The following is a 134,721-nucleotide window of genomic DNA, read 5'->3' as shown; positions in this document are numbered from 1 at the left end:
TCAGCAAGGGTCCACCATCCTCGGCCTCGCAGGTCCCTGGGTAGTCAGCACCCTGCGCCCCACCTCGCCGGCACCGCAGGGGCGTAGCTGGTACGTCGGGGTGCCTGGGCGCCTGGGACAGTGTTGCGCGCAAGGCGCCGACAGAGCCGGGCACGTGACAGTCACCTCCTGTGCCGCCGGGAGGGGGCCCGGCGGTCACGTGACGCGGGGGCGGCCTGGGGTGATGTGAGACTTCGTCCTCGTGGATTACGTCCGAATGACGCAGTCCCACCCCTTTGGCAACTGTCAGATTTCCGTCCCGGGACGCGACGGTTTCGGTGAAGAGGGCGGGCTCTTGCGTCCCAGCAGCTTTGCTTCCGCTCGGGGCGTCGCAGCTTCCGGCCCTGCCTTTCCCTCGGGCGAGGAAGAGACGCGCTCTCCTGCGCATGCTCGGAACCGTGCCGGAGGGGCTGTACAGAGGCTGCGGGAGCGGGAGGGGGCCCGAAGAGGGAATTCCAACCTGTGGAGCTTCGAGGGGCCGAGGTCGGCTCCTGCCCATTGACTGCAAGGCGCGGGGCCTCTGGCGGCTCGCGGGGTTGTTGGGGTCCGCAGGGTGGATGAGGGAAGGCAATGTCAGTGTGAGTGGGGTCCGGGGAGTCCGAACTTAGAATCGGCAGCCCTCGGGGCTCGGGCTCCGGCGAGAGGGTGCTTGGGCCGCCATGCGGGACAGGACCCACGAGCTGAGGCAGGTGAGAGGCCGGGGGAGCAGGTCTGGGGCGGGCGGACGGGCTGGAAGCCGGACTCCTGGCTTGGGGCAGGGAGGGGCGGCCGAAGGCGTAAGGAAAATCCCGGAAGCCTGTGGGTCTTGCGAGGCGGGAGCCCCAGCAAGGAAGTGGTGCCAGTGACTCCGGGCCTGGCAGGGGGACAACAGCTCGGACGAGGAGGACAAGGAGCGAGTCGCGCTGGTGGTGCACCCGGGCACGGCCCGTCTGGGGAGCCCGGACGATGAGTTCTTCCAGAAGGTAAGGGCCTGGGGTCTTGGCCTGGCTTCTGGAGGGGCAGGAGGACTAAGGAGCAGCGCGCTCTGGAGCAGCCCATCCCTCCCTCAGCCCTCTCGGTCGTCCTCCTTAGGTCCAGACAGTTCGGCAGACTATGGTCAAGTTGGAGAGCAAAGTCCGGGAGTTAGAGAAGCAGCAGGTCACCATCCTGGCCACGCCCCTTCCCGAGGAGAGTAAGCCGAACCCTGGGCACGCGCATGCTCAGTCCGCTGGGTTGCGGGGGTCGTAGTTCTGTGCAGGTGGTGGCCAGGGTGGATTCCTTGAGCCTGGGGCTGTGATTTTGGTGGAAGTCATAGTCTTGTTTGTGTAGGCATGAAGCAGGACCTGCAGAACCTGCGCGATGAGATCAAACAGCTGGGGAGGGAGATCCGAGCCCAGCTGAAGGGTGAGCTCCTAGGACCTCGGACAGATCCTTCCCTAGGGTCCCGGCCTGTACCTGCTCTGTCTGTGGAGTGCGTTTCCCAGAGAGGCCAGTAATACATCCAGGTCGCACAGCAGGCCTGTGTCTAGAATCTCCGTCCCCTGGCATCCAGTGCACGGTACTTTCCGTAGCACAAGGCTGCCTCTCAGGTTCCTTTATTTACAATGAAACAAATTACATAATTCTTGCTGCCCAATGTGCATTCTTTGGGCAAACAGATGGGGGTTTGTGTTAGGAGACCTCTTCATACTCGTGGGAACCCACTGATGGAATGCAAAGAAAAATAAATTTTCTCCTGTCAGAGATTTAGCATTAGTCCATTTATTTGTTTATTGGGGTATTGGGGATCAAACCCAGGGCCTTGTGCATACCAAGCACACACTTTACCACTGAGCTACATCCGCAGCCTTAGTCGTTCTATAATTATATTTCCCCAGAAGATCTTATGGAGACAAGAACTTCCCTATTTTGTAGCTGGGATGTGCCCCTGGCCCCGTGCCCTGTTTTCAGAAGCCTGAGATCAAGGCCCTCTTCTCCACTTCCCTTGTGTCTTCCCACAGCCATAGAGCCTCAGAAGGAGGAAGCTGATGAAAATTATAACTCTGTCAACACGAGAATGAGAAAAACCCAGGTTGGTCTGTTTTTCCCAGAACTGGGAAATTTCAGCAAGTGTTTCATAAGTCATTAAATGGTAGATGTCTGATGAGATCCTCAACTCCAACCCGATGATTTTCCAAATGAGGAAGCTGAGTGCCAGAAAAAGAAAGAACTCGCTCACGGTGGAGAACCCAGGTCTTCTGATTGAGCACTGCGCTGTAACACCCTGCTTTCTTTTCCTCTTTTCAATGAGAAGCCGCTGTGTCTGCAGACATGACCTAAGTTTGGCAGTGGGAGACGTGCTTTCCAAGAGATGAGATGGGGAATTTGGGCAGGAGACAAAGACATTACTTACGTGGGATTTGGTGCCTAATGGCTCTGCCCAGGAAAGGAGAGAGAGGTCAGAAACGTCTTGGCAGGTTTCTGCCTGTGTTTTGGCCTTAGGCACAGAATCCAAGAGATCAGGAAGAGAAACTTCCCCGGGTGACATCTTAGTAAGGAGGTTTGAAGTGATCTGCCTGTCCCCCTCCCTCAGGTGCCCACTGAGGAGTAGTTTGGGGTTCTTGGAGGTTGGGGTTGGAGAAGGTGGGCCCAGAGCTCAGCAAACAGCCCAGACTGAAGATGGAGAGGTTTGGTCTTCTCGAGAGGATGCTGCTGAGCCCAGGAAAGGAGATATGTCTCTTAGAAAGGTACTCTAACCCAGCACTCAGGAGGCTGAGACAAGAGAATTGCTGTGAGTTCGAGGACAGCCTGGGCTACATAGTGAATTCAAAGCCAGCCTGGATTACAGAGTGAGGGCCGGGGATTTAGCTCAGTGGTTCTTCCACCTGTCTCGCAAGCACTAGGTCCCGAGTTCAATCCCCAGTACCAAAAAAAAAAAGTGAGGGATAACAGAGTGAGACCCTGACTCAAAAAAAAGATACTCTAAGGGGGCAGGGAAGGGACAGGAAGAAGTAAAGCAAATTAAGTTGTGTTATGTCCATGTACCATCTCCCCATGAAGAATGTAATCATGTCCTGTAAACATGTACTAATAAAAAAAAATAATAAAAATAAGATACTCTAATGTGGGCGTGGTGGCACATGCCTGTAATCCAAGCACTCTGGGAGTCTGAGGCAGGAGGATCATGAGTTCAAATTCAGCCTGGGCAACTTAGAAATTGATTAAGATCTTCTCTCAAAATAATAAAGGGGCTGGCTCAGTGCAAAGGACTGCATCCACCCCCCAATACCAGGGAAAAGAAGGAACTCTTAAGACAAAATGACCTAGAGAGGGTGTTTCAGGGGGAACCTCGGTTGTCCTCTTCCACATGGGCAGCAGGGGGACCTCCAGCACAGGAGCACACCTCCATTCAGGCATCGAGTCTGGTGTTTGGCAGACATACATTGAGTGCCTACTGTATGCCAGAGCCTTTTTGGATGAAAATATCCCTATCCTTGAGGCACTTCCATTCAAGTGGGATGAGACAATCACCATAATAAAGGAGTTACTAATTTTAGAGCACAGTAACTATTAAGGAACATAAAGGAGTAGAAAAGCGGTAGAGAAGGTAGGGTTGCAATTTAAATAAGGGGGAGGGGCTGGGTGTAGCTCAGTAGAATGTTCCCTTAGTTTGCACAAGGTCCATTCCTCAGTACCACAGAAAACGAATAAGCCAAGCAGGGCGGTGCACACCTGAGAGACTGAGCCAAGAGGGTCCCAAGTTTGAGTCCAGTCTGGGCAGTTCAGCCACTGTGAAGGCCAGGGTGAAGGCCCCAGGTTTAATCCTCAGTACTACAGAAACACACACAGACATATGCGAGAGAAAGCTTCATTCAGGAGGTGAACAGACTTGAAGGTGTGTGGGGAATGGAGTATTCTAGACAGCAAAAGCAGTGGGTTTGGAGGCCTGCAGTAGGCACGGGCTTTGTTCAGGAGGGATAAGGAGACCACTGGATGGAGGGACAGTGGGAAGAGGAAAGGTCAGAGTGGTAACAGGGCAAGAGCAGACCATGTAGGGAGGGCCATGTACACCCTGTGGAGGCTTTGGCTTCCACTCCGAGAAGTGAGGGAGCGCGACAAGGTAATTGCCAGCTGGCTGAGGCTGCAGGCACCTCCTGACAACTCCAGCGTTTGCTTCCTGTACCCTGGGGGTGCTGAGGCCCAGAGGGGCAAGGGTCCTCCTGTGGTGCCCATGCCATGTTCTCCATCCCCAGCACGGCGTCCTGTCCCAGCAGTTTGTGGAGCTCATCAACAAGTGCAACTCCATGCAGTCTGAGTACCGGGAGAAGAATGTGGAGCGCATTCGCAGGCAGCTGAAGATCAGTGAGTGGAGCCCCAGCCTCTGGGATGGGCCAGGTAGTGCAGAGCCAGCTCCGAGCTTCCCTTTTCCTTCACAGCCAATGCTGGAATGGTGTCAGATGAGGAACTGGAGCAGATGCTGGACAGTGGGCAGAGCGAGGTGTTCGTGTCCAATGTGAGTGGCCAGGCCCACCACCCTCTCCTGGGTTTCCTCTTGCCTCTTGGTGGAGGGCAGAGTGAGGCCCCGAAGGGGATTGAGGAGCATGCCTGGAGTCACCGTCAGGCTCATACCTCGCTCCTAGGCTGGGGGCTGCCCCAAGAAGCCCAACAGGGACTGTAGCCTGTTGCTAGCCTCCCTGCAACCTGTTCCCCCACTCCTGTACACCTCCAGATACTGAAGGACACACAGGTGACTCGACAGGCCCTCAATGAGATCTCAGCTCGGCATAGTGAGATCCAGCAGCTGGAACGCAGCATCCGTGAGCTTCATGAGATCTTCACTTTTCTGGCCACTGAGGTGGAGATGCAGGTGGGTGCCCCAGGAAGCCCCCAGAGAGGAGGCTGTGCAGTCGGAAGCCTCAGCTATGACCTGGGGCTGACCTCCCCTCTCAAACTCTCCTTCACCCTTGGCCATGCCCCCAGGTGGCCCTGACTCCAGCTTAGCCCAGTCCCCAGTATTGTGCCTCCCTCTACAGCTGCCCAGAGAATCACTCCTAGACACGTACACAGCATTCCATGTGGCCTCTAACTTGTGCCCACCCCAGGCACAGCCTCAACCCTGGCTCCTCTTCTACAGACAGAACCCACCATTATGCTTCTAAGAACTTCAGTCAGAGCTGTCCCCTAGAGCCAAGCGTGATTGCACATGCCTGTGATCTCAGCTACTTGGGAGGCTGAGGCAGGGGGATTACAAATCTGAGGCGTCTTGAGAAACTTAGCAAGGCCCTGTCTCAGAATAAGACGGAAAGGGCCAGGGACCTAGCACAGTGCTCCCTAGGATCAATCTGCGTCCTAAAATCTGCCCATGATTGGGGCTCTGGGGCATTTTCCTAACCCTGGTGAGGGGCTGAGGTAAACTTCTGGCCATCCTGGAGGCGCTGATCTCTGTAGTTCTACAGCCTGTGCCCTTTGCAGCTGGAGTCCTGGGAAAGGGCTCTCTTTCAGTGGGAATGCCAGGACTGAAGGCTGGTACTGCCAGCAGGGGCAGGGACAGACAGGGCTTCATAGCAGCTGGAGACCAGCCTAGAAGAATGGGTGAATTCAGACAGATTTGTGAGGGACAAGAGTTCATCTGTGAAAAAGATGTGAGCTTCTGGGCATGGGTGTGCACGCCTGCAATCTCAGCCCTCGGGAGACTGAGGCGGAGGTACACAGTGAGACCTGTCTCAAGTACACACGCACACGCACACGGCTCATCCATGTGAGGCCCTTGGCTCAAGGCTGCCACTGCACATGCAGGTTGTATGGAGCAAAGGAAAGAGGAGCAGGGGCCATGTGATTGAATGGGCCTAGAAGCCATCACTAGGAGTCGGAGCCTATGTCCCACCTGGTCCTGTCAGATCTTGCTGTGGGTTTTCCTACCAGGAGTGCCCTTCGGTCTTGTGGGCTGGCGCGGACAAAGATGCTTTTCCTCCATGGCTGGTCACCCTGGCCTCCCTGAACCCCACCCATTCTCTGAGCAGGGGGAAATGATCAACCGGATTGAGAAGAACATCCTGAGCTCAGCAGACTACGTGGAGCGCGGGCAGGAGCATGTCAAGCTAGCCCTGGAGAACCAGAAGAAGGCGAGGAAGGTGAGCCCCGGCCCTGGCCCTGGCCCCTGGCACCACTGTGATCCCCCTGACCCCTCCTCTCCCGCAGAAGAAAGTCATGATCATCATCTGTGTCTCCATCACGGTCCTCATCCTGGCAGTCATCATTGGCATCACCACAGCAATTGGGTGACGGCACACGTTCTCGGTGAGGCATGGGCCCACCCACCTGCGCCTACATGCCCTCTCGCTCCCTCACACCCTCCTCTTCCTCCTTCCTGTGCAGGTACTGAGAGCACCAGTGCCCCAGGGCCTGGCCTTTCCTCCCAGCAGCTGTGGGGCAGGCAGAGCCTCCAGCAGACCCAGTCCCCACACCGGCCCTGTGCAGGGGCCAATGGCTCTTCTGGAGTTGGCAGCTGCTCATTCATGGGGGTCTTCCCCATCAGGCCACTGCCGGGGGAGGGCCTGCAGTGTCCTATTTGGTTGGGACACATGGTTTTGTAAAAAATTAAAGAAAAGGCTTGCACCCCTGTGCATGTGTGTTCCTGGAGGGGCTGGCGAAGGGCCTCGAGGTTCCCGCCCATCCCCAGCTCAGTCCAGACTGCTCTCAGCAGCAGGACTACAGGCGGCTCATCCTGCCTTTCCGCTGTCCCATGGGGGTGTGGAGAGGGACAGGGGCATCTGGCACCCAGCTCAGCACTGTCCCGCCACTGTGAGTATGCATCCCTGAACACGGCGGGGTCTGCGCCTGAGGTCAGTGGCATTCCTGAGGCGAAGAGCAAGAGGCATCATGAGGAAGACGCTAAGCAACGGGGCCACACAGCGATGGGAACGTCTCGTCTCAGAGGAGACAGTGTTCACTGGAAATGTTAAACGAGGAGGAGCCAGTTATGCAAGGAGGCCCCAGAAGAGCCTGCGCAGAGGGAACAGCAGGCCGGGCCCTGTGACCAGACAGGGGCCCTGCCTTTGATGTGAGCATTCTGCTTAGAGCAGTCGCCCTGCAGCATCCCCGGCTCCTTGGAGCTTCCGGGCTGAGAGCCGGTAGAGGAGCGCGGCCTGCATCCGCAGCCCTGGGGTTGTAGCTGTCACCGCATTGGAAGAGCCAGTCCAGATGCCTACTTTCTGGAGAGGAGCGTGGTGCTGCCCCAGGATGCCAGGCTTCAGAGGAGCCAGCTCCGGGCCTGCTTGCAGGGGGCGGTGCTTCGCTCTGGTCCCCGAGGCTGGGAGATGCATTCAAGCCGCCTAGGCCTATGCCACTCGGCTGGTTTGTGCATTCCTGGACCTGGGCTGGGAAGTGGCAAGAGAGCGGGATCAGGTCCCTGGCCAGGCCTAGCCCACCCTGGCCCGCTGGGGCGCATCCCTGGGTGGCCCCCTGGCCTGGAAGACAGCTAACCCGCCTGCGCCTGGTGAGGTCGCCAGCAGCTGGGTGGAGAGGATGGGCGTGGTCACGGCAGCAGCTGGAACGGGATTGGCCAGCGGACCTAGGTTGTTCCTGAGGAACATCGGGATTGGGCCACAGGGGAGTTATTCCCGCCCATCCTCCCACTCAGTGTTAAACGGACCTTAGAGGAAGCTGCTAATGCGGAGCCACCAGAAGTCCCTCCTCGTGCACCCGAAAGTGGTTGGATCCCAGGGCGCCCGGGCAAGATCACACTTCCAAAGGAGGCGGGGAGGGTAAAGGGCTTATGGGGGGACTGGCAGGGCAGTGAGCTGGACACTTTAAGGAAAGCTCTCTTCATTTGCAGGAGTGTACACACACAGTCCAGATGACCACCCTGTGGGGAAGCGTGGGGCTGGGAGAGTCCCGCCTCAGCACCAGTCTAGACTGATTTGGACTTGGGGCTCTGGGTGCCCCTGATTCTCCATTTCTTACCCTGCAGCTTGCATCTCAACGGAGCTCTGTTGGCTTCCTCTGTCCTCTTTCTCATCTCTCTGCTTTCACAGTGAAATGCAAAATCCAGGCACCTATGGGATCTGAAGCGGACTCGGGGAAATCCACTGTGCCCCATCTGTACAGCTGGATGTCCAAGTACAACGCGTGCCTTCTTCCGGCCGTGCCGGACAGCGCCTCCCTGACACGGAGCTCCCCTGTCCCCCAGGAAGAGGTAGCTGGATGGTCAGTTAGTGAGGCTTTGGACCACCAGTGGGCTCAATAGTTTGCAGTCCCCTATAACCTCTGGGGACTCATGGAAGACTGGACAGGTGAGTGACAAGTTCAGAGCAGACCTGTCAGGCTGGGGAACAAGTGGAGCCGTGCACTGGAGCATCATCCCCTGTGCACACTCTTCCCTGCGGGAAACACCTCACTGAGGACCTCAGGCAGGAGGATTTTTGCCCTGAAATCCTGGCTTGGCTGCTGTCAGCTCCACTTTCCTGGACAGGTATCGACTAGCTGTGGCTTTTCCATATCCACCTTGTGCTACAACCTGTCAGCTGCAGCTCAGTCACTCAGTATTTTTTTTTTTTTTTTTTTTTTTTTGGTACTGGGGATCGAACTTGGGTCCTTGCGCTTGTGAGACAGGCGGTCAAACCACTGAGCTAAATTTCCAGCCCTAACTGTTACCTTGTAGTTTAAATTCCCAAGAAAAGGAATTGGCATAGTTCATGTTGGAGGTCTAGCTACACTGACCTGCCTAGGAGCTATTGTCTGCCCTCGTGTCAGGACTTTACCCTGTGCTAAGATGTACGTGGGTGTCACGTGGTAGAAATAAATCCCTGCAGCACGTGTGTGTGCGTGTGCGTGTGCGTGTGTGTGTGTGTGTGTTTTAGAGGGAGGAGTGAATGAGCTGGGGTTTAACATATTCCCCCCAGCATGTGCCACCATCAGGCAGCTTGTTCTATGCCACCCAATGGCACAGCTATGCATGTACCACTGTGGCTCAGCTGCCCAGCACCGAGACATATGAATTATGGCTCCATCGTGAACATGTTAGCTTTTCTGGTATGCCCCTGTGGTTGACTGAACTTTTTTTTTTTTTTTTCCCGGTACAGGGGATTGAACTCAGGGTTCATTGAAAAATTTTTTTTTTTATATATACTGAGGATTGAACTTGGGACCTTGTGCTTACAAGGCAGGCGGCGGACACCTGGGGATTTAGTTCAGTGGCTCTGCCGCTTGTCTTGCAAGTGCAAGGACCCGAGTTCGATCCCCAATACCAAAAAAAAAAAAAAGGCAGGCAGCAGAACCACTGATCTAACTCCCTGGCCCTTGATTGAACTATTGTTCCAAATATTCACTGTTTTTCTCCACTGGGTGTCTGCTATAGGAAGACTGTACATTCATACCCTGATGATAGAAGCTTGGCTCTGTGCCTTGGCTATGGCAAATGGAATCTGAGTAGAAATATAAAACACTGGGGTCAGGGATTTAGCTCAGGGACACCACACCTGCCTCGAAAGTACAGAGTCATGAGTTCGATCCCTGATAGCAAAAAAACCCCAACCCGCCTCTGAGATAGCTTAGGCATAAAAATGGCATAAAGCTGGGTTGTACTTTACCTGTTAAGTGATGTATGATGTGAGAAATATATCTTACTTGCTGTAGGCCACTGATAGACTGAGGTTGTTTGTTACCACACTACGGTTTTTAAAACTATCACAGAATTAATACCCAAAATTGGATGCTTGAAAAAAAAAGCCTAAAACAGGTGGCATTGGCCTTGAACTGAACAGTGGCTGGTAAGAAAACTATTATTGGAAGAGGTGAATATGATGACTCATACTATGCCTCCGGTTAAACTGTAAGCTGGGAATAACTAAGAATACTGTATAATAATGACCAAATGAGGCTAGGGCTTTAGGCAAAATAATTGATTTTTTTTTCGGGTACTGGGGATCAGACTCAGTCCTTGAATTTGTGGGGCAGGCATCGGAACCACTGAGCTAAATTCCAGCCTGTGATCTACATTTTTAAGTAGTAAAGGATATGACAGAGAAGATCCTCAAGAGCCAGTGTTATCCTAGCACTTGGGAGGCTGAGGCAGGAGGATCACTTTGAGTTCAAGGCCAGTCTGGGCTACATAGCAAGACCCTGTCTCAACCCCCCCCAAAAGTGACCTTAAGTGACAAAATTTGATTAAAACTCATCTTTGTGCCAAGGGCCATATCAAGTTGGTGACAATTATGCCTTTTGTAAAAATCTTTTGAGCAGATCAAATTGGTTCCCAACAAAGCCTTTCAATTAGTCCAGATGATTTAGAGGAAAGAGATAAACAGTTTAGTTCTCCCCAGGGAATTAGTAGGTTTAATCTGCTTACAATTAAGTCTAAAGAGACAGGTATGTCTGAGCTGGGTTTGGTGATGCATGCCTGTGATCCCAGCACTCTAGGAAGTTGAGGGAGGAGGACCACAAATTCAACCCACCCTGGGCAACTTGGCAACCTAGCAAAATCTGAGGGAGAGGGGGAGGGGAGGGGGAGAGAGGAGGAGAGGGAGAGGGGAGATCTGGAAAGTTATGGTTATGGCTGTTGCCCTATGGAACTGACTACAATCAAATAAATAAGCTAGTATTTGAAGAGGATCACACCCCCCAAAAAAGAGCCACCAGCTCGTATCTTTTTTTTGGTACGGGGACCAAACTCGACCTTGTGAGGCAGGCGCAGTGCCACTGAGCTACATGCCTGGCCCTGCTTGTATCTTTTCTTTTTGGTACTGGGGATCCAACCCGGGTCCTTCTGCTTGCGAGTCAGGCGGCAGAACCACTGAGCTAAATCCCCGGCTCCCTGCTTGAATCTTGACTGTGGGTGTTCAAGGCTTAACATAACCTCTGGGCCTCCACAATTCTACGGCCATGAAGGAACCTAAGCCGTCCTCTGAGGGTGGTGAAGGAGGATAAACGGGACAGGACAGAACCAAGGACGCAGAGAAGAATGGACTAAGGAACTATGGGCCTTTCTCAGCATCTCCCCAACAGCTTAGAATTATTACAGAGCAGTAACTGGCTGTGTTTCTTTCATTCTTTCCTCTGAACAGGAGTGTGCTCCTGTCCTTGCTCTACTTTATATGTTGGATGTATATGTATATGTTTGGGAGGTGGATGCAGATAACTTTTTTTTTGGTACTGAGGATCGAACCCAGGACCTCAAACACAAATGCTCTACCACTGAGCAACATCCCCAGCTCTTGAAAAAAAAAGTTTTTTTGGTACTGGGGATCGAACTCGGGTCCTTGAGCTTGAGCTAAATCCTAAGCCCTGAAAAAAAATTTTTTTGAGACAGGTTCTTGCTCACTTTTCCAGACTGGCTTCAAACTTGTAATTCTCCCTCCTGCCTCAGCCTAATAGCTGAGATTACAGGCATGTTCCACCGGTTCTCTCTCTGTGCCCTGTGCCTCTCTCTCTCTTTCTCTCTCTCTCTCTCTCTCTCTCTCTCTCTCATAGGTCACTGGGTCAAGGGAAGTCACATCTACACATGACATAAAGACTACTAGAAGTCTTAGATTTGTGCTTCATGCCACGATTAGATTTGAGGAGCAGATTGTTTTGTACTGTATGTAGAAAAAACTTAAAAGGCAGTGATTCTGATGAAGGAAGATGGAGATTTTATACTTATTCAAAAATTCTCACTGGCCTTTCCCCAGGGAGCCCTATCACGTGGAGACCACCCCCGCTTTCATATCATATTTGGGTGTGTGGCTTAATGGACCTTGAGTGGAAATAACACATAGACTTCCAAGAAGTTTAACAGCCATCTGGGGTCTGCTGCCTTTCCTCTATTTTGAGATTGGACATTCCAGATTGGAGCTGTTCCTTCAGACTGGGTTCTAGAGTACAGATGGCACAGGCCTGGGGTGCAGCTCAGTGGTGGAACTTGCCTAGCGTGTGTGAGGCTCTGGGATCGATCCCCAGCCACACACACCCCACCACCACCACAGTGATACAGAACAGAGCCACAGCTATCCCATGAAGGATGTGGAGTACAGGACATCAACATTTGTTTTTGTGAGCCACTGCAGCAAAACTTGATCCTAGCTGACCAATAAATGTTCCCCACTCATTTCAAAGGCTTCTCTGTTCAGCCCTCACTTCCCATCAGCTGACTGGTGGTGTGTCATGAAGCCATGGTGACATCATGAAGTCTGAGCTTTTGCCGTCTGTTCACAGATGTTCGTTTGCAGGTCCTGTCCAGGGAGCCATTTTGGTTCACGCTAGTTCTTGGCAGAGGCAGCTGCTCATGGGAATGAGAAAAACATCCTGGCAGATGGAGTGGCTCCAAAATCGTCCAGGGGAGATAGATGAGGTGGAGAGCTCCCAGCGTCAACTTGGTACTCAGTAAATGTCAACCTCATACACAGCCTAAGGCCACAATAGCAAAAGAGCACTCCAAAGGGAAAAAAGGAAAAAGTAAAACCTAAATGTGGCTAATTCCATGGATTCCCATTCTTCAAAGCAGTGTCTTTATAATGGATAGTAAGTAGGAATTCTGTTTGTATAGAGGACTCATTTCTTTAGCTGTATGAAAGACACCCAAATTAACTGCGGCTTCAAAACAGAAATTTATTTCTCTCATGTAAAAGTCCAAGTTAGTATGGTGGATCTTCCCATGAAGTCATCAGGACCCATGTTCTTTTCAACTTGTTGCTGTTAGATCCCCAGGGCGCCGTTTTCACCCAGCGGCCCCCGATGGCCCACCACTTCCACCTTTGTGAAGGAGGAAGGTGAAGGGATGGCTGGCCCCTCCCTCCTCTCCCGCTCCCTTCTTTCCTTGCTATGTGGATGGTATTGGAGATTGAACCCAGGTCCTTTGCACTGAGCTAAATCCCGTCCTTTTATTTTATTTTTTGGTACTGGGGATTGAACTCAGGACCTACCACTTTCTAGGCAGGCACCAGAACCACTGAGCTGAATCCCCAGCCCCTGTCCTTTTATTTTTTGAGACAAGTTTTCACTAAGTGACTACGTTTCCAGGTTGGGTCTCAATGTGATTCTCCTGTCTCAGCTGTCCAGAGTGGTGGAATTACAGGTGTGGCACTACCATGCTCAGCTCTAGAAATCAAGGTTGTTCTTTGGGGCCAACGATTTAGCTCAGTGGTTCTGCCACCTGCCTCAAAACCACAAGGACCCCAGTTCGATCCCTGGCACCAAAAACCCCCCCAAAACATTGTTCTTTCTGTTTTTTTGTTTTTGAGACAGGGTCTCACTATGCAGTTCAGGCTGCCCTCAAACTCACGGTGATCCTCCTGCCTCAGCCTCCCAAGTGCTGGGATTACAGGCGTGCACCACCATGCCCAGCAAAAAGACTGTTCTTAAGGTAGGGTCATTTTTCTTCTATATTCTGTCATATTCTTCTATATTGTCAGTAGACAGAATATAAGTCACATGACCACAGAATGTAAGAAATTCGATTTTTACCTTGAGCAGCTTTTTGCCCAGGTGAGTTCTGTGGCTCTGGAAGGAGTGGAGAGGGTCTCAGGGGGCCACCAGTAGTTGCAGTCAACACCAGTGAGTGCAATCTGATGACCAGTCACCACCAACTTGGTGGTTTAAAACAATACCATTTATTCTCTCGCAGTGCTGGAGACCAGAAGTCCAAAATCAGTTTCACCAAACTAGTCAGTGCTGGCGGGATGATTCCTCCTGCTGGCACCAAAGGGAAATCCAGCCCCTTGCCCTTTCAGCTTCTTATTCCATGGCTGGTAGCCCCATCCTGTACTTGAAGGCATGTTAATCTAGCATCTGCTTCCATCACCGTACCACCTTCTCTGCTAACGTACTTCTCCTGTGTCCTCTCCCGACTTTTTTTTGAGACACGGTCTCACTATGTAGTTTAGGCTGGCCTTGAACTCATGGCAGTCCTCCTGCCTCAGCCTCCAAAGTGCTGGGATCATAGGTGGGCAGCTCCACACTCAGCTACCCGTGTCCCCTTGTAAGGGCCCTTGTGATTATACGGGGCCTACCCAGATAATCTAAGACAACCTCCCCATCTCAAGCTCCTTCATTTAACCCCATCTTTATAAAGTTTCTTTTGCTATATAAGGTAACAAAGATTCCTCAGATTAGGGTGTAGGCATATTTGGGGGCCATAATTTAGCGCTTCTCTGCCTGGCCATTCCATCCTATTCCACATTTACCTCATTTGTTACTTTTTTTTTTTTTTTTTTTTTGGTACCGGGGATCAAACTCAGGTCCTTCCGCTTGTGAGGCAGACGGTAGAACCACTGAGCTAAATCCCCGGCCCCTCATTTGTTCATCTATTCATAAAATATGTATGTGTGTGTGTGTGTATGTAGATACTGGGGATTGAACCCAGAGAATGCTGAGCTTTACTCTAGTACCCTGGCCCCTTTTTTTGTTTTGTTTTGGTACCGGGGATCAAACACGAGACCTTGGGCTTTTGAAGCAGGCAGCGGAACCACTGAGCTAAATCCCCGGCCCCTCCCTGACCCTTTTTTTTTTTTTGGTACCGGGTATCAAACCTGGGTCCTTGCGCTTGCACAGCAGGTCCCTGACCCTTTTTTGATACAGGGTCTTGCTACATTGCTCAAGCTGGCCTCGAACTCATGATCCTTCTGTCTCAGCCTACTGAGTAGCTAGGGTTATAGGCATGCAACACTCCATCTGACTCATAAAATATTTATAAAATATTTAAAGACCTACATTTCAGGCATTATAGCAGGTATCTGAAAAACAGAAATTAAAAAAAAGACAAGGTCTCTGTTTCCATGGAATTTATATTCTAGTGGAGAGCTCAAGTGAATAAATTGCTAAGATATTAAAAATCCAACACATACTTTTTAAATTTTTTTGGTACCAGTGATCAAACTCAGGACCTTGCTCTTGCAAGGCAGGCAGTGAAACCACTGAGCTAAATCCCCAGCCCTAACACATGCTATTTTAAAAAGCAAGTAGAATCTAAGTGTGATGGCTCACACCTGTAATCCCAGCACTTGGGAGGCCGAGGCAGGGGGATCACTTTGAATTCAATGTCAGCCTAGGCTACATGGTGAGTTTAAGGCCAGTCTGAACTACATAGTGAGACCGTCTCAAAAAACAAAAACAAAAAAAGTAAGTACTGTGACATAACAAAAAAATGATAAGGAGTTGGACTAATCTAGAGGGTGGAACTGAGAGCTCAGAGGGCAGAACAAAGCCTGAAGATTATTTCTAGGCCTGATAACCTAAGAGAATTTTCCCGGCTGGATTTTTTAACTGCTTTGTATTGTGACTCCTTTTCACTTTCTGTCTGTGCCCCTTTTGAGCAGGCTCGTCCTACTATCCTGCGGTCACACTGCTGCTGTGTCCCGGGAGCACAGGCCTCCTGTTCTTGGGTCCCAGATGGGGCCGTGTGCTCCAGGATGGACTGCCTGAAGCCTCATCTGTATCCGACTTAGATGATGAGATTTAGGGCTTTTGATAGGAGATAAATATATTTGTTTACTTTGACTTGCTGTAAGAGAATGAGAATTTTAGGAATGTGTTTTACATGTAGGACAGAACCTTTTTCGTTTGTGGCACTGACAACTGAATCCAAGGTCATCGCATGGCACTGCATTCCCACCTGTTTTCACTTTTTATTTTGTGAGAGGGTCTAAAGTTGCTAAGTTGCCTGGGCTTGGCTGGAGTTTTCAATCCTCCCTCGCCCTTTTAGAGTGCCAGGCTCAGACTTGACTCTGAGTTTCAGGGTGGAATGTGGCAGGTAAAATAATGACCCTTCATATTTCATGGACTCATCTCCATGAGTATGTTACCTCACATGACAAAGATACTTAGATGTAATTAAGGTTGTTAACTACGGCTAACTGAAGTTAAACTAGGGAGATTATTTTGCATTATTTATAGACAAGCCAGTGTAGTCACATGAGTGGTTAAAAGCAGAGAAATTTCTTCAGCCAGCAACAGAAAAAGGAAGGCAGAATGAATCAGAGGAAACAAGCAGGAGGATTCCATGTGCCTTTGGTCACTACTAAGTGGAGGGGCTGCAGCCGAGGGATGCAGACAGCTTCTAGAAGCTGAAAACCACCTCTGGATGACAGACAGCTGGCAAAGAAACCTCAGCGACCTTTTTGTTTTTCTAGATAGTCTACGTACTCCAGGGTGGCCTTGAACTTGCAGTGAGCCTCCTGCCTGTAGGATTACAGGTGTGTGGCAGGGACCTTTGTATAGGGATCTCAATCCTAAAGCCAAATGGAACTGAATTCTTTTATAACTGGGATGAGTCTAGAAGTGAATTCTACACCAGAACCCCTAGTAAGAGCCCAAGCTGTCCACCACCTTGGCTTAGTTTCCTGAGACCTAAATGGAGAACTCAGCCAAGTTCTTCTGGCCTACAGAACTATGAGGAAATAAATGGGTACTGTTTTAAGATGCTAAATGTGTAGTAATTTATTGTGCAACAAGAGAAATGATGTAGTTGCAAGGCATGATAGTGCCTGACTGTAGTCCCAACTACTTGGGACGTTGAGACAGAAGGATCACAAGCTTGATCAGCCTAGGCAATTTAGCAAGATCCTGACCCCTCCACCCCCAAAAACAGCAAGAAGAGGAGGAGAAAAAAATTTAATCTACTGTAATCCCAGCACTCGGGAGGCTGAGGCAGGAGGATCGATCACTGTGAGTTCAAGGCCAACCTGCACTACATAGCACGAAACTGTGTCAAAATAATTTTTTTTTAATCTAGTGACACTCAACTGAGACAGACATCATGGGCTAATCTACAGCAGTGGGTTCCACCCATCCCCAGGGAACAGCACAGGCATAAGTCCCAAAGCTGGGAACAAACAAATCAGAAGGTTGCTTGGGCTGGGTCCTGTTGCCCAAGTAGGTGAGAGGTGAGGTTCTGGCTGGGGTGGAGACTGAAACGAAGGCAGCCTCCAGGAGGAGAGACTGCAATTGTGAGTGGGCCATGGCAGTCCTGAATTGGTCTCCAAGCCTCCTCAGGTGAATCCAAAATAAACGCTCTACCAGCAGATCCTGCCACCTCAGCCTCAGCGCATCCTAGCGCATGCTCCTCTGAGAAGCCTCATTTCTTCCATTCTTTCTCCCCCAGACCTGTCCTTTTCTTTCATTTTCCCCTCCCTCTCTATCTTCTGTTCTGTGCTAGGGATTGAGTTCAGGGTCTGGGGTGACCCAGACTCATCTGGTCACTTGCAAGGGGATGCGCATGCCCACAGTGCACCATACGGGCTAGAAGCTGAGGCCAGGGCTTATGATTCTGCGTTTCCCAGATGCAACGACCTGGGAAGACCTGCAAGGGAACTGGGGAAGTAAGGGATGTGGGACAGAGGACAAGTGAGGTACAGCAGCAGACTGTCTTACTAGGCAAAGGCGTCACAAGAAAACAACAGAATATCCTTATGAATACAGACACAAACATCACCAACACAGTAGCAAAGTAAACCCAGCAATGTATTAAAAAATATTATACAGTATGGCCTAGTGGGATTGATTCCAGGAATACAGGGATGACTGAAAACCCCAAAATCAATTAATTTAATACAGATTAAGCCATATGAGCATTTATATAAATGCAGGAAATATTTTTTAAGTACTGGGGATTGAACTCAGGGCCTTTACACTGAGCTACATCTCCAGCTTTTTTGTGTCTGTGTGTGAGACAGGGTCTGGCTAAATGCCCAGGTTGGGGTTGTTTGGGGGGCGGTTAAGACAGGGTCTCACTATGTAATTCATTTAGGCTGGCTTTGAACTATGTAGCCCAGGCTGGCCTCAAAATCTCAGCAATCAGGCCGGACGTGGTGATGCATGCCTGTGATCCCAGCATTCAGGAGGCTGAGGCAGGAGGATTGCTGTGAGTCTGACGCCAGCCTGGGCTACAAAGTGAATTCAAGGCCAGCCTGAGCGATACAGGGAGATGGTCTCAAAAACCAAAACAAAAATCTCAGCAATCCTCCTACCTCAGTCTCCAGAGTGCTGGGATTATGGGCATGCACCACATCTGCCATATATTTTTTTTTGGTACCAGGGATCGAACTTGGGTCCTTGCGTTTGTGAGGGAGCCAGTGGAACCACTGAGCTAAATCCTCAGCCCATGTTTTTGGTTATTTTTGAGACAGGGTCTCATTATGTAGTTCAGGCTGGCCCTAAACTCACTATGGAAACCTAACTGAGCTCAAACTCCCAGCAATCCTGCCTTGAGTGTTGGGATTACAGGTGTGTGCCACCACGCCCAGCTAAAGGCTGCTCACGCCTGTATAACCTGTGCTCAAAGTTCCAGCCTGGTAAATAAGGCATGAAAAGAAATAAAAGCTGCCCTGATTGGAAAGGAAGTGAACTACCAGACAGCATGTTCTTGTATATAGAAAATCCTCAGGGATATACAACAAACACACATACAACTGTTAGAGCTAAAACAAGTTCAGCAAGGTTGTAAAATACAAGAATGATATACAGGGACTAGAAATTTAGCTCAGTGGCAAAGATACAGGCCGCTGTGTGCTCTTGCATGGTGGCCCGCTTCATGCTGTAGGTTGCACTTCCTTTCCCACTTTTACTTAGCCCAAACTCACTCCGCAGAGCCTGTTTCTTTTCCTACCTTTAATAAAACTTTACCTCTGTTAAAGATCTAACTAAATGAAAAACATCCCATGCTTCTGGGTCAGAAGATTTAATATTGTTAGGATGTCAACATCCCTGAAATGGATCAATTAATCTAACCAATCCATACCAAAGTCCTGTCTAGCTTTTATTTCTCCCATGGCAAAACTCGATAAGCTGGTAGTAAAATTCAAATGGAAGTGCAAGGGATTCAAAGAAAAATAATCTTGAAACAGAAGAACAAGTTGGAGACTCATAGGTCCTAATTTCAAAATTTACAAGAAAGCTATAGCTAGGTGTGGTGGCACACACTTGTAATCCCAGCACTTGGGAGGCTGAGGCAGGCAGATCACTGTGAATTGGAGAACAGCCTGGGCTACATAGTGAGACCTGTCACACACAAACACGCGCGTGCGCGCAGTACTGGCATAGACAGCTAGCTACACTGACCAATGGAATAAAGTTGAAAGTATGGGGTTATCTCTGGGGGGCCCAAACTCTACTTAAGTGTGTACTTTTAAAATTTGGCCCCCAAATCTCTTTATGCCTCTCATACAGTGAAGAAAGTTGAGATTATGGGAGGAAACCCCTCATTTATAGTTTGTTTTTTTTTTCGGTACCAGGGATTGAACTCAGGACCTTGTGCTTGTGAGGCAGGCACGGTGTCACTGAGCTAAATCCCCGGCCCTACAGTTTGTTTTCAACAAGGATATGAAGACAATTCAATAAAGAGTCTTTTCAACAAATACTGCTTTTTAAAAAAAACCTACCAAAATTAACAATAACTAATAAAAACCCAAATAATGCTAGGACAATTGTAGAAATACACACAAAAGAATGAAGATAGACCCTTTACCTCAAACTATATGCACAAATTACCTCAAAATGGGTATCTAAATGTGAGAACCTTTAGCTGTAAAAGCTGCTATAGTTATAAAACCTTTATAACTTTGTAATTAGTTTTTTTTTAAGACAGGTCCTTGCTCTGTAGTTCAGGCTGGCCTTGAACCCACTATGCAGCCCAAGCTGGCCTCGAACGCACAGCAATCCTCCTGCCTCAGCCTCCTGAGTGCTGGGATTACAGGCATGGACCACCACACCCAGTTGTGACTAGTTTATAATAAATGTTTAAACAACTTTTAGCTATAAAACTTAGATGAGGGCCAGGGATTTAGCTCAGTGGTTTCGCCGCCTGCTGCGCAAGCGCAAGGACCCGAGTTTGATCCCTGGTACCAAAAAAAAAACTTAGATGAACCCAGGTGTGTGGTACCCATCTGCAATCCCAGCACTTGGGAGGTTAACACAGGAGGATCACCATGAACTTAGTGAGAACTTATCTCAAAAAACCAAAACCAAACAAACAAATAAATGTGGGGATGTACTTCAGTTCAAAGGCCTTGCGATCAGTTCCAAGTAAAAGAGACACACAGTGATAGATTCGTATCACAGAATATTACTTGACAAAAGGGGTAAGGTATGGATATAAGCTATATAATGAATGAAACCACACTGTTAAGTGAAAAGAAGTCAGTCACAAAAGACCACATATTGTATGATTCCATTTACTTGAAATGTCTGGAATAGACAAATCCATAGACAAACTGGATCAGGGATTCATTAGGGATGAGGGCTTCTGGTAGTGAGGGAGGAGTGTGACAACTGGTCTGCAGATGTTCTTTTTTAGGGGTATAAAAATACTCTAGAATTATACTGTGATGGCTGCAAAACCCTGTGAATAAACTGAAGACAAGAGTTGTACACTTCAAGCAGGTTAATTTTATGGTATGTGAACGACATTTTAAGTCACATGTGTGTGCCCTCAGGGGACTCAGGCCAAGGGATCAAACACCTGGAGTGTCAGAAGGGCAGAGGCCCAGGGAGGGATTTCTGGCTGAGAAAGGGCTAGTGATCAAGAACATTCATGGAACTCATTTCATCCCTCACTGCTGATGGGCACCCAAGGCTACCTGTGGACCAGCATATATACAGCACCTCTTTATCAATTTACAAATGTTATTATTTGTTTTGCAGTGCTGAGGATCAACCTAAGGCCCTGAGCATGCTAGGCCAGCACTCTATCCTTGAGCTCTGCCCCACACTTGAAGGCCCTTTGAAACCTGGTGTCTGAGGGTCTGGGCCTGAAACGGGGGGCCCTGGCCATCAGAGGGGCACTGGCTATTCTGCTCCTTGTCCTTGCCACCTGTGTACCTGTTCTGAGCCACAGTCAACTGCTACAATGTCCTGCCTGGCACCCACGCCTGGAGATGTTACTCCCCAACACTGCGACACGGTGGAACCCAAATATTGAGATAGGAGCACAGGAAGTATGTTCGCCTTCATGCTGACCTTCGGCTGTCTTGGTAATGGAGAAGGCCCTAGTGGCTAGAATTTATAACCTAGAATCAGTTCTTGAGTATCCTAGAAATACTCTGAGAATTGGAGCACTTACATGTAATTTGGCCCAGAGAGGAGCATACTAACTACATAACTTTATACCTTGTTCTTTTTCCCCTCCCAAATCTTAGCTGCACCTTGTTTTTTCCATTTGACATACTTTTTGAAATTTTTTTTTTTAAATGGTGCTAGGGACTGAACTCGGAGCCTCACACTAACTTTCAAGGAAAGGTACTTAATATTGTCCTTTTCCCATTTATTTGAACAATCATTTATTATAAATTCATAGAAACATTCAGGCTGTTTCTGAATCCCCCCTCCTTTGATTAATTTATTTTATGCTAATGATATACTATTTTTATTTCAGTGCTTTGATGTTTGATTATCCAGTATGTCAAATACACTGCCTCTACTGTTTTTGGAAATTGTATTGTCGGGTAGGGAGTTTAGATTAGCAGTAGGGCTTGTCCCTTAGCATGCACAAGGCTCTGGGTTCATTCCCCAACACACACACAAAAAGGTACTGCTTTTGATTTTTGTTTAAAAAAAGATTTTAGAATGCTAACAAATTCAAAGACTAAACTGGGGTAGGAATATCAACATCTTTTAGAAACAACTTTCCATGTTCCCAAGTACTTAGGGTTTTTTTTGCAGTACCAGGGATCAAACTCAGGACCTTGCACTTGGGAGGCAGGGACGGTGCCACTGAGACAAATCCCCAGCCCTCAAGTACTTAGGTTTTATACTTTAGGCCAGATCCATCATTTTCTTTATAGAGATTTTGCACATTTCTTGTGAGTTGTATTTTTTAGTTTACATCTTTCTGTTGTTGTTATAGGAACCCTTTCATCCAAGCATATTTTCTAATTTATTACTATAATGGACAGGAGGAAATTTTGGCCTCAGGTTATCTATAAACTACTCAGGGCTGAGGCAGGAGAATCGCTGTGAGTTTGAGGCCAGCCTGAACTGTAGCAAGACCCTCTCTCAAAACAAAAACAAAGCAAAAAACTACTCAGTAAGAGGTTTCTATGGTCATACAAGTATGGGCTAAACAAAGCTACACAGATTTGTTCATTGCAGGACTTTTTTTTGATGACAGGGTCTCATTATGTAATTCAGGTGGCCTTGAGCTCACTATGCAGCCCAGGATTGAACTCACAGCAATCCTCCTGCCTCAGCCTCGAGTGCCGGGACTATTGGCATGCACCACCACATCCAGCTTTTTCTGGAACTGAGGATCAAACCCAGAGGGCACCAAGTTACATCCTTAGCCCTTTTTAAAAAAATTGTGAGACAGGATCTTGCTAAATTGCCCAGTCTGGCCTCAAACTTGTGGTCTTCCTGCCTCAACCTCCCAGGTAGCTGGGATTACAGGTGTGTGCATCATACCTGGTTTGATGCCTTTACTAAAATTTTCCAAGAAGAGGATGGGGAACTTTCTACTTACTTGGCCTTGAAGTCCTTTGTCACAAGAGATCCCAAAACACCTTGGGAAACAATACATCTAACGACCCGTCAGTCTGGGGGTCTCCACAGAACCTCTTCTCTTGTCCGGGTCCATCTACTCACCCTCAGCCAGACACAGAAGGTAGCCCAAGGTCAAAGCGGATGCTTCAGTAAGTGTCCACAAAGAACCCTCTCAGCCGCTGCCTGCCTCTACTGTCCCCAGCTCTCCATTTTGTGGCAGGTGAACTAGTTGCCCAAGGGCCAGGAACCTGGAGTCTAAAGAGCTGGAGGAGCACAAAGCAGTTCAAGCGGTCCCTGTGGGGGCAGGGCCCTCCAACAGGGACTGTGGTGAAGGGGACCGGGCCTCAGGACGGCCCCTCTTCAGGCATTCCTAGCAAAGCCACGAGCGGCTCCAGCGGTATGGGGGTCCCCACCGACACAGGGTGAGTGCGTTCATGCTTGCGCAGGTCACTGGCACTTAAGAAAGCCTTGGGGCAGTGGGAGCAGGCGTGGGGGCGCACCGAGCTGTGAGTGCGGCTGTGCTTGCGCAGCCCCGCCCTATCTGAGAAACTCTTGCCACACTGGGAACAGGGGAAGGGCCGCAGCTCAGGGTGTGACCGCTCATGCCGCCGCAGTAAGGTCAGCGTGGGGAAGGTCTCTTTGCACTCGCGACAAGTAAACTGTGGGGGCTTCTTATCGGCCTCCTCAACCCCTGCCAATCCTACGGGGCCCGGAGCCTCCCCAACGCCTGGACCCTGGCACTCCACGTGCTCCACCGTCATGCCCACCACTTGCCACTGCGTGGCCATTACAGTGCTGGACTCAGGGGGCAGCCCTAGCAGCCCCGCCGGAGGGTCCCCGAGGCCCGTGGCTGCGCCGGGGGTGGCGGGGCTCTCGCCTGTCACACCAACCGGCAGTGCCAACCCGACCACCAGCTCTGGCGGGGCGGCCTCACTGCTGCGGTGGGTCCGCTCGTGCTTCCGGAGGCTGGAGGACACCACGAAGGACTTTCCGCAGGCGCCACAGTGGAAGGGGCGCTCGCCCGAGTGCACGCGGCTGTGCTTGGTCAGGCTGGCCCGCTCGGCGAAGGCACGCCCGCACTCCTCGCAGCGGAAAGGCCGCTGGCCCGAGTGCACCAGAGCATGCCGCTTGAGGTCCCAGGACGCCACGAAGGTCTTGTCGCACTGCAGGCACTTGAAGGGCCGATCGCCCGTGTGCACGCGTCGGTGCATGGCCAGGTCGGCCGGCTGCCGGAAGTCTTTGCCGCACTTGTCGCAGCGGTACGGCTTCACGCCCTCGTGTGCGCGTTGGTGGCGCCGGAAGCTGGACGGGTCGGAGAACATGCGGCCGCAGCGCGGGCACAGGAAGGGCTTCTCCCCGGAGTGCGTGCGCTCGTGGCTCTGGTAGGAGCTGAGCTGCGTGAAGCCCTTGCCGCAGGCGGGGCAGCGGTAGGGCTTCTGCGCGGCGTGGATGCGCTGGTGGCAGGTGAGGGACGAGGAGCGGGAGAAGCTCTTCCCGCACTCGGAGCAGAGGAAGGGGCGCTCCCCAGTGTGGGACCTGTGGCGCAGGGAGGGGTGTCCGTGAGGGTGGTAGCGCCTTGCTGACCACTGTGGGGCCCTGAGCACCCCCGGGTTCCTGGGCCCGGTCCGCCAAGGGCCACAGGGCTGTGCCCGAGAGTTAGAAACCGCCAGGTCGGACCTCCGCGCAGCGCATCCAGACCTGTGCGGGCCAGGGCTTAGCCGTGCCTGGGCACCGCCCCCCGCCCCGCCGCCCCGCCCCCCGGCTCCGCCCCAGCAGCTGCCGAAGTGCACAAGCGGAGGGAGGTGCGCTCACCGCTCGTGGTTCCGCAGGTCCTTGAGCTCCGCATACGCCTTGCCGCAGCGCTCGCAGCCGTAGGGCCGCAGCCCCGCGTGCGTGCGCCGGTGCTTGCGAAACACCGAGGGATCTGCGAAGCTCTTGCCGCAGTCAGTGCAGGCGTAGGGCCGCTCCCCGGTGTGGCCTCGCTGGTGGATCTTGAGCTTGGAGAGCGCGCCGTAGGCCTTGGGGCAGTGCGCGCACCGGAAAGGCAGCTCGCCCGCGTGCGACGCCAGGTGCACGCGCAGGCACACGGGCTGCATGAAGCGGCGACCACACTCGGGACACGGGAAGGGCTTCTCGCCCGTGTGGCTGCGCCCGTGGCTGCGGAGCTCAGGCGCCGTCTTGTAGGCCTTGGGGCACAGCGGGCACGCGTAGGGCCGGGGCTTCGCCCCTGAGCCCGAGCCTTTGTCGCCACTGGCCTCTTCCCCCTTGGCGTCAGTGTCCTGCTTTGGCTGCACCTCTGCCACCTCCTCTGCGCGGTGCACAGGCACATGCGTGGCAGCGTGGCGCGCGGCCCTGGGCGCGTTGGGAAAGGTCTTGGTGCAGGCCAGGCACTTATAGCGGCGGCCACAGCGCTGGTACCCAGGGGCTGGGGACGTGGCCTCCACCTCCATGGGCGTAGTGGGTGGGGCTTCTCTGCAAGACAATCAAAGTTAGGCCAAAGCCAAATCCCTTGGCTAGTCTCCAGGCCTCTGAGGGCCTCAGAGCGAACTTATCTCACCGCACTGCCCACCTGGTATGCTCAGCACAAATCAGGGACTCCCACAAGGTCCCTGCCAACACTCCCAGCTCTGACCCTGAGCTTAAGTCTCCTCTGTGTTCTGCTCACTGAGGGAGGAATGAACCTGGTGAGGGTCTCAGGCTAAGAGAGGGTCTAGCGTCACAAAAGGTCTCCTTGTACGGCTCTCCCCAACCTCTGGGCTTCCCAACTCCATGGCACCCCACAATGCCTCGGTTCCATCTGTCCTACTCTCAGCTCAGGGTCGTGTGCAAGGTGACAGAGCAGAGGGTGACCAGCTGTGGGGCCGGCAGACAGGCCTAAGTGCGGAGGATGGCTACATGGAGTGGGTGGTGCTGTGTGGGAGTGACAAGCCCCTCACATGTATGTGCTGTACCCCTCTCTGCTTGGTCAGCTCTCAGAGATGCAGCTGTTCCGAGTCTGGCCTTGTACACCATAAGGGACTCCAACCCAGGCAGGAATCCTAGTCCACCCTCTTCTGCAGTGGAATCTCTGCTGGGCTCCTGCTCCCACAACTCTGGTATTAGGAGCACACTCTCAGCCTGAGCCACTAGCAGCCAGAAACCTCTTTCTCTATCATAACCTATGTATCTGATCTAGTGAGGCCTCCTGGGACACCAGCTCTAGCCGAGGTCCCTACTTTCTGTCTGGAGCTCAGATACAGCCACACAGCTGCTCCTAGGATCATGACTGGGAGGAAATAGGATTAACAGCTGCATTAGCCTTAGGAGCAGCTCATCCTCCCAGGGGATGAAGAGAAGAGGATTACAGCAGATCCACTTAAGGAGAGCAGCAGCTGCAGTTTGGAGAGTAAGGTGGGAGAGGGTAGAAGAGCCAGGTGTGCCCAGGGCTAGGAGGCCTGTACTCTGCTCTGCTGCCAGCCCTTTGGATGACTTACTGTAAGGCCTTAGTGAAATCAGTAGTTGTTTTAGGCCTGGTTTCTTTGTCTGTATACCTGTGCGGTGGGAGGTTTCTAAGTCATGGCACAGGGTAAGGCGGAGGATGGAGCGGAGCTAAGACAGCAGGGTGCAGAGGGAAATGTGGAGCCAGGCTTGGGGGCCTTTACACAAGGAAAGGGCACAGCTTACCTCCTGGACCCAGAAGCCCCTCCAGTGAGTGGCAAAGGCTTCAAGTCAGCACCCTTTTGCCTGCAGGTCCTCAGTCCTACCCACTATCCCGCCCCTCACCCCATGCAGCCAGAGTCATCTCCATAAAGCACATGTGATGCTCCATCCCCTGTTCACAAACTTTCCAAGGCTTCCATCCCATTATCCATCCTGGTCATTCCAAATCCTACCAATGCTTCGTTTGAGCCCCACTTTCCCTAGGCTCTTCCTGCACATCCTCTTTGTTTTGGCCCCAATCCCATATAACTCCATTCTGCCCTCCACTTGGTTATTTCACTTTTCCCACTAAATCCTGGGGCTTGAAGCTGAGTTAAAGGGCTTGGTTTCAACAGCATAAATTTCTCTTACAGTGCCTAAGGGATCCAGCCCTATCTCTGGACGAGAGACTATCTCCTACCAGGCTAACTCCAGACAGTCTGCTTGATAAAGTTTCTCCTTGTGAAAATTAAGGGTAGCAGGCTGGGGTTACAGGTTAGTGGCAGAGTGTCTGCTTAGCACAAGTGAGTCCCTGACCCAACACTCGAAAAAAAAGAAACGAAAAGAGAGAAAAGAAAAAAAAAGGATAGCTTACGTGTACTAAGCACTTACGAAATTCCAGGTTGTATCCCATGCTCTTTATGTGTACTGACTCACTTACCCTTCATGTCAGCATCATGAGAAAAGTTCTTTTCATAGATAGAACTGAGGTCCAGACCAACAGTACAGGACTGTGGTTAAGCGCACAGCCTTTGAAGCCAGAACACCCAGGTTCAAATCTTGCCTCCATCACTTTCCAGTTGTAACCTTGTGCAATTTATTGCATGTCTTAGGACCTCAGTTTTCTCATCTGAAAAATGAAGGTAAAAATAGTACTTACCTCAGAGGGCTGGGTGAGGTTTGAATGAGACAAGAGTAATTACTGCCCTCAATTAGAGTTTTCAGAGCCTGAACCTTATTGAGCATGCTACCTTATTAATTCTCCTCAGATAGGAGTTACAGCCTCTGTTTTAAAGATGAATAAACTGAAGTTCCAAGAGTAACAAGGCTTGCCTGGTCACACTGGTTGGACTTGAAATCAGGTGTTGTAACTTGTTCTAAGTCTTTGGGCCCTTGCTCAGTGTTGAGACCTCCCAAGCTTTTTCCTGCCCCATGGTGACCAGAACCTTAAGCTCAAGTTGCACCTGTATCTTCTCTTATCCCTACAGAACTGCCTTGAGATCAGAACCAGCACATTTAGGGGACTGGGCCTGCTGGTTCTGAGCTTGGCCTCTGTTCTGGCCCTTGACGGGTCTAGGCCTCAGTCTTATACTGTATCTGTGAAAGAGAAACTAGGTTGCTGGAGGAATAAAACCGTGCTAAAGCACCTCCCAGGGAAATGGTAAGGGAACACCTGGTTGGTCCCAACAGGCACCCAATTCCATAAAGAGAGGAGGGCCGGGTAAGCTAGGCCTGTCCAAATCTACTATCAAATCCTTACTTTGCTGAGGACTCTTCCTAGGATGACATTTTTCCAAGTGAAGTCTGCAGGTCTCTTGTACCAGAATAATCATCTAGGGAGCTTGAGGCAGGACATAGGAATTTATATTTTAAACAGTTTCTGGATCACTCCACCCAACACTTAAGAATCAATGATGGTGTACACTCTAGGAGGCTGAGACAGGAGGATCACTGCAGGTTTGAGGTTAGCCTGGGCTACATAGCAAGACCCTGTCTAAAAAAAAAAAAAAAAAAATCAGGTACATGGGCTAGCCTCAGTGGTAGAGTGCTTGCCTAGCATATTCAAGGCTCTGGGTTTGATCCCTAGCATTTAAGAAAAAAACCCAAAAAACAAAAACAGAATTGGCCGGGCCTGGTGGCACATGCCTGTAATCCGAGCACTTGGGAGGCTGAGGCAGGAGCATTGCTGTGAGTTTGAGGCCAGACTGGGCTATACAGTGAGTTCAAGGCCAGCCTGAACTACATAATGACAACTTGTCTCAAAAAAATAAATAAAAATCAAAGACACATCCTTCAGTGTTCACATGCTCCTAGGAGCAAATCATTTTACTACATCTGTTTTCAGATGTGGAGATTAAGACCCCAGATGGGAAACAATATATACAAGGACCCAGCTAGTCAAGGAGGCCATATTCAAACTCAAGTCTTCAGGTCCCTGGGCTGGGCTCTTTCTCTACCAAATTTTATTCACTTGAGGGGTTTCTTTAGCCAAATCTTAACACTATTCTCAGAACAAAGACCAATATTTTTCCATGATCAACAAGGCCCCAGTCCATCTAATCTCCAACTCCTCTCCACCAGCTAGCTCACTAGGTTCCACCTACCTCCTTTATTCATTAAAGAGCTCAATTCCTTCCTATCTTAGGGTGTTTGCACTAGCAGTTCCTCTGTCACAACCACTATTCCCCTAGGATCTTTGTGTAGGTGTTCCTGAGTTCTTTTGTGTCTCAATTGCCTGCCACTTCCTCAAAGAAGGCTTTCTTAATTACCTTTTTTTTTCCCAGTGCCAAGGACTGAACTCGGGACCTTGTGCTTGCGAGGCATTGACTACTTTTCTTAATGCTATCTGCATCCTGCTAATCATTCTCTTTCCCCTCTTAAAATTTTTTATGGGGGCGGGGATTTACCTCAGTGGTTCTGCTGCCTGCCTTGCAAGCGCAAGGACCCAAGTTCGATCCCTGGTACCAAAAAAAAAAAAAAAAAAAAAAAAAAAGATAGTTGACAGTTGAAAGAAGTGCCAACACAGAGAACCAAAGTAACTAGCAATAGCAGCCAGTATTCAAAACCAGCTGGTCAGACTCCCAAACTTTTGTTCTCTTATGAGTATTGCTTTGATAGCACTTATACCTCTTATGTTCTGGTTGTTAACACGTTTATGCTGAAGACTGAAATTTTTTAAATTTTTGCATGAAATTCATATATATATTATCTAGAAAAATTCAAGGAACAAGAATTTGAAGAGAATACATTTCATTATGATCCACTGTTGTCGGGAGCCATTCTACATAATTTTGGGGAAAAACTCATTTCACAATTAAATTATGATTTAGGGCTGTCAGAGGCCTCAATAGTCCCGTGATGCTGTGAGGCTCAAGGGCAGGATTACATCAGCTGAAATCATCTAGGTTCTTTGAGAACCAAGTAGTAATACAAGAAAGATATCTCACCTGGAGAAAGACAAGTTCCTCATCAGCTCAGCTCATCCCACCTACTGTTGTAAGAAGTCTTTGCTCATTTCATCATCCTAATCAACATGAGCTCCTCATAGACCTAAGACCTTCATCACCATAAGATCCTTATTGGTGTAGGATCACTGCCACCCTCTGAGACATCTGATACTCCCTGTGCACCCAATAAATAGTGGCCAGCTCAGAGTGTTTTGTCTTTGCCGGCTCCGAGGCACTGACCCCCACCCCCACCCCCACCCCGTGTACTTTGAAACTATGCAAGTCTCTATTGTTTTTTTTTTTCTTTAGCCCTTGCAGTCCCCTTTTCTAGGGAATCAGAAGAGTGATAAACCTCTGATACATGGTTATGGGTGTTCCAAAATTGAATCATTAGGCATTGAAGGCTTAATTATCTGCCTCCAACACTGGGTGTCCAGGCTGAAGAGCCCAGAAACTTGACTGTGTGTATCCTCTATGTCCAGAGCTGTTTGGCCACCTGAAGCAAACAGCATGAATTAACTTCAGATAGAATTCAAATCAGTCTTAGGCTTTGCCTCTCCCATAGGAGGAGTTTGTGAAAAACAGTCAGACTGCTATTTATGAACTGAATTTGTTGTCCTTTCCAAGTTCACAAGGACCAAATATCACTTCGGTTATTCCACAGTGTGTTCACTATTGTGATGAAGTCGTGTCTTTGCCTCACTCCCCTAGTAGGGGATGACGTTCTGCTGTCTCAACTATATACAGAGATTCAACTCCCCAAAAGCTCAGGCTAAGGTCCTGGGAGCAAGGATGAGGTGAAAAGGTGACACCTAATACTCCCCCTCTTTAAACAAGTAGTCATCACATAAACTTCACAGGCCATAAGCGATCTGGTGAGTTGATAAAACTGTGCAGAGGTGCACACTAATATTCTCGGCCTAAAACCTGGTCTTTTTCAGCCTCAGCTTCAGTGGCAATCTCCTCTGGTCAGAAAACTAAGCCCCAGCCCAAATCCTCAAATTTGTTTTTTATTTTTTTGGTACCGGGGATCGAACTCGGGTCCTTGCACTTGCGAGGCAGGTGGCGGAACCACTGAGCTAAATCCCGGCCCCCAAATCCTCAAATTTGGACACCTCTATATGCCATGCCCTCTGCCTAGTAGCCTCTGCTTGCCTTCTTGCAAGAGAAAACTCTTCTGCATCCTTCGAATACTCCATACTTAATGAAAAGGATCAAAATGTATATACCAATAAGATGGGGGGTACTTAACGGACAGTAGAGGTAAGGGATCCACGGTGCTCTGAGCCTCAATTTCTTCTTCAGAGAAATGGGGTCCCTGAGGCGTATGGGAGACTGGAGGGTGCTAGGGCTTAGCAGGCGCTCTGAGGAGGGGCCAAGGGCTGCACAAGCCCTACTTTCCTCTCTGCCACCGTGTGTGTAGGTGCTCCGGCAGGACAGGCAGCTCCTCAGGGCAGGGAGGGCCCTAGGCTGACTCGTTTGGGGACTAAACCCTAGGAAAACGTGGCCTCAGCGAACGTGGCAAGCGCGACAGAATGAGGGAATGAAAAATGAATGAACGGAGGCCCGAAAGCGGGACAAAGGCGCTGCAAGGTGGCGTTCTTTAGGACCGCGGCAGGGCGGCGGGGCCTCGCGGGGAGGGGGCACCGGCGCCAGGACCGAGCCGGCCGGCCGCACCGCGGGAACAAAAGCCCGCAACATGGCGGGCTCTAGGACCCCCGGGCCCGCCCCGCGCACGGCCGGCGGCCGCCTCGGCCGAGCGTAGGGACCCGAGCCGCCGGCCTGCGGGCGGGACAGCCGGCGGGTTCTAGGACCTGCTGGCCCGGAGACCGCCCTGGGCCGCTCACCGCCCGCCCCGCCCGCAACGGGCCAAACCAGTTCTCGCTCGGCGCCCACAGAGAAACCGAGGCCAGCTGGGACCACGTCCGCCAGGGAGCCGCCCCGGGCCCTTGCGACTTCTGGCCGGCGTCTTTTACCTGACTCGAGTGGGGCCGACTCCGCGGCGTCGGGATTAGCTCCTCACACCGACAGAAGCCCGGAGTCCGCCCGTGAAGGGCCGGCGCTAGGACCCAGCGGGGGGCGGGGCGGGGCCAACGGGCCAGGAAGCGGAAGTGAAGGGAGCGCCCCGCGGAGGAGGAAGGGAATTGACAGCGGCTCCTACCGCCTATGGTGGCGGAGAAACGGCTCGCAAAGGGTCTCTGGGTGCTAAGGGGAGGAGACGCCGGGCCGACTGACCGTACACATCGGCCAGGCCACCGAAGTGTCTCCAAGACCTAAAAGGTGGGAGGAAAGGCCGTTCTCAACCTAAATCCGCTTATATTCCACATTTCCTTCAATAGCGAGTGACTTTAATGGCGTTTCCCCATCTGTCTTAGGAAATCTTCCAGCGAGCCCCCTGAAAAGTGTCGCCAAAGTACTGTTGCCAGGGCTGCAGAATCTTTTTTTTCTCTTCGTCTCATTCAATATATTCCGGGACGATTTTAGCAGCTCTGGACGGAAGTGTGGCTAAGGTAGTAGCTAAAAACGCAGCGTCGCGACCTACATGGGCGGAGACAGTTGCACCCAGCCAGAATTTAGCGCCGGAAGTGTGCGCGGAACCGCTGCTTGGAGGCGGGACAGGAAATGTTCCTGAGGCGGAAGTTTCGCGGGGAAGCTTTTGCCTGTAGGACACTTCCTGTTTCTTAGTAACAATAGGAAGTGTCCGTGGAGCTGGGGCTGGACGTCCAGTTCTTATCAGCTGCACTTTCTTCCCTCTACTTCCTTCCTCTTCTCCCTTATTCTTTCTGACTTCTCCCCTCCAGCCTGTCTGGAACTCTGGATGAGTGTGCGTGTATGGGAGAGCGAGAAGCCTGCACAGCCACTCCTTGGGGCGCGCGGCTGCAGTTAGGGTAAGGGTCTCAGTGCGCAGGCGCAGTCCCCAACGGACGCGCCTGCGGCGGGAACAAGAAGGGGTTGGGGTGAGAGGTAGGGGTCCTGAGCGGAGACTGCCAGAAGAGTTGAGTGACGGGAGAGTACCTCATTGGTGGTTGATTTGGGAAGGGGACCGTTTAGAGAAGGCGCTTTGGGAGATGAGAATTCCGGGAGCAGTTCAGCGAGGGGGCTAGTGTCGGAGATAGTCGTATTGGAGTCCCACGGGAGTCAGAAGAGGCCAAGATGGTACAGGAGGATGAGGAACTACTACTGAGAAAGCAAGGGCTTTGGAATGAAGATTCATTGGGTTTGCTCATGTGTAAACTAGGTTAACGGGAGCATTAAGTGTTGTGAGGATTTGGTGATACATTGATTATGCTTACCCCAGTGCCTGGCACATGGTAATACTTAGCATGAGTTGCTGTCACTATCAGCATTAGAAGAGGAAATTGAAGAAAAAATGAGAAATAGTAAGAATAATGTAAGGTGGCACGGGATAGAAAAAGGGGATGAAATGAAATTCCCAACTTGAAATGGGATGGAACGTTTTCAAGATGGATGGTAGTTTGCATAAAGGAGCTGGCCAAGAGAGTCTTGGAAAAGAGACCTTATTATAAGGACTAGACGAGGTGTGGAAACAAGCCAGTCTTTCTTTGTAGGGAACCTCTCTCGGTCCTCACCTGTCAGCTGAAGAAAGTAGCTGCTTTTTCAGGCTTCCAAGCTACTGTTGCTGAAGGGTAAAAGAAGATTGGACTTATTGAAAAGACCAGTTTCCTTTTAAGATGTCACAGAAAAGTTTTACATTTTCAGAATTGCAGAGAGCAGAGGGTTAGGAACATAAAATTTGGGATGGTCTGAAAAGCATGATAATAGAACTATGATCTGAAGCAGGTCATATCTCTGTAGACTGTATCCTTATCTGTACCTCTAAGGATAACTTAAGCATAGAGGAGCTGCCATATTTGGAGAGCTGTGCATGGGGAGATCTTAAATGATGGTACGTCTAGATTAGCTCTAGTAGAAAGCGAGTCCTTGGCATTGATGGTTGGGGAGCCTCATCAGTGACCTCTGGTATATTTGTTGCTCATAGAGACAAGACAAAGTAAATTCAAGCCTTCCTTTTGACCACTGCCCCCTCTTCCTAGGCCCCTGCACCAGAGGAAGATGCTACTGCCACCTGTCTACTTCTCCTGAACCTCCAGATTTCTGTCACATTGCCCCATGGAGGACACACCTCTCTCACTCAGCTGCTCTGACTGTCAGCGCCACTTTCCTAGCCTCCCAGAACTTTCACGGCATCGAGAACTGCTCCATCCATCTCTCAATCAGGACAGTGAGGAGGCTGACAGCATCCCTCGGCCCTACCGCTGTCAGCAGTGTGGGCGAGGCTACCGTCACCCAGGGAGCCTAGTCAACCACCGTCGGACCCATGAGACTGGACTTTTCCCCTGCACCACCTGTGGCAAGGACTTTACCAATCCTATGGCCCTCAAGAGCCACATGAGGACACATGCTCCTGAGGGCCGCCGCAGGCATAGGCCCCCTCGCCCTAAGGAAGCCACTCCACATCTCCAGAGTGAGACAGTGTCTGCTGATAACAGGGGCCAGAAGCTTGGACCTAGGGAAGGCTGGGAAAACCAGACAAAGCATACAAAAGAGACACATGATTGTGAATGTGGGCCTGACCCTAGAACAACTCCAGGCACTTTGGAAAATATACCCAGGAAACAAAGAGAAGGCTGGGAAAGGCAGCCAGATTCTGAGGAGGGTGCTGAGAGCTGGGGTCCTACCACTCACTCTCCCAGAGCCCCGCCTCTCCCCATTCCAGCCAGCAGCCTCCTTAGTAATTTGGAACAATATTTGGCTGAATCAGTAGTGAACTTCACAGGGGGCCAGGAGCCTACCCAGTCTCCTCCTGCTGAGGAGGAGCGGCGGTATAAATGCAGTCAATGTGGCAAGACCTACAAGCATGCTGGGAGCCTCACCAACCACCGCCAGAGTCACACTCTGGGTGTTTACCCTTGTGCCATCTGCTTCAAGGAATTTTCTAACCTCATGGCTCTGAAGAACCACTCCCGACTCCATGCTCAGTATCGGCCTTACCACTGCCCCCACTGCCCTCGTGCTTTCCGGCTGCCCCAGGAGCTGCTAGAACACCAGCAGTCCCATGAGGTCGAAAGGCAAGAGCAGCCCTGGGAAGATAATGGGATGCCCACCGCCAATGGGCACACAGATGAGAGTGCCCGGGACCAGATACCTACGACGCAGATGCTGAATGGCTTGGAGCTCAGCATTTCTGGGGAGCTGGAAGATAGTGGCCTGGAGGAATACCGGCCTTTCCGCTGTGGAGACTGTGGCCGAACTTACCGCCATGCTGGGAGCCTCATCAACCATCGAAAGAGCCACCAGACAGGTGTCTACCCATGTTCAATGTGTTCTAAGCAGCTTTTCAATGCTGCAGCCCTCAAAAACCATGTACGGGCTCATCACAGACCCCAGCAAGGAGCCGGGGAAGATGGGCAGTCATCATTGCCACCAGCTCCCCTGGTCTTAGCTGATACCACCCACAAAGAGGAAGAAGCCCCCACCGCCACCCTGGACTATCGTCCTTATAAATGCAACGAATGTGGTCGGGCTTACCGCCACCGGGGGAGCCTGGTGAACCACCGGCATAGCCATCGCACAGGAGAGTACCAGTGCTCACTCTGTCCCCGCAAGTACCCCAACCTTATGGCCCTGCGCAACCATGTGAGAGTACATTGCAAGGCTGCTCGAAGAAATACAGACCCAGGGACCAAGGGTCCTTCCAGTCACCTCAAGGTAGAACTTTTGCCTAACTCAGTGGGAGCAGAGCCAACCTTATACACAGATGAGGGACACAGGTGCCAACGTGAAGAAGGGACTGTCAGTATCCCCCCAACAGCAGATACAACATCACCACTAATATGTAGCATCTGTGGGATGCTCTTTGAAGATCATAAGAGCCTTGAACAACATGACCTGACCCATAGGGAAAAGGGAAGTAGCAGAACAGAGTCCACAGTATCACCTCCTAGGGCATTTGAATGCAGAGACTGTGGCAAGAGCTATCGACACTCTGGCAGCCTTATCAACCACAAGCAGACTCATCAGACAGGGGACTTCAGTTGTGAGGCCTGTACCAAGCACTTCCACACCATGGCTGCCATGAAGAGCCATTTGCGACGGCACAGTCGGCGACAGAGTAGGCATCATCGGAAACGGGCTGGTGGTGGGGGAGAAGCCAAGTTCCCACTAGAGGGTCCCTGGGCCCAGGAGTTGGAAGACAGTGAGGGCCTGGATTCTTCCCAAGACCCTGCAGGGGAAAGTCCTTGTGGAACTAAAGTCAGCTTGGAAACTGATGTAGACTGTTTGCAGGCTGAATCTGAAGGTGACCATTGTGGGCTTGAGAGGGATGAGGCCTGTTTTCAGGGTGATAAAGAGGAGAGTAGAGGAACTGAAGAAGGACTGGAAAGAAAGGAGGCCTGTTTCCTTGACAACTTGGACATCCCAGGTGATGAAACCAATGGGACTCGCTTCTCTGATGGCCTTACTGGGGTGGATGAAGACCAGAAATCAACCACGGGTGAGCCCAACTCATCTTCCCACTCTGCTGAAACTGTTACCAGCTGGCAGACTGAGGTCACTCACAAATGTTCTGATTGTGGGCATTCTTTCCCCCATGCCACTGGACTGCTGAGCCATAGGCCTTGCCACCCACCAGGCATCTATCAGTGCTCCCTCTGCCCAAAGGAGTTTGACTCTCTTCCTGGCCTACGGAGTCACTTCCAGGACCATGGGCCAGGGGAGGCAGCCTCAGCACAGCCTTTCCTGTGCTGCCTCTGTGGTATGATCTTTCCTGGGCGGGCTGGCTACAGGCTTCACTGGCGCCAGGTTCACAGCTCCTCTGGCATGACTGAGGACTCGGAGGAGGATGGAGAAGGGGAAGGGGCAGCAGAGGTAGCCTCTACTCGTAGTGCTTCACTGCAGCTCTCAGAAGCAGAGCTGCTGAATCAGCTGCAGCGGGAGGTGGAAGCACTGGATGGAGCAGGTTATGGGCACATCTGTGGCTGCTGCGGTCAGACCTACGATGACCTGAAGAGCCTGGAACGTCACCACCAAAGTCAGAGTTTGGAGAATACCATAGATAAGGCTCCAAGCCATTTGGAAGCGTCAGATGATGCCACAGAGATAGCTGCAGACACTGTCCTTGATGGCACAGTGCCCTTTGTCTCTGGAGAGGGTGAAGACACGAAGTCTGAAGAGGGATTGAGTGACACGGTTCTAGATAGCCTTTGCATGCAGGTTGGTGAAAGTTTTCTGGAGGTTCACCCCCGTCCCTTCCGCTGCAACCAGTGTGGCAAGACCTATCGGCATGGGGGCAGCCTGGTGAACCACCGCAAAATCCACCAAACTGGAGACTTCATCTGCCCTGTCTGCTCCCGTTGCTACCCCAACCTGGCTGCCTACCGTAACCATCTGAGGAACCACCCTCGCTGCAAAGGCTCTGAGCCCCAGGTGAGGCCCGTTCCAGAGGTAGGGTGCAGCAGTGAGCCCCAGAATGTGGCAGAGGGAAAGCCAGAGCAGGCAGAAATGGGGAAGTTCCAAGAAGAACTTAAAGTGGAGAAGGTGGCAAGGGTGAAAGAGGAAAAGTGGGAGGAGACCACTGTGAAAGGGGAGGAGATAGACCGACGGTTGGAGACAGCAGAGAAGGGTTGTCAGACGGAGGCCAGCTCTGAGCGGCCTTTCAGCTGTGAGGTGTGTGGCCGCTCATACAAGCATGCTGGCAGCCTCATCAATCACCGGCAAAGCCACCAGACTGGCCACTTTGGCTGCCAGGCCTGCTCCAAGGGCTTCTCAAACCTCATGTCCCTCAAGAACCACCGGCGCATCCATGCAGACCCTCGGCGTTTCCGCTGCAGTGAATGTGGGAAAGCCTTTCGCCTGCGGAAGCAACTGGCCAGTCACCAGCGGGTCCACATTGAACGGCGTGGCACTGGGGGCACCCGGAAGCTGATTCGGGAAGACCGGCCCTTTGGGTGTGGGCAGTGTGGTCGGACCTACCGCCATGCGGGCAGCCTCCTGAACCACCGGCGCAGCCATGACACAGGCCAGTATAGCTGCCCTTCTTGCCCCAAGACCTACTCCAATCGCATGGCCCTGAAGGATCATCAGAGGCTACACTCTGAGACTCGGCGGCGGCGGGCAGGGCGGTCCCACCGGGCAGCTGTGTGCTGTGCCCTCTGTGGCCGTGGCTTTCCTGGCCGAGGATCTCTGGAGCGGCACCTGCGGGAGCATGAGGAGGAGACCAAAGGGGGGTTGGCCAGTGGCCAGAGAAGCTCAAATGGCACAGAGGGCAGTGAGGGGAACCTGGTCAACAACCAAGGACCAGAGGGCAGATCAGGGGGTACTGAGTCAGTACCCCAGCTGGAAGATGGAGCCATGAGGTTAGGAGAGCATAGTCAGAACCCTACTAGGACAACAGATTCAGAAGCCACAGAACCACTGTCCTGGGGCATGGGGAAAGCAGATGGATGGCAAGGAGAGAGAGGACTGGTAAATCACAATGGAAGTTGGGTTCCTCAGGGTCACGTATTGACCAGGGCAGAAGACCAGTCAGAGGACCATCCCCCCGGGAGTCCTTGCCAGCTTGCTGACAGCCAGCCCAATGGACCTAGTCTAAGTCACGTGGATAGCTGGGATAATGGAGACAGCAGCTCTCCGCTCCAGCCAGAGAGCCACTCCTACGCCTGCTGCCAGTGTGGCAAGATTTGCTGTCAGTCCGATGGCTTCATGAACCACAACAGGCACAAGACAGACCTCCACTATTGCCTGCTCTGCTCTAAGGAGTCCTTAAATCCCATGGCCACTAAAAGCCACAGCCACAACCATATAGCTGCCCAGAGTTTTTCTTGCCCTGACTGTGGCATGGCCTTTGAGTCCCACCATGAATTGGCCACTCACCTGCAGACTCATGCCATGGGCCACAGTCAGTTGCCAAGTCTGATAAAAGAAGCTGGGACTGTGGAGGACAAGGTGGGGATCGCTAGCCAAGGGAAAGGTCAGGAGGCCCCATCAGAGCCCCTCAGAGCCTCAGGGAAGGAGTCCAAGGGAGCTCGTGGTGGGCAAGGAGCAGACTTCACAGGGGCTGACGACAAGGAACGGCCCTTCCGCTGTGCCCAGTGTGGGCGTGCCTACCGCCACGCCGGCAGCCTGCTGAACCACCAGAAGGCCCACACCACTGGCCCGTACCCCTGCTCCCTGTGCCCCAAGCTCCTGCCCAACCTGCTGTCTCTGAAGAACCATGGCAGGACCCACACAGACCCCAGGCGCCACCGCTGCAGCATCTGTGGCAAGGCCTTCCGGACAGTGGCCCGGCTGGAGGGCCATGGGCGGATCCACACTCCCCAGGAGGGGCCTTTCACCTGCCGCCACTGTCCCCGCCACTTCCGCCGGCGAATCAGCTTCCTGCAGCACGAGCAGCAGCACCAGGAGCCGTGCACAGTGGCTGGCTCTGGTAAGGGAATGAATGGGCGTGGGCAGGGTATTGAAGAGTCCCAGGAGGAGGGCCAGTTGGGGCATGTGGAGGGCCAAATTAGGTACCATGGTGAGGGGGAAAGCAAAGAGGGAGAGAGTTGCATGGACCCCAGGGTGGGGGGGACTGCAGGTGGAGTGAAAAATGGTTTGAGGGAGCTGCCTTTTGAGCAGCTGAGATCTGCACCCCTGGGTTAGATAAACAGATGGCATGATGGGTTGGGGCAGTGTAAGGTGAGAGGTCATAGGTAGAGGCAGCTGTGCGGGCTCCTCTGTCATAGCCTAAGAGGAATGGCCTTTTTCTTTTGACGTGGGCTGGGTACCTGGGTATCACCTAGCTATTATGTCTGGAAACCCTCCTGATTCAGCCAGCAATATTTTCTAGAGAGAAAGATGAAGCCATTGATTTTGTCTGTTCTGTTGTAGAGTAGGCAGGGAGCCAGGAAGCAAGCAAGGGAGCATGGGCAGGGAATAATTGGGAGTCCCAGCATTCCTAGGTCTATTCAGGCAGTGGGGGCGTGGCCTTTTGGGCTTCAGGAGATGTGGGGTCTGCCCCTCAGTCAGTGACCAGTGACCTCCACTGACTGGACTGCTTTATGGCTTCATTGCTGACTTGGCAGTGGAAACTGGGCCGATGGTCAGGATCCAACTCGAATCTCTTTCCCCACATCTTATCCCTGTTCTCCTCTTTTCTTGGGGACTAGACTTCTAATTTTTTTTCCTATAAATATTGTTCCAATATTGTCTCTTCTCTTTAGTCAGTCCTTCTCTCGCTGCTGTAGATTTTGTTTTTAGTATTTTATTTATTTTTGAGGCAGGGCCTCACTGTGTAGCTCAGGCTGGCCTTCAACTCACTTTGTAGCCCAGGCTGGCAGTGATCCTCCTGCCTCAGCCTCCTGAGTGCTGAGATTACAGACATGGACCACCACACCCAGCTGTAGATCTTTTTAGATTCCAGCCAAACCATTTTTGCACACACATATCACCCCCCCACACACACCTTTAGCTGGAAGGCTGAGTCACACATAATTGTTTTTTTGAAGGCAGGCCTGGCCATAGCCACAGCAGTCATTCGCCCCATCTCGGCCTCTTATCAGACAGCATCTGAGTAGACTCCCCGCCCAGCCTGCCCTACACAGGATGAGGGGTGCAGGGAGGGGTGGGACAGGGTCTGCCCTACCCAGCCCAGTAGAGGAGAACTCATTCAAGGGGGGGTGTCCCGTAGACAGTGAGCCCTGGGACAGAGCTTGTCAGGGAAGAAGGATGTGATAACAGGGCTCTCGGGGTGAAAGATTTCTTGGGATTTCAAGGGAAGTAAGTGAGGGGCCAGGTAGCCAGGGCTGGGAAAGTGACTGGGAGTCAGAGTTCCTGGGTTTTCCTCTGGGGCCACGAACGGGGTGGGGGGTGGCCTGCGGGTTGGGGAGCTGTGCCATCTGCCCCCTCAGTGACCCTCTCTCTCCCCCAGGATCCCCAGTGGCACCAGCGGCAAGCAGAGGGGACTTGTCACTGCCCTCTCCAGCCACCCCTACAACCCCACTGCCAGACCCTTCACCCCAGTGGCCTGCAGACCTCAGCTTCTCCCTCTGAACTTCGTCTCCCAAGATCAGAACATTGGAGAGCAGGTTGATCTCCATGTTTCGCTCAGGAGTAGCTTGGGCATCCCCAGCTCTTCTCTCTCCCTGTGACCAGTACCCAGGTCTGGCTTCCTTCCTGAGAAGGGAGCGGGGGGTTTCTCACGTCCCTGTTGTTGAAGGATCTCCTTCCCCAACCTTTGTCACCATATTCTGCCAAGATGCTGGGCCAGATTCCAACACCAGGGAAAGGCAGGTTCAGAGAGCACCTCCTTGGGAATGTTGCCTGTGAAAGGGGAGCCTTTTGCTACAGTTTGTAACTTATTTTCTAAAGTCTATTTTGTAACAATTTATTTAAGTTTTAAAAAAGAAAAATTGCTCCCCCCAAAAAAGAAATTTTCAAAGCAGGTGGCTGATGTGATTGTGTCTGAGGAATGAAAGGGTAGAGATGGCAGGAACACGTGCACTGGAGACCAGAGCTGTGGGAGCATCTGCAGACGACATCCCTGTCCTGCAGGCCAGGGAGTAGGGGCCTCTGCCGGGCCTGCCCCAGGGCCTAGAACACACTTGGGGCACAGGGAGAAGCAGGCACGTTGTCATGGGAGTCATCTCACTTTTCCCACGTCCTGTGAAAGGCCCAGTCACCTGTCAACAGCTGGCTGATCGGCCTATGAAGGAAAGAAGGAGGGTGCAGTCGGCTTCATCCCCACAATTTTGTTCCTCCTTTAAAGGAGTAGAGTCTGTCTGCACCCACACTCCAGTTGCAAATGAGAAAGAGCCACAGTTAGCACCCACATGGGTCTGTCCACCGCTTCACCCCACACAGGCAGCTGCGAGTGGCTCAGAAGAGTGCTTTCTCCAGATTGATACAGACGACTGGAGCAGGTAGGCTCAGCAGGAAAGCCCCAGGGACACTTACGTGAGTTGGCTGGGCAGCTCCCAGCCTCCACCTCAGGCCCCAGCGCCTGTTCCTCGGGCTCTGGCTCCTCGGCAAAGTAGACCTGCCAGTCTAAACTGCTGACCCAGTCTTCATAGGCAGGCAGCGCTGTGAAGACAGCAGGCCTCACAGGGCCTTGGCAGGCATCTCCAAAGCTGTGTAGCCCAGCCAGGAACCACGTGCCTCTCACCTCACGCAGCAGCGGTGCCCCTGAGAGGCCCTGTCGGGTCAGTGGCCGTGGGTTATTTCCTCTACCGAGGCAGCTGTGGGAGGGCAGAAGGGGCTGAAGCTCGGGCTATTTGGGGCCTAGTTGGCAGGAAGGACTAGCTCTACTGAGAGGCAGGCTGGAAGCCAAGCCTGGCAGTTCGTCTGTTCATGTATGTAGTGAAAGAATATTTGCTGAAGTTTGGAACTAGGCTCACCTCACAGTGGGGCAGCTCACCCACAACACTGGCACACACCATCTCTGGCAGAATGGGAGTGCTGTCACCCCCAGGGGCTGTGTGCAGCCGGCTGCAGGCCCCAGACCCCAGGAGGGTCACAGGCACTGTCTGCAGGAAGCTGACGCCTGTCCGGTAAGGAAAAAGAGCAGGCTGCCCCAGTGGCCTTGGTGCTGGATGGATGCCTGCTGGTGGCCCCAGTCCTACATACCTGCTTCTTGGACCAACCCCAGGACCCAGCCACGCTCCCCATCAGGCAGGTGCTGGTCAGTATACGGCAGGCAAAGTGGTCGCAGGCTGGGGCCCAGGGTCACCGGCTGGGCCAGCAACAAGAGGGCCACATCATAGCCCCCTTCTGGGTGTGTGTAGGCCCCGTGTAGGAAGAGATGCTTCAGGCCCCGCTCCTCTGGTCCAGCCCCCAGCCCTACGCTCCATTCTTCCAGGGTCTGGCGCCTGTGCAGAGGCAGCATTCACAGCACTGAGTGACTGGGCTGGGACAAGGTGCACAACAGTGGGGGTGCTGCAAGGCTCACCCGATGAAGCAGTGGGCAGCTGTCAGCACCACCTCCTCGGATACCAAGGCTCCAGCGCAGGCCAGCTTCCCCTGGTGCTTCAGCCTGGCATCCCAGGGCCCCGGAGAGGGAGCTCCTGCCTGGGGACCCTCTCTCCTCAGGGATCCACAGGCTGAAACAGATGGATTACAACACCCAACTTGTTAAGTGCTCACTGGGCCACAAACTTCGCAGTGCTGCTAAATCCTCCCGGTACCCTTTAGGTTCACTGTGTTACCTCCATTACCAAAGGCTCCAGAGAGGTCAAGGACTTCCTAGCTCTGTACCAAAAGCAAGGAGTAGCAGACCTGGGATTCCAAAGCCAGAGCCTGAGCTGTTTAACCCTGGTGGTGTGAAAGTCCTCTGTTCCAGTCCTCCAGGAAAAACCATCCCTCTGGAGCAGGACGCATCCAGAATCCCTGGCCCACTAGCGCTTTCCCTAACATCAAGACATTGTGGACTGGGGATTTAGCTCAGTGGTTCCGGTGCCTGCCTCGAAAGCACAAGGTCCTGAGTTCGATCCCCAGTGCCAAAAAAAAAAAAAAAAGACATTGCTTCCTTCCCAGGCACAAGTTTGCATATGGTTTGCATGTTGGTTGCTTCATGCCGGGATTCTGAGTGAGTCCTGCCTGTTTGATCTTGCTGGGTCCCTGTCTGGAGGCTTGCTGCTGGTTTAGATAACCTTCAGCCATTTAGCTCAGTGGTTCCGCCACCTGCCTCGCAAGCACAAGGACCCGAGTTCAATCCCCGGTACCAAAAAAAAAAGATACAAGCAGGGCCAGGCATGTAGCTCAGTGGCACTGCGCTGGCAGAGGGGTCTGCGAGCTGAGGCTGGAGTCTTGGTTCTGGCAGGCAAGGGGGACTAGGGGCCGGGCCGGTTGGGAGCTTAGACTGCCCTGGACAGGCAGAGTACCTCTCTGAACTGAAATCCAGGACAGCACTTAAAAGCCCCCTTAGCCCTTGGCAATGTGTGGGTGCCCTGTTTCAGTTCTTTTTTCTGAACTGAAGTTTGCTTCCCTGTGGCCCCTCCCGCTGCCAGAGGTCCTCACCTTGGCCTGGGCGACCCCACATGCCCGTTCCCCACACGCCTGCTCGCACCTACACAGCTGTCCTCATCACTGGTCTCCAGGGTCCCTGGCTTCTGGGCCAGAAAGGCTGCTCCCCGAGCTCGAGCCTGCAGCCAGGAGCTGTGGGCCGCTGTGTCGGTCAGCAGTACAGGAGCGTCTTCCTGGGCACACCTTGAGGCGAAGCTGATGACCCCAGCCTGGACCCAGTGCCCGCTGGGCTCCTGGCACAGCACAGGGCCTCCGGAGTCTCCCTGCAGCCAGGCAGTGCAGCTAAGAAGCCGCCTGAGCCCCAGGCTGGGCTGTGCCCCGACCGCAGCCCTTCCACCCTCCTCTGAGAGTTGAGCTCCAGCCTAAGGCTAGGCCTCCCCTTCTCCCGGCCCTCTCCCGGCCCAGACCTGGCAGGGTCCCTGCACCCCAGGCTGGGCACCCCCACACAGCATCCCGGGCCGGGCCGGGCTGGACAGCAGCCGCTGGTGCAGCCGATTGTACAGACAGTTACACGTGGGGCGGCTGATGAGACGCAGGCGCAGGTTCCGGAGGGTCCTGGGAGCTGCTGAAGGGATGGGGGCCGAGGCTGGAGTCTTGGCTCTCATAGGCATGGGGCCTTGGGCTGGGATGGCTGGGAGCTGAGGCTGCCCTGGCTGAGCAGAGCACCTCTCGGGTCTTAAGTCGAGGACCGCACTTACCATCACCGTTGTCTTGGTCCCAACCAGTGGCCCAGCAAGAGGCTCCGAAGGGGAAGCGATGGGCAGGGTGGGGCAGGCAGAGAGGTGTACGGGTTGTGGGGTGGGCAAGCCGCAACAGGGCCAGGTCGGAGCCCTGGCTGTAGTGGTTAAAGGCCCTGGGCAACTGCAGGGCAGCTACCCCCACCTGCTCGGCCCCTGGACTCAGCCCTTCACGCTGCAGGGAACCCAGGACAACAGACCAGGTACTCAGTTCTGTCGAGGCCGCCCTGGAATGGGAAGGAAAGGCCTGGACTGTTGGGTGCAGGGGAGACAGTACACCCCAGCAGACGGCTCTGGCAGCTGGGAGACAGACAGACAGTAATCTGTCACTTTAATCACGGTCCTTCCCTTTTCTCAACCTGTTTATTCATTCATGAAGCTACCGTGAAAGGTGAGGGTTAACTCAATAATATATACCCTGGCTCAGGGCAGATTTTTAATAAATGGTACTTTATTCTAGGGCTAGGGATCAGTCTTGCGAGAGTTAGGGACGGATCGTCTGCTCCAAAGCCGGTGACCCATCTGACCCCACCATGACTCACTTTTCAAAGCAGTGGGCGGCAGTGAGGACCCAGGTGTCTGCTACCAGGGAGCCGCTGCAGATGTGGAGTCCATGCCTCCGCAAGCTGACTTGCCAGGGCCATTCGCTGGGTTCTGTCCTGCCGTCCTGAGGCTCAGGAGGGCCAGGTCCTCGCTGCCCACAAGCTATGGAGAGGCATAGGTCATCCCGACAGCAGACCCTGTCCTGCTTCACCCAGGCCTAACCCAGGCCCAAATCCTCAGAGCTTTCCCCACAGCTTACCACGCTGAGCTGCTTGAAGACCTGGGAAGAGAGAGACTCAAGTGAGAATCGGACACTTGACCTGCTAGGCACAGGTTTGATGGAGAGGTGGGCTTCGGTGAGCCCCGAGTTCTGTGACTGCATACCTCACCAGCCCCTCCCAGAATGAAAATATATGAGGTTGAGAAGTAGCTTTTACTGGAACCCATTCAGAGCACATGCTCAGTAATTAACTTTTCTCCCTCAGCTTGGTCAGCACTCTTGGGCCTGAGGAGCAGGGCCTGGGGTTCAGCTTGGGACCGGGCCAACCCTCCCCCGGGCTTCAGCACCCTACTCCCACCCCCACCGCTGAGTCAGGGAGTTGGCCTATGTGTGTGGAAAGCATTGGTTTAACTGTCCCTTCAGGCATGGAGGCTCTAAGTGGAAGGATTAGAGGCCTCTCCGTGTTCGGGTGGGAAAGTGGCTTCCCCACCCCATCCTAATGTCTCAGACTTGCCATCTTCCCCCATGCTGCCAGAGATCCCGCCAAAGGGTCCCCGCCTTCCTCCCCATCAGAGGCACGCACACAATAGACCCCTGGGACATCCGCCACAGGAGAGGCAAGATGTAACAGGAAGATGGGGAGAGGGGTGCCTGAGGTCACCCTGGAAGCAGAGGCAGCCAGTGCAAGGAACACACACAGGCACAATGACAGTCCCTACAGACACTGACTTGGCCTGGGAAAAGTGTACCCACTTATTTTGCCTCAGGTGGCCACATGTGCTCCCCACACAGCCAGACGAAGGCATCGCCACAACAGGACCATACGCACACTGAAGTGCAGGGGCTGGAGGGGCAGAGGGAGGCTTGAGAACCCCACAACCCCCGCCTCGCACACGAACACTTACCCTCTAGGAGGACCAGTGCTCCCAGCATGAGCAGCCCCGGTCCCCAACTCTGCTTCATGCTGCTCCAGGCCACTCTGCCTCCTATGCTGTGACTCTCAGAGAGCCACCTGGTCTCCCGGGCTCCACCTCTGCTCCACCCCCAGCTGGCTCAGGAGTCAGGTGTCACTGCTTTCTTGGGGTGGAGGGAGCCAGTATCTCCAGGCTCTGGCGCTGTGGCTATGTGACCCTGGGCTGATTATCACCCACCTTGGGACCCTGACCACAGAGCCAGACGGCCCTGGTTCAAGTCTTCCCTTATTACTTAAGTGCCCTTGGACAGCGAGCCTGTCTGTGTCTTGTCTGAGAAACTACTTCTGAAATGTAAAAATGGCTTCTAGTAGACTTGCTCCCAGCATGGGCACTTTATTGTGGAGCTGTGAAGGGCAGGAGGCAGGCCCCTGGGTCCACTTTTCATTTCAGCTTCCCTGCCTCTCAGCCGGGCCGAGTGGGTCTCACATACCTTGTCACCATGTCTGCTTCCAAGGCAGTGTGCAGGGCTAGTTGTTTGCTGGGCTGAGCCTCTCTGCTCCTTGCTGGCTGTGAACTTTGGGTGAATCCCCAAATCTCTCTGGGCCTGCTGCCTCTCCAGAAAGCAGGTACAGTGATACCCACCTTTCTTAAAAATGGGAAAGACTGGGGTGGGGATTTAGCCTGGGAAGTGCAAGGACCCAAGTTCGATCCCTGGTACCAAAAAAAAAAAGAATCCTTTTTCTCTTTCTGATTCATAATCCAGGCCAGCTCAGACTATTCAGGAACGCTGATCCTAACCCAGATGCAGCTGTGAAAAGTTACCACACAAATTCAAATTCTGACAGGTGGGGCTGGGGTAGCTCAGAGGCAGAGTGCTTGCCTTTTTTTCAGTGCATGCGTAAGGCCCTACACTGACAGAAAAAAAAGATCAGATCTCCGGACTCCTTCCCAGCACTAGCGATGTGATCTTAGGTAAATTAGCCTCTGTGTACCTCGATTTCCTCACTGATACAGAGATACTAAAAGTTCTTACCTCATATAATCATGACACAGATTAATTCATTTACACATGTTAACCTAAGTTCTTAAAACAGTGCTTAGCATGTGGCTAAGTCCTCAGTACATATTAGGAAAAACAAAACAAAAAGACACAACCTGGCCCTAGCCCTTCAGGGCTACCAAGACAGGCTGGATTGGCAGATGAGGCAGCTGGAGGGCTAAGTTCCCAGAAGTTCCCAGCCAGCGTGCAGGAGCCAGGAGGGCAGCATGCCCTTGCAGGTGCATTGCGACTGTCCCAGGGAAGGTCTGGGACAAGCCGCCAGCCTGTTTTCTGGGGGTGGGAGCTGGCAGCGCCCCAGGCCTTGCTGACTCTACACACTGCAGTGAGACAAACACCCTTCCTGGGCAGGCCCTCCACTCTCCCTCTGACTCACATCCTTCAGAGTTCCTGGGAAGGAAGCACTGGAGAAACCCAATATGAGCGAGGGCCCTGACAGACAGTCGGTTCAGACTCAGCCAACTTATTTAGGAAATTTTATTGCTTAGAACCTTCCCTCCCAAGGCAGGGCAGAAACCAGCCCTTGGAGAGATCGAGAGGCATATTTGGTCCACTTTCCTGTGTGTGGTTATGCATGGCTGGGGGAAAATGCAGGGCCTTCAAGGGATCCAGACACGGCCTGCTTGGGCAAGGCTATGGGCTATAAGCCAATGAGGTCATCCTAGTTTGGGCTGAGGGCTCAGTGCTGCTTGGCCTTGGCCTGAGGCTCCCGGAACTCCCGGAAGCTAAGCCACATTAGGCCCACATTGACAGCATAGGTGGTGATGCAGACAACACAGAAATCATAGAGCACGAAGAACAGGATCCAGGCTAAGTAGATAGAACCAGCAAGGGACACCAGGGAACTCAGCACCAGCAGGACAGAGGCCCAGCGTCCCCGAAGGCTACCTGCAAAGAAAAAAGGGGTCAGGAATGGCCATCTCTAGAACATCCCATGACTTCCTGTGCTGCCCAGATACAGGGACTGCTGGGAAAGTGCCTAAAATAAGAGGCTGGCAGGCCCACTCTAAGGCCTTGCTTCCCCCATCTGCTCAGTGATCCCGGGGCCCCAAATAGTGAAATTGACTGCCGAGCTCTACATGAGATGAAAAGTCACCTTTAGATTTCACTCAAAGAGGAGTTTCTGATAGGCATGGCAGCGCACGCCTGAAATTCTAGCACTCAGGAGGCTGAGGCAGGAGGATCACCGTGATTTGAGGCCAGCCTAGGTTACATAGCAAGTTCAAGGCCAGCCTGAACTACACAGCAAGACTTTGTCTGAAAAAAAAAAGGAACATCTGAGCTGTGTCAGGTGCCTCGCACCTGTAATTCCAGCACTTTGGGAGGCTGAAGCAGGAGGACCCAAGTTTGAACCCAGCCTGGGCAAGTTAGTGACTTAGGGAGACCCTGCTTCAACATTTAAAAAAGGGCCAGGGATGTAGCCCAGCACAAAGGCCCTGGGTTCAGTCCTCAGTCAAAAAAAAAAGTAATTTTTTTTTTTTTGGTACTGAGGATGGAACTTGGGACCTCGAGCTTGCAGGCAGGCAGCAGAACCACTGAGCTACATCCCCAGCCCTCCCCCCTTTTTTTAAAAAGTAATTTTTAAGTCTTCCCTCAAAACTGGAACATTGGATCATAGAAGTCCTTTGACAGTACCCAGACCAACTGGAAGACTACTAGTTCCCTCCCTGCCCCCGGGCCTGATGCTGGTTGCTGAGGCTATCAGCTTCTGGGTAGCAGATACCCCTTGGGGTGGGCCTGAGCTGGCCTAAAGGAAGCAGGACGGTTATGGAGGGTGGAGCCACTCACCTAACAACAGTTGTAGCGAGTAAAAAATGCACCCGAATACGCTGTTGGATTGATTGAGGATGCTGTCTGCTCCCAGCACGTGCTCCACCAGCCCGAAGCCTCGGCCCCACCTGGTGGTGGTGATGGGAACCGAGTTAGCAGCGTGAACCGGAAGGGTGACCTCCAGAAGCCACCAGCGCAGTCCTCCTTTTCGTCCCCGCCCACCCCTGATGCCCAAGAGCCATGAACTCCTGCCCTCTGAACCTGTTTGTGTCGGGATTCCATGTCACTCCCATTCTTCCCTATTTCCAGGCCAGGCCTGGGTGTGGCTCCTCCACAGGCTCCTCTTTTCACCCTAGACCTTCAAAAATTCCTTCATTCTTTCTGTCTTTTTTTTTTTGAGACAAGGTCTCACTGTATAGTTCCGGCTGGCTTTGAAGTTCGAATTTATGTAGTACAGGATGGCCTCGAACTTGCAGTAATCCTCCTGCCTCAGCCTTCCGAGTGCTAGAGTTACAGGCGTGCGCCACCCCACCCAGCGCTCAAAAATTCTTGCGATCTCAAAGGTGGCCTAATGGTTGGCCCTGCTTTGCAGTTAACCACACTGGGAAACCTGAGGCACATTCTCCTTGCCCTGAACCCACAAACCTCCAGCTCCTAGGCCACCCACCCCCTCCTTTTCCTTCATTCCACTAACCACCAAGCCCCTGACTCACAAGCACACTCAGATATAGCTACCTTGTCCTCGGGCACAGCCTTCTCCAACACCCACCACCCCCTCCCTCGCGCGCGGTCCTGGCCCCATCAGCAGTCTCTGTGCTTACCCTACCTCCCCCGTTCCTGTCCACCGTTATTCCTCGGCTTTCGGGTCCACGTGCGATTCCCCAGAATCCTTGCCCCCTGCCCGACATGCATCTGAACACCAGTATGTCCGAGTGGCCCAGCTTCTGCGCACACCGTCTGGAGCAGTCAACCTTCAGAGTGTACTTGCCCGAGGGCTTTGATCTCAGACTCCAAAATCATCCGGCAACCTGGCTGCCATTGTACACCTGGTCCCCAAAGCCCCATGCTTTCCACTTCCGCGCGCACCTGGAGGAGAAGACGCGAGAACAGCTGATGGCGGTGCCCACGTCGCAGAGCGCGCGATAGTCTGGGTCTCGGGCGCGCGCCACCTTCACGTGCAGCGCGTAGAAAGATAGCACCAGGCCCGCGACGCAGAGGCCCAGCCGCACCCAACCGGGGTTCCTCCAGGTGGAGCCCATCTCTGCAGGCCCCGCCCAGGCGCCAGGTGGCGGAGAACCCGCCGCGGGCGGGCCGGGTCTTGTGGGCCCCGCCCTCCTCGCCTCCCCGGCTTGGTGATTGGCCGGCCCAGGTTCGTACTCCCTGATCCTATTGGCTAGTCTCGGCACTCAGTCGACGCCACTGGGAGGAGGCAACGAGCGGGGAATGGTGGGGCTGTGAACCGACCCCGGTAGGTGCGTCATTTTAGACAGAGCGGCTGTGGCCTGACGGGAACTGTAGTCGGAGAGGCTGCGAGGCGTCAAGGGAAACGGAGTAGGGTTAACGTCACCAACAGCAGTTAGCGCTTTCTCTGCCAGCCCTGTTCTAAATATTGGCACATCCACGACCTAGATCCGATTCAAGAGACAAGCATTTGCCCTGAATGACTGTTTCAGACACGGCTGGGGCTCCAGCCTTCTATCCCCCGGGTTACTCAGCCATTTCTTCCCGCCTCACCAGTGCTTTCAGTAGGCGAGGTTTTCTCTCCCTAAAATTCGGTCACCGTGGCCACACCTTTTACAGTTTCCCAACCTTTGTACTGTTGTGGCGCCCCGTGGAAAAACTTGAGTTTGCATCAACCCAACAGTCCGTCCTTTCCACACTCCCCTTTACAGACAACTGCGTCTACTGAAGACCCATCTCTTCCATACCTTCAAACTCTCCATCCTTCCCATCTGCATGGAAACTTGCTTCTTCTTGTTTCAGAAACAGCAACAAATCTCCTTTGGCTAAGAGGACCTCGGCAGCTCCCTGCTATTACCCTTATCCCTCCTTCCCAGCCAAGGTGTGAGGTAAAATTTACATTCCTGTCCTCTGCTTCCTCACTTCTCCCTTGCTGCCCATTTCATAAACAAGCTTTTACCTCCAGACACCTCCCTGGGCAATTAGTGGTGAGGTTACCAAGATGCTAAATCCAGTGGGTTTTTTTCTTTTTGGTACTGGAGATCAAACTCTGGACCTTGTGGTTTCGAGGCAGGCGGCGGAACCACTGAGCTAAACCCCCAGCCCTCAGTGGATATTTTCAAGTCTCAGCTTGCTCGACCTCCCAATAGCATTAGTCATTGTTGCACACTCTCTCCTGTGACCTCTCTTTTCCTCTGGCACCGTGATGTTCCCCTCTCCTGCAGGCCCTCCCTCTATAGCTGTTCTCAGATCTATTTCTCTTATTCCAGGAGGTGGTAGGTGGAATAATGGTCTCCCAAAACATCCATGTCTTATTAACTGGAACATGTGACTGTTAGGGATTTAAAGTCGCAGATGGAATTTAAATTGCTAATCTACTGATTTAAAAAGTTATCCTGAATTAATGGCTGATCCAATGTAATCACAAGAGTCCTTAAAGTGAGAGGGTGGCAGAAGAGAGAGATTACTTTTACAGCAGAAAGACATAGAAGGGCCGGGGATTTAGCTCAGTGGTTCTGCTGCCTGCCTCGAAAGCACAAGGACCTGAGTTCAACCCCCAGTACCAAAAAACCAACCAAACAAACAGAAAAACACAGAAGAAATCACAAGCTAGGGGATGTTGGGGGCCTCCAGAAGCAGGAAACAGCAAGGAAATGGCTTCCTGAGAGTCCCCAGAAAGGAACTACTGATATCTTTATTTTAGCCCAGTGAAACCTGTAGCAGACTTTGAACTACTATAGAACTGTAAGAAAATTAATTTGTATAATTGTAACCCATTACATTTGTGGTAATTTGATATAGCAGCACCTGGAAACTAATACAGAGGACTGGGATTCATAGCTGTTTCTAGTCCTCTCTCTCTATCTCTCTCTCTGCAGTCTCCTAGGAAGCTTCCATCTATCGCTGGCTTCCCCTAGAATGAGTGATCTCACAGGGAACAAAATAGAAGCCACAGTGCCTTTCTGACTCAACCTTTCTGCTTTATCCCATTGGGCCATGTCAGCCCTGTTCAGTGTTCGAAGAGAGTACAAATGAGTGACCACTGATGACATCACTAATCACCACAAAATAAATGGTTAGAACAATAACAATAGTACTCCCTCTTTTGTAGCACTAAGAATGCATTATGCATTAAGAATTTGGGAAGATAATTTTTTTTGTTTTTTGGTACCGGGGATCCAACTCTCAGGTCCTTGCCTTTGCGCAGCAGGCAGTGAAACCACTGAGCTAAATCCCTGGCCCTGGAAGATAATTTTTATTTAGTTTTTTTTTCAATACAGAAGATTGAAACCAGGAGCTTACACATGGTGGGCAGGCATTCTACCACTGAACTACTGCTCCACCCTCCTTTTATTTTGTTTTGAGACTAGATCTCACTAAAATCCTCAGGCTGACCTCCAATTTGCAATCCTGCTGCCTCAACTTCCTGCAGTGTTGATGACTGCTGAGATTAAAGGCATGTACCACTCAGCTGGTTGATGCCCATGTCTTAATGCAAGAAGTATCAAAGTTATATCGTAAGAAGTTCACATGGGATGGACCATCTTTGGAAAATACAAACTGCCTCAGGGGGCAACATTATCTCTTCCTTTGTCCCCTCTTACTACCTATAGGTCATGACTTCCAAGCTCTGACCCAAGTCCAGATCTCTCTCCTGGGCTCAACTGTTGTTAGAAACACCTCCTGGATGTCATCATCTGAATGTCTCAAAGGCCTATTAGATCAACACACTCAAAACTGAACCCTTAGCTTAGTGCGGTGGTACATATGTGTAATCCCAGCACTCTCGGAGGCTGCAGCAGAATAGAAATTGCCCAACCTTTAGTCCTCCTTCCTTCCTCTTTTACTCTGAGACACTGAGACCTTGTCTCAAAATAAAATAAAATATAAAATAAACACAGATGGAAATATAGATCAGTGTGAAGGCCTTGGGTTCAGTCTCAGTACCACACACACACACACACACACACACACACACACAGAGACACGTGTGCATGTGCATTAAAAAAGAGAAAAGAAAAAAAAAACACATAACCTGGGACAGGGATTTAGCTCCTGCCCCCGCAAGCGCAAGGATCCAAGTTCGATCCCCAGTACCAGAAAAAAAGAAAATCATAAGTTTGAGCCCAACCTGTGCAATTTAGCAAGATCCTGTCTCAAAATAAAAAAGGCTGGGGATATACCTCAGTGTGAAAGACCTGAATTCAATCCCCAGCATCTCAGAAAGGGGTGGGCATGGCTCCACAAGCCACCTGGCCTGGACTATCTACTCCCACTCAGGCTTCGTAGACTACCGTGGTCAAGCCATCATCACTCCTCACCTAAATACCTGCAGTAGCTTCCTCACTGGTCTCCCAAATACACTTGTCCTGCAGCCTCGAGACCCATTCTCCATCTAGCTGCCAGAGTGATGAAGATGTGCCAATATAGTTCTTGCCTAGCTTGCATGAAGCCTTGGGTTTGGTCTCAGTGTCGTCCCCCCCACCAAAGTGCGCTTTTGTCACGCTGCCTTTATTTATTTATTATTTATTTATTTTGGTGTCGGGGATCGAACTCGGGTCCTTGAGCTTGCGCAGCAGGCGGCGAAACCACTGAGTTAAATCCTGGGCCCCTTTTTTATTTTTTGAGACCGAGTCTCATTAAATTGTCCAGGTTGGCCTCCAACTTGTAATCCTCCAACTCAGGCTCCCGAGTAGCTGGGTTTACAAATGTGTACCACCACGCTGGACATAGCATCCCACTTCAATAGCTCTACAATACAGTCCAATCATTTATATCTGTCCTTTCTTCCTTCTGTCCTTTCTTCCTTCTGTCCTTTCTTCCATTGCTACATCCGCAGCTCTTTTCCCATATATTTTGAAACAGGGTCTGGCTAAGTCGCTCAATTGCCCAGTTTGGGCTCAAATTTGTGATCCTCCTGCCTCTGCCTCCCAGAGCACTGGCATTACAGAGGTCCGCCACCGTCCGCTGCTTAGGCTTCCGTTCTTGCATCTGTAAAATGAAGAGAAAAATAGCGCCTACCTCAGAGAGTGATTATACAGACAAATCAATGCGCCTAGAACAATGCCTGACCACCGCTAACTCCCTATCCGCAGGGCTCTAAACGCAGGTGCGCGTGCCGAAGGGCCCGTCTCCGCCTCCGGGGGCAGCAGCGAGTTCAGGCCGAGCAAGGGCCCGCCCGGGTCACCCCGGGTGAGGCCTTACCAGACGCCTGCCCGCGCGGCTCTGTCCACGCCGCGCACGCGTGAGCGCAGAGTTTTGCAGCACAACAAGCCCCCTGAGTCCTCTCACCTGGCGGAGGCTGCCCTTCCTTCCCGGAGCCCCGGTCTTTGTCTCCCGCTCGTGCCGAAGCTGTGCCTGCCCCCAGAGCCGGCGATGTCCTGGCTTTCCCCCAGGAACTTGGGGAAGAAGGGGTAGGAACGTGCGGGTGTGCCAGGAAGAAACCCCGGAATTTGGGGAGTGCCTTTCCCAACATCTGTGTGAACCTTGCCCCGATTCTTCAGACAGGCCAGCCCTGACGGCCAGGCTCCTACCACCGGGCACCACCGGTCTACAAACAGCCTCCAAGCCTGGGCGTGGTAGTGCACGCCTATAATCCAGCACCCCGGAGGCTGAGGCAGGAGGATTACCACGAGTTCAAGGCCACCCTGAACTATAGAGTTCTTTGTCTAAAAAAAAGAGAGAAAAGGGGGGAGGGCGGGGATTTAGCTCAGTGGTGCCAGCCTGCCTTGCAAGTGCAAGGTCCTGAGTTCGACTCCCGGTACAGCAAAAAATAAAGACAGCCTCCAAAGATGCCCCTACTTCATGGTACTGGGACTGAATCCAGAACTTTCTCACTGAGTTACAATCCCAGCCCCTATTTTATTTTTTTAAGACAGGGTCTCCTTAAATTACTAAATTGCTCAGGCTAGGCTATTGATCCTCTCTTTGCCAAATCCAGCTTACTTTTCTTTTAAAAAATGTAAGTATTTGGAAAACTCTGTAACTAGTGTAATGAAAATCCAGTATAGGAAGGAAAGGAAGGCGGCAGAGAGGGACGAAGGGAGAGGGAGAGAGAATCGGAGGAGGAAGAAAGAAGGAGCAGAAGAGAGAAGAGGAAGAGCTGTATTCTGCCTGCCGTTTCCACTGGTCCCTGCTTTTGTTCCGCCGTCCTCCGTGCTGCCAATCAGTACAGCAGAGGGTTCTAAGGAGCAGAGCCCACAGCCTACCGAACTCGCCCTTTATGAGCTTCTGGCCACACAGCTCCTCTCACCCATTCCAGCCGCATCCCGAGCATCCAGGCCGCTCTTCAGCTTGCCGCACTCTCCTGCTCCAGCCCCCTTGCCGCCCCAAGTCCTACTCATGCTGCAGCGGCACCAGGCTCCTAGGCCTTCCCGGGCCACAGCCCTGAGGCCTTGTCACAGCTGATTACACCTACCATCTTTCTCCTCAGGGTGCAGGTGGCCTGCTTGGGCTTCACCATCCGCCCTCCCTCACCGGCTTAAGCCGCTCAGGGTGACTGGAATTCACCTCAGGCCGGCACCTGACACCTAGCAATTCGACTTCCGTGCCTGGCACGGTTGCAGGCAGTTTCCATATGCAATTCATTGTGGTCCAAATTTAACACTGTGAATTCTCATCAGTACCAAGATGAAAGCACCAAGCAGTTCCTTAACCTGCCTCAGGTATTAAGGGTCCAAGCTGGGGCTTGAACGAGGCAGTCTAGGTCCCCAGCCTAGAGCTGGCAAAAGGGTGGGACCTCAGAGAAGGAATCAGGCAGAGTTTGATCTGTGTGCTTTACACCCGAGGGCCTTCCTGCTATCTGGCATTTTGCTCCCAGGGTTCTCATTTGATTGAGCAGAAGACAGACTCTCGGGCCGCGGGTTACTTCGGGAGCTCAGGGAGGGAGGTCCCGGAGCGGGCACACAGCCAGGACGGGCTGGAGCCGGGGCGCGAGTCCTCAGCGCCGAACTACAGCTCCCAGGAGGCCCCGGGCGCCACAGCCCGCGTCACGGCGGCAGAGGGCGCAGCGTCCCGGCTACCCCCGCCGGTCAACTGGGCGGTTCCGCTCGGACCCGGCCGGCCCCGCGGTAAGTAGAGTCACCGGGCAGAGCTTCGGACCGAGGTCCCTGCCGTACGGGGGCCGGGCCGGACTCTGGGCCCGCCGCGGGCCTCGGACGGCGCCCCGGGCTGCGGCGCGCGCAGCCAGGCGGGCGGGCGCGGACGGTGTTCGGAGGCAGAGACGGCCCGGGCCCGAGGATGGGTCCTGCTGCCCACGCGCAGAGGGCGCGGGTCGTCCGGGCCCGGACCCTAATGAGCCGCGGTCCCCGCCCCAGCAGATGGGAGCTGCTCTCCCGGGGCTCATCTCGTCGGACCCGCGCCCCTGAAGTCCGGGAGAAGCCCCTGGCCGCCCGCACTCTGCGGCGTTTCTCAGCCCCGGTGGCGGCCCAGGCCGGCGACGCTGCGGGCGATGACCCTGGCGTCGGTGCTGGGTGGCGGCCCTCGGGGCCTGTCCTCTCTTCGGCCCGTCCTGGGGCCCGTCCTCTCGCCGCGGGCCCGCTCCACCTCGGCCACCGACACCCACCGTATGGAGATGGCGCGGGAGCGCTCCAAGACTGTCACTTCCTTCTACAACCAGTCAGCCATAGACGTGGCGGCGGAGAAGGTGCGCGGAGGGGTCCGGCAGGAGTGGGTGTCGGGAGGGGCGGGACTGATGGGGGCGGGTGTTGAGGACCAGGGCTCCAGGTCTGTCTACCCCTCCAGCCCTCTGTCCGCCTCACTCCAACCATGATGCTCTATTCCGGCCGCTCCCAAGACGGCAGCCACCTTCTGGTAAGATTCCTGTTCCCTCTTTTCCCCGGGGCTCCTGGAGCAATGGCCAGCCACTCAGGCCCTGCCCCTGCCTGCCCGTGTCTCACAGAAAAGTGGCCGGTACCTGCAGCAAGAGCTGCCAGTAAGGATCGCTCACCGCGTCAAGGGCTTCCGTAGCCTACCCTTCATCATCGGCTGCAACCCCACCATCCTGCATGTGGTAAGGTAGAGAGGACACGGGCCAAGGGGCAGAGGCTGGGCTGCTGATGGGTGGGGCCAGGCTACATGGGACTCAGCCCCAAGCCTTCGGAGGCCAAGGGTACATATTCATGGATGTGGAAAGGTCACAGTGGGGCTGAGACCATTCGGAGTTGGGTTGGGTGGTGATCCCCAGCTAGGCCCGGGTAGGTGTTCTCTACCCAGTCCCGTGGCCGCCTCGTGAAAGCTTCTACTCGTTTCTTGCAGCATGAGCTGTACATCCGTGCTTTCCAGAAGCTGACAGACTTCCCTCCGGTGAGGCTGGGGTAAGCAGGGTGAGGGGCCGAGAGGCCAGGGTTGGACCACATGTGCTCATGACTCTGTGACCTGCAGATCAAGGACCAAGCGGATGAAGCCCAGTATTGCCAGCTGGTGCGACAGCTGCTAGATGACCATAAGGATGTGGTGACCCTCTTAGCTGAGGGCCTTCGTGAGTGCCGCAAACACATAGAGGTCTGGGCAGTGAAGTAGGGGCCTGGAAAAGTAGGGGCTGGGCAGGGCACAGGGTGACTGAGGCCGCACTCTTTACAGGGTGAAAAGCTTGTCCGCTACTTCCTGGACAAGACATTGACCTCAAGACTTGGGATCCGGATGTTGGCCACTCATCATCTGGCTCTGCATGAGGACAAGGTGGGGCTCTGGGTGAGAAAGCTGGGCCAGGGGTCCCCGCTTCAGGGGCCGCAGCGGAAGCCCCACGAAGCTGCTCTGGCATTCCCGAAGTTGCAAGCGTTTGGCAGCCAGAGTGCGGATGGGGGGCTTACTAGTCCTGACCTTCTTTCTTCTGCCAGCTGGACTTTGTCGGCATCATCTGCACTCGTCTGTCACCAAAGAAGATTATTGAGAAGTGGGTGGACTTTGCCAGGTGAGGCTCTCCTGGCTAAGGGGGTGGATCTTTGCACAGGGAGGGTTGAGGTCTGAGTCCTTGTCTGGGGTGCAGAGGAAGGCAGTGTTTCTCAACCATGGCGGTACTTTTTTTTGGTACTGGGGATCGAACCAAGGACTTTCCCACCGAGTGGTATCCCTAGTACTTTTTATTTTATTTATTTATTTATTTGGTACTGGGGATGGAACTCGGGTCCTTGCGCTTGTGCAGCAGGTGGCAAAACCACTGAGCTAAATCCCCGGCCCGGTACTTTTTATTTTTTGAGACAGAACTCACCAAGTTGCCCAGGTTGGCCTTGAACTTGACATCCTGCCTCAGCCTCCTGAACCACTGGGATTACAGACATATGCCCCCCTACCTGGCTGGCTCCATTAGCATTTTAAGCCAGATAATTCTTTGCAGTGTGCATGTTAGGGTGTTCTGTAAGACCCCTGGCTCCTATTCACTCCATATCAGTAATAACGCCCAGGTGTGCCAAGCAGCACACTCCATACTGTGCCAGCTGCGCCTAAGAGGAGCAGAACTGCCACCAGATGAGAAGCACTACCCTAAGGGTACCAGTCTGAACCCTTCTGCTGTCCACAGACGCCTGTGTGAACACAAGTATGGCGGTGCCCCCCGAGTCCGAATCAATGGGCATGTGGCCGCCCGCTTTCCCTTCATCCCTATGCCACTGGATTACATCCTGCCTGAGCTGCTCAAGAATGCCATGAGGTGGGCAGGCCAGGCATGTGGGTGGGGACAGACAGGAACCAGGTGCCACCACCTACTGTCTTTATCTCTTGTATAGAGCCACGATGGAGAGTCACCTAGACACTCCCTACAATGTTCCAGATGTGGTCATCACCATCGCTAATAATGATATCGACTTCATCATCAGGTTTGGCCTGAGCAGTGGAAGTGGGCAGGGGTAGAGGGCAGTGGGTCCAGGCACTGTTTCTGCGTTGCCTTAGGACCTTGAGCCAGTACCTTCCCCACTCTGGAATGAGGGCCCTGGTCAGAAGGCTCGGGTCCTGAGATTGCCATGGCCCGGACAATAATGGCTTTGGGCCAGCTGTGGGCCCAGCACCCTGCCTCTGTCAGCAACTGAGGGGCCTGGACTTGGAAAACCAGTCTTTATTTATTTTTTTCTTTTTCTGGTACTGGGATCAAACTTGGGTCCCTGAGCTTTCGAGGCAGGTGGCAGAACTACTGAGCTATATCCCCAGCCCTGGAAAACCAGTCTTTGCGGCTAGGCTGAGGATAAACAGCAAATCCTGTGAGATAGTATAAGCAGTCAGTGGCCCAAGCGGAGGGGGAGGGGGGATGGAGAGAGGCAGCTTAAACACACCAGGCCCCAGTGTCAAGATGGACTACGTTCTGCCTTGGGTGGAAGGCACAGGATGTGAGACTTAGTGCTGTCTGCTTGGGAGGCAGTCAGACCTGGTAAGCCTGAGCCAAGCCCATGCTGTCAACACCCTGCCAGGATTTCAGACCGGGGTGGAGGAATTGCTCATACAAACTTGGATCGGGTCATGGATTACCACTTCACTACAGCGGAGGCGAGCACCCAGGATCCCCGTATCAGCCCCCTCTTTGGGCATCTGGACATGCACAGTGGCAGCCAGTCAGGACCCATGCATGGGTGAGGTCCCACCTGGCCAGGCTCGGGGTGGGGGTGAGCCCAGGAGACTCTGGCCTCTGAAGCCTCCTGTGCTGTCCCTGTCTTCCCTCAGCTTTGGCTTTGGGTTGCCCACATCAAGGGCCTACGCAGAGTACCTCGGTGGTTCCCTACAGCTGCAGTCCCTGCAGGGGATTGGCACAGACGTCTACCTGCGGCTCCGACACATCGATGGCCAGGAGGAAAGCTTCCGAATCTGACCCCTGGCCTGCTTGCCTGCCTAGGCTGGGCCACATACGCTGCCAAGACCTCTGGGCTGGGCACAGTGGCACTCTGCTCCACACACTGCTGCACCTTGGGTCTTTAGGCCCCAGCCAAATGGACTTACACGGAGCTGAGTGCCACCCCTCAGTAGAGCCCGCTGGCTCCTCACCTCCTGGCCATGGAGGGGAGGAAGCGGGGACCTCTGGGGCTCTAGCACCAGCTCTGTCATTCTCATTCCTGGGGAACCCCTATTTGGCCTGCTGTTTGTTATTAAAGTTCACATTCTGAATGTCCTCTTGGGCCCTGTCTGTGGGGAGGGCAGGGGAGCTTTAGTTTCTGCCCTTTCAGGCTTCCTGGGTCCTTGGGTTTAAGAGGTTCATGTCCTAGTCTAACTGACCTGACTGCCTGGCGGACAGGAACAGTACGAGCTCCAAGTCTTGCCTGTTTGGCAGAAGGGAGGTGACTTTGGTAGCTTATGCAAAGATCTTTTATGCATCCAATTTATTTTATTTTTATATTCATCCAATTTGATGGATGTTTCTGGGTCCCGGACAGCATTGAAGGCCCAGGTGGACCTAGCTTCCAGCTCTATTTCTGACTCTTCCCTTTAGGCAGTGACAGGTTTTAGAGATGAACCTCCTGAGCCTAAGTAAGGTTAAAAATACTGCCTGCCAGCTGCCAAGAAAAGGAACACACAGACTTGAGTGCTCCACAAGAGGAAGGTAGGCCCTGGTAGGGAGAGCCGGGAACTTGGGTTAAAGGAAAGGGCTCGAGGTTAGACTCCAGGTAGAACTTCTAGTGAGGACTCCAGGGAACATCTCAGTGGGGAACACCCTACCCACCTCGTCAGGGACAAAGGCCTGAGGAGCTGCCTGGTGGGACTGGAAAGACACTATGTCTACACGGCCTCTTGCTCTTCAAGGTGATGGAGATGGGGTTGAGGGGAGATATTATTTTTGGAGGGCAAATGGCAGTTGGTGGGGAGCCATGATGCTTTGCTGTGCTGAAATCAGCTGGGAGAGGTGCAACTGGAAAGCTAAGCAGCAATTAGAAGGCACAGCGCTTGAAGCATGGTGTTATCCTGGAGGTAGTAGGGATTCACAGGTGGGTTTTAAGCTAGGAAGGGATGTTTCAGGCCAGGTTCCCTGGAAGTCAACTCTGATAGGAGAATTTACAGAGGATGGTAAAGAAAGTGCTTCCAGATGGCTGTATGGGAGGCAGGAAAGGGTCGGGGAGAAGCCAAGGAAGGATGTGATCTCAGGTAAAAGTCTGGAGCCAGGGCTAGGGTGTGGCTGAGAGAGCGCTTGCCAAGCCTTGTGCGAAGGGTAGCTTCAATCCGAAGTACTGCCAAAGAAACACCACCAGAGTCCAGAGCTGCTCAGCTATGCCTCGGAGCCCTTTGGAAGAACATCAGAGGTAATCTAGGCACATGCAACAACAAAAAGGGGCCTGGCCCCAGCCCTGTGTAATTCTGGGAGGACCAGTCAGATCACACATTAGAACTGCTGGCCACTGGATTGGAGGGAGCATAGGCCAATGCAGTGAGCCTGATCCGAGATTTATAAGGTTTAGGCTAATCCTAGATTGGACATCATCTGTAATTGGAGATGTCAGATGAAATAAAGTGAAGCAGAAGAACTCCAAGTAAGTGAAGTAAGAATTCTGAAGATAGGCAGTTGGAGTGGGAGAAGGCATTACAAATTTATTTCCTTTTCTTTTTTTTGGTACTGGGGATTGAACTCAGGACTTCATGGTTGCCAAGCAATCCCCAGCCCACCTCTTATTTCTTCTTATGCTACAATATCTAGCATTCACTCCCCACCCCCAAGTCCTTCATTCCCAAAACTAGGTAACCAGCCCCTCCCACTGGCATTCCTCACAGATAGCTAACTTGGATATTTCCTGAACTGTCTGAGCCCCATCTTCAGGCCCTGAGCATTCTATCCCTCTTAGAATTGTTTCTGTTTTGAACCCCAACAGCCAAATTATAAATAACTTTGGGCTAAAGCAAATGTTTAATTAAGTACATGCTCTGCCTGGCACTAGGCCACACATTTGTATAGAGGCAAGGCAGTATTAGAGAAAGAAAGAACTTTATTTTACTTATTTGGTACTGGGGCTTGAAGTCAGGACCTTTACAGTGAGCTACATCTCCAGCATTTTTTTTTTTTTTTTTTGCCGTTTTTGAGATGGTCTTGCTGTGTAGTTCAGGCTGGCCTTGAACTCACTATGTAGCCCAGCCTGGCCTTGACTTTTCGGTAGTCCTCCTGCCTCAGCCTCCTGAGGGCTGAGATTACAGGAATGCACCATCATACCTGACTTCTCCAGCCCTTTTTATTATTTGAGACAGGGTCTCCCTAAGTCACTATGTTGCTCAGTCTGGACCAGAACTTGTGATCCTCCTGTCTCAGCTTCCCAGAGTACTTGGTATGCTGGCATGTGCCACCATCCCTGGCTGAGAAAGAACCTTATTACAAGTGAGCTGATTAGAAGATAGCAGTGATTCTTGTCCCTGAAAAGCCGTCTTACTGGGATGTTCACTCAGGGACAGTTTGGATAGGAAATGGGTGGTTGATGCACACTTTCACAGGTAAGGGTTGGTGACACATAGAATCCTAATGCCCAGTCAAGAGATGTTTGCCAGTTCTGTACATCTCAAGAACAAAGATAAAAAAAAAAAAAAAGAACAAAGATCATTATACTTCACCTGATTATTGTGAACGACAAGGGTCATGTGAAATTAACCAGGGAGTTGGGCTTGAGATCTGGTCTCACTGCTCAGTTTATATACAAATAAAAGTTTCTCGTAGTTATATGATTTACATACTTGTATACTTCCTAACTATATAATTTACATACATATTAATTAATTATACACATATATACATATAACCTTGCTGAGGCTGGGCATGATGGTTCATGGCTGTAATCCCAGCACTCAGGAGGCTGAGGCAGGAGGATCACTGCATGTTCGAGGACAGCCTAGGCTACATAGAGTTCAAGGCCAGCCTGAACTACAGAGTGAGACCCTGTCTCAAAAAACAAAAAACCTTTGCTGATTGTCGGCAATTTACACTAGTGTCCACCTTACCCTGGGTGGGATCAGAACTAAACCTCACTCATTGCTAAGATGCTCTTTATTGTATCCACTGCCCCGTCCTTTCTTTAATGCTTATTTTGCTAGGTTTAGTGACTCCTACTTGTAATTCCAGCACTTAGGGGGATGAGGAGTTCGAAGCCAGCCAGACTGCATTGCTAGGCACTGTTAAACAACACCTTTATCCTGAAAAGCTTATTCTGAGGATAATTTATTGGCTACTCCTGGACACACCTGTTCTTTCCCCACCCCAGGTGTATTTTTTTCCCACCCTCAACAAGAGGCGCAGTAGGGCCGGGGATTTAACTCAGTGGTTCTGCCTTGCAACTGCAAGGTCCCGAGTTCGATCCCTGGTACCAAATAAACAAGAGGCGCAGTCTTCAACTTAGAAATAGGTATTAAGCAGGCGCGGTGGGTAAAGCGGGGCAGAAGGGGATTAGCATTCCAGGTTCAATCCTGCGCCAGGCCCCTGGGGACACGCTGATTCCGCCTGTTAGAGAGGACAGCGGCCCTGAAAATTGACACATCTTGGCTTCCACACCATCGGACCTTTCAAAAAATCAGATGTGGGGCCGGGGATTTAGCTCAGTGCTTCCGGCGCTTGGACGTCCACAAGGACCCAAGTTCGATCCCCAGTACCAAAAAAAAAACAACAAAAAAAAACCAGGCCAGGGATTTAGGTCAGTGGTTCTGGCGCCTGCCGCTCAAGCGCAAGGTCCCGAGTTCGATCCCCGGTACCAAAAAAAAAAAAAAAAAAAAAAAATCAGGTGTGTCGTCACATAAGGAAAGTCTGTCTCTTCTGCTCTCGGGAGCAGCCGAGTACCATTCCGAAAATGAATTCAGGACACTTCTAAATTCCCCTCCCAGAAGCGGCAGCGCCTCGGGCCGCCCCGGGACCTATAACCTCCTGCCACGTCACAGACCCACCCAGAGCCTGAGGCCCCGCCTCTCCGACCCGGAGCTAAAGGGCTGTGCGGCGCGGGACTCTAGCGTCACTTCCGCTACCGCCATGGCGGCACAGGGGGCAGCTGCGCCAGTTGCAGCAGCGACTTCGGGGGCCGTGGGAGAGGGCGAGCTGGGCCCTGGGGAAAATGCGGCGGTCGAGGGAACAGCCCCATCCCCGGGCCGCGTCTCTCCGCCGACCCCAGCGCGGGGCGAGCCAGAAGTCACGGTGGAGATCGGAGAAACGTACCTGTGCCGGCGGCCGGACAGCACCTGGCGTGAGGGCGGGGCCCAGTGCTTAGGGGCGGCGCTGCGGGGTGGCCCTGACAACGGGTCCTCTGGAGGGCGGAGGGCGCAGGGCGGAGGACGGGGGCGGGGACTTGAGGAGAGGCGGAGTTGCGGGCCCTGAGGAGCCAGCCCAGTAATGGGAGGCTGTCACCTTTAGGTAATGCTGGGCGCCACCTGCAAAGCCGCCAGAAACGCCATCACCAAAATTTTAGTGTACAGCTCTCCCACTTCCTTGCCTGCTATTAGCCTTCATTCCCTTTTCTGCTAACCCTGCTTACTCACGTTACGGGTCCCTTTGTCTTTGTGCCTTTCGTTTCTGTCCTACGGTGCTAGCAAAGAGGACGTGACAACAGAAACACAAGTTTCCTCTTTTCTTGCATTCCATTACCTTTCCTCATCTTCAAAATAAACCCCAGTCTCCTTAGAATGACATTAATTTCTCTGACCCCTCTGGTTTCTACCCACCTCACAAAGGTCGTTGCTAGACTACAACACGCTGTGTATTCTGAATGCCTTCTATCATTGTTCCCTTCGCTTGGAATGTCTTCTCTACTTCCTCCTCATCCTTTTAACTTCCTTCTTTATGATGCCATTCTTGACCCCCTTTAGGCAAAGTGGGTTGTTCCCATCTGTATGTTCCTGTGACATTTTTTTCATACCTCAGCCATAGTACATGTAGTAGTATTATGTTGTAATTTTCTGTGTCTTCTTTTGTTAAACTCGGAACTTCTGCAGGGCAAGATCTCTGTGATTCACTGCTATGTCCTCAATACCCAGAAACAACACAACATACCACCAGACAGGCAGTGGTTGCCTTATTCATGGGTCAAATGGTCTGCTAGATGTCCCACACTGGTGTAAAAATTTTGGAGACATTAACTGAACCTTGAGGTGCGAACTATGACCCTGATGAAGAAGCCGAGGCTCAGAAGGTTGAAATAACTTGCTCATTTACATATAGCTAGGAAATGGGGAGCAAGAAATATATAAACTCAGGCTGTCTCAATCAGTGTAAACCTTCATGTTCTCCAAACAAATGACTGAGTATATATACTGAAATGAGTATGAATCTGGAGTCAGACTTAAGACTCAGTTAAGTATTAGTTCTCACTTTACAAATTCGTGACTCTGGATAGGCTCTATGTTTTTTCTCATCTGTCAAATAGGAGTAACAACCCCAGCTTGGCCCATCTCACAAGGTTCGAGCCCTGCTGGATGTGGGCAGATGAATCTGGAAACTAGTGGAAATCTGGAAACTCTTCAATGCATAGGATTCCTCTTTTTCTAAACCTTCCTTCCTGATGATCCTAGTCTTTCTTTCACAGATTCTGCTGAAGTGATCCAGTCTCGAGTGAATGACCAGGAGGGCCGAGAGGAATTCTATGTACACTATGTGGGCTGTGAGTTCTCTGGGGCCTCTGAGCCTGGGTGGGGGAGGGGGAAGCAGGGCTGTACTCTCATGGCCCATCCTAACAGTTAACAGGCGACTGGATGAATGGGTAGACAAGAACCGGCTGGCACTGACCAAGACAGTGAAAGATGCTGTGCAGAAGAACTCAGAAAAGTACCTGAGTGAGCTGGCTGAGCAGCCTGAGCGCAAGATCACTCGCAACCAAAAGCGCAAGCATGATGAGATCAACCATGTGCAGAAGGTCCGGGCCCCTCTCCTTTCCCAGGCCCCAGGTGGCCCAGCTGCCTCTGCCAACTCCCTTAGGCCTCTTGGGCCTGGTGCCAAAACCACAGCAGCTCCTGTTTTTTCAAGTTCTTATAATATGTCAGGGACTTTACCTTTCTCTCTTATACTCTTCATAGGTCAGAAAATAGGCTCAAAGAGGGAAAGGGGCTGCTACAGTCTCAAAGCAAGGAAATGGCACTGGAACTCCTGGGAACTGGGAACTGGAACTCCTGCTCCACTAACCTCTTTTGCTTTCAGTGACTGTGTCATATTAGACAAAATGGCTTGAAGTCCAAAGAGAAGGAAGAGAATGAATGATGGTGGACATCTGGCTTTTGCCAAGCACCATACTGTACATATATAAGCTCATCAGATGCTCCCTAACAATGTAGTACCACAAGGAAAATTACTTTTTGTAGATGGGGAAGCAGGTTCAGAGAGGTTGAGTAATATGCCCAAGGTCACACAGCTAGTAAAAAGGTGGGCTGGAATTAGAATAATTATTCCAAATATTGGTCGGTGAGCCAAAGTATTAGGCCAAATATTTTAGTACATGATCTCACTAATGTTTCATCGCAACCCAGTGAGGTAAACTTTGTTATCTGCAGTATATAGAGGAGGCAGATAGGTTTAGGAACCCAGTCATTATTAGATCTGCCAACTACATTGTCCTACTTCAGAGTCTGACCACTTAACTATGATTTTGGTATTTTTGGTTTTGATTTTTTGAGACAGGGTCTCATTGTATGGCCCAGTCTGGCCTCAAACTCATGGTCACCTGCCTCAGCCTCCTGAGTGCTGGGATTATAGGTGTGTGCCACTGCACCCAGTTTAACTGATATTTGACACATCTCAGAAACTCCATCCAAAACCCAAATTCTTGTTTGGTGTGGTGGACATGCCTGTAATCCCAGCACTCAAGAGGCTGGGGCAGGATTGCTGAGTTTGAGGACAGCCTGAGCTACCTGCAATTCCCTGCCTCAAAAAAACCAAAAGTAAATAAAAGGGCTGGGATTATACTTCAGTGTGAAAGCCATGGGTTCAGTCCCTAGTACTTTAGAAAACAAACACAATAAAAAAAAAACCAGGCTCAGGCCAGGGATTTAGCTCAGTGGTTCCGCTGCCTGCCTCGAAAGTGTAAGGTCCTGAGTTCAATCCCCAGTACCAAAAAACCAAAAAAACCCAACCAAGGCTCTTTGTTGGTTTTTAAAAAATTTTATGCTATTAAAATACAGTACAGGGCCAGGGATTTAGCTCTGGTTCCACTGCCTGCCTCACAAGTGCAAGGTCCTGAGTTTGATCCCTGGTACCACAAAAAAAAAAAAGAAAAGAAAAGACTATAATACAGTACATAGGATCTGCAGTACATAGGACTGCATTCGCTGTGGGGCCCTGGTCCATTCTTGTGATACACCTCGCGTCTTTGTTCTTTTTACCAAGTTAGCTTGCCACCCAGAGGGTTCTTTTCCTTCCACTCAGAGCCTCGGTTTCTTCATTTATAAAGCGAGGAGCACAAACTAAAACAGGACTTGGGAAGTTCTGAAGGCCCTGAGCAGTTGGCAGTTCCATATGGTGCAGTTTCATCTTTGAGAGCACACATTGTGTGCTTTACAGCGATGTTTCCTGATTGTGAGACACAGCCTGTTAGGATGCAAAATCAATGCAGTAGGTGTGGCCAACATTTAAATTTTAAAAATATAAAAAGGAAATAGCTTAAGAGAAAACATCAGTGTGTTCCACTTTACTAAGGGTAAGTATTGTGTTGAGAAGCTTTTATTTCAAATACAAATGTGTGGATGTATATGCAAAAATGTAAACTGGTTGATAGTGCCAACTACACTTTGTATCGTGGCTATGATTTTAAAAAACAAACTTGAGGGCTGGGGATTTAGCTCAGTGGTTCCGCCGCCTGCCCCGCAAGCCCAAGGACCGGAGTTCCATCCCTGTTACCAAAAAACTCCCCAAAAAACAAACTTGAAATACCCTAAATTAGAAAGACCCCTCCAGGTCTAAGGTAGTGCTGTTCACGTGAAGTTCTTGTTATAATGGAAATGTATAGCTGTGTGAACCAATACAGACATCATAGTCATGGGCGGCTGTGGAACACTTGAAATATACCTAGTGTAACTAAGAATTACATTTTTTTTTTTAAGTTTAATTTTCATTTATTTGTTTATTCATTTTTGGTGTTTTGAGACAGGGTCTCACTGTGTAGCCCAGGCTTTGAGCTTGCAATCACCCTGCCTCAGCCTCCCGAGGGTGTGCTGGGACTATAGGCCTGCACCACAATCCCCAGCAAAATTGAATTTTTAAACATTTAATTTAAATAGCTACATGAGGGCCGGAGATTTAGCTCAGTGGTTTCGCCGCCTGCTGCGTAAGCACAAGGACCCGAGTTCGATCCCCAGTACCAAAAAAATAAAAATAAAAAATAAATAGCTACATGAGACTAGTGGCTACTCTATTGGGCTTCAGAAATCTGAGATCCTGTTCATTTCCCAACTAGTTTGCATTGAATAAAAATGTAACTCTAAGCTGGTAACCAGCTGGGTAGATGATAAAGCATAGGCATTAGGGCCAGGGATGTAGCTCCGTGACACCGCGCCTGCCTCACAAGCGCAAGGTCCTGAATTGGATCCCTGGTACAAAAAAGGAATAGGCGATAAGGTGGGTATGCTGGTGCACACCTGTAATCCCATCCTTGACCCCACTGAGACCCTGTTTCAAAATACAAAGTGTGAAGGTCCCGGGTGCAATTTCCAGTACCACAAAAAAAGTTAGTTGCTATACATCTGTAACCTGAGCTAATCGGAAGGCTGAGGCAGGGTGATTGCAAGCTCAAAGCCAACCGGTGCACCTTGGACCCTGTCTGAAAAAGACAAAAAGACCTAGAAGAAAAAAAGGAAAAGGGCTAGAGGTGTAGCTTGGTGTAGAGCACTTGTGTAGCACGCACAAGCCCCTGGGTTCAGTCCTCAGTACTGAGAAAAAAAAGGTAATGATTAACAGAGTTAATTCATAGCTTCCCTAATGTTTAATTCTAAATAAATTGCAGCGTTTAAGAAAAGCAGTGTTTTTGTAGTTCTTTAATGCATTTGCAGAGGAGGATTGTGTTTTAAGAGTTGGGAAATGTTTTAGAGACATGAGGAAAACCTTTTTTCTTCTTTTTTATAGTGTTTAGGCTCAGAATTGGATAGACCAGGGGCTTATGCCCAGCTCTTAGTTCCATGACCCTGAGCAAGTGAACTTGCCTCCGTGCCTCAGTTTCCTCTTTTATACAGTGGGGATAATGAGCACTTTCATTTCAAAGACTCGTGTGAGGGCTAAATGAAATGATGTCTGTGGAGTGCTTGACACCAGGCTGAACAGCCCCCAGGGCAAGTGACCTCATGTTCCCTGCTTGTTTACTGCTCTAAAACTGAATAAGAATGTCTTATAGCAGGGTGTGGTGGCACATACTGGAGTCGCTCTGGGAGGCTGAGGCAGGAGGATCAAAAGTTCCAGCCCAGCCTGGGCCATTTAGCCACTTAGTGAGACCCTGTCTCAACAACAAATGGCTGGGCATGTAGTTCCATGCTGGCTTCAGTCCCCACTACTGAAAACAGAAAACACCTCTGTCAAGTCTGCCAAGGCACTAACTGAAGCCAGGTAGCATGGAGGCAGAGTGCTTTGTGGAGGGCTTCCTGGGTGAAAGCTACTTTCAGCTATGGAGCACATGTAATCTGGTGTAGGCCATGGGCTTCTTGGGTCTCCATGGTCAGGCTGTGCTTGGTTCCAGCTGCAGAGTTTGGCTTCCTGGGGCCTGTTGTGTGAAATGACTATTATAAGTCTTTATTGAGCACTTGGAAAATAAGGGGAAGTGAGGTGGGCAGCTGGAAGCATGTTGCATTGACCACACCCGACAAGAAGGAAGAGGTGTTTTTAGGTCAGAAGAATCTAGGCAGGGTTCCTGGTGGGGATGAGAGGGATGTTGAACCTTGAAGCACAGGAAAAAGCACAATGAAGACAGTTATGAGACATGACTCAAAGCCTGGTGTGCCATGGGCTCACCTGACTCGAGTGCCAGCTTGAACGCTCGCTTTGGCAGAGTGGTGGGGAGCAAGAGCATGTGCACAAGTGTGAAGGCTGGGAAAGGGTGTGGGTGACTAGATGTGGGTTCCTCAGGCTGGGCGGGGATCCCAGGAGAGTACCCATTGTCCTGGTCAGAGAACGTGGCCATGACTGTTCGGAGGGGCAGGGCCACGGATTCCAGACACCAGGGTAGCAGAGTGGCTTCTACTGTCAGCACTCGGGTGCTCACTGGACGCCGGGCTGACGCGGTGGGAGGCGTCCAGCGCACTCTTCTGGTTTGGGCTGTTGAGCTGGGGGTGGGGACCCCAGGAGGAGGAGTAAGCTTATGGACAGGAATGAGGGGGTCTTGCTGCACACCTGGGGTCTGTTCCAGTGGGGAGCACCTCTGGGAGCAAACAGTCCCTTGGACAGGCAGCTGCTTAGGTCTGGTGCTCAGAATAAGTCCAAGTACATTGGGGTGTGGGCAGCAGCTCTTACTCTGGGCCTGGAAGATGAGACCCATTGTTTCATCTGGCTCCGGACAGCTTCAGAGCCGGGTCACCCCACATACGGCTGAAGCCCTTTCCACCCTAGCCCTGTTCGTCTGGCAAAAAGTGTGGGTAGGTGGGCAGATGGGAGAGGAGCTTGGACCAGCGAGGTTCAGATGAGGTAAAGCAATGAGCTGTGTCGTTATTACTGTCCTTTATGGGCTGAGATCTGGAAGATGGGAGGGACAGCATGGCCACCCATCCTGTTAATCTCTGAACACTTCTCTAACTGCCCAGACTTACGCAGAGATGGACCCCACCACAGCAGCCTTGGAGAAGGAACATGAGGCGGTAAGCAGAGTTGGGGTCCTGACTGGGAAGTTCTTGCCCTTCCTGCCCCTGCTGAGTGCTGCAGTGCCCGCCCCCCATCTGTCTGCAGATCACCAAGGTGAAGTATGTGGACAAGATCCACATTGGGAATTATGAGATTGATGCCTGGTACTTCTCGCCGTTCCCTGAAGACTACGGAAAGCAGCCCAAGCTCTGGCTGTGCGAATACTGTCTCAAGTACATGAAGTATGAGAAGAGCTACCGCTTCCATTTGGTGAGGCTGGCTGGGCAGGGCGGAGGGTGGGCATGGAGCCTGAGCCTGGGGAAGACAGACGGGCTCAGCAGAGTCGGTGCGGCCAGGAACCCAAGGGTGGGGAGATCTAGATTCCTGGCCTGGCCGTTGCTGGCTGGGCAATCTTGGCTAACCTACTGCCCCTTTCAGGGCCTCAACTTCCTCTTGGTTTTTTGAGACAGGGTCTCATTATGCTGCTCAGGCTGTCCTTGAACTCACTGTGTGGCTGGCTTTGAACTTGGGACGGTCCTCCTGCCTCAGCCTCCCGTGCTGGGATTACCAGTGTGCGCCACCTTGCCCAGCCCTTTTATTTTATCCTGAGACGACTCTTCCCAAGTCTCTAAATTACCCAGGCCATGCTCAGACTTTGGAGCCTCCTGCCTCAGCCTCCTGTGCTGGGATTATAGGCATGTGCCATGCCTAGCAGTTTTCTGTCATATGGAATGGGGACAGGGATCTTGAGTTCTTTACCCTCTACTGCATGCTTAGCAAGGCCAGCCTGATGCTGGGGTCCCAGTGCAAAGGAGGAAACGAGCATAGCCCTGAGTGTTGGGACTTCTGTTGCCAGCAGGTGGTAAGGACAGGGGAGGTGCTTACCAGGCCAGAGGCAGCATCAGTAGCATGGTAGGTGTTCCCCAAGTGTGGGGTCTGCACCTGTGTGCTTTAGGGAAACCAGTGTCATGGCCAAATGTCCCCTACACCCAGGTCGGCATCGACTTGGAGTCGTGCGCAGTGCATGAGGGAGTTAGTGTTCTGTGACCTGGTCAGGAAGAAGCCAAGGAAGGTTGCTTGACGTAGGTGAAGCATTGAGCGGAGGAAATGGGCAGACTTGCTCTGAGCCACACAGCTGGGGTGGGAAGCACCTAGTGGAGAATGCAGATTCAGGGTCTCAAGCCCCTGCTCCCTCAACCCTGCCCTAGGGTCAGTGTCAATGGCGGCAGCCGCCAGGGAAGGAAATCTACCGCAAAAGCAACATCTCTGTGTATGAAGTAGACGGCAAAGACCATAAGGTGAGCTGGTGGCCCAGGGCCGTGGGAAGTGGGGACTCTGGGCACCTCCTGGATGCTCCTCACCACTGAAAGGCAGAGGCCTGGCTGTCCAGCCTGTAACACAGCCCTGAGGGCCCGCTTTGGGCCAGCCCTCCTGTCAGTCCCCGAGAACTTCATTCTGAGGAGCATGGTTCAGGCTGGGGTAGTTCTAGAGCCCAAGGCAGAGATTTTCCTGCCTGAAGCTGCTCTTAGCTCTTTCCCTTTGCTGCAAGGTGTTTGTTTCTGCCTGGGAGGGGACTTCTTTGTGTGAGATTCCTGCAGGAGCTCTGGGGTGGTGCTGGCTGAATCACTTGTCCCTGGCAGAATGCCTTCAGTGGGGCAAGCAGTGGAAACAGCCTTTGAGAATCAGTCTGGGAAAGTCTTACCAAGAATACTGGTGGCCATTGGAAGGCAATATAAGATAAGATAAAGAGCAGGGGATTTAGCTCAGTGGTTCCGGCAGGTGCCTCGAAAGCACAAGGTCCCGAGTTCTGAGTTTGATCCCCGGTACCAAAAAAAAAAAAAAAGATAAGATAAAGAGTTCCTGGCTTCAGGGCTGGGGATCGGCTCAGTGGTTTCGCTGCCTGCTGCGCAAACGCAAGGACCCAAGTTCGATATCCGGTACCAAAAAAAAGAAAAAAGGGTTCCTGGCTTCAAATTGTCCTGTCACTTCCTGCTTGATTTTAGAGAAGTTACTTAACATTGTCTTGTTCCTATTTCCTCATCCTTAAGACAAGAGTCACAATTAGTTACCTAATGGTTTTGGAGGTGGGATAAATGAGACTGCAGATGTTAAGTGTGTAGCACAGTGCCTGACATCCAGCAGGTGCTTAGTAGACAGCCTTTGTTATCTTTGGTGCCCTGGTGGGGCTCAGGTAGCCTTGTGCTTTGGGGATACCTACTCTGACTCAGCCCTTGCCTGCTGCTCTGCCTTCCTGAGCATAAACCGGCTCCCACTGTAGATGTGGGGCCTTTCCTCCTCACCCTCTGCCAGCAGACAGCCCACAGGCAGACAGCTCTGCCCCAAGAGCTGCCCTTCCTCCTAAGTCTATGGGACTTGAAGTCCTGGGCCCACACCATTGTTAGGTCAGGTGAAAGAGCAGATGGGAAGGGGTTTCATAAGCCAGAGATGCCCGCAGTCCATGCCACGAAGCCAACCGAGACGCCCCTTTCTCCTCGACGCTGCCTGCGTAGGTCTCTGGGTGCTGCAAGGGCACGGGCGGGGTCCAGTGAGAAGTGTGGCTGAATGGGCAGATGGAGTCAGGGCTCCTCCCGTGGGCATCCTGCCGAGCCTTGTGCTAGCGCTGGGGCTACTGCGAGCAACACAGAACTCCTAGGCGAATTCTCACCCTGGTACCCACCAGCCAGGGGACCTTTAGCCAGCCACTTACTTCTCCTGAGCCTCAGCTTCCTGTTCTTCTTGGTACCAGGACTGAACTCAGGACCTTGCTCTTGCCAGGCAGGCGGTGGCGCCACTGAGCTACATCCCCGGCCGGCCCTCAGCTTCCTGTTCTGAAAGAAGTTAATGTCTATCTGTAAAGATGGAATCAGATTATGCATGTAAAATAACTTGCCGATATTTAGAACTCAAAATCGATAGCCATGATTAATCCAACTCTTGTCATTACCTTGTTGAGTGCCAATGGCTCTGATTGTCAGCTTTCTCATCCATCAGAAGTTGACGCTTCAGGGCCAGGGATTTAGCTCAATGGTTCCGCCGCCTGCGCCTGCTTCGCAAGCGCAGGACCTGAGTTCGATCCCCGGTACCGAAAAAAAAAAAAAAAGAAGTTGACACTTCAGACTGGTGTCTGATGAGGGTCCCACTTCCCACTGGCCAGGCACTGGCTGCTCTTTGGACCCTGGTGCTTGCAGAGGAGCAGGGTGGCTGCTCGTGGGCAGGCTGGGTGGGGCATTACAATTGCTCTCTGAGCCTCTTTCCACCTCCCTACCCCTCAGATTTATTGTCAGAACCTTTGTCTGCTTGCCAAGCTTTTCCTGGATCACAAGACATTGTACTTTGATGTGGAGCCCTTCGTCTTTTACATCTTGACGGAAGTGGACAGGCAAGGGGCCCACATTGTGGGCTACTTCTCCAAGGTGCTGGGTCAGGGAGACCAGGCTGGGGAGGTGAGGGGTGTGCTCTGGAGTAGGGCTGAGCCTCCCAAGGTCCTGAGCACCCACCCCTTCAGGAAAAGGAGTCTCCAGATGGAAACAATGTGGCCTGCATTCTCACGCTGCCCCCCTACCAGCGGCGGGGCTACGGGAAGTTTCTCATAGCCTTCAGTGAGTAGCCCCGCCTGTCAGGAACTCGGCAGCTGTGGTGCTGGGGCCGGGGGGAGGGCCAGGCTGGGCTGGGCTGGGCTGGGCTGGGCCGGGCCGGGCCCGGCCCTCGGAACCCTGCCTGTCACTGCCAGGCTATGAGCTGTCCAAGCTGGAGAGCACCGTCGGCTCCCCAGAGAAGCCACTGTCTGACCTGGGCAAACTCAGCTACCGCAGCTACTGGTCATGGGTCCTGCTGGAGATCCTTCGAGACTTCCGGGGCACGCTGTCCATCAAGGACCTGAGGTGAGGTCTGCAGCCCCACTGTGTCCAGGGCAGCTGTCCGTTGAGGACCACTGGCGGGGGCCGTCCTGGGTCTGAGTGGAAGGGGCGAGGTCTGTAGCACCTGTTCCAACCCCTCCTGCAGCCAGATGACCAGTATCACCCAGAATGACATCATCAGCACCCTGCAGTCCCTCAACATGGTCAAGTACTGGAAGGGCCAGCACGTGATCTGTGTGACACCCAAACTTGTGGAGGAGCACCTCAAGAGCGCGCAGTACAAGAAGCCGCCCATCACAGGTGTGGGGGGGGCTGCAGGGAGCCAGGGCCCCTCATCCCTGTCACGGGACCCGGACTGGTCCGACCAGGGCAGCGACTCACCTTGCACGTGTGTCCCGCCCTCCCCGGACTCAGCAGCGGGTGAACCCGAGCAAGGCTGGGCCCAGATGCGAGCTGCCAGCCTGAGCAGGCCGGGCCGAGGCCCAGTCTGCCACTCCTGTGTCCTCTTCCCACAGTGGACTCTGTCTGCCTCAAGTGGGCCCCCCCCAAGCACAAGCAAGTCAAGCTGTCCAAGAAGTGAGGAGCTCTGCCCCTTCCAGACCTGTGCCTCTGCCCCCAGCTGTAAATATGTACAGACCTCTTTTATCATTTTTTAATAAAGTAAATTCTACTGGTGGCTCAGGGCTTAAGAGGTGGGAGGGAGGGGCCACGATTTGGCATTCTTGATTCCATTTCAGACACAGCTAATTGTGCACAAAACATTTTACTCCTTTATCCCCCACCCCTGACCCAAGCTGCCAGTTCAGTCCCGGTGGGGGCTCAGTCCTCCGGAGTCTGGGAGTCAGAACTCAGGCGGGGGTGGCCCGTGGGGCAAGACTGAGGTCTTTCCCGTCTCAGAGGTGGGCGAGCCCAGCAGGCAGGAGCCACGTGATGGGCTCACCAGGCAGGGCAGGCGTCGGCCAGGCAGCTGCCCAGTCTTACAGGAGTGGGTGGGAGTGAGGCTGTGTTCATAGCTAGGGCCGTGGAGCTCCACAGGAGCCCGACCAATAGGGCACGGACAGCAGTAGGTGGTTCTGGCCAGTACCACAGGCCATAAAACTCTTGACCCTGGGTCACAGTTCCAAAGAGCCAATCTAGAAGAATGGGCCCAAAGATCCAGATGGTGCCTGACGCCCCAGAGTCCCAGGAGGAAGGGGTGGCCAAGCAGGGCTCCAGGCCCAAAAGCTACAAGAGACGGGAAAGGCCAGCCACTTCCCTTCCTGGGAGCAGGTGTGTGTCCTTGGGTGTGATGCATGGGTCCTGGGAGCGGGTCAGTGCTTGTGCCGGGGGCAGAAGAGGCTCAGGGTCAGGCTCAGTGGCAGCAACAGGATGGGTTGCAGCAAGCCCTGAGCTGGGGCGGAGCCGAAGGCCAGGCTCCTACTGCACAGGTGGTTGTCAGGCTGGATGTCCTGGGCCTGGGGCACCACATGAGGCTGGAGTTCTTGGGCATGGACGTGGATCCAGGAGGCATAACTGGAAGTCAGCGTGTACACACCAGGCCTGCTGGGGGCCCCGCAGGCGTCACCCCAGCTCACAATGCCTGCTAGGTACCAAACACCCTCCACAGGGCAGGAGAGGGGTCCGCCAGAGTCACCCTGAGGAGAAAAGTGACGGCAGCTGTCAGGACCGTGCCAGGCTCGGGTCAGCCCCACCCCACCCCAAGCCACACTCAGCTGCCCTGGCCCGTGCCCACCTGGCAGGCGTCCTTGCCCCCCGCCACGTAGCCAGCACACACCATGTCCTGCCGGATGGTGTGGGGCTCCTCGGGCCTGGGGCTGGTGTTGTACAGGCAGTTGCATGTCTCACGACTGATCAGTGGCACCTCAAGCTGCTGTAGCACCTTCGGGGCTGAAAGGCTCACTGCAGGGACAAACAGTGCTTAGCAGAGGCCTCCCCGAGTCAGGGCCCCCTGCACGCTGCTGAGCGCCATTGCCCTCACCTGAGGGGGCCACGTGGCCCCAGCCAGTAACCGTGCACTTGAGGCCGTTGGGGAAGGAAGCGTTGGCTGCAGGGAGGCAGATGGGCCTGACCGAGCGGGAGAAAGAGGCAGCGCTGCTGAGCTGGAGCAGTGCAATGTCGCCCTCTGAGCCCTCGTCCCGGTAGCTGGGGTGGACAATGATCTCGGCCAAGGTGAGGACCTTGTCGCTGCTGGTGACAGAGTCCAGCTGGTGGGCTCCCAGCCTTACCTCGTAGGATTCCTTAGAGTAGTCTCTGGAGGCAGAGGGTTGAAGGCTGGGACCACTGCTGCCTTAGGGCACACAGATCCCAGATGGCGCCTTTGAGGCCTAGTTTTGTTTTGTTTTGAGACAGGCTCTTGGATGTGGTTCAGGCTGGCCTCGAACTCACTGTGTAGCCCAGGCTGGCCCTGGTGATCCTCCTGCCTCAGCCTCCCCAGTGCTGGGATCACAGGTCTGTACCACCATGCCTGGCTCAGCTCAAGGCCTAGTTTTATCCTGTGACCTCCTCTCCAACCTCTGACCTTCACTTCTCTGTAGTCCTTTCAGACTTGCTCTGTCTTTGTGTGTGTGTGTGAGAGAGAGAGATACGGGGCATTGAACCCAGGGCCTTTGCACTGAGCTGCATCCCCACCCGAGTTTTTTTACTTTTTAATTTTTGTTTTGAGTCAGGGTCTTACTGAGTTACCCAAGGCTTGGCTGGAATTTTCAGTCCTGCCTCAGCCTCCCAGAGTGCTAGGATTGCAGGTATGTGCTACCATACTTGATTTACTTTGCTGATACTTTGTTTTTCTTTTACCTTGTTGATATTCTTTTTTTTTTTTTTTGGTGCCGGGGATTGAACTTGGGTCCTTGCACTTGCGCAGCAGGTGGCAAAACCAATGAGCTAAATCCCAGCCTACCTTGTTGATACTCTTTTTTTTTTTTTTTTTTTTGGTACCAGGGATTGAACTCGGGTCCCTGCGCTTGCGCAGCAGGCGGCAAAACCACTGAGCTAAATCCCCGGGCCCCTTGTTGATACTCTTAAACCCCAACCTCTGACCTATAAACCTTGACCTCCAGCCTACTTTGGACTCCCTCCCTGCCCCTCACCCCGCTGGTACCTGGGGAAGCAGTGAGCAGCCGACAGCACCCACTGAGCAGACACGAGAGACCCACCACACACGTGGATGCCATTGTAGGTGATGCTGACCTGCCAGGGCCACTGACCAGCAGCTGAGTCACTGCCACCCGTGATTCGGGGCTGGAAGACTGTACCGCAGAGGGCTGCTCGGGAAGAAAAGGGCTCAGTCAGGTCTTTTGGGCCACACACAGGTCCTAATCCTGCCGTCCTGCCATGTCCCAGATTCCTGGTTCAAAGCTGGGGAAGTGGGTTGACTGCCTCCCCTTTGCCCCATTCTTGGCTCACTGGGCGTAGACGTCTCTGCCCCTAGTGGTCCACTGCTCCTGACCTAAGTGAGTCCCGTGACAGCCTCCTTCCTGCCTTCCATCCAGTCCACTTGATACACCCTGCCATTGCTACACAACAACCTAAGACACATTCCAGACCCTGTGGCTCTACTCCTATTCCAGCCACCCTCTGGCTGTGCACTTGTTCCCTTCTGGCCCTTTGCTCTATGCATGGGGGATTAGAGCCTGTGTCGTCCAACTGAGCAGGAAGCCTGTGGAGAGCATGAGAGAGCAGGCCTCTGAAGCCTGTGTCTGCCCTGCTGTCTCGGGCTGCTTCCCTCCCGTAACACTGCCCAGGTTCACAGCTGCTCTTTGTCTACGACTGTTTCAACCACACCAGCCTGGGTGTTCGCTGGGGATGCTCCCAGTCCCCAGCCCCCAGTCCCCAGCACAGGATGGGGTGGTGGAGGGGAGGAGCAGGTGAGCAGTCAGTTTCCTGGACAGCCCCAGGCGCCTCCCTGAGGCCCAGCAGAGGCCACAGTCACCATCCTCCAGACTCCACCCCGAGCTAGCCGGAGCCCTCACACTCATGACAATAGCTGCTATTTAGTGAGTGTTCCGAGGGACAGTCCAGCCTGGAAGGGGCTCTGGCTTCCTTTGCCTCAGAATCCTCACTACTGCCCCAGGAGAGGGACAGAATCAACTGGATTTTAGAAGTGAAGACGCTGGGGCTTGGGAAGTGAGGGACGTGGCCTGTAAATGGCAACCCAGCCCCTGTGCTGTGCCTGCAAAGGAGAAGCCCTGGGCTTATTTCCCTCAAAGAGACCTCGGGCACTGCACTGGGGAGTCAGATGCAGCCTAAGTCCCCTGGCCCCGTTTCCTGGCTGCGTGCCCTTGGAGTCTGCTTTCCTGCACCCCCTTTTCTTTCCCTGTGGCACCTGACCTAGTGCTCTACCACTGTGCTACGCTCGAAGCCCTCTTACAACTCTGAGCCATCTCCTGAAGCTGTCCAGGATGGCCCTGTGTCTGTACCCATGAAGCCGAGGCCTAGTGCTCCACTTACTCACTCCACTCCAGAGCAATTGGGAGGCAAGAGAACACGGTGGGCAGGAGCCCAGCAGAGGGCCAACCACTGCTGGAGCCCACCAGGGGACTCCAGATCCAGGTCTCCCCTTTCTCTCTTCCATTTCCCCACTAAGCCTCACCTGCAGCTCTATCAGGTCCTAGAAAGAAAAAGGGAAGGGTAAGAGGGAGCCTGAGCTCCCCAAAACCACCCTTCCTACTCACAAGTGTTCACACACACACACACACACACACACACACACACACCAGAGGAGGGCCAGTGTCCAGAGAGAGAAGCTGAGTGCTAGGGAGGCCAGGAGATTTTTGTTTCCCCCGCTGGTACTGCGGAATGAACCCAGAGAATGCTACATCCCCAGCCATTTTTTATTTTGAGATAGGGTCTTGCTAAGTGGTCTGAGCTGGCTTCAAACTTGCAATCCTCCTGCCTCAGCCTTCCAAATTTCTGGGATTACAAAGGCCAGGGGATTCTTCAACTCACAATCAATAAGGGATGGGTGCCAGAGGATTATGCCTGCACCTTCTACTGCATGACCCGTCCCCAAATTCCCCCACCTGTTCATAGGTACTCACCCATTCCCAACCGGATTAGTCCAAGGAGGAGTAAAATGCTCACAGCTTGCAGCTGCCCAGGCCCCAAGCCCCACCTGTGGGCCATGGCCCAGAACAACAGCCACTGGGGCAGACCAGGCACAAAGGGAAGATCAGTCCTAGGCCTGGTTTTGAGGCAGGGTCCAGGTGTTGGCTCAGAGGTAAGGAAGCCCCAAATTCCTGCCAGGAAGGTAGAGCGGGTGTCCTAGGCTGGCTTCTGAGGCTGGGAGCGGCCACCGTGGGAGACGCTTGTGGACGTATGTTCCGGGTAAGAGTGGCAGCTGCTGAGAGAAGGGCACTTACCTGCCTGCTCCTCCCTCAGCCCCGCCCTCCTGGCTCCACTCTACAGCCTCTCCTAGCCTCCTAAGTCTGAAGTCCTCCCAGGTCCCGGGGGAGTGGGGCGAAGGCCAGCCAGAGAGCAGCCGCAGCCCCAGGCAGTCTGGAAACCCGAGGCCAGCCAGCTACCCCAGGTCTTCAGGGCCCCAGGCCAGCTATGCCTGCCAGGAGCTGCCCTGCCTTTGTTGTCTTGGGGCCCGCTGTTCTTTGCCCCCTCCTCATGCCGGTAGCTGAGCCCAGGGCCCTGGGGGCGAGGAGGCCAGTGCCATTCCACACCTTCCTGTGAAGTCTGGGCCTGCACCGCAGGTGGAGTGTGGCTGGCAGGGCCTCAGGATTTACTGCGCCCCCATGGGATCCCAGGCACAGGGTACAGAATGGACTCCATCCATGCCTTCCCTGAGAAGGGATACCAGACCCGAATCACACAATCACAGCCACCAGGATGGTGGTGAACGTGATTGCGCAAGTTTGAGGCCAGCCTGGGCTACCTAGTGAGTTCAAGGACACTTTCAACTACATAGTGAGACCTTGCCTCAAAAGATAAAAGACTCACAGCCAATTATGGAATTATTTCAAACTAGGACTCAAACTAGGACAAGGAGGGTTCTGGTGCAAGTGCCTAGACGCTGGGAGACCCTCAAGGAAGCGCCTCAAGAACGGGACTGTTTTTGTGGTATTGGGGATTGAACCCAGGGCCTTCACACTGAGCTATATCCCTGAGCCCCCACCCCCACTTTTTTTGGTACTGGAGATTGAACTCCGGTCTTTGTGCTTGCGAGGCAGGCAGAGGCACCACTGAGCTAAGTCCCCAGCCTCTGGCCCTTCTTTAATCTTTCGAGACAGGCCTCCCTAAGTCGCTGAGCTGTCCAGGCTGGGCTCTAACTTGCAATCAGCCTGCCTCAGATCCCAAGAGTGTTGGGATCACAGGTGTGCAGCACCACACCTGGCTAACAGGTGTTAACCAGGCAGAGCTGGGAATGGTCTTGGGTGGAGGGTGCGGATAGCAGGGTCTTGGGGACAGAAGGCCTCTGACTTGGCGAGGGCCAGATGCGTCCTCTGCAAGTGTGAATCTGGCCATGGAATGTGTTGGGCTCAAGGTTGAGGAAAAATAAGACCTTTCTTCCCCACCCTCTTTCCAGAAGACTGGGACTCAGGACCTTGGAGCCAGGACTCCAGGCCTGGACTGGAGGTCAGGAGGCCCTAGAGTGGGCCACTGGAAGGGGCTGGCTCAGGAGGGTGTCTTCGGTGGGAGGGGCGGCTTGGGAGAAGCGGGCATGCCCTCTGTTTGTGGTGTGGCACCAGGTGGCCGGCTGGTGTGCAGAGCGCCATGTGCTTCCCTGTGGAAGGTCAGGTGCTCTGTGTAAATGTCTGGGAGCTGAAGATCAGGCTGGCCCTTTAAGGGCCTCTGCCCTTCTCACCCCTGTGCCATGTTTCCCTCCTGGCTTCCTCCCACTGGTGCCTCTGGACCCAGAGACTTCTGCCCAGCTCCAGAAGCAGCAGGCTCCTCTACCACTCAAAACGGCCGGCGTCCACCCCTGTCCAATCATCTGCCCATTTTCTGTGCTCACACCTCCGCTCCCCTGTGACCCTTTCCTGATCCCTAGCTGGCGGGTCAGGGTTTCCCATGGGGGGCACTCTAGTTACAGTGAGACTGCGACTGCTCTGTGCCCCAGTGGTTTAATGCAGGGCGGTACACAGGTCCGTGATGGGGAAGGCAGCGGGATTTCCAGGCAAAGGACCCAAACCCTGGAGGCAGCAGGTGGATGTACAAGTGGCAGCCCCTCACAGGTTGAGGGTCCTGTGTGCTTGCTGGGGACTCTGGGGGACCACTCGTGGGATGCACATTTGGGGGCTGGCTCTCACCCCAAGTCCTTCCTGCTGCAGTGGGAGGGGCACCAGGGCATGAGCTGGGGCTGAAGCATGCAACAGGTGCTGGAACACCAAGTCCACTGCAGGTGACACACAGCCACCTGGTCCCTCGCCTCCCCCGCCCTAGGGCAGGAACCAGAGAACAGAGCTGCCACGTTATCTGGGACACATTTCCGGGGAGCCCAAGGCCTGACTCACTGCCCCACAAGGGAGGGCCCTACCCCTTGGGCTTCCCGAAGCCTGCCCCAGAGATGCCAGGGGGCCACGTGTCTGTGTTTACACCTTTATTGTCTGCTTCGCCACCCCCAAGGATTCCTGGGCCCAAAATAGCCCGCACGGAGGCCCAGTCACTGGAAGCACTGCAGTCTAGGAGAGGCACTAGGTGGATGGGACGCTCCACAGGCCTGGAGCCAGCTGGTCCGGCCACATTCCTGCCCTGCTGTCTCAGCGCCGGGCGCCCCCCCCCCCCGGCGGCACACTAGCCCTGGGTCAGGGGAAGCAGTAACAGGACAAACAGAGCAGCAGCTTGGGGTGCCTGAGGTGCCTGCCAGCTCTGGGGGCACAGGTCACTGCCCTCACGGGCCAGGAGGGTGTGGCGCTAGGGGCAGGAGGCGGGCCTCCCCCACTGTTTGGGAGACCCAGGCCTCTTCAGGGCCCATGGCTGTGAGCAGCCCTGGCTCCCTCGGAGGTCTTAGGCCGTGGGGACTCAGGAGCCCTCTCAGGGCAGCACAGGAGGGGGGCTGAGGCCACCTGCAGAGTTGGAGCCAAGAGCCAGCAGTGTTGGCCTGGCTCCTTCCCTGCCCTTCCTTCTCCTTCCCCAGACCCTGCTGTCTCCTCCAAAGGCGGCCTCGCTCCAGTCTCTCCCAGGCCCAGCCAGCCAGGAGATACTGCTACTTCCCACTTGGAGCCCAACGCCCAGGGATCCCAGCCCCGGTCTCTGCGGGATCCTGCTGCCCAGCACTGCTTCTCCCCCCAGGCAGGACACCCAGGTGCCTGTACCTCATACCTGTCCTCTTGTCCCTCTGCATAGAGGACGCAGAGGGTCTTGGGAGGCAGGCTGCCTCGATGCAGGCAGCGACACAGTCGTGGGGTCAAGCTGGAGACAGGAGCAGCTACAGGGACTAGAGAGAGGGAAGATGGTCGCCCACACTCGGAGTTCCTTACTCCTCATCCTCAGGACTCCGGGCTCTCACCTCGGTTCTGAGGGTCTTTCCAGCGCAGCACCCAGCAGCTGGCCCCTGGGGGAACACCCCCTGGGTGCAAGCAAATGAGGAGCGCTGGTGGCTAGGGCTCCAGACCGGAGCTCAGCTCCAGGAGGGCCGGGGGGCCCAGTCCCAGGTGCCGGGACAGGCAGATGCTGGTGACCAACCGGAATCGCTGGTGGCTCTGCGGGACCGGGCTGGCCCCTGGCCTGCCCAAGTAGACTTCAACGTAAGGCACTGTGGTAGAGCCCGGTCTGTCGGAGCAAGGCCCAGGGTCACTTCTTGTTCCTCCCGACTCCGCCAGGGCAAAGGGTAGAACTAGGGGTCCTGCCACTGACTGCTTCATCTTTCCTCCTTCCAAATCTTTCTATCTCAAAGAACCTCAATCAAAACCCCCAAATCAAGCCAGCAGTGAGAGCGTCTCACAGCAGTTTTCCTGTGCTGCAGGATCCCGAAGGAGAACACCCCTCTGTGGTAAGCGTCCTTCACACCATCTCCCAACCTTCCCGCCAGCCTCCGGCCTAGGAAACGTGCGGCTCACCTGAGGATACCGTGCGTGGCTGCCAGGACCCATCCTGGGGCCACAAGGATCCTAGTGCAGACTCTGTCACCAGCCACATGTACCTCTGCCAGCCAGGGCCACAGCGCCCTAGCTGGAGCAGCCTCTGGCCGCAGGCCACAGGCTAGGGACAGGAGAAGGCCGCCTAGCGCAGCCCGGGGGCTCTGGAGCCCTCCCCTGGTGTGCTCTGACTGTGGGGGGCAAGTCTGTGGCTCAGTGTCCTCGCCCCGGGACCCCGGTCCCAGGCTAGCTGGTCCCCCAGGTAGGCTTCCCGGGTCACACGGCTGATCCACGGGCCATGGGCCTGCCGCGGGGAGAAGGCTCGGGGACGGAGGCAGCCCCCGGAGAAGCCTCTGAGTCCAGCTAGGACCCAGGTCCCCTGCTCCCGGCACAGCAGGCTCCAGCGGGAGTCGTTCTACAGCAGGACAGCGTGTGCGTACATCACTGGCTTGAGCGCCAGGGGCTTCCCTGGACTCGATTTTATGTATGCAGACCTCACGTCCCACCCGGCACACCCGCATACGTGAGAAGTCAGGCCCCACTGTGGATTCTCCCCAACCTGCTCAGCAGGAGGCGGAGCGCTCCCCTAGGGCTCCAGGCCCCGCCCCTCTCCCGGCATGCGCCCCGCGCCCCCCCTCGCAGCACCCCGCCCCTCCTCCTCCTGGTAGGCGGGGCAGAGCACCAGCAGCGGGGCTCCGGCCAGCGGCACTGGCGCCCCCTGGCGGCCGTACAGGCAGCGACACCAACAGCCACCCAGCAGGTTGGCCTCCAGCTGCGCGCCGCGCTGGCTCTGCGGGGACAAAGCGGCGAGTTCGCGTAGCGGCAGAGCGGTCCCCGCCCCGCGCACTCTCGCGGCACCAGCGGGTCAGGCGGCGGCAGCTCCCAGGCCGGAAATAGTGTTCCGGAAGGGGCAGGCACGCGGGCCGCAGGGCCGCGCTCTGGCTCACGGGCGCGCGCAGCCAGAGCAGCGCCAGGTCAGCTGCGCCGTCCGGCGAGGCGTTCTTGTGCAGCACCAGGCGCGCCAGGCGCTCCGCGCGCGGCCTCGAGGCAGCCCCACCTGCTAGGCGTCCCGGTCGCTGGGCCGGCCGCCGGACGTGCCCGCGCTGCGGGACGGGGGGGCGGGGACAACCGGATGGAAGCTTGCCGCCGGGCCGGAGCCGACCCGCACCCGCCCTCACCCGCCCGCCAGGCCGGGGCCCCTGCTGTGGGCCCCGCGGAGCCCCTCCCCGCCCAGCTCATCGCCGTCCGGGCCTGTGCGCTCAGCTGGCAGGGCAACGGTGCAGTTCTCCTCGCCGGGCTCCCGGGGGCCTGGCTCGGGCCCCTGCGGCTGACTGGGAAAGGCAGGCCCAGGCTCCGAGCCCATCACCTTGTAAGACCGAGGGCCTTACCAAACGCTCCGAGGAGCTGACTAGTGAAGCACACCCAGGAATCCCAGCGGTGCCCTCAGAATGTAAGACCAAGAGCCTTACCAAACGCTCCAAGGAGCTGACTACAGTGAAGAACACCCGGGAAGGAACACACTGGACAAGTTGGAAAACAGACCTTTATTAGTCTGGCCAGACGGCACTCCCAAAGCAAAATAGCTTAGAGAGGCAGCTAGCTCAGAGTCCGAGGCTGTTTTTATAGGGGGTTGAGGGGGAAGTTAACATATAGAATTAAAGAAAAGGGGACAAAGGTTAGTGGTCGACTGTCATGTATTGATGGTCAGCAGACATTTGCAGCTTGTTCTAAAAATTGTGGTGCCCGGAACATCAGTTCTGGGCAAACAAGGAGTTGAGTAGTTTACTTGGGGACTTTAGGTCTGTTACAGATTTTTATCTAGTGTCCCAAAACTAACAAACATCTTTGTCCATTAACTCACATTTAATCACAATGGGGCTGGAGAAAAGGAACAAAGGTTATGCAGTCCCACAACCTGATCCCGTATCCAGGCCTCTTAGGGAGCCACCGCCGTGAAGACCCCAGGGCGGTTTCTCTGCCCACAGCCAAAGCTAGTGATTCCTGCTTGGAACCAGGGCCGTCTTCCTTGCAGACCAGAGGTCCTCCGAGTCACCATAGTGATAGAGTATGTGTCAAAGAATCAGCCCAAGGGTCCACCAGCTTATACGGGCCTCATGGCAAAGGCTCTAGTTATTTATTTATGTTTTATTATTAATTATTGTACCGGTAATTGAACTCGGGACCTTGTGCTTGGGAGGCAGGCGGCAGAACCACTGAGCTAAATCCCCGGCCCTTTTTGGTTCTTTTTTTACACTGGACACAGTTTCAAGTATTCAGTAGCTATGTGTGGCTAGCAGCTCCCGTACTGGGCAGTACAGATACAGAACATTTCCATCAGTGTTAGGGACCACCCATGATACCGCAGATGGATGAGGGGCCAGATGACAGGCCCCCCAGGCCCAAGGTCAGCCCTAACTGGCCTGGAGAACAGAGAAGTAGAGATCCTGGCCATGTGGAAAGCCGGAAACAGCACTCCTGAGACAAAGCCCCTGGGGAGGGCGATAAAAACTGCAGACCCCCAGTGGAGAAGGCCCTTGACTCCTCCCTTGAGATGCTAAGCTTGGTCCCCATCTTGCTACCCTAAGGTTACTGCAGTCGCTGTGCCTGGGACAGCGCTCTACCCCCTCGCCTGCACTCCTTGCTGACTAAAAGGGGGCCCACCTGGGGTTCGTGGAAGCCCATCCACTAGAGCGATTCCTCCCATCCCCACTGCACACTGAATACTGTGCCTGTGTCTCTCTCCCTGTTTTTTTTTTTTTTTTGGTGTGTGTGTGTGTTTGTGTGTGTGCGCGCGTGTATGTGTGTGTGTGCGGTACCGGAGATTGAAATCAGGACCTTGTGCTTTCGAGGTAGGCATGGCACCACTGAGCTAAATCCCCGGCCCCTGACCCCTGTGTCTCTTTTATTCCCTGTCATTCTCCCAAAGGGTATTCAGGGGTCTAAAGAGCTCCTGGTTTATCAGTGCAGGAAGTTCTTTTTTATTTTTTATTTTTTTTGAGACAGGGTTGAACTCACTATGTAGCCCAGGCTGGCCTTGAACTCCTGGTGGTCCTCCTGTCTCACCCTCCCGAGTGTTCGGATTATAGGCATGTGCCTAGCATGACAGTCTTTTTCTTTTTTAATGCATTGTTTTTGTAATACAGGGGATAACACCTACTGCTTTTGCACTGAGATCTATCCATAGCCATTTAAAACAAATTATTTTGAGACAGGGTTTTGATAAATTGCCCAGGCTAGACTCAAACTTGAGATCCTCCTGCCTCAGCCTCCCAGACATTTGTGGGCTGGCTACTGTTTTTATTTATTATTATTGGGACACTTGGGGTTGCACTGAGGGCTGTATGCATGATAGCATGTGCTGTACCACTAAAGTACACCCTCAGCCCCAATTCCATTGGCAATCTTGCCCTCTTGTAGATGAGGCTCGGAGAGATATCTAGCTATTCATTAGCTGCTTCCTATGGGTTAGGGATCTGTCCTTGCCAGGTGCTCGTAGGTAAGGGGCTCTCTTCACCTGGCAGGTGTCTCTGTGCCCCTCTGGGTAGCCAGCACACAGCATCCCTGGCAGCAGCTGGAAAGTGAGGTTGAAGGGGCCAGGCCGGCTGTAGAGACACTGACAGGCACCGTCTCCTAGCAGCTGGAGCTCCACTTCCTGCAGCACCCAGGAGAGGGGCAGAGGGTCTGGAGGCAGAGCCAGAGAGCAGATACAGGAGGCAGGTAGGGAACCCAGTTCCCCGGGCTTGCGTTTGTCTGCTCCAGCTGCCTCCTGGACCTGGCCATGAAGAGGCCCCAATGTGAAAGGAGGAGGCAGAGGAAAGAGGTATGAGGGTGTTGTTCACACCCAGTGAGGCAGAAACATTCTAGGCAGTGAGACAGGGCTGGGGCTTCGAGGGAGTCGGTGCAGAAGGCGAGGATATCACGTTTGTGGCTGGAAGTGCATCTGAAGGCTAGGCCTCAAGATGAGAGGACTGACCAGGCCGAGTGCCTTCCCGAGGGACAAGCAATAACTTGAGATTATGCTATAATTGGTATCACCTGGTCCAAGAAAGTCCAGCTGGGTGGGTGACGAGAATCTTAAGGCCCTTCTGTTCGTAAACATGCCTTTGTTCTCTCCATGCGCCCTTCCTTCGTGACCTGCTTCCCTACTGGATCAATATTAGCTAAGCGCTGTACTTGTAATCTTCTTGGTTGATCATAGTTTGACCTATGTTGTAACCACTTGGTGATTTTGCTCTATGAAACATTTCAGAGAAGTGGCCTCTGTGGCAACCCATTTTCAGGAGCTCTCAATAAATTTTTCCTACTCTTTTTTGTTTGTTTGTTTGGTACCAGGGATTGAACTCAGGACCTTGCGCTTGTGAGGCAGGTGGCAGCACCACTGAGCTAAATCCCTGGCCCCTATTTTTCCTATTCTTAACCTCCATTTTTCCTTACAGTCATTCTTCAATTGTTGGGGGAACATGAACTCGGCGTATCTGATATCCAGCAGGTTGGAAGTCACATTCTCCCCCTGTCACCGGGAGGGGGACGACTGCATGTGTTATGTGCGTGTACAGATCTGCCAAAACAAAACCCATTATCTCCACGGCCCACACGCTGTAACAAAGACAGCAGGGAAAGCTGCCCCGGGTACCTGGGCCCACATTCACCAGGTCTCCTTTTGCTTCCGCCTGTCACCTTCTCAGCTCCCCATCTCAGGCCTCAGTTAAGTACGCAGCAAGAATGACGAGCATGGCTGTGCACCGCACAGAGTTCCCAGCTGACAGAGGGTGTGTGTAGGGACTAGAACCCCTGGGCTCTGAGCCCTGGCACAGAGTCCTGCTGACCCGGAGAGGATGACTACCTTCCCACAAGGTGCCATGTGGACGACATGTGGTCTTCTACTGAGTTGCCCGGCATCCATAACCTTTGTTTGGCTGGTTTTGGTTTTTTGAGGCAGAGCTTTGTTTTGCAGTTCAGGCTGGGCTTGAACTCTTAGTGATCCTCCTGCCTTAGCGCCCCCACGCCCCCAGTGCTGGGGTCATAGGCATGTGCCATCATGCTGCATGACCCCTTTCTTAGTGGCCCTTGCCCAGCCAGCTCCCAAGCCAGTGGTGACTTAGCAGTCTTGCCATGGCTGCCCCAGCTCAGGCACTGCAATCTCACGGCTGCTGCCAAGGGAATGTTTCTACACCTCAGCTCTGATCTCATCAAGAATAATAGGGGCTGGGGATTTAGCTCAGTGGTTCTGCTGCCTGCCTCACAAGCAGAAGGACCCGAGTTTGATCCCCGGTACCAAAAAAACAAAAAAAGAATAATAAACGGATCCATAGTCTAAAGCGGAGCCTTGGCACTGCCCTGCTTTTGATGGGAACAAAGCCTCAGGACCAGAAAGGGGTAGGGAGAGGCGTGACCACTGGCTCTTCTCCACAACCCGGAGTCCTGAGAGGGCAGGTGACGGCTGGGCCAACCAAGAAAGCCTAGGGGTTGTCCTGGGGGCTCCTGGGGCTTTCTCCATGGACTGTGGCCATGCAGCCTCCCTTGTGCCTGCCTCCTTTGCTCAGCCTGGGATTTGGGCCCATCTCTGGGGCCCAGAATGGCCTCTGCTGTCCTCCAGCTTGCTGAAGTATAAAAGTGCCTCAGAAATCTCCTGCTCCGCCGGCCCCCTGGCAGGATGGCCTGGCCCTGTCCACGAAGACTTCCCACTCACCCATGAGGCCTCTTCCTTGTCCCCCATCCCCAAACTCTGGCAGGGTCTGATCGCAGGAAAGTGGAATGTGTGTGTGGCAGGGAAAGGCAGCACAGGGTGATGGGAATGGAAAGGTGTGTGTTCTGCCCCACATCTGCAGTGTTTGCTTATTCATTAAGTTTACTGCTTGTCTACCCACTAGAATGTGAGCACTGAGAACGCAGGGCTTCTACTTTTCATGTTTGCTGGTGCATCTCTGAGGCCTAACACAATGCCTGACTCATAAAAATATATTAAAGGAATGACAGGATGGACAAGGGGAAGTTGGAGGAGACAGGAGATGGGGAGCAGGGATGAGAGAAGTTGAACAGGATGGGAGAAGAGCAGTGGGAGCAAAGGAGGCCAGAAACATTTGCTGAATGCTGTCTCTCAGGAGCTGGGCCTTCCCGCTTTAACATGGATCACTCAAGGTCAAAATACCCAGAACAGGGCGGGAGGTTCAGCTCAGTGTTTCTGCCGCCTGCCCCACAAGCGCAAAGTCCTGAGTTCGATCCCCGGTACCAAAACAAAACAAAACATGCCCAGAACACATTAAGTATGGCGATGCTAGGCACTGTGCTACAAGTTGCAGGTGGATTTTTTTCATTTAACCTACCCATAAGGTCTCATTATGTAGTTCAAGGCGGCCTTAAACTCACTATGTAGCCCAGGCTGGCCTCGAACTCGCGGTGATCCTCCTGCCTCAGCCTCCCAAGTGCTGGGACCAGAGGCGTGCGCCACCACGCCCGGGTGACCCCACTTTACAGGGGAGGAAATGTACTGGGTGAAATGATTGGTCTGAAGTACAGCTGGGCCGGGCACTCTAGTCGGATCTAAACCTAGAAAAGAGGAAGGAGAGAGGAAAGGTGAGGCAGGAAAGGCGCCTGTGGGGTGATTCGGTTGTGTCCGAGGACTCCGGAGAGGACAGGTAATTAAAACAGGTGTGGAATTTTCCAGCGCTCTAGCAGAGCTCCACCCTTCCAGGCTCCGAACCGCCCGCGGGTCCGACCTGAGGCAGGCCCGAGCCCCGCCCCGGCCCCTCACCCGCCTCCTGGGCGGCACCCAGGCGGTGGCCCAGCAGGCGGCGCCGGGCAAGAAGCGGTGGGCGGCGCGGGGCAGGCCGACGGATGCACGGCGGGGCCCAGCCTGGCTGTCGAGGCGAGGCGCAGCAGGGCCAGGTCGGCGCCCAGCTCCACGCTGCTGTAGTCGCCCGGCACCAGGATGGCGGCCACTGCGCAGGCTTGCGCGGCGTCCCTGTCCGGCCCCGCGAGCGCGCGCAGCAGCACAGACCACTCGGCGGCCGGCGCCACGGTCCGGTTCCTGCGCCGAGGCCGGGCCCTAGGGTCGGACTGCGCCGGAGCCGGGGAGCAGGGAGGGGGCCCGAGGAGCAGGGGTGGGGCCTGGGGCGGCTGGCTTGGAGCGGGAGCCGGAGCCGGGCTGCGTGGCCTCTGCCCGGATGCGGGGCACCTCTCGCAGGACCCGGCTCGGGGCGCAGGGACCTCGGAGCCGCGGGGAGGACCCAGGTGGAGGCGCACGTGCCACGGCCAGGCGCCCCCCAGAATGCGGGCGGAGAGCTCGGGGCGCCCGAAGTCTGCAGTGCGGAGTTCCGGGAACCAGAGCCTACCTGGGGCCCATTCCGGAGGCCCAGGTACGTTGGGGCCAAACGCAGTCCCTCAGGCGGCTCCAGTGGCGAGGCCCGAGTCGGTGGGCACTGCCCCTGCCAGTACCCCCAGCCTTGACGTTTAGGGTCCAAGGCCCCCGGCCGCTTCCGGACCCAGCTCTCCAGGTTCCTCTCGGGTAGGACAGGAGCTGGCAGCCAGAGGAGAAGATGCTGGTGACTTCCAGCCCCGAGTTTGCGCTCTGGACCCACCGCTCCCTTCCAGCCCCTTCCAGCCCCGCCAGCACCCGCACCGCGCCTTGGCCACCCTGCCTCTGCCCGGGACTTTCCCCCAGCGCAGCCGCCTTCCGCGAGACCCCGAGGGCTCTTGGGGTGGGACTGAAGGCTGGGAGACCAGGAGGCAGGCGCGGCTGGAGAGAGCCCTGGCTCTGTCGGTAAGGTCTCTCCCCCCCGCCCTCCCCCGCCGTCGGTGCTCCTACCCCGTGGCGCTCAGGCCCTCTCCCTCCACGCTTACACTCCTCCTCTGCCTCTTGATGCCCTCTTCCTCCTTGGTGTCCCCTCTTCTGACTCCCTTTTCTCTCCCGCCTCACATCTCCCTACACGGAATCCGGAATCTCGATTCCCAGCTCACAGGTGCCAGCACGCGGCCCCTGGCGGCCATCTGCCCCCCCCCCCCTTACTGAGCATCACAAGTGGGCGGAACAGGTGCTGGGACAGGTAGGCTGGACGGGGAGCCCCGGAGTGGTGGAAGGCCGCCGCCACAGCCCCGTCACTCAGCAGCTGTGACTCTGCATGATCCCAGGAGCAGCCCCACCCTCCCCGGCTGGAGGGCACCTCTGGGAATTTGAGAGGCTCTGGGGCTGGAAGGGGAAAACAGGGAGCCCCAAGGCCCCACCCAGGCCCCGGTGCATCTCACATCTCTGGAGCCCTGGGTGGGGGAGTCCCTAGTTCCAGGACAGCTATTGAGGTAGGGAACCTTGGGCGAAGGCCGAGGGCTGAGGAGGCAGCGCTGGGAGCCAGGGTCCTGCATGCTTGGGAAAGCAGGGCGGGGGAGCAGTGACTTTTGGGGTGAGGTAGGAGGTTCCCCCTGGCTTGACTCACCTGGGACCTCACCTCTGTTTGTAGTGTGGCTGCTCCAATGGCTCGGCTTTGTCTTCTCACACAGCTGTGGTTACTGCAGTTGCTGGCCAGGTCCCGAACTACAGCTCTGGGGAATTCAGTCCCATCCCAACAAGGGATCACAGATTCTGGCAGGTTGGGCAAGGGTGGGGGCCCTGGAGGCTGGCACAGGCTGGCAAGGCTGAAAAGACTCCTCCTTTCTCTGTGCTGGAGGGGGCTCTCCGGTGCTCTCTCTCCAGCTCTTGTGTGGCCTGGGCAAAGCCACTCGACCTCAGTGTGCTGTGTATCATTAAGAGCCCATCTGAAAGCCAGACTTCATGGTGCACAGCTGTAATCCCAGCTCGCTGGGGGCTGAGGCAGGAGGATGGAAATTGTAAGCCCAGCCCGGGCAATTTAGCAACTTAGTGAGAACTTGTCTCAAAAATGAAACAATTTAAAAAAGAGGGCCGGGGATTTAGCTCAGTGGCACCATGCCTGCCTTGCAAGTGCAAGGTCCTGCGTTTGATCTCCGGTACCAAAAAAAAAAAAAAGTGATGTAGCTCAGTGTGAAGGCTCTGGGTTCAATCCCTAGTACCATGAAAGAAAGAAAGAAAGCTAGCCTACTTGGTAGATGGAGTTGAAGTCCCCACCTCTTCCTTAGGGGGCCTCTTGGACCCCATCCAGCGAGGGTTCCATGGTGGGAGGGCAGAAGAACAAGGGGTTGGAGCCCGAAAGCCCTTTTGTGACAGCACTAGCTCATTGTGAGGGTGGGGCCCTTTGGCCTGCTTCTCAAAGGCCCTACCTCACTCTCTCCTGTTTCATTTTTCCCTGAGACAGGCTCTCACTGTTCCCCGGGCTGAACCTGGACTTACGGACTCAAGTAATGGGGACTACAGGTGCGTTCCACCACATCTGGTGTAGGTCCCAGCTCTCAATGCTGTTGAACTGGAAATTAAGTTTCCCGCACGTGGCATTTAGGGTGTCCAATCAGAGCAGAGCCCACGCTGTGGTCCGTGAAAATTACTCCTTGAAGGGAACAAGTCAGGATGGAAAGGTGGAGAGTGGAAATACCCACACACCCATATCTGTTTTCTCTTTCTCTCTTTCTTTCTCTCTCTCTTTCTTTCTTTCTTTCTTTTTTTTTTTGTGGTATTGGGGATCGAACCCAGGGCCTTCACATTGATCTACATTCCAGCCCTTGTTTTTTGAAATTAAAAAAATTTTTTTTAATTTAAAAAAAAATTTTGAATGAGGGTTTCACTAAGTTGGTGAGTTGCCCAGGCTGGGTTTGAATTTGTGACCCTCAAGTGCTGGGATTACAGGACTAGTACCATCACGCCAGGCAGAGATAATGAAGTTTTTTGTTTGTGTTTTGTTTTGTTTTGAGACGGGGTCTTTCCATATAGTTCAGGCCAGCCTTGAACTCACCACATAGCCCGGGAGGCCTCAGACTCACAGCGATCCTCAGCCTCCTGAGTGCTGGGATCACAGGGGTGCGCCACCCCGCCCGCTTTTGAGATCATGACTCTTAACCCTCTCACCCAGCAGCCTCACAGACCAGCACTTGCTCCTCTGCACAGGAGAGTGGCTCCCCAAAACAGCCATCTGGTGGGAAGGAACGCGGTTTCCTCTAGGGAGACCTGGGGTTTCTGGAGTGCACAGGTGCGGTCTGCAAAGCTGCTCTAGTGATTCTGATGGTTTTGCCGCCCCAAGATGCCTTTGCTGGAGAATTGCTGCTTTGAGCTTCCTGGCAGCCAGTGCAAGAGGGTGAGGGCAGGCGCAGTTGGCACTCAGGTCTACCTTGCTATAGTTGGCCGGCACCAGGATGGCAGCCCCTGCCAGGATGTGCCAGGTGAAGGACCAGTTCCTCATGTGGGCCTCAGAGAGGACACTTTGGTGTAATGAAACCTTCCTCGACAGCATCACTATGGCAAAAGCAGCAAAGAGTTCCATAAGGTTGGTTTTCACGGTGCTGCTTGGTGTTGGCCAGTGCTACCCCAGTCAAGCCACAGTCAGTGGAATAATGGCATGAGGGGCTGTCTCTGCGAAACGGGTACACACCCAATTCCCTGCCAGTCTGATAGTGGTGGGGGACATTATAGACCAGCTAGTGCAGGTGTCCTCTAGTGCTGCTGTGACAGGTTATGTAGCATCTCAGAGGCACACGACGGTGTTATCTGACAAGTTCAGAAGTCAGACCCCCGTGTCACTGGGCTGAAACCTGGTGTTGATGGCGCTGCCGTTCTCCCTGCAGCCTGAGGGAGAATCAGTTTTGGCCTTTTCCAGTCTTCAGAAGCTGCTCTTATTCCTTGGCTTCTCGTCCCCTTCCTCCATCGTCAGAGCCAGCACTGCTGCTTCTCCCTGACCCTTTTTTTCTCTTTTCATTTCCCCCCCTACCAAATTCGGGAAAGATTCTCAGTTTGAAGTTTCCTGTGATCAGCCCACTCCCGCCTGGATAACCCCGTTTCAGGGCCCACATGCTCACTCCATCTGTGAAGCCCCTGCCATGTGAGGCACATGCTCAGAGTTCTGGGGTTTGGCGTATGAACACCTTTAGGGCATTCATGCTGCCTGCCACAGCTGAAGTGCTGATCACTGTCTCCTGTCTTCCCACTGTGTCCTGAGATCAAAGTTTGGGAAATGGCTCCTCTTCAGGTGGGAAACTGAGGCTCATGGACACGGTGTGTGGCATCCCTTATTTCTCTGGCCCAGACAGTTTCGTTGAGCTCCGCACCACTGTGCACGTCAGGAAGCCCCGTCCCCTTTGTGGCAAATGTCCAGGCCTCCCTGGGGCCATGCATCTTAAAGCCCACGCCACACATGTGCCTGGGCTGGCTGCTGAACACAGAGCCGCTCTTTCTGCCATCTTCTTTTAGGAGCCATTCTGACAGCCCCCAACTCTTGTTTTGTTTTATTTTGTTTTTTTTAAATGTGATTTTAAGCTTTTTTAAAAAAACTTTTGTTTTAAAGAAACCTCACTTAAGAAGCACTAAGGGGCTGGAATGTGGCTCAGTGATAGAACCCTTGCTTGGGTTTGCAAGGTCCTGAGTTCAAACCCCGGTACGAAATATAAAAAAATAATAAACAAATTTTTAAAAAGGGCTGGGAGTACAGCTCAGTACAAAAGTCCTGGGTTGAATTCCTAGTACCACACAAAAGATAGTCGGGCCATGGTGTTGCACTCTTGTAATCCCAGCACTTGGGAGGCTGAGGCAGGAGGGAGGATACATGTTTGAGACCAGCTTGGACTACAAAGTAGCTTCAGGTCATCCGGTTTCAAAGAAAAAAATGGAACCCAGAATATAAATGCCCAGTGTTAGGAAATTGACAAGCTGTGCTGAACTCAGACAGTGGGCTACTGCAGGAATAAGAATGAATTCCTAGTGCGTGCGGTGGCACACATCTGTGTTCTCTGCTACTTGGGAGGCTGAGGCAAATGGATCACTTGAGCCCAGGAGCCCGAGGTCAACCTGGGCAGCACAGAGAGGCCCTACCTCCAAAAACATATACACCACACAGGTGCTGACCTGTCCAACAACTCGGGTGGATCTCTCAGAGAAATGTTTAATGGCTGTAGGGTTAGTACTCTATGATTCCTGTTGTTTTAATTTTTTTGGTCCTGAGGATTGAACCTAGGAGCTTTGCACTGAGCTATGTCCCTGCCCTTTTTTACTTTTTAAATTGAGAGACAGCCTCACTAAATCGCTGAGTTGCCCAGGCTGGGCTCGAGGTCCTCCTGCTTCAGCCTCCCAAGTGCAACACCACACCCAATTTATGATGCCAGTTATATTCGAGTTGGGAACAAGAAAAACTAATGGGTAGAGGTCTCTCAGGGGGCAGTGTTGCCTGGGCAGGGACACAGGGGTGTACAGGAGTGAGGAAGTGTGCCTGGCTAGGTGCGTTACACAGGTGTGTGTGAATGCTCTGCCTGAAGAGCGGCCCACACTGCAGGCTTCAGGGCTAAACACTGCAGCTCAGTGGATTCCAGGGTCAGTCAAGCAAAGCCCAATGAGCCGCCTTGACCCAAACTGTTCGTAAAAGGTGCATTGCATCAGATACACCAAGGCATGGATGTTACGCAGTTTCTGAAAGTTCAGCCAAAATAGTGAAACCTTTTAGTACTTGGAAAAACAATGAAAGCATGCTTAAGGAAAGTTGTTGATATTATATTTCCTGATAAATGCGGTAGTTTCTTTTACAAAATTTGGTAGCAGGTTACTTTTTAGTGAATTGGTCTTCTCACTAAAAAGTTTGGTTATCACTGACCTAGACAAAAAGGCATTCTTCAGATAATCCTTTAGAATTTTTTTACTGGGCTGGGGGCATAGCTCAGTGATAGGGTGTGTAGTTAGCATGTGGGAGGCTTGGGTTCAATCCCAAGCACTGCAAAAAGAAAAAAAAGAAGTTTCTATCCACCAATGTCTGAAGGGGCCGAACCAAGGGAGGTTAGGGTGAAGCTGCCTATGCCCAGCGTCTCCTTGTGAAAAGACCGTGCCGGGCGGGCTGTGCTCAGCGGCACCGCGCCTGCCTGGCATGCTCGAAGTCCTGATTTGGATCCCCGAGAAAGACCAGGCCCAGAAACTGGGAGTCTCCCCACTGCTGGTGAGGGCTGCTCTGTGGAAGTTCTTATGAGCAGGATCACGTCTGCCCCCAAAGAAACTCAGCCGGCCAGGCGGCCCACACCTGTAGCCCCAGCACTCTGCCGGCTGAGGCAGGCAAGTGCGAGTTCAAGTCCGGGCCGGGCTGCTCAGTGACCTAGTGAGGCCCTCTCAGAGTGAAAGATAGGGCTGAGCTCAGTGCAATGGGCCTGGGCTCAATACTCAATGTCACAAACAAAACATGTCTCCTAGGTATTTTTATTTTAATTTAAATTTTTTTTTCTTCAAAAGACGTGCGTTGTTTTTAATTTTAAAAGTATGCCTGATTCTATTAATGACACAATTTTTTGCCCGTGACGTCAGGGGGCGGTGCTGCGCAGAACGTCATACATAGGTGTAAGGGGAACGGGGTTTAGGGGTTTCTCTAAACCGACAAAAAACCCACAACAACCCTCTATGAACAGTGGTGATTCAGGCTCCCTGCCTCTCTTTTTGTTCAGTTTTCTGAGACAGGGCCTTGCTGTGAAGCCCAGGCTGGCCTTGAACTCTCAAGGATCCTCCTGGCTCAGACTCCCGAGTGCTGGGGTTACAGGCGTGCGTCACCATGCCCGGCTCTCTGAGGTGTTTTTGACATTTTCTGAATTATCTGTAGATAATTAGTTGTTTGTATATAGTTGATATGTGTGTCTTCATTAAATCCAGATTGTTTTATTTTATTCTTTTTCCGTTACCGGGGATCGAACTCAGGACCTTGCGTTTGCGAGTCAGGCGAGTTGCTACTGAGCTACATCCCCGGCCCCCAGATTGTGTTTTATATCAGAAGTTTAGGCTCTTCCCTTTTGCAGCCCCCTCTGGAACTACAGCAGCCAAAATGAAGTTCGGTCCTTTTGGGACTTCGGACCGAGGCAGTATCTGTGAAAGGCATTCCGTGCACCTTCGCGTTGGCAGGGAGGTTGTCTCGCCCTCTTCCAGGGCGCTGAGAGAGAAACATAGCGTTCACTCTGTACCCTCCGACGGATGGGGGCAGGTCCGTGAGGACACTGCAAAGGCCTGCAGGTGGTGGAGGAGTCCAGGCTTCCGGAAGAAACCTGCAGCCCACGCTGAGCTGAGCTGTGCCGCGGGAGGAGGCGAACGGCACCATCCATGCGGGCGCCCCGGGCTAGCGCTGGACAGAGGCGCAGAAAGACCCAGAGCCAGATCTCGCCAAGTGGGAAAGGAAAAGAGCAGATAAAAGAAGAAACAGTCGAGAAGAGCTGCAGTAGCGTCCTTTTACATACAGCTTTAATGAAAACTGCCAAATCGGAAAAAGAAGCTCCGTAGCTCTGGTCTGTCGCGTGCTCCTCCCGGTGCCAGCCCCACCGTCCACTTTCCTGGGCCTCACTCCGGCCTCCTCCGGGAAGCGCAGCTCCTCTGCAGGCGCACCGGGACACCGCTGTCGGGACAGGGCCGCAGGGCCGCCCCGAGCCCCAGGTCCCTCCCTGTGCTCCCCTCGACTCCCGGCAGTGGAGCTCACGGCCGGCCTCGGGCGGGCGCGGGGACTAGCGCCTCAGAGCTCTGGCAACATCTGTGAATTCCTGGAGGCCAGTCCCGGGACACTAAGAGGGTTGCTTCTAGTAACCTTCAGAGGGTGGCTGAGATTCCAGCTCACCTTGCTGAGCCCTGCGGAGTTTCCCAGGGCGTGTCTCTTTTCTCATTAGTACGTATTGGGAGTACACTGTGATTACATTCCTTTTTCCCGCGGTACCCGTCCTGGGGATGGAACTCAGGGCCTTGCACTTGCCAGGCACGTGGCCTATCCCGGAGCTACATCCCGGCCCCCAGTGATTACCTCCTTGTGAGGCCTTGGTGCCCGTACTTAACACATCCTAATTCTTTTTCATTCCGTCCCCTCCTGCCCTTTCCCCTTCTCCTGTCTGGATTCTCTTCCCATTTGGGAAACATCTTCCTATTATCTACCTTTTAGTTTGCTCTTTCTTTATATTTTTTGTTACTCATACAAGAGAAACTATACCATACTTAAGCTCAGGTGTCTGATGTATTTCACTTAACATTATGGTCCCAAGGTGCATTGGGCAGAGTAGACTCCATTGTGTGTAAAGACCACATTTTCCTTACCTATTCATCTGCTGATGGACATGTAGGGCAATTCCAAGATTTAGCTACTATGAGTTGTGCTGCTATAAACATAGGTGTGCACCTATTACTTGTAATATGATGTCTTTAACTCTTTTTGTAACACCTAGAAAGACAATAACTGTGTTAAGTGGAATTTCTAGTTTTAGTTTTTTGAAGAGTCTTATACTTAATTCTTTTTTTTTTTTTGCCTGTACCGGAGATTGAACTCAGGACCTTGTGCTTACAAAGCAGGGATGGTGCCACTGAGTTAAATCCCTGGCCCCCTCCTTTTTTTGTATGGGAATTGAACTCAGGCCCAGGAGCTTGCCAGGCAGGTGCAGCACTGTGGAGCTGCTTCCCCTGTCCTCCATACTGACTTCCATAGTGGCTGTGGTACTAGTTTACATTCCCATTAACAATGTAGAAGAGTTCCTTTTTCCCCAGTCTCACCAGCATTTGTTATTTGATATCTTTTTTTTTTCTTTTTGTTTTTTTTGAGACAGGGTCTCACTGTGTGGTTCAGGCTGATCTTGAACTCACCATGTAGCCCAGGTTGGCCTCGAACTCACAGCGATCCTCCTGTCTCAGCCTCCCGAGTGCTGGGATTACAGGCTTGCACACTCTGCTTGGCTGAGTTCTTTATATATTCTAGACACTAGTCCTCTGAGGAATGTCTGGCAAAAATGTTTTCCCATTCTGTAGGTTGTCTCTTTATTCACTCTGTTAGTTGTTTCCTTTGTATGCAGAAGTATTTTAATGTGGTGTGATTCCATTTGCTGACTTTGGTATGGTTTCCTGTGCAGCGGAGCTCTGTTCAGATCAGCCCACCCACACCTGTGGCTTCAGGGGCTTTACCTATTTTGTCTTCCAGCACCTTACATGTTTCTGTTTTGACATTTAGATCTTTGATCTACTTTGATTTTAGTTTAGTGCATGGTGAGAGATGTGGGTCTAGATTCAGTCTTCTGCTTGTGGATGCCAGTTTTCCCAACACCATTTGTTAGCGGTATCCTTCCTGCAGTGTGTGTTTTTGACCCCTTTGTCAAAGATCAAGTAGTTGAATGTACTTGGAGTTGTTTCTGCATCCTGCATTCTGTCCTGTTTATCGTCATGTCTTTTTTTTGCCAGCATCATGCTGTTTTTTTAAAATTTAAATTTAAATTTTTTACCATGCTGTTTTAATCACTGTAGCCTTGTAATATAACTTCAAGTTGGAAATTGTGATGCCTCTCGCTTTGCTCTTGTGGCCCAGGATTGCTTTGGCTATTCTGGGTCTCATCTGGTTCTATATGAATTTTAGGATCGTTTTCTTCAGTTCTGTGAAGAATGCTGTTGGTATTTTGATTGAGACTGTGTTAAATCTGTATATCAGTTTTGGAAGTATGGCTTTTATTTATTTATTTATGTTTTGGTTTTTTGAGGCAGGGCCTCCCTTTGTAGCTCCCTGTGTAGCTCAGGCTATCGTTGAACTTGTGGTGATCCTCCTGCCTCAGCCTCCGGAGTGCTGGGATTACAGGTGTGCGCCACCACACCTGGCTCTGTATTGCCATTTTGACTATATTGGTTCTGCCTATCCAGGAACAGGGGATATCTTTCCATTTTCTTCCTTTTTTGGGGGGGGCAGTTTGAGACAAGGTCTCACTGTGAAGCCAAGGCTGGCCCCGAATTTGCTGTGATCTCCCTGCCTCAGCCTCCCAAGTGCTGGGATTATGAGTGTGCACCACCACGCCTGGCTTTCTTCAGGGTTTTATCATGAATGGATGTTAGATTTTGTCAAAGGCCTTTTCTGTGTCTATTGAGGTGATGATGTGAGGCCCAGGGATTTAGCTCAGTGGTTTCGACGCCTGCTGTGCAAGCTCAAGGACCCGAGTTCGATCCTGGTACCAAAAAAAAAATTGTGCCTGGAGGTGATGATGTGAGTTTTGGCTTTGGTTCTGCTTATGATTATTACACTTATTGATTCCCATATATTGGACCATCATCCTCCCTCGGGGGCCTCCCTGGTCATGATGTGAGATCTTTTAAATGATTCGTTGCATTCTGTCTGCCAGTGTCTTGTTGAAGATTTTTGCATCTATATTCATTAAAGAGATTGGTCTATTGTTTTCCTTTTTGAATGGATCCCTGTCAGGCTTTGGAATCACTGTAACACTAGCTTCTAGGAATGATTTTCCAAGTCTTCCCTCCCAGGGCATTTCATTGAATATCAAGTTTGGTTGCCAAATTTATGGCCTCCTCAAACCTTATGATAAACTTCAATATTTGCATCACTTCACTGAATGAATGCAGTGATCAAGTTACATGCTGCAAAGGACACACAGCAGGTCTTTGTCCCTGGAGGAGTGTGTGTGTGTGTGTGTGTGTGTGTGTGTGTGTGTGTGTGTAGGGGTTTAGACTGATCTTGAACTCACTGTGTAGTTCAGGCTGGCCTTGAACTCAAAGGGATCCTCCTGCCTCAGCCTCCAGAATGCTGGGATTACAGGCATGCGCCACCAGCCCTGCTGTCCCTGCAGATTTTTTCCAAAGGCCCTTGTAAAAGAGAAATTTTTTTTCTTGTTTTTGGTTCCTGGGATTGAACTCAGGACCTTGTGCTTGCGAGTCAGGCATGGTGCCACTGAGCTAAATCCCTGGCCCAAAATAAGCTTTTTTTTTCTTCTTTTTTCTTTTTGCAGTGTGGGGATTGAACCTGGGGCCTTTACACTGGGCTATATACCTAGCCCTATTTATTTATTAATTAATTTATTATTTTCTTGGTACCAGTGATCGAACTCGGGACCTTTCGGTTTTGAGGCAGGTGTTAGCACCACTGAGCTAATTCCCCGGTCCAGTTGGTGTCTTAATAAGCCATCCATTCCTTAAAACTCATTCATCTTTGATGTAATCAAATAGTGACATTTTCCAGAGGAATAATAAGTTGTTTGTTGTGTTTTTTCTTCTAGATGACAATATTGCCCTATACAAGAATATCATTAAATAAGAAAAACTGCCTTGCTTTGGGCTTCTTTCTGCACAACTTAGTCAAGACTCCTTCTCCAATAAGAAGTTCTCCAGGTATAGTTGAGGGTTGACCAGATGCTCCAAAACAATTTTCCCTGTACCTGTATGTCTAGTATTTGCTTCACTTGCCAAGCAATCCATGATCTTTCACTAATAGCCTTCCCAGCTTTTCTGCCATTCTTCATCTCAAAGACTCCAGGCTGTTCTGGAGCTCTCAGTGTTGTTTTAATTTGCATCTCTCAAGTGACCAGTGATGTTGAACATTTTTTCCTATATTTATTTGCTGTTTCTACTTCTTTGTCTGAGAAGGGTCTATTCATTTCAGATGCCCATTTTTGGATTGGGTCTTTAAATTTGGGGGGGGGTCTGATTTTTTGAGCTTTTTATATATGCTAGATAGTAGTTCTTTGTCTGAGGAACAGCTGGCAGAAATTTTTCCCACTCTGTGGGTTATCTCTTCACTGTGTTGGTGGTTTCTCTTGCTGCGCAAAACCTTTTTAATATGATGGATCCTGGTTGTTGGTCCTTTGTGCTAGTTCCTGTGCAACAGGGCTTTTGTTCATGAAGTCTTTGCCTACACCAATGTCTTCAAGAGTTTTACCTATTCTATCAGCCAGCAGATGAAGTATTTGTTTTAATATTTAGATCTTTGATCCACTTTGATTTTAGTTCAGTGCATGGTGGTGAAAGATATGGGTCTTCAGCATGTGGAAAGCCAGTTTTTCCAGCACCAATTTATTTAAGAGGCTCTCTTTCTTCCAGTGAAGGCATTTGGGTCCTTTGTCAAAGATGAGGTGGCTGATTATGTCTGGAGTTGTTTCTGCATCTTCTAATCTGTTCCATTGATCCTCAGGTCTGTTGTTTTGCCAGTACCATGCTGTTTTTATCACAGTAGCTTTGTAGCATAGTTTCAAGTCAGGTATTATGATGCTCCCTGCCTTGCCTCTGTTGCCCAGAATTGCTTTTGCTATTCTAGGTCTCTTCTGGTTCTAAATAAATTTTAGTATTGTTTTCTCTAGTTCTGTGAGATATGGTATTGGAATTTGAAGCCATATTAGAAGGCATTTTCACTATATTGGTTTTTCCTACCCAAGAACAAGGGATATCTTTCCATTTTCTGATATCCTCTTCCATCTCCTTTTTCAGAGTACTATAGTTTTCCATGTAAAGATCTTTCACTTCCTTTGTTAGATTGATTCATAGGTATTTCATTTTTTGGAATGCTGTTGTGAAAGCATTGTGTCCTTTCCTTAATTTTTCTTAGTGAGTTTATTTGTGTATAGAAACACTATTAGGCCGGGGATTTAGCTCAGTGGTTCCGGTGCCTGCCTCAAAAGCCCAAGGTCCCGAGTTTGATCCCCGGTACCAGAAATGCTATTGATGCTTGTTTGTTAGTTATTTGGGACAGGGTCTCGCTGTGTAGCCCAGGCTGGCCTCGAACTCATGGTGACCCTCCTGCCTCAGCCTCCCGTGCTGTGATCACAGGCATGTGCCACCATGCCTGACAATGCTATTGCAATGGTCCTCCTGCCTCAGCCTCCCAAATGCTGGGATCACAGTGTGAGCCATTGCACCTGGCTTTTGCCCCCATTTGCGGCACCTGGCCAGATCAGAAGGAGCCTGCAGAAGGCCGGGTGGGCCTGAGTGCCATCGGCATGCAGTTGGGGGAGGTGCAGAAGTTGGGGCCCGCCCTGACTGCTGGGGGGACCCAGCTGCCCCATGGGGCTTGGAGAGGGGCCAGGCCGGCTGATGAATAATTTTTATAAAACTGTGTTCCATGAAATGTTTTGGAGATACACTAAAACATTATTTGTATTTATCTCAAACTCAGATTTGATTGAGCATATTCCTTTTGTTTACAGAATCTGCCGCCTCTGGTCTCCTGGCCAAAACATTGTCTTGCTAAATTACCGCGGAAGCACGGGCGGTCTGGGGTTCCAGGTGCCTGCGGGCTGCTCAGTGGGGCGGTCCTCTGAGCGGCGCTTGCCTCAGACAGTAGAGACGGCCGCGCGCCTCATCCCGGCCCTGACTGAGGGCCGAGGCTGGAGGTTCAGCGACCGAGTGAGCGCCTGGCTGGAGAAGATCTCAGGCTGTAGTTTAGTGTGCAAACCCTCGGTTCAATCCCAGTTCCGCCCCAAACCAAACCAAACCAAAATAAAAAACAAAAACAGGGGCCAGGGATGTGGCTCAGTGGTCCCAGAGTCTGCCCGGCCAGCGCAAGGCCCTGAGTCCGATCTCGGTACCCAAAACCGAAATCGACACCGAAACCAGGTTGGGACTACTGAGTCCACCCGCTGCTGGTGCCATCGAGATGTGCCTTGGAGCGGCCCGGGGGTGGGGTGGGGTGGAGAGTAACTTCCTCCTCGGCCCCTCGGGACCCCATCTTGCGCCGGGGCCGGGGAGCCCCCTCCAGCACCGCGTCCCGGCTTCCTGCCCGGTTCCGGCCCCGCGCGGCTGAACGCCGGCCCGAGCTGGCCCGGACCCAGCCTGCGAGCGCCCCGCGGCACCTGGAGGCTCCGGCTCCGGCTAGCAGGGGGTGGGGCGGGCTCTGGGGCCTCGGCTGGGGGCAGCGCAGGAGGCTTTCGGGGCGGGCGCTCGGTGGGCCGGGCCTCTCCCACGCAGGTGGTGACCGCGACACTTCTCCACTTCTCCGTAGTTGGTGTTCGGACCCCCTGCCTCCCATGAGGGACAGAACCCAGGGCCTCACACGTTAGGCAAATCTCTACCACTGAGCTGTATCCTCGGCCCTGTTTCCTGAATTCTAAATGTCAAGAACAACAATGTGAGCCAGGCATAGTGGCACACGCCTGTGATCCCAACACGCGGGAGGCTGAGGCAGGAGGCTCCTGCAGGTTCGAGGCAGCCTTGGGGGTAGACATTTATTAGTATTAGTGTATTAGTTAAAGGACAGCAAAAAAAAAAAAAGTATGAGGAGGAAAGCTATAGTAATAAGAAGCCACTCAAATTAGCCTACTCAAGAAGAGGGACACGACCACAGGGATACTGAGAGTTTCTCAAGGAGTCCGCACAGCTCCAAGGGCCTGGAGGGACATGTGCCGGACTTCTTCACCCGTGCTGTCCATTCTAAGAGGCCTAACTACATGTGGCTGCTTCAGTTAAAATTAACTAGAATTTAAACACTCAGCTTCTTGGCTCCACATTGCAGTGCTCAGTGGCATCGCCACGCTGGACAGCACAGCTGAGAGTCATCTCAGAAGATGTGGCAGGGCCCCACTGCTGCAGGCTGTTCTGCAGCTTAGCAGAACCTTGCCTCCTGTCTGCCACCCTGATCCACAGGAGTGGGGCCTTAGTTGTTTTGAACTCAAAATTTAAAATTGTTTGCAGCTCGGACCAGGGGTTTAGCTCAGTGGTGCCACCGCCTGCCTTGCAAGTTCAAAGTCCCGAGTTCGATCCCTGGTACCAAAAAAAAAATTGTTTGCAGGTAAGGTGGGTGTGGTGGCACAGGCCTGTAATTGCAGCACTGGGAGGCTGAGGCTGCAGGATCTCCGTGAGCTCAAGGCCAGCCCGAACTGCATAGTGAGACTCTGTCTCAAAGAAAAAAAATTGTATGTACCCACTTAAAAGTCTTGGCTGCTGAACAGCCTTATGGAAAATGCAGATTTTTCATTCTGGCCCACATATCCTGAAGAAACAGGTCCCTGGTTGCCTTTCCAGTCCTGTGCTCTCAGCCCTCCCTCCCTCCCTCGGCATTCTGGTCAAGGCCAGCTGCCTCAGGCTGGCTGGGGTGCTGGGAGGGATGCTGGCCATGGGCTGGCCTCCCTCTGTCACAGCCCCCTGCAGCGGGACACTCAGTCTTCTGTTGGGGACACACAGGGTCTAAGCCCGACTTAAAGGAGCAGAGATGTCCTGGGGCAGAGATGTCGTGGAGCAGAGCGGGGGACAGTGGCGGAGCTGAGGGGCCCAGAGACCAGATGCAGACCCCAAAGCCACAGCTCTGTGACGCCCAGACACACCCTCCTTGTAACAGCTTTAGTTTCATTTGCCCCTGGTTGGTCGCCCTTTCTTACAAATGGCTGAGTTTCTGGTAACTAAGCACCGGGACCTTGTTTAGGTTAGCAGAGACTGTCTGGATATGCAGGCCAATTGTACTCAGACCCCAGCTAGCTCAAGAAGAAATTGTGAAGTTCCCCAATCCTTATTCAATAGAGACCATTCTGCAGATGTATTTTAGGAGGTTGTTCAGGCTGGCCTCAAACTAGCAGCAATCCTCCTGCCTCAGCCTCCTGAGTTCTGGAACTACAGGCATGCACCACCACACCTGGCATCCATTTAATTTTTACTCTGCTTCCAGGCTCCTTTTTATAATAGACCACAGTATGGTGCTCTGAATTATGGCTCAGGAGTGACCTTCTATTTTCTGGCGCTCAGGCTAAATTCAAACAACAGCTTGTTTCAGTAAATAGTTTTATTGAAACACAAATCCTGGAACATTGATGTAGCTCAGCAGCACAGAACCTGCCTAGCAAGCTTGAGGCCTTGAGTTTGATTCCCGGAACCAAACAACAACAAAAACCAAGAGGAAACACAGATGCCTCTTTCACATATGCTCCACGGCTGCCTTTGCAGTGCAGAGACGAGAACTGTCGTTCCAACAGAGACCTTTACAAAGCCTTAAACATTTTCTTTTTGCTCTTTATAGAAAAAGTTGCCACCCTTGGTCTAAATGGTTGATTTAGGGGCTAATTTCTCTCCGCATACAAAACTGTTTTAAACTGGGTGCAAAGATGCACACCTGTGCAATCCCAGCACTCTGGGAGGCTGAGCAGGAGGACGGCAAGTTTGAGCCCAGCCTGGGCCACTTGGTGACTTACTGAGCCCTTGCCTCAAAACAAAAAATAAAAAACGCTGGGGCTGTAGTTCAGTGTGAATACATTGTGTTCGGTCCCCATTACTAGAAAACCCCATAAAACTTTAAAAAAGTACATCATTTTTTCAGGGCTGGGGATGTAGCTCAGTGGTTCCACCGACTGCCTGGCAAGTGCAAGGTCCCGAGTTCCATCCCTGGTACCAAAAAGAAAAAAAAAGGTGTATCATTTTTGAAAATTATCACTGAATAATAATACAAAGTCTTTTATTGTAAGAGCTGCCCAAAGTTGGCTAGAACTTGTGCTCCCCCTGCATCAGCCTCCTGAGTAGCTGGGATTACAGGCCTGTGCTGCCATACCCAGCTGTGTTATTCTTTTTCAAAGTGTGGAAAAGCTGGGCATGGTGGTACATGTCCACCGCCCAGTGCAAGACCCTGTCACACACAGACAAATGGCTGAGAGTGGGATTTAGTGGAGGAACACATGCCTAGCACGCACCAGGCACAAACAAAATCACAGACCTAAACTCCTCCCCTTCTCCAGGAGAAAGGATCATTCTTAGCTGCTTGCCTCTTCCTGTCTGGAACATAGTTATGTGCCTTTGGATCTGCAGCAATGTTTAGTTCAGTGAGGTGGCGGATTTCAGGATGAAAACCACCTCCTTTATATTGTTAAGTTCTTGTACTAACTTTGCCCCCTTCCTCCCCTCCCTCCTGAAAGCACTGGGGATTGAACTCAGGGCCTCACAAATGGTAGGAAAGTGCTTGACCACTGAGCAACATCCCCAGCCCTTTTTACAAATTTTTCAAATTTTTATTTTGAGACAGGTTCTTACTAAATTGTCCAGGGTAAGATTGAATTGTGATTCTCCTGCCTCGGCCTCCCTTGGAGTTGAAATTATAGGCCTGTGCCACCATGCCCAACACTCAGAGCCTCCAAATTTCTAACTTGAGACAAGTAACTATTTTCATTGTGTAAACTTTAAACACATATTGTGTGGTCCTTGTAAATTTGGTCATGTGTAATTAAATGTACCATAATTTGCACTATAAGCTCTAATATTTTGGGTTGATTTTGATGACATTGTAATTCACTATGTATTGTCTCTCTCTATTTTTTTCTTTTTTGTTTTTTGAGACAGAGTCTCCCTCTGCAGTTCAGGCTGGCCTTGCACTCACAGTGATCCTCCTGCCTCAGGCTTCCAAGTGCTGGGATTACTGGTTTGTGCCATCATGCTCGGCTGTCAATATAATTTGTAGAAAGTTCTTTTGGTAATCTCAACATATATATATATATATATTTTTGGTACCAGGGATCGAACTCAGGACCTTGCGCTTGTGAGGCAGGTGCAGCACCACTGAGCTGAATCCCTGGCCCAGTCTCAACGTATTCTAAGGTAAAAATAATTGTTATGCATAACACAAATTTATATGTAATAGAAAGAAGCAATGTGATATATCTATTAATAGTATGTATTCACCAAGTATTTCCAGTTTTCATCCCTTTGGTCATGAGATTAAGACTGCACTTCCTGCCTGCTGTGGCTGGGGACAGCCGTGTGACTAGTTCTGGCTACTGACAGGTAGGAATGAAATTCTTTTCTTTCTTTCTTTATTGCAGTCCTGGGGATTGAACCAAGGGCCTTTGCACTAAGCTACATTCCCGGCCCTTTTTTATTTTGAGACAGGATCTCACTAAGTCACTAAATTGCTCAGACCAGGCTCGAATTTGAGACCCTTCTGCCTCAGCTTCCAGAGTGCTGGGATCACAGGTGTGCACCCCCATGCCCGGCTGTCTTCTGGCTTTTTGTGAGATATAGTGTTTTTGGGAAACTGAGATTAAAAATTAAAATTCTTGCTCCACAGAAATGTTAGAGGTTAAAAGAAAAAAAAAATAACCAAACCAAACAAAAAAGGGGCCTGTGTTCGATCCCCAGAACCCCCAACCCAAAAAACCCCCCAAAAGATAAGTTATTGGGCAGGGTAGCACATACCTATAATTCTAGCACTCCGTAGGGACTAGGTACGTAGCTCAGTGGTAGAGCACTTTCCTAGAACGTGTGAGGCCCTGTGTTTGATCCCAATACTGGATGAGAGAGAGAGAACAGAAAGCGTAGATGGTAACCCTGGAGTTGTGGAAAGAGCCTCATTCTCCCCTGTGGACTAAAACTAACCATGCCCTTGCCTCCAACCTCACGGTCTCCAGGCTTTCAGGGGACTGCAGAGAGAAACACATTCTTACTTAAAACTACTAATGACAAATTTACCAATAAAACATCGTCATAGATGGCCTGGTGGTACAGGCCTGACTGAGAGAGGGCGATCGTGAGTTCAATCCCAGGCTGGGCGGTTTAGGGATGTAGTGAGAACCTGTCTCACAAGGAAGAAGTAATTTAATAAGGGCTGGTGATGTAGCTCAGGGTGAAGATCCCCAGTTCAATCCCCAGTTCCAAACAAATCAACCAACCTACCAACCAACCAACCAAACAAACAAAAACTCCTAGAAAATCTATAATTACATAGTAGATTGCATTCTCAAGATATTTTCCTTGGAAAAAAAGTGAAAATAGAAGGAAAGAATGGAAACTAAATAAGACTAAACATCGATATGATATTGGCACTAAAAAAAAAAAAAGATATTTCCCTTGAGCCTGGTGAGGTGATGCATGCACTGAGGAGGCTGAGGCAGAAGGATCGTGAGTTTGAGGCTAGTCTGAGCTAAACAGACAGAACTTGTCTCAAACAAACAAACAATCCCCCCCCCAAAAACAACTCCCAAAAACCATTGAGCTGGGTGTGGTGGCACTGCCTCTAATTCTGGCACTTGGTAGGCTGAGGCAGGAGGATTGCTGTGAGTTCCAGGCCTGGGTCACACACAGAGTTTCAAGGCCAGCCTAAACTACATAGAGAGACCCTGTCTCAACAAAACAAAACCCAAAAAAGAAAAAAGAAACACACGCACACACGCCCCAAATAAAGTTCCCTTGACATACCCATTTAATTAATTTATTTTATTTCATTTATTTATTTATTTTTGGTACTGGGGTTCGAACTTGGGTCCTTGCGCTTGCGCAGCAGGTGGCAAAACCACTGAGCTAAATCCCCGGCCCATAATTAATCAATAGCAAAACATTTATTGGTAAATTTTAGGCATACATAATGATAACACGCATCGCAGGGAGTGTTGCTGTAGGGGCAGACTACAGTCTACAGCGTGGCAGCTCTTAGTGGTGCAGCAAGACCAGGCTGGAAGAATCCAGAACGCACCGAGGGTGGGCCAAGTGTACAGCTTTCTTACCCGGCTGGCTGCTCAGGGATTTCTGCACAAAGCGATCCTCCTGGAGCTGGCAGAGAGCAGGGTTTATAGGGGTTAAGGGAGGGGAGGTGGGGATACAGAGCAGGCATGTATCCTCAGCTCCAGGCACTTAGGAAGTTCCATTTAGTTTACGTGATCGTGATGGGATAGAAAAGCGCCCAGATACAGACTCCTCCTGAGGACGAAGGACAGTGAAGGAGGGTGTGCGCTGGGCGTGGTGGGGTTTGAGCTGGGCTGGCTCTTCCTCAGTCAGGTCAGCGCGGCGCTCGAAAAAGAAAACCGTTCTGCTATCATCCATTTAATTTAATTAAAAATTGTTGTGGTATCTGGGAGTTAAACTCAGAGCTTTCTTACCGAACTATGTCCCCAGCCCCCCCCCCCTTTGGTACTGGGGATGGAACTCGGGACCTTGTGTTTGCGAGGCAGGTGGCACCACTGAGCTAGATCCCTGGCCCCTCCAGCCCTTTATAATTTTTAGACAGGGTCTTGCTAAATCTTAAATTGCCCAGGCTGGGTTTGAACTTGGGATCCTCTTGTCTCTGGCTCCCGGAATGCTTGGATTATAGGCATGTATCATTATGCCTGGTCCATTAAAAATTTGTTATTTATTTAGTTATTTTTATTTTTTCTGATACCAGGGATTGAACTTGGGACCTTGGGCTTGTGAGGCAGGCGGTGGAGCCACTGAGCTAAATCCCCAGCCCTACTTATTTTTTTGTATGGGGGATCAAACTCAGGACCTTGGGCTTGCAAGGCAGGAGCGGTGCCACTGAGCTAAATCCCCAGCCCTATATTTTGTTTTATGAGACAGAGTCTTGCTATGTAACCTAGGCTGGCCTTGAACTCATGGACATTGTCCTGCTGCAGCTTCCTGAGTGCTGGAATTACAGGTGAGCATCCTCATGTCTGGGTTAACAAATTGCTATTTAAATGTGTAATTTTCATTTTAGTCACCCCACAGAGAAAGCCAAGAGAACTGAGTAGTTTTACATGTATCTTCCTATCAAAATTTGCAAAAGAATCTGAAACTAAAGTGTGTGCATGAGGCGGGAGACAGGGCACCGCAAACTGGCTCGGGAAGTGGGCACGACCTGTGCAGCACAAAGTTTCAGGACACATGTGCAGAACAGCTCCCAAAGCCCTGCACCTGGAACCAACCCGAGAGCGCTCTCTTTATATTTATTTATTTATTTATTTATTTATTTATTTTTGAGACAGGGTCTTGCTATGTAGTTCAGGCTGTCTTGAACTATGTCGCCCAGGCTGGCCTCAAACTCACGGCCACCTCCTGCCTCAGCCTCCCAAGGGCTGGGATCACAGGTGTGCACAAGCATGCCCGGCCCAGAGAGTGGTCATTTTGCTCCTGGTCACTATGCTCTCTCTTTCACGATGGCTGTCTCTCAACCTGTAGCGTGTACTTCTTTTCTCACTTTCAGTTGGCCCGAACTTGCTCTGTAGAGCATATTTCTTTTCTTTTCATATGTTTAATAAATGTAAAACCTTGCCGTCTTGCACTAGTCTTAACCAATCTTTGTTCAGTATGGAAAAAACCTAGAACCACCTCTAGAAGGAGACTCCATTGCCCCTAAACCTGGTAACATCCATGTGTAGACAGATGGACAGATTTCTCTTGTGAGGATTCAGATTCCCTTTCGGGGTCAAGTATCAAGGTTCTTCAGATTTGCTTGCATGTTTGCCATCTCTTTGCCCTTCTCCCTTCTTTTCCTTTAGAGCCTGAGAGCCTAGAGCCTTGTGTCCTTAAAACAGGGGAGGACTTTGCCCTGTATGTGTCAGGCTCTGAGTTCCATCCCCAGCACAAAAGTAAATAAAGAGGATGTGGAAGCACCCACAGAACCTCTTCTCTGCACTTTCGGGTGCCAGGTGCCAGTGTGAGGGGACGTGCAGTTAGTCTCCTGGGGGCCTCTGACCACTCTGTCCTTGGACCTCGGACCACTGTCCTGCACTGTGCCACTCCCTGGCCCTTTATGGGGAAGCCTGCTAGAGTTCCTTGGCTTCTCCTGGTGGGCTCAGCGGGTCTCTTCTTGGTGTCCCCACTTACTTTCCCCACTCTATTTCCCATGACCGCCTCTCCTGGACAAACAAGACCTGGGTGGGCCCACGAAGGCAGTGGCCCTTCCTTTCCTGAGCACTGCCCAAGGAGAGTAGAAAGCAATTATTTCCTGCTTGAAGCTGTACTTGAAGGAAGGGTGAGAGCGAAGGGCATTTATTCATGCCTGCTATGATCTAGGCCCAGTGACGGGTGACTTACAGTGAAAATAACATTTAATATTCACGATGGACCTGTCATTTTTTGGGGGGAGGATACTGGGGATTAAACACAGGGCTTCATTCCCAGCCCTTTGTTTCATTTTCTTTTCATGGTTTTTGAGAAAGGGCTTGCTATGTCACTAAGTTGTCCAGGCTGGGATTGAGCTTTAAATTGTCCTGCCTCTTTCCACATGCCGAAGATTAAAACTAGACCCATATCTTTCACCATGTACTAAACTAAAATCAAAATGGATCAAAGATCTAAATATTAAAACAGAAATACTTCCTCTGCTGGAAGACAGAATAAGTAGAACTCTCAAAGACATTGGTGTAGGCAAAGACTTCATGAACAAAATCCCAATTGCACAGGAACTAGCACAAAGGACCAACAACTTAAAAAAAAAACACCAACAACTGGGATCCATCATGTTAAAAAGATTTTGCACAATAGAAACCAGCAACAGAGTGAAGAGACAACTCACAGAGTGGGAAAAAATTTTTGCCAGCTGTTACTCAAAGGACTACTATATAGAATATATGAAGAATTAAAAAAAAAAATCAGATCCCCCCCCAATTTAAAGACCCAATCCAAAAATGGGCATCTGAAATGAACAGACACTTCTCAGATGAAGAAGTGGAAACATCAAATAAATATATGAAAAAAATGTTCAACATTACTGGTCATTCGAGAGAGATGCAAATTAAAATTGAGATTACATCTCATTCCAGAAGGAATGGCTTTTATCAAGAAATCAGCCAACAACAAATGCTAGCAGGGCTGTGGGGAGAAAGGAACTCTTCTCCAATGTTGGTGGGAGTGCAGACTGGTGCAACCACTGTGGAAATCAGTATGGAGATACCTCAAAGAACTAGGACTAGAGGGTCCATTCAACTCAACTATTCCTGTTCTTGATATCTTCCCAAAAGAATTAAAAGGATCATACCACAGCAATATATGCACACCCATGTTTATGGCAGCACAGCTTTTAATAGCTAAATCTTGGAAACAGCCCTAATGCCCATCAAACAATAAATAGATAACGAAGATGTGTTTTTTTTACACCATGGAGTGTTACTCTGCCATAAAGAAGGATAAAATTGAGACATTTCTAGCTAAATGGATGGACCTTGAGACCATACTCTTAAGTGAGATAAATCAGACACACGTGTTTAAATACTGCCTCGTTTCTCTGGTGTGAGAAACTGAAAATGGGAAAAAGGACCAAAATGTGTAACAGATATTGGGAAATGGGAAGAAAATGTTCAAATGATAAGGGGAACAAGGTGGGGGGAAAGGAAACAAGGGACGAGGGAAGAAAGAATAGAAGGAAAAATGGAAACAAAGCTTTTGTAAATAAGGATAGGAAGGCCGGGGATTTAGCTCAGTGATTCTGCCACCTGCCTTGCAAGCACAAGGCCTGAGTTTGATCCCTGGTACCAAAAAAAAATAAGGATAGGAAGAGGAGTTGAAGGAGGGGAATGGGAAAAAAAGAAAAAGCAAGATATATTGTGTAGGGCTGGGGATTTAGCTCATTGGTTTCACCATCTGCTGTGCAAGCACAAGGACCCGAGTTTGAACCCTGGTACCAAAAAAAAAAAAAAGATATATCATGCACAGGTACAAATTCCCTATGATGAACGTTATCCTTATGTATATCTAAAATGTATCAATAAATGTTTTGCTTAAAAAAATTGTCCAGCCTCTGCCTCCAAGAGTGCTGGGATTATAGGCATGTGACACCTCACCTAGCCTCTGAGTTCTTAATTGCAGAGGACATAACCCAGTTAATTTGAGCAGAAAGATTATGATGAGTGGAAAAGGGGGAGGGCTGGGGGCAGGGATGTCAAGTAAAGGACATATTCTTTTTTTTTTTTTTTGGTACTGAGGATTGAATTCAGGACCTCGATTTTGAGGCAGGTGTGCTGCCACTGAGCTAAATCTCCAGCCCAAAAACATTTTCATTTTTATTAGAAAAAAAAATTTTTTTTCAGAACTGAAGGCTGGTGTTGAACTCACTATGTAGCTCAGACTGGCCTCGAATTTGTGACCCTCTTGCTTTGTCCTTCTTAGTGCTGGGATTACAGGCCTGCACCAACATACTCAGTTCTTCGGAGACTTTTCAGAAGGAAGGAGAGGGTGGGTGTGGAGGAGCTCACCTACAATCCCAGCACCTGGGAGCCTGAGGCAGGAGGATCTCAGTGAGTTCAAGGCCAGCCTGTGCTACATACCGAGACTCTGTCTCAAAAAACAAAAATCAAACAAACCAAACCAGGATAAGCCAACAACCAACCAGACCAAATCAACCAACCAAACAAACAACAAAGAATGACAGAGCTGGCCGTTTTGGCACCCACCTGTAATCTGAGAACTTCCGGAGGCTGAGGTGGAAGGATTGTAAATTGGAGCCCAACCTGGGCTATTTAGTGTGATCCTAGTAAAAACAAACCAACAAACAGCAAGCCTGGGGACATTCCTGTAGCCCATTGCCAAGGCCAGGGCTTCAATCTCTAGTCTAAAATCAAAGCCAAAAACCCATGGAAAAGGCAAAAACGACAGTCCTTCATGGTTTGTGACTCAAATGAGCCTTTGGAAAGGATGTATCTGGAGGATGGCCCCTTGACGTGGCTATGAGGAGAAAGTGTGAACTTGGCTCTGTCCCGTGGGTGCCCTCCCCACCCAGGCCTGTCCCTCCCTCCCTCCCTCGATTTGGTGCCCACCTGGACTCCTCCCTCCACGTCCTTGGCTCTAGGTCACAGTGCTCACCACACTGGACTCCAGCACGTTGTGCGGCTCCCCACTCGCAGCTCACTCCTGGCCATACAGCCTGTGGTTCAGACCCCGTGGTTCAGACCCTGGGTCTTTTTCTGGCCTCCAGTCTCAGTCGGTGCCACACTTGGCACTCGCCCTACCGGGCTCAAGTGACATCTGCTGAAGCATGAAGATTAAAGCCGGAACTCAGAGCCAGGCTGCCTGGGTTGGGAACCCTGCTTTGACACTTTCTATGTTATCTGGGTAACAGTTTTTGAACGTTCTTTTTGGATGTTTTTGTTTTTTTTGAGACAGGATCTTGCTAAGGCTATAATTAAACACGTTATTATATATTCAAACACTTAGAGTTTTCTGACAATCATAAAAGCATTAGCTATTATATAGTACAGTATATATAAATATAAGACTAGCAGGGAGTGGTGGTGCATGCCAGCAATCCCACCCCAAGTTTGAGACCAGTGGAGGCTACATAGTGAGACCCTGTCTCAAACTAACAGAAAAAAAAGAAAAAAAAATAACAGAATACTTTATCATGTATCAATAAATGCTAGCTTTTTTTGTTTTGAGACAATTTTTGCTCTACTTTTGAGGCTGCCCTCAAAAACTCAAGGGGATCCTCCTGCCTCAGCCTCCTAAGTGCTGGGATTACAGGCATGGGCCCCAGGCCCATCTAGTCACACTGCTCTTCCAATGAGAGCAGGTGAGTGGCTGGATATTCAAAGCCCTCAGGGCTCTTAGAAGTCTGTGGGCTGAGTGTGGTGGCACATGCCAGCAATCCCAGTACTCAGGAGGCTAAAGCAGGAGGATCTCCACAAGTTTGAGGCTAGCTTGGACTACACAGCAAGCCTCTGACTGAAAAAAAAAAAAAGAAAAAAAGTTTGGGGCAGGGTTAGGGCTTAGCCCTCGTGTTTTGCCCGGAAAATGTGTCCAACCACAAGGGGAACATTTGTACTCCAGGTCAAAGGTGAAATTGGGAAGGAAAAGGTGTATGCCATTTTTACCTGGAATAACCTGTCTTGTTCAACAGTTTATTTATTGTTTGTTTTGTTGGTTTTTGTACAGGGAATCACTCAGGACCTTGTGCTTGCGAGGCAGGCACGGCACCACTGAGCTAAATCCCCGCCCTTGTTCAACATTTTTGTTGCTGTTGTTGTTCAACAGTTTTGAACTGCCTTCTCCATGTAAAGCTGATTAGGGTGCAAACTGCAAGTTCATTTGAATTTCCCTTTTCGTGCTTGATTTTACAGTAAGTGAACAGGCTTTCAAATTTCTAATCCTTCATGGAACCAACAAAAGGGCACTTGGCAGCCACACACTGCTGGATTTGAATCATGAGCCCTGACACTTAGCTGCCCTACAGTCGTGGATTATTCTTTCTTTACTTTTATCTGTAAAATGGAGCTATATTTACTTTCTTCACTAGATTGTCATGGGAAAGATATTAATCGTGCATTTTGAAACCAGTTGAGCCTTATATACAAATGTATTATTCCCGGGGTTTCCATTCTGATCCCCCGGTAGCGCTTCAGAAAAATACAAAGCAGGTCGTTATCAGGAAAAGACCAGGGCCCTGATCTGGCTGTAAACGCTCTGAGTCCGGGGCACCGGGCTCTCGCGCCCACAGCTGGTCAGGGCCATGCCCCGAGGGTTTTGCTGAGAGCTCAGCGCGGGCCAGACGAGGCCTGGGGATCCAGGCGCAAGGCCGTGCTGCCGTCGGCTCTACAGACCCGCGAGGACGAAGGAACGGAGCCGGAAACCTGGTGAAGTCAGCTAGATGCGGGGGAAGGTTGCGCTGCCAGGAGAAGAACGTGCGAGCCAGGGAGGTCGAGGCGAGGAATAACGCTTCGGGCACAGTGAAAGGGCCGCAGAGAGCAGGACTGGCCAGCCCGGTGAAAGTGAGGACCAGAAAAAAGAACTTCGCCCACCCCGCTATTTGGGGCTCCACTACTGTTCCGCAGGCAAACACCCAGGACCCCCTCGCCCCGCCCCCCGCGGATGGGACCGTACCATTGTGTCTTTACAGGGTTGGGCGTGGATCAGGGTTAGTCCTGGAGAGTGAGCAGAAGCTATTCATTAGGAAATATGGTGATCTATATTATTAGCTCAGTCGCCAGCCAGTCTGTTTCACCTTTGTTTGCTTGAACCCTTTACATTCCCTGGAACATGTTAAGAAACCGCTGTGCTTTCCCCTGTGCTTTCCATAGATGGTACGTTCCACCGCGGTGCGTAGGCGGGGGTGGGGGAGACCTACAAAAACTCCGACGCAGGGGGCGGGACCCCTCAGTCCGCGAGGCGTCGGTTCTGTTAGCTGGTGGCGTCTACTTGCTAGTCGGCCTGTGTGCGCGTGCGCGGACATGGCCTCAAACGGTAGGTGAGGGCGCGAAGGGGTGGTTCTGCGCTCGTTCAGCGCCTCGTTCCCTCCCCGATGGGTTTTGGCTTTTCGGTGGGCCCGGGGTGAGGATCTCGTGCAGTCTTTTCGCACCACTGTGGCGGGAAGCAGCGGAGAGGGTGGAAGGGGGAGGGCGATGTCGCCATTTTGTTTCGTTCCTCTGACGCCTCGCGCAAGAGCTGTCTTTCCTTCGCGGTCTATTTGCGTGTAGTTCTGGGAAGGGAAGGGGGCTTAGCGATTTCAAGTGTAGGGGAGGGTGGGAATGCTCAGGCCCTAAGCCCCGTGCCGCACCCCTGGCCCAGCCCCGCGGTGGGTCCCGCTTTGTCGCAGTGGTGCATCCGGGCACTCGGGGCGCGCACGCGCTTCCTCCCCCGCCCCCTCCCCCTGCTCGGCGCGTCTTCCCCTTCTGGCCTCGTGTTGGTGCGGCTTTTTGTCGCGAGACCCTCGCGAGCGGTGGACTGTGCCGCGAGCTTCGGGTTGGGCTTCGCCTCGCCCGTCCCGGGGGAGAGGGCGGGACTGCTCTCGCCTGGCTGCCACGGGTCCGCGGGCGGAGACTCGGGGTCGGACCACGCTTCCTTTGAGGGGAGAGAGATTGGCCTTTGGACTTGGGGCCCGGCCTGAGGCTTTTCCCGCCTAACTTTCTTTATAAGATGAGAACTGAGAGGACCGGCCGCCCGACCACATCCTCTCTCGGTTCTTTTGCCTTTTCCTGCGGGGGGAAAGGCCTGATTTCCTGTACTGAGGAGAAGAGGTGATGGTGCTAGTGAGTCCTCCTTATCCTGGTTATTTTTTTGGTACCGGGGATCGAACCCGGGACCTTGCGCTAGCGAGGCAGGAGGCGGAACCACTGAGCTAAATCCCTTTATCGTGGCGTTTTAAAAGTGCTTTTCTCCGTGGGGATCTCTGAGGGAGGCAGTATAGTCGAAACAACCATTGGAGCCATTTGTCTCTTGAGGCAGGCACGTTGATGATTGTCATTTAGGGTCAAAGGGTTCTCGTGTTGGTTGCCTGGCTTTGTCCTAAAACATCACTTTTCCTTTTCTCCTAGGTTGGTCAAAGGGTGAAGAACGGCTTTCTTTTTTTTCCATTTCTTTGCGACGGGGGTCTTGCTATCTTGAACTCACTGTGTTGCACAGGCTGGCCTTTAACTCTTCTTCGCATCCTCTTGCCTCAGCCTTCAGAGTGCTGGGATTACAGGCATGGACTACCTTGCCTGGCAAGAATGGCTTTTGCTTTTTTTTTGTTTTGGAGACATTCTTGTTCTTTAGTTCTTTTTTTTCTTCTTCGGGTCTTGAGTGCCACATTCCCAGCACTAGCGCCTTGGGTTTAACTGAAACCAAATCCCTGTCACTTAGCTCTGTGACTTTGGAAGAGTTGCTGTATCTTGGCTCTTGGCGATAATACTTTTCCCCAAGAGCGGGTGTAAAAGTGAATTGTTAGGTGAATTTAGAGCAGTTCCTCACATAAATTGAGTGTGGAGGTAAAAAGAAGATCCTTTGTTTTTCCAATTGTTAAAGTCTGAGTCTCTAGAAATTTGTGGTTCTTTTCTTTGAGACAGGGTCTTGCTATGGCGATCAGGCTGTCCTTGAACTCATGTAGCTCTTGCAGTCCTGCCTCAGCCTCCAAAGTGCTGGGATTACAGGCATGTGCTGCCACGCCAGCGGCCCCCACCCCCCAAATTGTAAGAACTGTTCGCTTGTCCTCAACTAGTGTGTCAAGGGGGAATTGTGCTGTTTCTTAGAAAGCAATGAAATTTTGTTGATTTTCTTGATCTGGAGGCTCCAGGACTTGAGGAATTTTAGCACTGTTCACTGTAAATTTTAGAGTGGCAGCTGAAAATAATGTAATTGTATTTTTGTTTTGCAGACTATACCCAACAAGCAACCCAAAGGTGAGTGCCATGTTTTGAGCTTCAGAGTTTGTAGAGTTAAAGATTACATTAGGTTCTCCCCCCCTTTTTAAGGTAACTTTTTCTGAAACGGTGGTGTTTTTTTTTGTGGTTTTTTTTTTTTCTCTTCTCTATAGCTATGGGGCCTACCCCACCCAGCCTGGGCAGGGCTACTCCCAGCAGAGCAATCAGCCCTATGGACAGCAGAGTTACAGTAGTTATGGCCAGTCGGCGGATACTTCAGGCTATGGCCAGAGCAGCTACAGTTCTTCTTATGGACAGAGTCAGAACAGTGAGTCCCTTAGTGGGTTATTCTGCCTCTTCCTCCTCTTTCTGAACGGTGCTTTTCTTAAACTTGAACAATACTAAAATGTTGAAACCTGACTCAATTTATAATTCTTAAAACTTTTTTGGATTTTTAGTCCTTTCAAGAAAGCAAAAATGCTTACTGATTTGTGGTTTAAAAAAAAATTTTCTAGACTTCTTGGTTGTTATATTGGGCTCTTCTCACCTAGAAAGAGGAGATATATTCCCTACAGGGAAAACCAGTTTCAGGCTCATCATTATTACTTTGTTATGTGGTATTGGGAATTGAATCTAGGGCCTCTTGAATGCTAGGCAGATACTGTATAGAGTGTCACTGAGCTTCATACATAGCCCATTATTTATTTTGAGACAGGATCTTGCAAAGTTGCTCCAGGCTGTCCTTGAAGTTGAGATCCTCCTTCCTCAGCTTCTGAAGTAGTGACATGTCCCACCTTCCCTGGTTCTTACATGGAAAAATGGTTTGCTTGAAAATGCTTGAAGTAGGCTATTATGTGTCATGTGATACACAAAGGTAGAATTTACTGTTAAGGTCCAGAATTACGGATGGTATGGGTTGTCTGTATGCATACCAGCATATTAAAATGCTCTTAATAAGTTGAGATCTTTTGGGCTGTGATTAGTTGGCTCAGAGGTGGCTTTCCGATAGGTGAAATGAAATTGGAATCATCCTAGAGTAAAATTGGCGTGTTAAATTTGAAGAGTTTAAAAGAAGGGTAACTTTGAGTTGCAAGATTTATTAAGCTCATCTTTCAATTATGGATGAACATTAGGTAGTACATAACGTCTTTTTCAATGGCCTTTTTCTTTCCTCATACATTTTGTGATTCCCTTTTTCTTTTCTTATTAGCAGGCTATGGCACTCAGTCAGCTCCCCAGGGTTATGGCTCCACTGGTGGCTATGGCAGTGGCCAGAGTTCCCAGTCGTCGTATGGGCAGCAGTCCTCTTACCCTGGCTATGGCCAGCAGCCAACTCCCAGCAGCACCTCCGGAAGGTAAGCTGTTGAGGTCTGAGGCTGGAAAGATGAGGGCTAATGGATGGGTTGGCGTGGTAAAGAGAGTTGGGTAGAGTAAAAGAAAAGGGACATGTTGGGCATACATACTATAGGGTTTTGATTCTGGTTTTCTTTTTCCCCCGCAGTTACGGTAGCAGTTCTCAGAGCAGCAGCTATGGGCAGCCCCAGAGTGGGGGCTATGGCCAACAGTCTGGCTATAGTGGACAGCAACAGAACTACGGGCAGCAGCAGAGCTCCTATAATCCCCCTCAGGGCTATGGGCAGCAGAACCAGTACAACAGTGGCAGTGGCGGTGGTGGAGGGGGTGGAGGTGAGGAGGCTTCTGCTGTCTCCTACTTCGTTACATTCTTTGGTTTGGGCCTCATCCTGAAAGAGGCATTTCTGGTTGCCTACCTCTGTTTATTATTCCTTTCTGGCACTGTTGATCCATTTCATGCTGTATCATACCTCATTCCCTCTTTGGTGTGGGATGAAACCTAGGGCCTTGTCTATGTTAAGCACAGTCTCTGAAACGAAGCTACATCCTTGCCTTTTGTTTTTAAAGCATCTTTTCTTCTTTGGCAGGCAGTTATGGCCAAGATCAGTCCTCCATGAGTGGTGGCGGCGGTGGTTATGGCAGTCAGGACCAGAGTGGTGCTGGCAGTGGCGGCTACGGGGGAGGCCAGCAGGACCGTGGGGGCCGAGGCAGGGGTGGCGGCGGCGGTTACAGCCGCAGCAGTGGTGGCTATGAACCCAGAGGTCGCGGAGGTGGCCGTGGAGGCAGAGGCGGCATGGGGTAGGTGTCTCATGATGAGCCAGGGAGTATCTTTGGCGGGGAGCGTGGAGGGTTGCATGAAGCTCCCCTGAAGCCGATCCCCAGTGCATGGTCAGTTTTGTTTTCTGGGAATCTGTGAGGACTTTGATTTGGGGGTACTGACTTTCTTTGTATATCCCCATTTTATTTTTCTGAGAGCTTGGGAGCCTGAATTTCTGTCCACACATCTGAGTAGACATTTGGGTATTAATGCTTTTGTTTCCAAAGGAAAATACCTAGTATGAATGCATTACAGTCATTGATACTCTAGGCAAAAACAAAAAATATGGAAGTGAAAGACTTCTTTCTTTATAAGGGAAACCGATGATCCCTCTCCTGGGAAAATAGTAGGGAAACTTGGTATGTGTTTTCCTATGTATCCTCCAAGGGAGTTGATAATGGTTAACCTAACTTCAGCTTCTAGGAATTGACTACTCTTCCCGTATTCTGTAGTCATTTGAGTCCATGAGCTTGATTTGTATAGTTTGACTGACTTGTGATTTTATGTGTGACTTGTGGTTTATGGGGTGGTTGGCTGACATGTGCAGACCTTTGGGGCAAAATACTCCTGACAGTGGGTGGTATCCCACGTATTTGTTCCACTGTCCGCCTTCCCCTGGTTAGTTAGTTAAAAGCAGCTTGTCCAACTGGATCTTCTCGCTGAAGTTGAGCCTTAGATTTTTTGATTTAAAAATCTGTCAAATCTGTTGGTAAATATGAAGGACCCTACTCTGTATTCCTTGAAAAGGGGAGGAATGTCAATGTTACACAATTTTTTTGGGGAAAAGTAGGTTTTTAAAAGTAGTTTGTATGGTAAGTATTCAGAAGGTGGGTGGGGGCAGTCTCAGTAATGTACAGAAAATAAGGAAAACTCTTATTGTGTGTGTTTAATGCAAAACTTAAAAAGAAAAACAACTGTTATGTGACTGTTAACCTGCTCTGCATTTTATGTGCCACAGGTATGAAAGGTGACATTGCAAAATACTCCGCTCTTCTCACAGTGTAGAAGGGGTGACCCCGGGGATGGGGGTGATCAAACAGCTCAGTAGTTAGGGTAGGGCTTAGCTAAGTTTGTCTTGCTTTAAAGGGAAATTGCCTTTGGTTTTGACTTTTTATGGAATGGGGTTGGGTCTGCTTGCTGCTTTCAAAGCAAAAACCACAAATACGTGTTCAGGGCTACCCCAGCCTGGTGTGAAAATGTCTTCTGGGTACATCGGGGGGTAGGGTTTTTAAACCAACTACTGGTTGTCAACCACTCGCCACAAGAGGAAAAAAACATCTGCTACGTCGGAAGAACAGCCAAGGAAAATGGGTCGTTTTTTTCCCAAGAGGAAATAGATATATAATCTTTTGAAGCAAAATTCTTACCTGTGTCTGAGAAACTGCACACGTGTGTGTGACGTGCTCAAAGGTCAGACAAGGGTTGGTCAGGAAGGGATGTATGTTAGTGACCACTTGTATCTTTTTCCCAAAACACCTACCCATGTTTGGGGAATGTTAAAAAAACAAAACACCCTTTTGTAGCCGTTGGAAGCTTCATGTCCTTTCTTCTAACTTGTCTTCTCCAGCGGAAGTGACCGTGGTGGCTTCAATAAATTTGGTGGTAAGTGAAGAGTTTCCAAAATTCCCAACTCCCAGCAATGCTTTGTCTGATTGTTCATTTGCAGATGTCTTAGCGTGTTAAGTGTCGCAGGTTTTGAAGTGTCCATTACCACCTCTGGAAAGGGGTGGGGGAGGATGCCACCTGCTGCCAGATTGTGCTGACCTGGAGGCAGGCAGGTTAAAAGTCATCTGTACCACATTGGTTTGACTTGTTTCTTGGAGGTGTCTAGTAGGCCTCCTGACGGGTGCTGCCACGCATGGCAGGCACATAGTGACTACCATCGTAAGAAACTGGAGTGTGTGCTGGAACACGTGCCAACTTGGCTTTTTAGGATCTTTTTGATCATTTATGTCCAAGGCTAGTGTGTGTGTATGTATGTGTTAACAACCTCCAAATGTTTGAATTCTGGGAGAAGGACATGAAATAATGCCTCACCCGAGGATGGTGAAGTTGGTATATATTTTTAAGTACTGAGTGGCGTCAATGCAATTCTACTTATGTTCTGAACTTGAGCAAATAGAAACTAGCTCTGGAAAGGAAGGTGTGGACTACTTCAAGAAAGGTTGGGAGCATGTGTGGCTCATGGGAAATAACCAGGTCTTAAACAGCACGAACTGAATTCATGGAAAAATGGCAAATTTGAGAAGTCTCCCAGTAAGCTGGAACTTTTCTGGTTTGGTTAACTAACAAAAGGTTTCTTGATTTGTCGCAACACTTAAAAGCCAAAGGCTTGGGTTCATGATTTAGGTGTCATTGCATATGGGTATAATATTTACATATGACAAATCCAGTTAAACTTTGGTCAAAGATGGTCTCTGGAAAAAAATAGAGGCTGCATTATGGAAATAAGATTTCTGGTCTGTTCCCTGGGACATGCTTTAAAATATGATAGCTATTAATGTTTTTTATTTTCATGTGGCTTTGGGGAAACTTAACATGGTTTAAAGAATGGTTTCTAAAGATAAAATTACTTCACAAGGGATGTGTCTTCGGTGTTACAGTTGGGAGAACTGGATGGGTGCGCATCACATTGCTGGTGGTGAGCCTGTCTCTCGGGTGAGAGAACGGGGCCAAGCTCTGAGTTGGTTTGTTAACCGCAATGGGTCCCTTCCGTCCCCCCACCCCAGGTCTGTGCTGCGGACATTTCCTAGCTCAGGCTGCGGGAGGCAGCATTTTCTGAAGTGTTGGACTTGTGCCCTGGGGACTGAATTTACAGATCTTGAGGAAGGGGCCTGTGATGCCCCTGGCCTGTCTTCGATTTTCTCTAGACAGGCCAGGAACAGGGTTTGGAGTCAGGCTGTGAGCACTTACCTGATATTTGCAAGAATTTGAATTTAGTTTATTGTTTTTCTTTGTCCTTTCTAGTTGACTAACGGCTCCTCTTTCCCTTGTTTTTTTTTTTTTTTTTTTTTTTTTTGTTTATTTTCTTTTTTTGTTTATTTTCTCTTTTTTTGTTTTCTTTTTTTCTTTTTGTTTTTATGTACTTAAGGCCCTCGGGACCAAGGATCACGTCATGATTCTGGTGAGTCCACTGATGACATGAAAGAATGGCTAAAGTGGTATTTACACTTCACCCAGATGTTCTTTGAAACTGAAGAAGTTAGAGGAGGGAAGAGAGTTTAGGGCAACTATAGTTAGCAGTTCATAGATGAGTAGTGTACGAACTGTATCAGTTGATTTAAAAAGTGAGTTCCCTCAGCAAGTAGTGGTCTGGGGTGAACCTAAGAGTCTGCATTTTTGACAAGGACTGGGTGGTGCTGATGGCATCTGTGATTCATGCTTTGGAACTGCTGGTTTTCAAGTAGTAGCTTTTAAAACTGTGGATCATGTCCACGAATAAAAGGAGTGAATGAAAGACTTGGTGACTCAGATAAAAGGAAATGAATGTTCTCTTTTGTTTGTATTCATGTTGGATTAGTACATTCTAATTTAAAATAGTTTCTTACACTAAAGAATCTTCAGGTGAAAGTCAGTGAACACTAGTGTGCTTTGTTGAGTGAGTAATCTTGGGCAATTAACTCCTGATCAGGTTTTCAGTACTAGCGTTTAACGTGCTTCAAAGGGTAGCTGTAAAACTAAAATACAAAGGTGCCTGGTTTATAGATATTCATGTAATAGAAGGGATACATACGAATTTCCCTTTGGTTGCCTAACCCAAATCCAGAGTGACACTGAGTCCCTTAGAGATTTTCCCTCAACAGCTTAATAATAGTATTTTTCAAAGTTAGATTATTGAGTCATTTGTTTTAGTTTACTTGTGCCTTTTTTTGTTTTTTTTTGGTACCGGGGATTGAACTCAGGACCTTGTGCTTGGGAGGCAGGCGCAGTGCCACTGAGCTAAATCCCCGGCCCATCTGTGGCTTTTAAAAAAAATCTTTGTTTTTTCCTTTGCTCTTGAAATTCTCATTTCCTGTGTTCAACAAGCAGAACAGGATAATTCAGACAACAACACCATCTTTGTGCAAGGCCTGGGTGAGAATGTTACAATCGAGTCCGTGGCTGATTACTTCAAGCAGATTGGCATTATCAAGGTATTTGTGTAGCAGAGTATGTGCGTTTGGGTTTCACACATTTAGTAAAAGTCTAGTTTTAAAAGTGTTATACTCCCCCGATTACCCCTCCTCCCTCCTTTAAAATTTTGAGACAAGGTTTAGCTAGGCAGGACTTGAACTTGCAATGCTTTTGTCTCAGCCTCCTTTAGTGCTAGGATTAGGGGTATGGACCACCACATGTACCTGTACCTGAAAATAAGTCTTAATGGTTGGCAGCAGTAAAAACAACACTCTTCTCTGAGATCAAGCTCACAAGTGCTCTGCTGAGCTGTATATATCTCCTGCCTTCTTTATTGATTCTATTTCTTTTTTTTTCCCCTGGTACTGGGGATCGAACTCAGGACCTTGTGCTTGTGAGGCAGGTGTGGTGCCCCTGAGCTGAATCCCTGGTCCTTTATTCTAAATGTTATCTTGCTAAGTTACCCAGGCTATCCTCAAATTGCTGTCCTCTGTTGTGAACTTTTTTTTTTTTTTGGAGACAAGGTTTTGCTTTGTAGTCCAGGCTGGCCTTGATCTACTGGCAGTCCTCCTCTCTCAGCCTTCCAAGTGCTGGAATTACAGGTGTGCACCATCACGCTTGGGTCATCCTCTTTAAATGGGATTACAGGAGTGTGTCACCATGCTTGGCTAAAACAAAAGATTGTTGCCAGCTTATTTTTTTGAGCTTTGTCATTTTTGAAGAGAAATCACACATGAAGTATAATTGGTAAGGAGTGCCCTAAAACGCAGCATAGCCCGTGATTTAATTTGGATTACATGTGGGATAGGAAGAAGTAACAGAGGGTAGCTAAAGTCTGTGGTAAGGCTCAGGTTCTGGAGGAGGAAGAGGGAAGGTAGTACACTGACTTCTGCATTCACAGGTTGAACCAACTTCAGATTGAAAATACTTGGAAAAAGAAATTGTGTCTGTACTGATCTGGCCTCAACCTTTTTTTCCCATTTTGAGATAGGGTTTCACTGTGTAGCCCAGGCTGTCCTTAGATTTGAGATTCTCCTGCCTCAGCCTCATGAGCGCTGGGATTTCAGGCCTGTGCCATCATGCCTGGCTCAGACTCTTCCTCTCTAAAAACCCCATAGTGTAACGACTGGTATGTGTTCACACTTACTTCGTTACCTGTTGCTAAGCAAGCTAGAGGTGATTTTTTTTTTTTTTTTTTTCTGGTGGTGGTAGAGATGGAATCCTGAGCCTTGTGCATGCTAGGCTGAGCTAGCCTACTGCTGTGCCGCTCTCCGCCCTCAATGAAAGTGTGTGCAGGAGGATATGTGTAGGCTACATGCATATACTGGGGTCTATAATGTAAGGGATTTGAATTTAAGTGGATGGTACGGAGGGAGGGGCTCCTGGAAATAGTCCCATCCCCTGAGGATGTCAAGGGGTGACTCACTGGTTTTGTATCCTCTAAAATTGATACCTTATTTCGCTTTTTTCAGACCAATAAGAAAACCGGACAACCCATGATTAATTTGTACACAGATAGGGAAACTGGCAAGCTGAAGGGAGAGGCAACAGTCTCATTTGATGACCCCCCTTCTGCTAAAGCAGCTATTGACTGGTTTGACGGTATGTATGAGAAAGTGGGTGGGGATGTGGGGTAGGGTGTAACTAGCCTTAGGAGACAGGCTACATTTTGAGGGACTTTTGAGTCTTATAGCACCTAACTTGTAATTTCAGTGTATAGTCTCATTTTTGCTAATAGGTTAGAAACCTTTTCAGGAAGGCAGTCTCCTCTTAGATTATGTCAGAGGTTCCTTGATCTATAGCTTTTGAATCAGAAGTGGGTTTTTTGTGGTTCTGGGATTGTATTGGGGCCTTACATTCTAACACTTAGCTGTATCCCCAGCCTGAAAGTCTCTTTATTCTATTCTTTAGGTAAAGAATTCTCCGGAAATCCTATAAAGGTCTCGTTTGCTACTCGTCGAGCAGACTTCAATCGGGGTGGTGGCAATGGCCGAGGAGGCCGAGGGAGAGGAGGTAAGGAGCTTATTACCTGCTGGTATAAAGGGCTGATGGGGACAGAGTGCAGGTCCAAGGACTTGTGGAAAGTGTCACATTAGCCAGACTCAGACCATGCTTACTCTGCCTGTACCTGTACTAGGACCCATGGGCCGTGGAGGCTATGGAGGTGGTGGCAGTGGTGGTGGTGGCCGGGGAGGATTCCCCAGTGGAGGTGGTGGTGGAGGAGGACAGCAGCGAGCTGGAGACTGGAAGTGTCCTAACCCGTGAGTGAAACTGTTTTCTTAGTTGACTTCTTACATGTGAGCCCACTGATAATGCAGTAGAACTGTGGATGTTTTCTGAACCAAAGAATATCAAGGCCACGTTGTTAAGGGAAGTTTTAACTGAGAGCTTGGATAGTGATTCTCCTTACCAACGGGAGATAACTGTTCCAAGAATTCCAGTGGATGCCTGCACCTGAATAGTACCAAGCTCTGTGGTACTGAGACAGTGGATCTGATGACTGGATTGGCTAAATGGATAACATAATGTATGCAGTGGGTGTGCTGAACAAAGGAGTGGTTCTTGTTGTGGGCAGGACAGTAGAGACTGTGAGATTCTGTTATGCTGCAGTTTAAAACTTAGGAAGTGGTTTTGGGAGTTTCTGTATTGAAACTGGTTGACTGATGGGAAAAAACCCCAGATAAGGGGGTACCTTTGTGGGAAAAGGTAATGGAGCGGGTTTGATAATCATAGTTGGGTCCCTGGCCATGTTTTTGAGAAGCGTTTCTTTGGCGTCTTCCTGTAATTCTTTTTTCTTAGTACGTGTGAGAACATGAACTTCTCTTGGAGAAATGAATGCAACCAGTGTAAGGCTCCTAAACCAGACGGCCCAGGCGGGGGTCCAGGAGGTTCCCATATGGGTAAGAAAAGAGCTGGTTTTAAGGGATTGAGACCAAGTAACCCTTGAGATTTTTTTGTACACGGGTGGGACTAGAACTTAGGGCTTTTTCACTGAGTGCCAGCCCTATTTTATATTTTGCCATGTTTTTTAATTTTAACATCTCTTTAGTACTAGAGATTGGATGTAGGTCTTTCACACTGAGCTACATACCCAGTCATTTATTTTTTTATATTGAGACAGACGGTCTGTCTCTTTGTCATTCACTCATTCTGTTTCTTCCTTTCCTTTCCTCTCCCCTCCCCTCCCCTCCCCTCCCCTCCCCTCCCCTCCCCTCCCCTCCCCTCCCCTCCCCTCCCCTCCCGCTACATACCTAGTCATTGTTTTATATTGTCTGTCTCTCTCTATCTCTTTGTACCAGGAATTGAACTCAGGGCCTTGTGCTTGCTAGGCAGGTGCTGTGCCTGCTGAGCTCCATCCCTGGCCCCTGAGAAAAGTTTTGTTAAGTTGCCCATGGTAGACTGGAACTTTGGAATCCTCTTGCTTCAGCCTCCGGAGTGCTGGGATTATTGGCATGCACTACCACCACTTGTGGTTGTTGATTCGTTTTTGCGCAGGGAGGCCATTGGGGAGGTAGGAATGTGGGGATCTGATGCACATGTCTTGTCCTAGGGGGTAACTATGGAGATGATCGTCGTGGTGGCAGAGGCGGCTACGATCGGGGCGGCTACCGGGGCCGTGGCGGGGATCGTGGGGGCTTCCGAGGTGGCCGGGGCGGCGGCGACAGAGGCGGCTTTGGCCCTGGCAAGATGGACTCCAGGTGAGCGTGGAGAGGAGAGAGTGATGGAGCAGAGGGCCTGTTAGCAGGGGTTTTGTTGGAAAGTGGTTTCTTTGGATATACAACAGGAAAGGTGGGAAGGAGCCGACACCGAGACTTAGGAGGGTAGAGAGGGGCAGGGAAGGAGAGAGGAGGGACTAGTCCCCCTTCAGAGGTGCGAGCGACATCCATCGGCTTGGTTGTATGGGGAGATGGGCAGGGAGCTGCTAAATCAAATTAATGGCCCTTTTTTTTCTTCTCTTCCCTTCTGCAGGGGTGAGCACAGACAGGATCGCAGGGAGAGGCCGTATTAGTCTGGCTCTGAGATTCTGGAACAACTTTTATTCCCTGAACCCAGTGTTACTCTTGTTATTTTGTAACCTTCCAACTCCTGATCACCCATGGATTTTTTGTGTCGGACTACGTAATTGTAACCGTACCTCTGGTTCTCATTAAAAACCACCGTTTTAGTTAAATTTTGTTCTTCTTTACCCTCTTTCATTTTCCTGGAGGATTGACGTCCACGTCAAGAATATGAATTTTCCTCTTTGAGATCATCCTGCATCACAGGAATTGGAATAATTTGTTCATGCCTAGCTGGGATTGGAATAGGGTTTGATATTTGATCCAGGGGAGAAAAGGACAAGAGGTGTCCTTGAGAGTAGAGATTACCCAAATCAGAGCAAAATTGGCTATGCCAATGGGATAAATGATAAGTGTGATGTCATGAGTATTAATCTCATATTTGTCCATTTATTGGGGAGCTTTATCACATTGATGTGTTCTTAGTTAACTATATGTAGCAATTTGACCTTTTTTTTTGGTACCGGGGTTCAAACTCTGGACCTTGTGCTTGCAACGCAGTTGTCGGAACCACTGAGCTAAATCCCCAGCCCTTATTTCACTTTTTAGAATTTATGGGTCTTTAAGAATTTATGACTCAAAAGTTTTTTTTTTTAGGGCAGCATTCAAGTCTGTCATAGAGGGCACATGGCCAGCCAAGTTGGGTCTTTCATAAGGAACAGATAGCTTGAGTACCTCCTTCACTGCACCACTTAGTGGCATGGAGAGTCTGTGGATTGTCGTGATCTGAGCCTGAACCCTGGCCTGGGAGAGCGGGCCATTCATTCACTTGCCAGGCTGAAAATCAAGTGCACCAGTTACCAGTTGTTCTCAGAATCAGAAAATAGAAGTCAGGATTCAGTTCTCTTCTGATTCCATATCTTGGCATTTCCATCCTGAAACCATTGTGTAGGATGTCTTACTCCAAACGTTTAGTCCTAAATAGGATGCTTCCTGGGGAGAGAGACACAGGATGAGTGGAGGTGGTTGAGAAAGGGGAAGATTGCCGGAGAGGCAGAGGTGCCGTGCCTACTTTGAGGGGATAGGGCTGGGCTAGGTAGCTGCTGCATGCAGACAGTGGTTCTGTCTAGTTGGATCACTTTCTCACTGCCCCTCCAAGGGGCTTGAGCTTGGTATTTTGAGATTCTCAGGCTGAATCCTCATGATGGGAGAGGTGAGGGTGGGAAGCTGTCCTTTGAAAGGAGTGTGGGGCTGTTCCTTATGCTGCCTGCACTTGGGAGGCTGAGGCACGGTTGAGTTCAAGGCCACAGTGTGAGCTACGTGGTGAGCCTAAGTGACATTAGCACTTCCAAAGACTTCCTTTCTTTTCATGTGTAAACTTGTCTATACCTGGCAACCACTTGAATGACACCAATTTTAAATGCAGAACTGAGAATCAGGCCGGGTGTGGTGGCACACTGGGGAGGCAGGGAGATTGCTGAGTTTGAGACTGTCTCAAAACAACCAGCCTGAAGACCATTTCCAAGACAAGTGATTTTGTGTTTTGGTGGTGCTGGGAAGCAAGCTCAGTGTGTGCTGCATGGCCAGGGGGGTGTCGCTCCTATCACTGACCTGTACCCCAGCCCCACCCAGAGGGTTTTGATTGTGTCACTTCATAATGTAGTTTGTAAGACAAGTGCCACAGCTTGCAAATGTGCCTGAGATGCACAGTTGGGAAATGCTTTCCGTGCTGTTGGAAGTTTTACCTCTTTTTTGCTAGACATTGAACCCAGAATTATTTTTTTTTGGTACTGGGAATCGAACTCAGGAATTTGTACTTGCTAGGCAGGCACTGTGCTGCAGAGCTACATCCTCGGTCTTTTTTTGTTTTGTTTTTGAGGCATTCTTGGCCATCCTCCTGCCTCAGTTTTCCAAGGGCTGGGATTACAGCCATGTGCCACCACGCCTGGCTCTTAATTTTTTTGTGGTACCTGAGATTGAACTCAGGACCTTGCACTTGCCAGGCAGGTGCGGTGCCACTGAGCTACATCCCTGGCTCTAGAAGCTTTTTGAAGTATGTTCTCTGGGGGAGAGTTTCTTCATCCTCAGATTTCTGGTGATTTGAGGCAGATAAACCTTGCCCTACTTGAAAACCCTGTAGAAGGATTTTTGTTTCAGTACCAGGAATCCAACCTTGTGCTCGCCAGGCTGGTGGGGCACTAGTGAGCTAAATCCCCAACCCTGTTTTTTGGGGTTTTTTTGGGAAGTGTTCAAGAGTAAGTTCAGAGTAGCCCAGGCAATGTTTTGGTTTAGCTTATTGATCTTGGAACAAATGAGAACTCGCTCTTTTCCATCTCCGTGTACTGCCTGAGCCTCCAAAGTGCTACAATGACTGGTGTGTATCACCACACTTGGCTTTGGTTTTTGGTTTTTTTTTTTTTTTTTTTGTACCGGAGATTGAACTCAGGATCTTGCGCTTGTGAGGCAGTCATGGTGCCACTGAGCTAAATCCCTAGTGGTGTTTTTTTTTTTAAAGTACTGGGTTTGAACCTAAGAGTTTTGTACTGAGCTATATCCCCAGCCCCCTTTTTGTAATTTTGAGACAGGGTCTTGCCAAATTAAGTTGCCCAGGCTGGCCTAGAACTTGCTTCAGTACAGTGTTGAGATTACAGGTGTGAACCAGCACACCTGGCTTCCAGCTGCCATTTAGTTACTGAAAACTCTACTTTTGTCATTTATTTTCAGTATCTGGGATCGAACTTGGGACCTTGTGGTTGCGAGGCAGAGAGCACCACTGAGCTAAATAAATCCCTGGCCCTGTGTTCTAATTTTTGAGATGGGATTTTGCTAAGTTGCTTCGGCTGATCTGGAGCATGTGGTCTGTCTCCCGAGTAGCTGGAATTATAGAAGTATGGTACTGTGCGTGGCTGCATTCTTTATTATTTCTGACGCTCATCCATTGAACCCAGAGCCTCTCATGCCAAGCACCTGGTCTACCACTGAACTAACATGCCTAGCACCTCATTCTGCCACTTTTCCTGCAGAAAATGAGTCCTGTGTACTGCCCAGGCTGGCCTTGAACTCCTGGGCTCTAGCAGGCTTCAGTCTTGGAGTAGCTGTGACTATAGGCACACTGCTTTTATGCCTGGCAACAATTTAGATTTGATTTTTTTGAAATGGTCTCACTGGGGTTTAGTTTGTTTTTTGTTTGTTTTGTTGGTACTGGGGATTGAACTTGGGACTTTTTGCTTGTGAGGCTGGCAGCGCAATCACTGAGCCAAATCCTTGGCCCAAAAATTGTTTCCTTTTTTCTTTTTGGTACTGGGAATTGAACTTGGGGACCTTGTGCTTTCAAGGCAGGCGGCTGAACTATTGAGCTAAATCCCCAGCCGTTGTGTGGTTTAGCTTGGCCTTGAACCACTACGTAAACCAGGCTGGCCTGGATATTCGTCCTCTTGTCTCAGCCTCAAGTATTACATGCATGAGCCACCAAGCTTGGGTTCAGTTTACATTCCTCCAATTTTAGTGTATGTGTTGCCAAAGTGAGCACTCAGTTTGCATCCTTGAAGCCCTCAATGTCTCACTCACTTAGATGGAATAACTGGGAAAGAATGAGGGTAGATGGTGAGTAGGGAGAGGTGCTGCAGGTCTGTTGGCCGCCTCACCTAGTTCTTGGTTCTCCTTTGCAGCGTTTCCTCTCACATGCAGGGCTGGCCAGGTTTCAGAAGCTTGGATGTAGGGCTGAGGTTAGGTCGGTAACAGCAGGAGCTCCCAGGAGACTTCACATTCCTTCTATCTTCAGGTGTGTGTCTTCACCCTTCAGTCTCATTCTCCAGACTTCTGCTTGTCATCGATAGTATTTATGGAGCACAGTGTGAGGTTTCTGATAGATGTATGCATAGTGCAGTGGTTAAACTGGCTGGTTAATTATCTGTCACCTCATATACTTTGAGAACATTTATAATCCTACCGGAGATCGAACTCGGGACCTTGCGCTTGCGGGGCAGACGGTGGAACCACTGAGCTAAATCCCCGGCCCTATAATCCATTCTTACTAATTTTGAAATACATGATCCATTGTTTTGTGGTACAGAGGAGTAAACCCAGAGACTCCTACATACATACGAAGCTTGGTTCCGTTACTGAGCTACACTGCCCAGCCGTACAGTCCTGGTGCTGCAGAGGACATCACCAGTACTTACTCCTAAATGAGACTCCCTTCGTTCTGCACCTCCTTCTCACTCGTCCTTCCTCTGCACCAGCTTCTGTGCCCCATTTTGCTGAGTCCCATGTGTTTGGCTTGTTCTTGGATTCCACATATAAATGACGTCTTGTGCCAGTTTCTCTTTTTGTGCCTGGCTTGTCATTTAGCATAATATTTTAGATTTGGCCATAATATTTCATTACGTGTGTACGTTTTGAAAGTCCAGTAATTGTTAATGGTTGCTTTGGTTGTTTGCATGTTTTGGCTGTTGTGAATAGTGCTACAGTAAATGTGGGAACATGGACATCTTTGGCATTGACCTTGGGACAGGATCTTAAGAATCTTACTACTATATAATGTTTAACTCACTATGTGGCCCAGGCTGGCCTCAGACTTGCAGAAATCTCCCTGCCTCAGCCTGCTGAGTGCTGGGACTACAGGCTTGTGCCGCCTCCCCTGGCCAAAAAATGCTTAATTTTGAGACAGGATCTTGCTGAATTGCCCGGCCTGGGTTTGGACTTGTGATCCTGCCTCAGCTGCTCGAATCGTTGGGATTACAGGCATACTGACAGGAATAGACTTGAAAGCATGTCGTTTATGAGCAGAGATTTTGATCTGGAAGAAATGGTGCCCTCTGCTGATAGTGTTCTCGTTCCTTGGATCGTGGCCTTAACTCTCAGTGGCCTTAACTCTCAGTCGTGGAGAGAGCTCCTTTGACTTGGAAACTATTGAGGGGCAGCAGGGTGGGAGGGAACTGGAGATGGGAAGGAGATTCAGGATTTGCTATGCCAGTGAGTGCAGAGCCCAAGGATAGGAGGGTGGGAGTGGGGAGAAGGTACACTTTAAAGAACAGTGGCGTCTTGGCCGGGCACACCTCACCGAGGGGTGGCAGTATTGTGCAGCTGTAGATTCTAGCTGTTTCCTGCAGTGTCCTTGGGGCTTGACTGCAACCCTTTTGAAGTAGGGATGTTCTGATTCTAGGGTGACTGGGCTTGCTTTGTTTTCATTTTCTAGAAGTTGAGGGAAAGCTGGCCTAGCCAGTTTAGTGTGTCCCTGAGTAAAAGATCCATATACTTGTGGGAAGGCTTCTGCAAACCTGTCAGTTTGCAGACGGCTGGAACCGCACCGAAACCACACTGTCTCTGAGTTGAATATGCAGATTGTCCTTACCTAAAATGCTTTGGGCTAGATACGTTTTGTATTTCAGTTATTTTCCAGTTTTGAAGTACTTGAGCACATAATAAACATGGAATTTGTTTATGCTTCATATATACCTTGTACATAAAACCTGAAAGTTATTTTTTGCTGAAGTCTACTCATACATTTACTTGTCTTCTGATTTGTTGAAGTTTAACCTGGACAACACTTGCCATAATAATGTCTTATCAAAGTGGCTGCTATAAAAGCTCCAGCACCACATTCATCTGAAGGACACTCCTGA

The 134,721-nt window shown here is 51.4% G+C and overlaps 11 protein-coding genes and 1 long non-coding RNA gene across 45 annotated transcripts in view; 6 read left to right on the top strand and 6 right to left on the bottom strand.

Annotated features, from left to right (window-relative positions):
* LOC147828614 (uncharacterized) overlaps positions 1–640 on the bottom strand; it is a 5,795-nt gene extending 5,155 nt beyond the window's left edge. The window contains exon 1 of the mRNA XM_087208792.1: positions 1–640. This exon is cut by the window's left edge and continues 21 nt beyond it. Within this exon, the coding sequence (XP_087064918.1) occupies positions 1–538 (538 nt within the window). The 5' untranslated portion in view covers positions 539–640.
* Stx4 (syntaxin 4) lies at positions 325–6,618 on the top strand. Of its 3 annotated transcripts, XM_013076342.3 has the most exons (11): positions 325–728; positions 900–1,001; positions 1,111–1,210; positions 1,348–1,422; positions 2,019–2,089; positions 4,251–4,359; positions 4,434–4,510; positions 4,727–4,864; positions 6,018–6,128; positions 6,196–6,294; positions 6,373–6,618. In XM_013076342.3, the coding sequence occupies exons 1-10, from the start codon at positions 699–701 to the stop codon at positions 6,277–6,279; spliced, it is 897 nt and encodes a 298-aa protein (XP_012931796.1). In that variant the 5' UTR covers positions 325–698; the 3' UTR covers positions 6,280–6,294; positions 6,373–6,618. The 3 variants fall into 3 exon arrangements, with proteins under 3 accessions (XP_012931796.1, XP_087064915.1, XP_087064916.1); XM_087208789.1 differs by having other exon boundaries at positions 6,196–6,618; XM_087208790.1 differs by lacking the exon at positions 325–728 and having other exon boundaries at positions 1,089–1,210; positions 6,196–6,618.
* A 7,539-nt stretch (positions 6,619–14,157) lies between these two features.
* Positions 14,158–31,399, bottom strand: Znf668 (zinc finger protein 668). 4 transcript variants are annotated; one of them, XM_021237485.2, is made up of 5 exons: positions 31,259–31,399; positions 27,596–27,676; positions 26,777–26,965; positions 24,250–24,909; positions 14,158–23,973 (listed from the first exon to the last, which is right to left on the bottom strand). In XM_021237485.2, exons 4-5 carry the CDS (start codon positions 24,885–24,887, stop codon positions 22,782–22,784), a joined length of 1,830 nt encoding a protein of 609 aa, XP_021093144.1. In that variant the 5' UTR covers positions 24,888–24,909; positions 26,777–26,965; positions 27,596–27,676; positions 31,259–31,399; the 3' UTR covers positions 14,158–22,781. The 4 variants fall into 4 exon arrangements, with proteins under 4 accessions (XP_021093144.1, XP_021093145.1, XP_087064903.1 ...); XM_021237486.2 differs by lacking the exon at positions 27,596–27,676 and adding an exon at positions 28,743–28,793 and having other exon boundaries at positions 31,259–31,382; XM_087208777.1 differs by having other exon boundaries at positions 27,596–27,829; positions 31,259–31,356.
* Znf646 (zinc finger protein 646) lies at positions 31,380–40,722 on the top strand. 6 transcript variants are annotated; one of them, XM_004856215.4, is made up of 3 exons: positions 31,380–31,562; positions 33,338–38,727; positions 40,210–40,722. In XM_004856215.4, the coding sequence occupies exons 2-3, from the start codon at positions 33,414–33,416 to the stop codon at positions 40,329–40,331; spliced, it is 5,436 nt and encodes a 1,811-aa protein (XP_004856272.1). In that variant the 5' UTR covers positions 31,380–31,562; positions 33,338–33,413; the 3' UTR covers positions 40,332–40,722. The 6 variants fall into 6 exon arrangements, with proteins under 6 accessions (XP_004856272.1, XP_004856274.1, XP_004856273.1 ...); XM_004856217.4 differs by lacking the exon at positions 31,380–31,562 and adding an exon at positions 31,658–31,792; XM_004856216.4 differs by lacking the exon at positions 31,380–31,562 and adding an exon at positions 31,968–32,170.
* Prss53 (serine protease 53) lies at positions 40,652–47,051 on the bottom strand. 3 transcript variants are annotated; one of them, XM_013076404.3, is made up of 11 exons: positions 45,704–47,051; positions 44,838–44,858; positions 44,578–44,740; positions 43,997–44,262; positions 43,706–43,863; positions 43,342–43,561; positions 42,226–42,376; positions 41,904–42,145; positions 41,675–41,820; positions 41,235–41,472; positions 40,652–40,983 (listed from the first exon to the last, which is right to left on the bottom strand). In XM_013076404.3, exons 1-11 carry the CDS (start codon positions 45,759–45,761, stop codon positions 40,964–40,966), a joined length of 1,683 nt encoding a protein of 560 aa, XP_012931858.1. In that variant the 5' UTR covers positions 45,762–47,051; the 3' UTR covers positions 40,652–40,963. The 3 variants fall into 3 exon arrangements, with proteins under 3 accessions (XP_012931858.1, XP_012931859.1, XP_012931860.1); XM_013076405.3 differs by having other exon boundaries at positions 43,706–43,860; XM_013076406.3 differs by lacking the exon at positions 40,652–40,983 and having other exon boundaries at positions 41,280–41,515.
* Positions 47,052–47,228: 177 nt separating this feature from the next.
* Positions 47,229–49,864, bottom strand: Vkorc1 (vitamin K epoxide reductase complex subunit 1). Of its 2 annotated transcripts, none has more exons than XM_004856223.3 (3): positions 49,626–49,864; positions 48,558–48,667; positions 47,229–47,657 (listed from the first exon to the last, which is right to left on the bottom strand). In XM_004856223.3, the coding sequence occupies exons 1-3, from the start codon at positions 49,796–49,798 to the stop codon at positions 47,449–47,451; spliced, it is 492 nt and encodes a 163-aa protein (XP_004856280.1). In that variant the 5' UTR covers positions 49,799–49,864; the 3' UTR covers positions 47,229–47,448. The 2 variants fall into 2 exon arrangements, with proteins under 2 accessions (XP_004856280.1, XP_004856281.1); XM_004856224.4 differs by having other exon boundaries at positions 49,366–49,863.
* Positions 49,865–55,681: 5,817 nt separating this feature from the next.
* Bckdk (branched chain keto acid dehydrogenase kinase) lies at positions 55,682–59,808 on the top strand. Of its 7 annotated transcripts, none has more exons than XM_087208781.1 (12): positions 55,684–55,789; positions 56,039–56,364; positions 56,463–56,531; positions 56,620–56,730; positions 56,976–57,023; positions 57,102–57,221; positions 57,300–57,398; positions 57,557–57,630; positions 58,237–58,365; positions 58,442–58,531; positions 59,117–59,275; positions 59,367–59,808. In XM_087208781.1, the coding sequence occupies exons 2-12, from the start codon at positions 56,170–56,172 to the stop codon at positions 59,509–59,511; spliced, it is 1,239 nt and encodes a 412-aa protein (XP_087064907.1). In that variant the 5' UTR covers positions 55,684–55,789; positions 56,039–56,169; the 3' UTR covers positions 59,512–59,808. The 7 variants fall into 7 exon arrangements, with proteins under 7 accessions (XP_087064909.1, XP_087064908.1, XP_087064907.1 ...); XM_004856232.4 differs by having other exon boundaries at positions 56,445–56,531; XM_004856233.3 differs by having other exon boundaries at positions 55,701–55,789; positions 56,036–56,364; positions 56,445–56,531.
* A 3,783-nt stretch (positions 59,809–63,591) lies between these two features.
* On the top strand, positions 63,592–74,919 carry Kat8 (lysine acetyltransferase 8). The gene is made up of 11 exons (XM_004856231.3): positions 63,592–63,832; positions 65,168–65,242; positions 65,319–65,494; positions 70,350–70,403; positions 70,492–70,656; positions 71,595–71,684; positions 73,659–73,799; positions 73,892–73,985; positions 74,117–74,267; positions 74,389–74,543; positions 74,759–74,919. The coding sequence occupies exons 1-11, from the start codon at positions 63,622–63,624 to the stop codon at positions 74,821–74,823; spliced, it is 1,377 nt and encodes a 458-aa protein (XP_004856288.1). The 5' UTR covers positions 63,592–63,621; the 3' UTR covers positions 74,824–74,919.
* Positions 74,920–74,990: 71 nt separating this feature from the next.
* Positions 74,991–80,038, bottom strand: Prss8 (serine protease 8). Of its 9 annotated transcripts, XM_004856225.4 has the most exons (7): positions 79,910–80,038; positions 79,280–79,578; positions 78,690–78,849; positions 77,341–77,503; positions 76,222–76,493; positions 75,976–76,142; positions 74,991–75,877 (listed from the first exon to the last, which is right to left on the bottom strand). In XM_004856225.4, exons 3-7 carry the CDS (start codon positions 78,811–78,813, stop codon positions 75,554–75,556), a joined length of 1,050 nt encoding a protein of 349 aa, XP_004856282.1. In that variant the 5' UTR covers positions 78,814–78,849; positions 79,280–79,578; positions 79,910–80,038; the 3' UTR covers positions 74,991–75,553. The 9 variants fall into 9 exon arrangements, with proteins under 9 accessions (XP_004856282.1, XP_004856287.1, XP_021093146.1 ...); XM_004856230.4 differs by lacking the exon at positions 79,910–80,038 and having other exon boundaries at positions 76,222–76,307; positions 79,280–79,577; XM_021237487.2 differs by lacking the exon at positions 79,910–80,038 and having other exon boundaries at positions 78,832–78,849; positions 79,280–79,574.
* Positions 80,039–81,980: 1,942 nt separating this feature from the next.
* On the bottom strand, positions 81,981–90,640 carry Prss36 (serine protease 36; the record flags this gene model as incomplete). Its single annotated transcript, XM_087208761.1, is given in 13 exon segments — positions 81,981–82,098; positions 82,100–82,174; positions 82,176–82,623; positions 82,696–82,958; positions 83,246–83,492; positions 83,495–83,678; positions 83,904–84,053; positions 84,085–84,457; positions 84,460–84,629; positions 85,179–85,343; positions 86,703–87,098; positions 89,736–90,091; positions 90,094–90,640. Coding segments are annotated over 13 exon segments (3,492 nt in total), but the record flags the coding sequence as incomplete, so codon positions are not given.
* Positions 90,641–91,028: 388 nt separating this feature from the next.
* On the top strand, positions 91,029–97,998 carry LOC106010366 (uncharacterized). 3 transcript variants are annotated; one of them, XR_015450351.1, is made up of 3 exons: positions 91,029–91,842; positions 92,524–92,582; positions 92,856–97,998. It is a non-coding gene; the product is annotated as an uncharacterized LOC106010366 (long non-coding RNA). The 3 variants fall into 3 exon arrangements; XR_015450350.1 differs by having other exon boundaries at positions 91,029–92,582; positions 97,130–97,998; XR_015450349.1 differs by having other exon boundaries at positions 91,029–92,582.
* An 18,859-nt stretch (positions 97,999–116,857) lies between these two features.
* On the top strand, positions 116,858–129,270 carry Fus (FUS RNA binding protein). 5 transcript variants are annotated; one of them, XM_004856238.4, is made up of 15 exons: positions 116,858–116,942; positions 118,831–118,855; positions 118,990–119,144; positions 120,030–120,171; positions 120,318–120,502; positions 120,757–120,967; positions 122,554–122,588; positions 124,078–124,110; positions 125,016–125,119; positions 126,572–126,701; positions 127,011–127,112; positions 127,237–127,360; positions 127,899–127,999; positions 128,650–128,797; positions 129,069–129,270. In XM_004856238.4, exons 1-15 carry the CDS (start codon positions 116,930–116,932, stop codon positions 129,106–129,108), a joined length of 1,548 nt encoding a protein of 515 aa, XP_004856295.1. In that variant the 5' UTR covers positions 116,858–116,929; the 3' UTR covers positions 129,109–129,270. The 5 variants fall into 5 exon arrangements, with proteins under 5 accessions (XP_004856295.1, XP_004856294.1, XP_087064904.1 ...); XM_004856237.4 differs by having other exon boundaries at positions 120,027–120,171; XM_087208778.1 differs by having other exon boundaries at positions 120,027–120,171; positions 125,013–125,119.
* The last annotated feature ends 5,451 nt before the right edge of the window (positions 129,271–134,721 follow it).

The sequence above is a fragment of the Heterocephalus glaber genome, unplaced genomic scaffold, assembly GCF_053883595.1.
Source record: "Heterocephalus glaber isolate CG9 unplaced genomic scaffold, H.glaber_assembly_v1.0 deba00000943, whole genome shotgun sequence".
NCBI classification, from domain to species: domain Eukaryota; kingdom Metazoa; phylum Chordata; class Mammalia; order Rodentia; family Bathyergidae; genus Heterocephalus; species Heterocephalus glaber.
The sequence above is the reverse complement of the archived record's forward strand: the minus strand, read 5'-3'. Positions and strand labels throughout refer to the sequence as shown.

Coding starts and splice junctions, on each gene's coding strand:
- Stx4 (XM_013076342.3), top strand. CDS start 699: ATGCGGGACAGGACCCACGAGCTGAGGCAG. Junction 729..899: donor GGACCCACGAGCTGAGGCAG/GTGAGAGGCCGG, acceptor CGGGCCTGGCAG/GGGGACAACAGCTCGGACGA. Junction 1,423..2,018: donor GATCCGAGCCCAGCTGAAGG/GTGAGCTCCTAG, acceptor GTCTTCCCACAG/CCATAGAGCCTCAGAAGGAG.
- Znf668 (XM_021237485.2), bottom strand. CDS start 24,887: ATGGAGGTGGAGGCCACGTCCCCAGCCCCTGGGTACCAGCGCTGTGGC. Junction 23,974..24,249: donor GACCTGCGGAACCACGAGCG/GTGAGCGCACCT, acceptor CCTGCGCCACAG/GTCCCACACTGGGGAGCGCC.
- Znf646 (XM_004856215.4), top strand. CDS start 33,414: ATGGAGGACACACCTCTCTCACTCAGCTGCTCTGACTGTCAGCGCCAC. Junction 38,728..40,209: donor GTGCACAGTGGCTGGCTCTG/GTAAGGGAATGA, acceptor TCTCTCCCCCAG/GATCCCCAGTGGCACCAGCG.
- Prss53 (XM_013076404.3), bottom strand. CDS start 45,761: ATGAAGCAGAGTTGGGGACCGGGGCTGCTCATGCTGGGAGCACTGGTC. Junction 44,741..44,837: donor TCTTCAAGCAGCTCAGCGTG/GTAAGCTGTGGG, acceptor GCCTCTCCATAG/CTTGTGGGCAGCGAGGACCT. Junction 43,562..43,705: donor GGGTGCAGGGACCCTGCCAG/GTCTGGGCCGGG, acceptor GCCTGGCTGCAG/GGAGACTCCGGAGGCCCTGT.
- Vkorc1 (XM_004856223.3), bottom strand. CDS start 49,798: ATGGGCTCCACCTGGAGGAACCCCGGTTGGGTGCGGCTGGGCCTCTGC. Junction 48,668..49,625: donor TCTCGCGTCTTCTCCTCCAG/GTGCGCGCGGAA, acceptor CACCACCACCAG/GTGGGGCCGAGGCTTCGGGC. Junction 47,658..48,557: donor CTCGCTACAACTGTTGTTAG/GTGAGTGGCTCC, acceptor TTTTCTTTGCAG/GTAGCCTTCGGGGACGCTGG.
- Bckdk (XM_004856232.4), top strand. CDS start 56,170: ATGACCCTGGCGTCGGTGCTGGGTGGCGGCCCTCGGGGCCTGTCCTCT. Junction 57,399..57,556: donor TGGCTCTGCATGAGGACAAG/GTGGGGCTCTGG, acceptor TTCTTCTGCCAG/CTGGACTTTGTCGGCATCAT. Junction 57,631..58,236: donor AAGTGGGTGGACTTTGCCAG/GTGAGGCTCTCC, acceptor TGCTGTCCACAG/ACGCCTGTGTGAACACAAGT.
- Kat8 (XM_004856231.3), top strand. CDS start 63,622: ATGGCGGCACAGGGGGCAGCTGCGCCAGTTGCAGCAGCGACTTCGGGG. Junction 73,800..73,891: donor TTGTGGGCTACTTCTCCAAG/GTGCTGGGTCAG, acceptor CCACCCCTTCAG/GAAAAGGAGTCTCCAGATGG. Junction 74,544..74,758: donor CAAGAAGCCGCCCATCACAG/GTGTGGGGGGGG, acceptor CTCTTCCCACAG/TGGACTCTGTCTGCCTCAAG.
- Prss8 (XM_004856225.4), bottom strand. CDS start 78,813: ATGGAAGAGAGAAAGGGGAGACCTGGATCTGGAGTCCCCTGGTGGGCT. Junction 77,504..78,689: donor ATTGCTCTGGAGTGGAGTGA/GTAAGTGGAGCA, acceptor CTTCCCGAGCAG/CCCTCTGCGGTACAGTCTTC. Junction 76,494..77,340: donor GCTGCTCACTGCTTCCCCAG/GTACCAGCGGGG, acceptor CTCTGCCTCCAG/AGACTACTCTAAGGAATCCT.
- Fus (XM_087208779.1), top strand. CDS start 118,609: ATGTGCTGCCACGCCAGCGGCCCCCACCCCCCAAATT. Junction 119,145..120,026: donor TTATGGACAGAGTCAGAACA/GTGAGTCCCTTA, acceptor TTTTCTTATTAG/CAGGCTATGGCACTCAGTCA. Junction 127,113..127,236: donor AGGAGGCCGAGGGAGAGGAG/GTAAGGAGCTTA, acceptor TACCTGTACTAG/GACCCATGGGCCGTGGAGGC.